Genomic DNA, 144,179 nt, shown 5'->3' on the forward strand with positions numbered 1-144,179 from the left:
AGAATCAGGACTTAGGACAGTGCTTCTCGGTGCTGTCCTGGAGGCACGTAGAGCTAGGATATCTCAGTGAATATGCACAAGAGCCTTCCATATAATGACCTTCAGTATATGCAAATCTAACTGGCTAGGGAGGGTTGTGAAACTGACTTTAGGGTGCCAACGAACTGAACAGTGTTTTGTTTTTTTTTTTGGTTTTTTTTTTTTTTCTCAGAGGACAAGCAGGGCATTAATTCGCACAAGTGGGTAACGTGGTGCCACATTGCCCGGTCCGCCCTTTATGACAAGTCAAAAGAGCTTTTGTGGAGCATGAGACATGCTCCACTGAGCATGCGTGGGTGTCTTCCCACCTGCTGCTCATGCACGGCTACCGCAGTTCTTTTTTTACCGTGGTCAAGAGAAGTCTGTCTCTGACTTTCTCTTCACGCCCGATCTGAAGAACTTTGTTTTTTGGTGTTTTTCAGTGGTTTTTCGCTTGCCTTTTAGGGGGCATTTGTTTTTCCCTTCTCTTCCCCTACCTTTTTACTTAATTTTGTCCACTTTAAAGTTTCCTTTCTTTTCCGTCCTGTCCACTAGGCTGCATTTAGGCCTGGCCTCGGGTTGGGTCTTTCCCATCCTTTTTTTTTTTTTTTTTTTTTTTCCCCTGGTGCTTTGCCCCCTTTTTCAGGCACCATCAAGTCTTTTGATTTAGTGTTGGAAGTTTTTCCGTCCATGTCCTCTAAAGCTCCCAGTGGCTTTAAAAGCTGTACCCAGTGCAATCAGTTTCTGGCACGGACACCCATTCGTGGTGTCTGCAGTATCTAGGGCCCTACCATAGTCCTGCTAATTGTGTCTTTTGTCTTCATATGAAAAAAAAGACACAACTGTCCAGAGAAGCTCAACAAGAGAAGATTTTTGGAGCCGTCTGGGTCCTGAACGTCAGCTTCGGCATCGAAGTCGACGTCGAAGACAGCATTAGGAACATCGGTCTCTTTGGCTGCCTTGAGACACTGGGAGCAGTAGTACGTTGAGTGGGTCTCCACCTGCCTCAATGCTGACTGCTAGACAGGGCTCCTAGGACCGGCCAGCATCAGACCCGATCCCGAGGCGACTTGAGGATTCGACGTCCTCATTGGCACCGAGGAGTCATGACACTGAGCTTCAGGTGAAGCATCGGTTATCCTCGTCACATGGTGCCGGGAGCTCCGGGGCATCGAGGGACTCAGCACCCAAAAAGCATTGGTGCTGGGAGGATTTCTCCCCCTCTATCCAGGAGGTGCTGGTGCGCCTGTCTCCAGGCAACCAGGACCCGACTCCCGTTTTGGCCCCATCTGTTCTGCAGCCTGTCTTGGAGGCAACACCTCAGTCTTTCCCGCGTCATCCCTCGCTGAGTGTATCCGGGCCTTTCTCCCTGAGCTGCTGGGTGGTATCTTGCAGCAGTGTCAGGGGTGCTTGTGGCTATCCAGCCTGCTGTGGCCCCACTTGGCCCTCAGCCTGCAGTGCGGCTGCTGGTGCCATGTGTGGTCCTGTTGTCAACTGCAACCCAAGCCAGCACCTACTCGACGTTGATGGAGGAAGCATTGTAAGTCGAGGCAGTAGCCGACTCCTCGACACTCCTCTCGAGGACATATCTCCTCAAAGACAAGGCAGACTCGGCCTCACCCCTTCCACGAGGAGTTTCTGACACCAATGAGGAACACTCATGGGAGTCAGAGGAGGATCCACGGTACTTCTCCCCTGATGAGTTTTATGGTATCCCCTCAATGCTTCCCTTCACTTGAAAGGAGAAAAAATCCGGAGAGCTTTTCATTCCCTTCTTTTCTAAAGGAAATGGCTGAGGCTATTCCATTTCGTTTGAAATTGGAGGATGAGCCCAGCGTTAAGATACTCGAGGTCCTGGAAAACACGTCTCCTCCTAGGGAGGATGTGATTGTCCCTCTCCACAAGGTACTCAAGGAAGTCCTCGATCGGAGCTGGAAGTCCCCTCTGTTGGTCCTTGTCATGCCCAAGAAGCTTGACACCTAATACTGGATCCACAGTTCACCTAGTTTTTGATAGGCCTCAGTTGCCTCAAAAGAGCCAGAACTTCTAGAGACTATGCCTCAGTGCCCCCAGGCAGAGAAGCTAGAACCTTGGACTCGTTTGGGAGGAAAATGTTCCAGGCCTCAGTGCTCGTGTCCCATATACAATTGTACCAGCTCTTCACGAGCGTCTATTTGCAGGACTTGGAATGCAAGTTGATAGACTTGGCAGACTCTCTCCCACTGGAGCAGCCTGAGTCAGTGCACCAGCTAGCCAAGCAGCAGAAGGCATGTCAAAAAGTTTTGGCCAGGGCGCCTGTGACACTTTTGATGTGACTTCCAGGATCTCTGCTAGCAATGCACAGACTCTCATGGCTGTGTGTTTCTGACTTAGAACAGTTGGTTCAGTAGAGGTTGGTGGATGCCCCATGTTGGAGGGATAATCTTTTTGGAGAGAAGATTGTCGAGGTCGCTGACCAAAAAGCATACAGATACCATCTCTTCTCTCTCCCGCTGAGCGTCTTCTGCCCCAGCCTCCTCAGCTAGGAGGTCTTTTGGCAAGTTGAAGAAGGGTGCCTATTACTCACAGAGACATAGGTAAGTCACTTCCTCTCACCAGCCTGCTCAGGTTTAACCCCAGATCTCTTGTTCTCATCAATAGCGTGCACCGAAGGCCCCTGCTGCTTCCCAGTCTAAGCAAGGGGCAAGCTTTTGACTGGCTCCAGCAGAGCATAGGCTGGTCGGGGGGAAGCTGAAGTTTTTCTGCAAAAGGTGGCCTTTTATCATCTTTGACTGATGGGTTCTACAAATAGTCCGTCTCGGATACCCACTAAATTGGCTTGCCCACTGAGAGCTCACTACTTTAGCTGAGAGCACGAACAGGTACTTGCAGAGAAACTCTCCGCCTTTCTACAGGCCCATGCGGTTGAACTTGTTCCACCAGGGAAAGAAGGGCAGGGATTCTATTCCAGATACTTCCTCATGCAAAAGAAGACAGGGGGGATGCATCCCATCCTAGACCTAAGGGCCCTGAACAAATTCCTGGTCAAAGAAAATTTCAGGATGGTTTCCCCGGCCACCCTTCTCACCATGATTCAGGAAAACGATTGGCTATGCTCTCTGGACTTAAAGGGTGTATATACTTTCATCCTGGAAATATCTTTGATTTTGGCTGGGATCACATCATTACCAGTACCGTGTGTTGCCTTTTGGCCTCGCTTCGGCTCCCAGGGTCTTTACCAAATGTCAAGCAGTAGTTACAGCATCGCTACACAGACTGGGTGTCCATGTGTTTCCTTACAATGATTGGCTGGTAAAGAGCACGTCGGAGGACGGTGCTTGGGAAGTCCATGCAGAGAACTATTCGGAAGCTGGAGCTACTAGGGTTTGTTATAAACTATCCCAAGTCCCAGCTTCACCCTGCATGACAATTGGAATTCATTGGAGCCTTCTTCCCAGGGCTGAGGGCAGACACTTTAATCACATTGGCCTCTGTTGTTTGAGCCTCTCAGCAGGTCATGGCTCGTCAGTTGTTGAGGTTGTTGGGCCACATGCCTTCCACAGTTTATGTAACACCCATGACACGCCTTCACATGAGATCAGCCCAATGGACCCTAACATCCCAGTGATACCAGGCTACTGGAGACCTGGAAGATGTCATCCGAGTGTCTTTGGACCTTGTTCACTCTTTGGTCTGGTGGATTCTTCGATCTAATTTGACCCTGGGACTTCCATTCCCTCAGCCACAAAAAGTGCTGATGATGGATGCATCTCTGCTCGGTTGGGGAGCTCATGTAGATGGGTTTCACACTCGGGGAGCATGGTCTTTAGATCAATCTTCTGGAGCTTCAGGTGATCTGTAATGCTCTAAAGGCTTTCAGAGATTGGCTGTCCAACCAAATTGTGCTCATTCAAACAGACAACCAAGTTGCAATGTAACCAACAAGTAGGGGGCACCGGATCACAACCTCTGCGTCAGGAGGCCTTCCAGATGTGGCACAGGGTTCGCTAACGGCATGTTTCTCTGAGCCACTTATCTGGCAAGCAAAAACAACAACCTGGCCGACAGACTGAGAGCAGGGTTATGCAACCTCACGAGTGGTCTCTCAATATAGGCCTCTCAATATAGGCCTCTCATGAATCATAAAGTCACATGAATCATAAAGTCCCTCAGTTTTGTTCCAGGCTTCGGGCCCACGACAGACTAGCATCAGATGCCTTCCTCCTACATTGGGGGTCAGGTCTTCTGTATGCGTATCTTCCCATTCCTCTTGTGGTTGTGCTCTAGTTTCAGATTCTGCTGAAACTTGAGCAAAACCATGGGGCCATTATCTTAATCGCACCTTACTGGCCTCGGCAGATCTGGTTCCCTCTTCTGGAGTTATTCTCCAAAAATCTGTGGGGATTGGAGTGTTTTTGACCCTCATTATGGAGAACGAGGGATCTCTTCTACATCTCAATCTTCAGTCTCTGGCCCTCTCAGCCTGGACCTTGAGAGCCTAAAATTTGATTCTCTCGGTCTGTCAGACAGTGTCTCCTGGGTCTTGCTGGCTTCCAGGAAAGATTCCACTAAGAGGTGTTATTCTTTCAAATGGAGGAGATTTGCCATCTGGTGTGAGGGCAAGGCCCTAGATCCTGTTTACTGTCCTATACAGTCCCTGCTTGAATACCTTAAGACCAACTCGAGGGTAACTCCATCTCTGGACAGCCTCTAATTGTTTGCTTCATGAGAGCTTTGCTTTTGTCAAAGCCTCCTGTCAAACCTCCGCCTGTGTCATGGGACCTCAGTGTCGTCTCACCCAGCTGATGAAACCTCCTTTTGAGCCATTGACTTCCTGCCATCTGAAGTACTTCACCTGGAAGATCATTTTCTTGGTGGCTGTCTTTCAGCTCGTAGAGTCGGTGAGCTTTCAGGCCTTAGTGGTAGATGCACCTTATACTAAGTTTCATCACAACAGAGTAGTCCTCTGCACGCACCTAAGTACCTACCAAAGGTTGTGCCTGAGTTCTATCTGAACCAGTCGATGGTCTTGCCAACATTCTTTCCCCAACCTCATTCCCATTCTAGTAGCACCTTGTACACCTTGGACTGCAAGCGAGCATTGGCCTACTATGTGAAGCGGACAATGCTCCAGAGACAGTCCGCCCAACTTTTTGTTTCTTTTGATCTCAACAGGGTGGGGGTCGCCATCGGGGAAACACACAATCTCTGTTTGGCTGGCAGATTGCATTTCTTCCACTTATGCCCAGGCTGGACTGACACTGGTGGGTCATGTTAAGGCTGACAATATCATAGCCATGGATGCGTTGGTGTTCCACTTGCGGTCATGTCATCCTCCATTAAAGAAATTTGCAAGGTTTCAACATGGCAGACCTGCAAAGTCTCCCACATTCAACGGGAGACTCTGAGACACCATTGGCAGCTTCCCCTTCCACCCGGCATTAATTTCCTGGCCACTGCTGCTTCTCCTGTTCAGCAGCAGCGGCTGCAACTAAAAAATAAAAAGCAAGCATGGGGCTGCAGCAGCCTTCAAGCATGGGCTGTCGGCTCTGCAGCCGCTCCTCTCTCCTCTCTCTGCTCCTGGAGGAGCAGGAAGTTGACATCGACTTCCTGCTCTGGGGATGGAGAGAGGAGCGGCTGCAGAGCCAACAGCCCATGCCTGAAGGCTGCTGCGGCCCCGTGGTTGCTTTTAAAAAAATTTTTTAGCTTTTTTTTTTTTTTGTCGCAGCCACAGCTGCTCAACAGGAGAAGCAGCAGTGGCCAGGAAACGAATATCATGTGGAAGGGGGAGTGGGAGGCAGGAGGTAGAATGGAGAGAGTTTGGATGATGGGGAGAGAAGGAGGGGACATGGAGAAGGGCTGGAGAAAGAGAGAAGCTGCTGAAAATAAGGATGGGGAGAAAGTGGGGGGGGGGGATCCTGGCTTACAGCGGAAAGAGGGGAGACGCTGGAAGGAAGGGTAGGAAGAGAAACAGGAGAGACATTGGATGGGGAGAGAGAGGGGGGACATGATGAATGGAAAAAGGTAGAGAGAGAGACACACACTGGATGGAAGGATCGGGAGAGGGGGTAGATGGATGGATGGAAGGATAAGGAGAGAAAGGGAAGACTGATGGAAGGATGGGGAGAGAAAGAGGGAAAACTGATGGAAGGATGGGGGGAGAGAGACACTGGATGGATGGGAGACGCTGGATAGAAGGATAGGGAGAGAAAGAGGGGAGATGGATGAAAGGATGCAGAGAGACTGGAAGGATGTGGAGAGAGGGGACACTGAACAGAAAAGGGTAGAGAGATAGACACTGGATAGAAGAAGGAGGAGAGAGAGACACTAGATGGAAGGATCAGGAGAGAGGGTAGATGGGTGGAAGGATGGGGAGAGAAAGAGGGGAAGACGCTGGATGGAAGGGAGGGAGAAAAAGAGGAGATGCTGGATGGAAGGATGCAGAAAGAAAAGGGAGACACTGGAAGGATGGGGAGAGAAAGAGGGGCACTGTTCGATGGAAAGGGGGAGAGGACAGAGTAGTGAAAGACTGGAGAATAAGAGGAAAGGGCATGGGGAGAACAAGGGTGAGGAAAATATGAAAAGCCATAGGTAGATGAAGTTAAAAAGAAGGAAATTAATGGATAGTAAGAATGAATTAAATCTGGACAGAGAGAGGCAGAAAAATATTGAAGAAAACAAAGAAAAAGGAGAGAAAAATGACAAATGGACAGACAACCCTGGCAAGAGAGTTAAGAGAAGACTAAGGAAAGCAGAATCAAGAGACTAGGAGCAACACAATTAGAAAAAGTAAATGGCCAGACAACAAAGGTAAAGAAAATAATTTTATTTTTAATTTAGGATAAAGTAATGTGGTAGCTGTGTTAATTTTAAAAAATGCAAATAAAACACAAAATAGAAAATAAGGTGATACCTTCACTGATTTTTAAAACATTTTTGATTAGCTTTCAGAGACTAGCGCTTCCTCAGATCAGGAGAGGATACCATAACAGCATTATACTGACCTGAGGTAGGAGGTTTTGGCCTCTGAAAGCTAATTGAAAAGGGTATTATGCTATTGGATAAAATATTTTCTGAAATTGCTGTGGGTTTGAGGTGTGCCAGGGGGCGGAGCCATTTAGAGTGGGTGGAGCCAATGCAAAGTGGTGCTTAGCTGGGGGCATGTACTAAAATCTCCCTCTCAAAAATTGGGACCCCTTGGCAGCTCTCACATGGTCTTTAGTCCACACATTCACATCTCATTACTGTCTTGAGCAGCATACCTGACACGACAGTCAGTTTGGGCAGACAGTGTTGCAGAATCTGTTTGGGGTCTAGAATCCAACTCCACCCCCCTAGGCCCATTTTATTCTGTTCCAGGCTGCACTTTCAATTGTATATAGTTTCAGGTTAAGCGTCCTCGCTGTTGCGAGGCCCAGTTGACCAGTGTTTGTTTTTTTTCTGTGAACCTGGATGCTAGATATACCCCACTTGTGGGAATTAATGCCCTGCTTGTCCTCGGAGAAAGAGAAGTTGCTTACCTGTAGCAGGTATTCTCTGAGGGGACAGCAGGACTTATATTCTCACAAACCCTCCCACCTCCCCTAGGAGTTCTCTTATTTTTTTTTTTTCTTGCTGTAGTGTTTAACTGCGGTAGCCGTTAACAAAGCGGATGGGAAGGCACTCGTGCATGAGCGGTGCAGCGTGTCTCATGCTACACAAAATCTCTTTTGGCTTGTCATAAAGGCCGCCGGACTGGGCAAAGTGGCGCCGTGTTACCCACTTGTGAGCATATAAGCTCTGTTGTCTTCAGAGAACCTGCTACAGGTTAATTTCGCTTTTCTGCCTAAGTATCTGTTGTGCTGTGGGGACATCTGCTGGCCACTGTAGAAATTACAAGTGTATTCATTTTTATTTTCTTCAAGGACAAGCAGGCCATAATTCTCACAAGTGGGTAATGCAGTCCCGCGCTGCCTGGTCCAAAGCTTATGACAAACTTTACAAGATCTTTGTGGAGCATGAGACATGCTCCACCACGCATGCACGAGTGCATTCCCACCCAACTCGAGAGCGCAGTTAGTGCAGTTATTTTTCTACTGTGGTGAAGAATGGCTCTTGTCGTGACTGGAAAGAACTTTTTAGTGCCTTTCGGCATGTTTTTCCGCTTGTTTTTTGGTTGTTCTCTTTGCCACACAAGTCCCTTAGTTCTGTTTTAGGCTTCAGGCCCACGACAGACTAGCGTTAGATGCCTTCCTCCTTCATTGGGGAATGGGCCTTCTATATGCATATCCTCCCATTCCTCTTGTGGGGAAGAATTTGCTGAATCTCGAGCAAGACCGCAGAAGCATGATTCTGATCATGCCTTACTGGCCTTGGCAGATCTGGTTCCTTCTTCTGGAGTTATTCTCTGGTGGAAATTGGAGTGTTTTCCCACTCTCATCATGCAAATGTGGGATCCCTTCTGCATCCCAACCTCCCGTCTCTGGCCCTCACAGCCTGGATGTTGAGAGTCTAGAATTTTCTTCCTTGGGTCTTTCAGAGGGTGTCTCCTGGGTCTTGCTGGGGTCCAGGAAAGATTCCACGCAGAGGTGTTACTCTCTTAAATGGAGGAGGTTTGCCGTCTGGTGTGAGGGCAAGGCCCTAGATCCCCTTTTCATGTCCTACACAGACCCTGCTTGAATACCTTCTACACATTTCTGAGTCTGGTCTTAAGACCAACTCCTTAAGGATTCACCTTAATGTGATTAGTGCTTATTATCAGTGTGTAGAGGGTAAGCTTATTTCTGGACAGCCTCTAGATGTTTGCTTCATGAGAGGTTTGCTTTTGTCGAAGCCCCCTGTCAAATCTCTGCCTGTGTCATGAAACCTCAACGTTCTCACCCAGCTGATGAAAGCTCCTTTTGAGCCACTGATTTCCTACCATCTGAAGTACCTGACCTGGAAGGTTGTTTTCTTGGTGGCTGTTACTTCAGCTCATAGAGTCTTTGAGCTTCAGGCCTTGGTAGTGGATGCATCTTATACCAAGTTTCTTTACAACAGAGTAGTTCTCTACACACAACCTAAGTTCCTGCCAAAAGTTGTGTCTGAGTTCTATCTGAACCAGTCGATTGTATTGCCAACATTCTTTCCCTGACCTCATTCCCACCCTGGGAAAATCGCCTTGCACACCTTGTACTGCAAGCGAGCATTTGCTTATTACATGGAGCGGATTAGGCTCCACAGACAGTCCGCCCAACTTTTTGTTTCTTTTGATCCCCCATCAGGAAACACAAAATCTTCCTAATTGGCTGGCAGATTGCATTTCTTTCTCTTACGCCCAGGCTGGGCTGACCCTGGAGGGTCATGTCAAGGCTCACAATGTCAGAGCCATGCATTTGTCAGTAGCCCACTTGCGATCAGCCTCCATTGAAGAAATTTGCAAGGCTGCGACATGGTCTTCAGTCCATCCATTTACATCTCATTACTGCCTTCAGCAGGATACCCAATGCGACTGTTTGTTCAGTCAGACAGTGTTGCTGAATCTTTGGGGTCTAGAATTCAACTCCACCCCCCTAGGCCCGTTTTTTCTATTCCAGGCTGCAATCTCTCTCGGTTTGTATATAGTTTCAGGTTAATCTGAGTTATGTCCTCGCTGTTGCGAGGCCAAATTGACCAATGTTTGTTGTCTGTGAGCCTGGATGCTATCCCACTTGTGAGAATTATGACCTGCTTGTCCTTGGAGAAAGTGAAGATACTTACCTGTAGCAGGTATTCTCTGAGGACAACAGGCCTTATATTCTCACAAACCCACCAACGTCACCTTGGAGTTGTCTCCTTTTCTTTATTTTTATGCTATAGTATTTAACTGAGGTGAGCGGGAAGGCACTTGAGCGTGTGAGGTGGAGTGTCTCACACTCCACAAAGCTCTTAAAGCTTGTCTGTGTTAACCCACTAGTGAAAATATAAGGCCTGCTGTCCTCAGAAGTATCTTTACTTTATTTGCATGCGTGTCTCGCACTCCACAAAGCTCTTGTAAAGCTTGTCCGTGTTAACCCATTAGTGAAAATATAAGGCCTGCTGTCCTCTCCTCAGAAAATACCTGCTATCGGGAAGTATCTTCGCTTTATTTGCATGTGTGTTTCTTGGTTAGGATTTTGCTTATTTAAAAAAAAAATTAAAATTCTTAGTTACAGAAAAGGTTCTTCCACCCGAGGCTTTGTGTTGAGTGTACCAACCATTTGTTTTCTAACTCCTAGTGTTCTGACTGTTGATTTGTTTCACACTGGCAGTGTTAGCAAACATTTTGCTTAATGAATTAATTTAGCTGGTAATGGGTTTGGGTTTCTTTTTCATTACTGAGAAGAGATCAGTTGAGTGGGGGGAGGGGGGAGAATAAACTGTTCAGGTTGCCATGGTAGCCCATATGAATGTGGGGTAATAAAGGCCAATAAATAAAACTAATATATAGTTTATATTTTTTTTCCTTTTATTGGACTAACAGTTTTTTTTACTAGCTTTGAGCCATTTAAAAAGATATCACCCTATTGTCTATTGACATTATTTTCTGTTTTGTAGTTCCCTCCCCCCCCCCCCCCCCCCCCCCCCCACAGCCTCCTTTTAGTGTGATAATTCAGAGGCCTCACAGCTGAAATCAGAATAACATGGGGGAGGGTCATAACAAATGTACAGAGATTAGAACTGAGAAGTACTGCTTTACAGATAGGATAGCCAACAACTGTGTACAGAGCCGCTCTGCTCCCTGCCATCACCGATTACATATTTGGAGCCAGCCACGAGCTGTGATACTGTTATGTGCCTTTAGTAAAGCCACAAATGCTAGTGACTATTTGTTAACACATTGGGCATGCTGAGAATTAGAGTGAATATTAAATTCCGTTACTCAGCCTTTGTTTTGTAACAAAATCTTTATAGACCCTGAAGGTTTTGCTATGAAACTAGAGTGGTAAGAAATACAGTTTAATTGGACTATAAAATGTTAGTGTCTCTAGTGTATTGAATGAGAATTAAAGTGTGCTGAGTAAGATGTGTTGTATGGAATTTATTAATATATATCTAGGAGGAATAAAAGCAAGGTGAAGAAGCTTTATCAGCAAATATTTCATTATAAAGTTCCTGTGCACCTTTACTGTGTGAATATAGTGCTTCTGATGTGGCAGTGATGCCTGCCTCAGTGCACAGTGGCAGTTGCAGGAACTCGGGAGTTCATTATGGCTGTATTGGTTTAAAATGATGATATCTATAAATCACTGGAGCAGAGTATTCTCAGGTGTGGCCAAACCATTTTCTGCCACCATTTATAAATATACTAGACTTTGAGCCCGTAAAAACGGGCTATTATAGGAAGGGGGGGGTTGAAAGGCCCGCCCCCACCGCCGAGTTCGCTGCTGCCCCTCCCCCTCCGAGTTCGCGCCCCCCCCCCCACCGAGCCGTTACCACCCACCTTCCACCCGGCCGGGCCCTCGCTCCGCTATTGAAACAGCGAGGGTCCGGGAACGCAGCACTGAGCTCTGCTGAGCTGCCGACGTCGGCCTTCGTTCTTCTTCTCTGCCTGTCCCGCCCTCTTGTGACGTAACGTCATCGAGGGCGGGACAGAGGCAGAGAAGAAGAAGGAAGGGCGATGTCGGCAGCTCAGCAGAGCTCAGTGCTGCGTTCCCGGACCCTCGCTGTTTCAATAGTGGAGCGAGGGCCCGACCGGGTAGAAGGTGGGTGGCGGCGGCGACTCGGGTGGGGGGAGCGTTAGACGGCGGTGTCCCTCCCTCAGCAATGCGCAGTACAGACCCTCTGTGTTCCGCCCCCCGTCATCACGTATTGACGTGGGGGCGGGGCAGAGAAGGTCTCTACTGCGCATTTGTGAGTGAGTACGGTCACTCGCCGTTTATATGTTTGATAGGGGCACTTCGCTAAAGTGTGCCAAAAGCCGAGATGCAATACATGAAGTGTTAATTCTATAACGGCCTCTGGGCGTTCAGATACCATGTTGGAATACTAGCCATTTATGCTATGCCCAATTACGCCATCGCAAGAGCAGCAGAAATGCACACACCTAAATGTGGCACTTCAGTGCATAAGTACTGCAGGACACGTGGGGTACGGAAGAAGCACTGTGGGTTAAACTAGAAAGAGGGAAAGGAAAATGTATCTATATTGGAGTAATTTACAGGTCACCCTCACAGTTGGAGGAATTGGACATGGACTTAATTGAAGACATCCACAAGATAGCTAGGAAAGGGGAAGTACAACTGACTGATAAGTAACTTCAATATGCCGAATGTTGATTGAGTTGTTCCTGCTTTGGGGTCGTCTAGAATCAGAGATCTTGGATTCCCTACAGGAAGAATTGTTTCAGCAGTGGGTAACGGAACCGACGTGGGATGGAGCTGTTCTGGACCTGGTGCTTGCGAATGGGAGAATGTTTCTGATGTTAAGGTGGGAGACCATTTGGCATTTAGTGATCATCGAATGGTGTGGTTCAATATTAAAACAGCGGAGGGGGCTCATTTGAGATTGAAGGTTCTGGATTTCAAAAGAACTAACTTTGCCGAGATGGGGGAATTTCTCAAGGAACAGTTAGTAGGATGGGAACAGCTGAAGGATGTAGAACAGCAATGGACAAGACTGAAAGGAGCTATATTAAAGGCAACTAACCTTTATGTTAGAAAACTACATAAAAGAAAAGAGGAAAAGAAGGCCGCTCTGGTACTTGAACGTAGTAGCTGAAAAGATAAGAGAAATGAGGTTAGCCTTCACACATTATAAGACCACTCAGAAAGATGAAGACAGGCGAGAATACCCGGATAAGCGAAGAGAAGCTGGAAAAGCTGTCAGGAAAGCTAAGCGGCAAATGGAAGAAAAGATAGCTAGTAAGGTAAAATTGGGGATAAGACCTTTTTCAGATATGTAAGTGACAGGAGGACGTACCATAATAGCACCGTGAGGCTCAAAGCTGAGGGAGAGAAATATGTGGATGGTAAGGATAAAAGCTTAACTGCTTAACAATTATTTCTGCTCTGTGTTCACAGATGAAAGGCCGGGGGTAGAGCTGCAGAAAACAAAGGCTAATGGGGATGGATGTATGGTAGACCAAGACCCGTTTACGGAGGACTGTGTTCATGAGGCACTAGCTAAACTAAAAGTAGGCAGAACGATGGGGCCTGATGGGATACACCAGAGGGTGCTCAAGGAACTCCGAGAAGTTCTGGCGGCTCCGCTGACTGAGCTCTTCAATGCTTCCTTAGAAACTGGAGTGGTCCCGGAGGACTGGTGAAGGGCGAATGTGGTCCCTTTGCACAAGAGTGGAAGTAAGGAGGAGGTTGGGAATTACAGACCTGTCAGTCTGACCTCAGTGGTGAGTAAGCTAATGGAAATGCTACTAAAGCGTAGGATTGTGAGATTTCTCAAACTGAATGGAATGCAGGACCTAAGGCAGCAAGGCTTCACTAGTGGCAGGTCACATCAGATGAATCTGACTGACTTCTTTGACTGGGTGACCAAACAGTTGGACGTAGGAGGGGTGCTTGATGTGATATACTTGTGGTATATGTGACAATGTTTATGCTCATAATTTATTATATTTTAAAATCTCAACCAGCATAAAATAGAAATCATGAACAAAATGTCTGACCAGAATCAATGTCTTGTCGCCATTTTTTTCTAAAATTCAATACATTCATTATTTCTTTAATTGCAGTTGGCAAAGCACTTCACATAGATCTGCTAGCTGTGCACATCATTCAATACTAATGGAGTGGCCTAGTGGTTAGAGCACTGGTCTTGCAATCCAGAGGTGGCCGGTTCAAATCCCACTGCTGCTCCTTGTGATCTTGGGCAAGTCACTTAACCCTCCATTGCCTCAGGTACAAACTTAGATTGTGAGCCCTCCTGGGACAGAGAAATATCCAGTGTACCTGAATGTAACTCACCTTGAGCTACCACTGAAAAAGGTGTGAGCAAAATCTAAATAAAAAAAATAATAATAATCAAATTAGAATGGTCCTGAGAGCACAATCTAGAACAAATAAAATGGGTCAGTGGCAAAAATGAAGCAAGCTGCATACCATATTCAATTTGCCAGGCAATCTTTAAGAAATGAAGTGAGGACAAAGCAGGTGAGATATGATTAGGGTTGCTGATTTCAGATTTTATCCAATACAACACAGGTGAAAATAGTACAATTTTTCCATTGTTTCAGTTAAACGCCTCCTTCCCTAGAACACTTTCTCCCCACCTCCCTCCTTGCCTGTACACTTTTTGTGTCTTGTTCGCTGCTAACAACTCAGCTGTACAAATGTATATACATGATTTCACTGGAAATGCTACCCAGTCAATGAACCTGTGCTGTGGAAGCACTTTTTGAACTGCCAATTAACTGGCAAATAAATATGTGAATTTACAATGTATAAAAACATGACCTAGAAGAACAGAAGCAACTGACATTAGTCTTGCTGCAGAATGTGTTCCATAGGATGAGGCTTTAATGGAGAGGCAGCAAGACCCTACAATAATAAGGCAAGAACCTAGTGCTAAGTAAGAGTCCTAAAGTCATTTTGATTCAAAACTGTTTCAGGCCCCGAATCACAAAACTTACTGGGACAGCAATGTGCGATTTAACCTGAGTAGCCCCAGCACCAAGTGCATGATGTGCAGTCCTGCTTTGTCCTTGATCCTGCTATCATGTCCCATGCTTTAGAAAAAAAAGTTACACTGCTTTCATACATGCATAAGTAGAGGAGTGTGGTAGCCGTGTTAGTCCACTCTTAAGGTTATCAATAGAAATCAAACAAAATAAAACATGGAAAAGAAAATAAGATGATACCTTTTTTATTGGACATAACTTAATACATTTCTTGATTAGCTTTCGAAGGTTGCCCTTCTTCCGATCTGAGGAAGAAGGGCAACCTTCGAAAGCTAATCAAGAAATGTATTAAGTTATGTCTAATAAAAAAGGTATCATCTTATTTTCTTTTCCATGTTTTATTTTGTTTGATTTCTATTGATACATGCATAATAAACCTGTGTAAGAAAGCTGTGTGTAGCAGTGGCTTTGCTGTCTTGAAAACTCGCCATGGAGCTGAGGTTGAAATAGGGAGCAGTGGTTTACAGGGACTTCTGTGCATTGGCCCTCTCAATCTTTGCAAAAATTAAATTCCTACTGAGCAGTTTGTGGTTTAAATGTCAGATCTGAGTCCACAATTCCCCCCTCCCCCCCAATAAGCCACTTTGCATATCACTTGCAAATAACAATTAATTCCTGACTTAGGAAGAATGTACAAATCTTTATGTGTAAAAAAACATTCTGTTTTTATTTTGAGGCCTTGACCTAGATGGGCACCACCAAGACGTATGTGCTCAACCATACAATCTGTAGTTGAACTGAGATTAGTATCCCTAGGCAAAAACATTTCCATTTAATCATACCTCCAGCACACCCCAAAGAGAATGAAGATAAATACAGAAAAGAATTGTGGATAACGCCGATCCCATCTAGAGAGGGGAAAGCAATGTGAAACATCGCTATCAATTTGAACTTGTATCAGTCACTCATATTTGACTGAAACCATTGCATTACATTATCTGTGATACCACAGTCTTGGAATCTCATTAGCATATTAGCATGGACCACTGACTTAAGAGCTTGCCAGAAAGACCATCACAATCACCCCAGATATTGCAGTTTGTCAGTGTCATGAAATGCCTAGCCACCCCATCTGGGGTTACCCCATGACCACTTAGAGGGTCTATCCCCAGCACAGCTCAGGCCCACCTGCACCTGCCGCTTGTGCTCTACACTAGCACCCTCCTCCCACCGACTGAGTCACAACCGCCTCTGGGCAAGTCTCCCGCTCTCAATTATCCCCAGTGATTTCTAGGTTACTGGGGTCATACTCCCAGTGATCTCACAATTCCCAGAAAGCACTCACAACAGACCCAACACACAAACCACTGGGATTCTTCAGTCCAGACAGATAGAGTCAACAAACTAAACAGGATTATTGTCACGCTGGAACAATGAACAGAAAATAAATGTGCAATCAGCAAACAATAACAGGTAACTGAAATATGGATCAATTATAACATTACACATTTGCATACTGTCGAAACAAACAGTACCTGGGAAGATCAGAATGTATAACTGTTCACAGAGTGTTAGCAAAGAGATCTGTCGCTCTTTTCTCCCGGGCTAAGAATGAAGCAACAGCCAGTACTACTGGGTAATTTTTCAAACTCCAGGCCAATCAGAGCCCAGTCATCAAGATTTAAAAGTGTACTGCTGCATGCTTCCTGCTTGAGTTAAAGGAAAAGAACATTCAGTTCCCTGTACCTGCTTTACAGTAAAGAAACACCACCTGCTGGCCAAATAAGAGAAATACACTTAGGACATAATTAAAACACTTTCATTCTCTGCCCCCATAGGACCAGTACATTGCCTGTGTGCCACCTCTCTGGTGTCCATTTAGTGCCTGCAGAGGAAAATGTCTAGCTCTGCCTGAAAATGTGTAGCCCTGGGCTTCAAAAATATTTAATTGGAATTAACTCACACGTTTTTCAGTAATAGCTCAAGCTGTTTTAATATTCAGGATACATTAGCTGTATTTCCCTGTTGGGCTCACAATCTAATTTGGTACCTGAGAGAAAGGTAAGTAACTTGCACCAAGATCACAAGGAGAAGCTGTAGGATTTCATGCATAATGTTCTAACCACTAAGCTACTCGTTTTACCCCTCAGAGCATGGTAATATGTATTGTACATCATAGTTAGAGCAGCAGCTTAATGGTTAGAGCACTGGGCTTGACATCCAGTGGTGTGCAGTGTGAAACATTTAACAGCCGGCTTAAAACAAAACTTTTTTTTACTTGGCACTCCACAGAAGTGGAACAAAATACACACACTGTTAGCAAATACAATGTAGAGGGCATCAACTCACAAAAAGCCAATTGAAATAGAAATCTTCTCTAAATAACTCTGCCTCATGTTTCAATACTGAGCAATCAACGCTGCCAGTTTTGTAAAATGGTGGGTATAGATATGCAGCCCTAAATGTTTAGAGCTGCTGGCTATTTCAGAAACTTGGAAGTACCAAGTAGCAACACTTAAAATAGTCTTCCCACCTTGATGTTTTTTTTAAAAGACATACGTAAACAACATGCTTGCCATTTTTACAATCGCTGGTAGAGGCTGAATGTGAAGGTTTGTATTGGCTCCAAAGAAGCAGTTCTTGTCCTGCATGGGAAATCGCACTTCAGACAGACCAGAGCAGAATCATGAACATGCTGAAAACCAGTTAGGATCACAAAATTGACCCATTGCATGCCAGAGGGGGAGAAGAAGAAGACAGGTGAGGGGCAAGAGCTATTCGGCATGAGATTGGAAGGTGGGTGAGATACTAGGTGTGGAGAAAGACAGACAGTGGAGCTGGGTGAACAGGAACGGCCATCGGGCTCACAGACTCAGATCTCTTGCAGTCACCACCAGGGCAAACAGTCACAGGGACGTGCTATGGTGGCACTTTTATTTGTGATTTAAAGGTGGTCTAAATCCTGATGTTCATCTGGTGTTGGATGTTCATTGGCCTGCTATCTGGAATCGGGGATAGATGTCGCTGACACAGCGCTGCCCTTGACACTCCCTGTTGGTGCCTCTATATGTTTTAGTGGCTTAAACGGTTTGTCCTGCCCTTTTTTTTAAATACTGGCTTGTATATTGTGGCCACAAAAACATGTAAGTGCCAAGAGTGAGATGTTTAAAGTGCAAATAGCGCTTGTAAAATCACCGCCTTAACCTTTTTTTCTGGGTAGGGATTGGAATTGTACCAAGTTGAGGCAGATCTAAAAAACTGCATATTATGTAAGAAATTCAGAAGCAGAGAACACAATACAAAAAGTTCCAAAATAATATTATCTCTTCATGTATATTAAAACAAAGAACAACTCTGATACTGAAGGATCGATAATGCTTTTGTGTGCCTGCAAGTTAATCCCTTATGAACCAAGTAGAGTTCTGAGAGTGGGGGTGGCAAAGCTGGGAAGCATTGGTGATTATGAGAAATGAATGAAATGCTTCTTGAAGCATCAAGAATATCCAGCAAAAGGGAAGATGAAACTCTACTGAAAGAGGACAACTGGACACTGATCACCAAAGCCTGGCTTCACCTTCTCTCAAACTAAATAATATGCAGCCCTGGAAGTGGAGGAGGCAAGAACATGCCAAGAACAAGAGGGGATTGGAGCTTAAAAACTCCAGGCTTACGAAATTAGTGACCACTAGAAAGGGAAAGGGTAGTGGTGGTTGGTGAATCCCTCCTGAAGGGTACAGAAGCATCCATCCACTAACTAGACATGATGTCCCAGGAGGTGTAATGCTTGCTTAGTGCCAAGATCCAAGATATCAAAGAGGGTTTGTCAGACTTTCCATTTGAATGTGTCAAAAGTGATTGTAGCTTTGGGTGAGAGGGTGAAAAAATAGGTGTGCAGGTGCTATTTTTGTCAATCCTCCCTGTCTAGGGTAAAGTCCAAGGCAGAGAGGCTAGCGTCCTGGAGATGAATGGATGGTGTCTTCAAGGACACTTTGGCTTCCAGGACTATTGGATGATTTTCTACGGGTTGCTGAACAAAGATAGCATCCTCCTGTTGAAGAAGGGGTAAACCCCTGGATTCTACATAGTGTGAGTTAACTTGTACTCACAAATATTGAGATCAGGAAAAAAAAAAGGCCTGAATAAACAAATGAGTGTTCCAACTATTTCTTAGACGAAGAGAAATCGGAAACATTTCTCAGGTGGTCAGGCAACATGTTCCATAACATGGGGCCCTTCACTGAGAACACAGCATTCCTTGTAATTACACAATGTATCTCTGAGCTACTGGGCAAAAACCAAAATCAAAATTTAAAATCAATCCAAGAGCGTGTAGGAAGCCAATGCAACGATTGCTAACATGCTCAAAACAACTAATTCCAGTGATTGTACGAGCATCATCATTTTGCAGTACTTGTAATGCATTGATTCTACATTACAAAACACCAGCGTATAGGACTAAATTCTATATTTCACGCCTAAAAAAAATCAGCACCGAAATGAAATAAGACAAATCATATTCTATAAAGTATGTCTTAATTTAGGTGTACATTTCCACGCAGTTTATAGAATATGCCGAGTGCCCGTCCATGTGACTAAATTTAGTTCTGGGCAGTTTTGCCAAGTAAAATTTGGTGTAAATCCTGATGCCTAAATTAGGTGCGGACCAGGTATATTCTAGAACAACGCACATAGATTTTAGAAGTGCCCATGCCTTTTTAACTATCAGGGGCATTTTCGAAAGAGAAGGGCACAAATCGGGAGATGGGCGTCCCCTTCTCTCAGGGTCGCCCAAATCGGCATAATCAAAAGTTGATTTTGGGCATCCTCAACTGCAGTCTGTTGTGGGGATGACCAAAGTTCACGGGGGTGTCGGAGGCGTAGTGAAGGCGGGACTGGGGCGTGTTTAAGAGATGGGCATCCTCGGCCGATAATGGAAAAAAGAAGGGCGTCCCTGACGAGCATTTGGTCGACTTGGTCCATTTTTTTTCACGACCAAGCCTCAAAAAGGTGCCCAAACTGACCAGTTGACCACTGGAGGGAATTGGGGGTGACCTCCCCTTACTCCCCCAGTGGTCACCAACCCCCTCCCACCCTAAAAAAAATGTTTTTTTGCCAGCCTCAAATGTCATACCCAGCTCCATGACAGCAGTATGCAGGTCTCTGGAGCAGTTTTAGTGGGCACTGCAGTGCAATTCAGGCAGGCGGTCCCAGGCCCATCACTCCCTACCTGTTACACTTGTGGTGGTAAATGTGAGCCCTACAAAACCCACTCAAAACCCACTGTACCAACATGTAGGTGCCCCCTTCACCCCTTAGGGCTATGGTAGTGGTGTACAGTTGTGGGGAGTGGGTTTTTTTTTGGGGGGGGGGGGGTTGGGGGGTTCAGCACCCAAGGTAAGGGAGCTATGCACCTGGGAGCAATTTGTGAAGTCCACTGCAGTGCCCCCTAGGGTGCCCGGTTGGTGTCCTGGCATGTGAGGGGGACCAGTGCACTACGAATGCTGGCTCCTCTCACGACCAAATGCCTTGGATTTGGTCGTTTTTGAGATGGGCATCCTTGGTTTCCATTGTCGTTGAAAACCGGGGACGACCATCTCTAAGGTCAACCATCTCAACATTTAGGTCGACCATCTCTAAGGTCGACCTAAATGTTGAGATTTGGGCGTCCCCGACCGTATTATTGAAACGAAAGATGGACGCCCATCTTGTTTTGATAATATGGGTTTCCCTGCCCCTTCACCAGGACGTCCTTAGAGATGGGTGCCATTAGAGATGGTCATCCCCATTTGATTATGCCCCTTCACGCGATGTACAATTTACACACATCATGTTATAGAATATGCTTAGTTGTGCATGTAAATTCTAATTAGTGTCAATAATTAATTTGCAATTATCTGTGCTGATTGGCTTGTTAACTTAAGTTGCATGCACAAATATATGACTGGATTTATACTCACAACTTAAGTTGCACTATATAGAATCTGGGGGGATAATGCATTATAATAATCTAATCTGTACTCCAGATTTAAAATCTCCTAAATGAAGTATAGGTTTCAATTGACTTGGCTCTTCTCTACGTGAGAGGAGTGTATTGATGATCTTAAGTTGGCCAAACAGGTAAGACAAGGAGATGGCAAAAGCCAGAAGGTTGCTTGGATGCCTAGAGAGAGGAATGCCCAACAGGAAAAAGGAGGTGGTAATGCCTTAGTATAAGGCTCTAGTGTGGCTTCATTTAGAGTACTATATACAATGCTGGAGACTGCACCTTCAAAAATAAATAAACAGGATGGAGTCGGTTTACAGGGTGACTACTACAATGGTCAGTGATCTTTAAGTCTGCCCCCCACGTACTTTATGACAAAGATCTCAATATAGATATGCATTGTAGGAAAGGTGGGAGAGGGTAGATATGATAGTTATTTAAATACTTCTGTGGCAGGCTTCTTTCCATTGAAGGGAAGCTCTGGAATGAGGGGTCATAAGACGAAGGCGAAAGGGGATAGACTTGGGTATAACCTAAAGAAATATTTTTCTATGGAAAGGGGATGGATGTGTGGTATAGCCTTCCGCTGGAGAAAAGAATGGTATTTATGTATGGGACAAGGACAGATGCCCTCTAAGGGGATGAAGGGATTGTAGAACTTAGTAATTGGTATTGGAGGAGTAGACTGGATAGGCAATATGGTCTTTTGCCACCATTGTCTCTGTTTCTACCACTAGGACATGTATGCTGATAGACCAAACAAATATCCCACTGCCAAAACAAACCAAAACCCCACCACATTTCAGTCTGCTAGATTCTGTAGGACTAGCAGAACCCCTTAACCTCATCCTCTTTCTCATGAACTGTGCTCACAAACAAATCCCACTAATACTAGCTACTTTAAAATGCCTAATCACTACCTTGCAGCCAGGTTTTCTATAACACAAAATGTATCTGGCTTTAATTCCAATATTAAATCATATACAACTTCTAGCTTTGATTTAAGAGAGCTTACATTTATCATATAGCTTGGCAATGGTTCAGCAGTACAGGCTGCATTAGAAGGACATATAGGAATCAGCTTAGTTTATGGATGCTCCCTTCTATATTGGGTAAAATGGAACATAATGGCCATTCTTAACACAAGCAGTCAATATTATGAAGGTAAAAGAAATCTCATACTAAACAAAGATGTTGCACAAAGGAACATGCCCCTTTGTTCTACCTCTTTGGCTCACCCTTGCAAACTGTTCCTTAGTGATGACATTAGACAGCTTGAGGCTGATTCTTACTATAACTAGCATTACTTGACCCCCCCATTTGCCAGTACCAGCAGAACATTCAAAGAATAAATAGCTCTTTGCCTTGAGCTAAACAGGCTTGAGGGCATGCCTCTTTCTCTCCTAGTGCTGAACTTTCTTCTCTTTTCAACTTCTCTCTGAAAGAAACACATGAGGGCTCCCCGATTTCCTTTTCTTCCTTTCAGTTTTCTGATTATACTACAGCTGTAGAATTCTGATCAACCATTGGAAAGAGAATAAAGAGCAAAGATTGAACCTGTGCTATGAGCACCTATGGAAAGGGGTGGGAGGTGGGGGCATCAAACTGAAAGGTGGTATTCATGGCCATCGTGTTGCATTGAAGAAAAGGAAGAGAAACAGAATAGTGGAACTTTACAGGAACTTGTAGGGATTGGTGATTGCAGGACAGATTGAGATGTGACTGGTGTGACAGATGTAGGAACGATTGACAGTACAGTTCAGGTGCTATTTGAAGAGAAAATATAGGGCAATCATTCTTAAGGCAGTGATAGAGAAGGGGTTTACTTAGATGGGCCAAGAGGAGGGAATCTTTTTGGTGAGGGGAAGAGGGGAGAGGAGCAATGATGAAAATATGGGAAAACGATAAAGTTAATGTGGATGTTAGAAAAGTGATAGGATAAGTGTACTTGGGGAAGAGAGAAAGGTAGAAACAATGTAAAGTAAAGGGGTTAGGAAGTACAGAGATAACTGGTAAATGAGAGACAAAACAGGGGAAAGGTACAAACAAAATTCAGAAGAATCAAAACAATTATGAGAGAAGGGAAAACAGAAAAGGAAAGAGAAAAACAATACCATGTCCTAGAGCAGAGGTAGGGGGACAAGGATAAATGCTAGTAAAGGGGGTTAAAAAATAAAAGTATTTGGGGCAAAGAGCAAATGAGGGAAACTTTTATAGCAAGAGGATGAAAGCAATTGGAGAAAAAGAAAAGTGAACAAATTAGAGCAGGAAATGAGGCTCCCAACTCAGGGTACATAAGTATTGCCATACTGGGACAAACTGAAGGTCCATCAAGCCCAGCATCCTGTTTCCATCCAGGTCACAAGTACCTGGCAAAATCCCAAAATAGTACATTTTATGCTGCTTATTCTAGAAATAAGCAGTGGATTTTCCCCAAGTCCATTTTAATAATGGTCTACGGACTTTTCCTTTAGGAAACTATCCAAACCTTTTTTTAAACCCTGCTAAGCTAACCACTTTTACTACATTCTCTGGCAACAAATTACAGAGTTTAATTAAACGCTGAGTGAAGAAATATTTTCTCTGATTCATTTTAAATTTACTACTTTCTAGTTTCATTGTGTGCCCCCTAGTCCTAGTATTTTTGGAAAGAGTAAACAAGCGATTCACGTCTACCCGCTCCACTCCACTCATTATTTTACAGACCTCTATCATATCTCCCCTCAGCCGTCCTTTCTCCAAACTGAAGAGCCCTAGCTGCTTTAGCCTTTCCTCATAGGGAAGTCGTCCCATCCCCTTTATCATTTTCGTTGCCTTCTCTGTACCTTTTCTAATTCCACTATCTTTTTTGAGATGCGGTGACTAGAACTGAACACAATATTTGAGGTGTGGTCACACCATGGCGCAAAACAATGGCATTATAATGTCCTCATTTTTGTTTTCCATTCCTTTCCTAATAATACCTAACATTTTATTTGCTTTCTTAGCGGCCACCGCACACTGAGCACAGGGTTTCAACGTATCATCAACGATGACGCCTAGATCCCTTTCCCACCCGGTGACTCCTAATGTGGAACCTTGCATTACATAACTATAATTCGGGTTCCTTTTTCCCACATGCATCACTTTGCACTTGCTCACATTACACGTCATCTGCCATTTAGATGCCCAGTCTCCCAGTCTCGTAAGGTCCTCTTGTAATTTTTCACAATCCTCTTGCAATTTAACAACTTTGAATAACTTTGTGTCATCAGCAAATTTAATGATCTAATGAATGATATAGAGATGATCTCATCTCTATATCATTCATAAATATGTTAAAAAGCAACAGTCCCAGCACAGCACTAACCCCACTAACTACCCTTCTCCATTGAGAATACTAAACATTTAACCCTATTCTCTGTTTTCCATCTTTTAACCAGTTTGTAATCCACAATAGGACACTACCTTCTGTCCCATGACTTTCCAATTTCCTCTGGAGTCTTTCATGAGGTTCTTTGTCAAATGCCTTTTGAAAATTCAAATACACAATATCAACTGGCTCACCTTTACCCACATGTTTGTTCACCTCTTCATGGAAATGTAATAGATTGGTGAGGCAAGATTTCCCTTCACTAAATCCATGTTGACTTTGTCTCATTAATCCATGCTTTTGAATATGCTCAGTAATTTTGTTCTTTATAGTCTCTACCATTTTGCCCAGCACTGATGTCAGGCTCAATAAACAATAGAAAGAATCTTGGGAATCAAATAATGAAACAAGACACTGCAAATTAGACAAAATAGTTTATTTAGGTCTGCAGTGCACCAGTAATACAGTAATAGATCTTTCTCAGTAAGTGCTATGTACATGTTTAAAGGTGATCAAATACTATCTGTTTTTCTATGAATGGTTTCTTGACTTACAGTACCAAACCTGAGCCCTGATGCTCAAAAATAAACACGGGCACTATAGTAGCACCCGAATTTACCTGTGCAGAATGTTCAAAGGGGGCTAGCAAAGGAAACGACCATGCTAGGCACTAGAGCAGATTGCATACAAATGTAGTCAAGCTCATGTTAACGAGGTCATTTTGTATTCCTCCCCAGTGCTCAGAAAAGAGCGTCTGAAAAAAAACAGCATTATTGCTGTAAAAAATAATGCCAGGTCGGGGCAGGCATTAGGGTTTTGGAAGAGAGGATTTCCCATGAGTCTCATGCTTCTTTCTGCAAAATCTGATGGGTTTGATTGCTCTTGGAAGTAGGCAGTGGCGATCTTAGGTCGAATTGCCGCTGTGCACCCCCCCTCCCGGGTGCAGCGGCGTCCGTCCCGCCATGGTGCAGCATGACACCCCCCCCGGCACAATGACACTCCCCTCCCTGGCGCATCAAGCCGCCCCCCTCTGGGGTGCATTCTTGGCTGCTGGAGGGTGCAGAGAGCAGCCGTGCGCCTGTTGGCTCCACTGGCTCCCTCTGCCCTGGAACAGGAAGTAACCCGCTCCAGGGCAGAGGGAGCAGGGAACCAGCGGAGCAGACAGGTGCGCGCAGCTGCTCTCTGCACCCTCCAGCAGCGTGCACCCGGGGTGGACCGCCTCACCCTTCCTACGCCACTGGAAGTAGGAAAAAGCCTGTGTGACCCCTTAAGTGCTGGTTGTGAGAAACAGCAGCTCCACGTGAAAGCACACATAGGCGTCTGTTTCCTTCATCTAAATATGTGTCCAAGCTAAAAAAAAAAAAAATTAAAAATGCTTATATTTAGGCTGCAGAAAACAGACGCCAATGTGTGCTTCATGTTCAGGTTTTACTCAGCGCACGTGCACAGGAGACAATCTTACCACAGTACTCTTCTGTGCATGTGCCAAGCACAATCCTCTTGCCACACTCCCTACTGCTCAGTTCTATGACAGTGCCTATATTTACATCTCATTAGTAGTGAGCATTAGGGCGTTTGTTCTGACGGTATTTTTATGATGCTATTTGGAATAGTGCTGGAGTTGTGAACATTGGGGCCCTGAACTTTAATTGACCGTCTCTTGAGTGAACATTCTTGTGGCAATGGGAATTAACCTGAGGTAATTGCCCAGGTTGATTTCATAACTATCCTGTAAGGAAGCAGAGGGCAGCTGATACAGTAATCCAAAAAGAAATATCTGAAAGTTGTATACTACCCTCCCCTCAACTTGCTGAGCTGTTTTTGCATTCTCTGTTAATGCCCTATCTTGCCTTCTTTTCTTTTAAAGACACCTGGTTCTCTCGCTGCATATGCTGACATTTTCATCCTTGAGCAATTGCTTGGAGTTTTGGAGAGATGGTGAGGATTGTGGGCATGATGGAATTTTCATGCTTCCGTTGTGTTTAATTCAGATTTTATATACAAAACAATCTGCTCTTGAATTTAAAAAAAAAGCCCAAATCCCTAACAAAAAATATTAAATAAAACTGGGGATGGAGTTGGGCCCTGTTGGCAGTTCACATTTCTACTACTACAAATCATTTCTATAGCGCTACCAGTCGTACGCAGCGCTTCACAATTGAACATGAAGAAAAGACAGTCCCTGCTCAAAAGAGCTTACAATCTAAAGCGATTTCTCCATTAAAACCACCGTTGTAGCTCTAACCATTTAATATTGCACCTCCTAGGCCTAACCTTACCAATTTATTCATCAATATAGTATGTTCGACAAGGTATCAGTCTTCAGTGCTTATCACAAACATGAAACTCACTAGTAACAAAAATATGTAAAAATCCAAGAAAAAACAGTATGTGGATGCTTAAATACAGTTGTAAGAGCAAATTCCTGTACAACAAATTAGGAATGTGTTTATTGGGAAAGGTCACTTATAGATCCAATCTTTTTTTTTTTCAAAATATTTTATTGGTTTTCCATATATAACAGTAACAAGGGACAGCAAATAAATGGATTAAGGAACAAAAGGAAAATAAGGGGGGAAGGGAAATAGGAGAGAAAAATGTCCAGGTGTCTGATACATAAGTTTCTTTCATAGGACCAATATTAAATCTGACAAGATTGAAGGTAGTTCTCCACCGGCGACCAGACGTTTTTCGTAGAGATTGTTGTTCGAAACTTCTCTGTCATGGCAAACTCAAATTTCTGATGCTGCAGAACTGTATTCCACCAAAAGTGAATATTCAATAGCTGTGCAGATTTCCAATTTTGTAAAATATGTCTTTGAGCAATGGTGAGAAGGATGTCTAATAACTTTGTTTGTGACGTTGATAAGTCAAAAGATGTATAAGCAGACTTAAAAATTTTGATAGAATAAGACAAGTCTTCACCAATAGGTAGAATCTTTTGTATGATGCTCCAAACTTCTCTCCAGAAAGTTATTAATCACTTGACATTCATACATCATATGGAGGAGAGTACCCACCTGCTGTGTGCAATGCCAACATTTTTCTGATGGACTCAAACCAGCAGCAGCAAATTTCCTAGGAGTCCAGTTTGTTTTATGATATAGAAAGAACATTGATTGTAAAACTGTTGCGGAGGAGAGAGGTCTCACCACCCTTGACCAGAAGTGAGACCACATTTCTCCGCTTAAAACACAGCCAGTGTCAAGTTGCCAATTTTTTGGAGGACAATATTAAAATTATATTCTACATTGACAAAAGTTTTATATATAGAAGAAGCCATATGCCCCTTCAATACCAATGCTTGTGCATTAGCATATAAAGATGGCTGCTGAGGTGACAGTGATGTTGACTTAATGAATGTCTTAACACTATGTGAGAGTTGCAACCATTGGAAATATCTAGATTGAGACAGAGAATATTTAAAAGTTAGTTCAGAGAAAGACCCGAGACTATTATCTGCATTTACAATGTCCGATACACAGAAAACTCCCTTATCTATCCACTCTTTCCAGAAGAATGGAGCCTTATTTATTAAAATGTGTGGGTTATACCAAAGTGACATATGCATAGACATACTGAAGGGAATGGTTTGACGTTTATCTAGCTCTGATAAACATTTGACTGTGGAGACTATGATTTGGTCTATTTTGTTCGATGGAAATGAGGTGGAGGTAAGAAGAAGCGGTAAAGTGAAAGGGACCATCGTAGCCTCTTCCAGTTGTAGCCATATAGGAGTGTAGTCAGAGTTTTTGGATAACCATCTGCACTCTTGCTGGGAAATATAGGACTTACGGTAAGTAAGAAAATCTGGAAACAAAACTCCACCTGACTCCCTAGTGCATTTAAGTTTTCTCAAAGCAATTTTTGGGTGCTTGGAGAACCATAGAAAGGAAGATAACATTTTGTCTATCTGTTGATAAAATGCGGAGGAAAAGAGAATTGGAATCATGCTCAGACTATAGTTGATTTTAGGAGAGATCATCATTTTAATAGTTTCAAGCCAGCCCCACCAGGACAAATTTAATGGGTGCCATGTATGCAGAAGAGATTTAAGTGTTTTGAGAATTAAATCAGCATTATGTTGAATAGTGTCTGTGTACGCCGTAAAAAGATTTACCCCCAGATATTTAATTTAAAGGATTCAGCTATGTTTGGTAGTGCAAATTTATTGAGAGGCAATAGCTCTGTCCTTTGCTGATTAATTTTGTAGCCTGAAAATTGTGAGAAGCGAGATATTAACTCTATCAAAGTAGGAGTAGAGTTGTATTGATCCGATATATAAAGTAAAACATCATCTGCATATGCCAATCATTTGATCTCTAAGCTCTTATAAACAACTCCTTTAATGTAGACATGAGACCGAATTGCAATTAGCAGTGGTTCAAGTGCCATATTAAATAGGTACGGGGAAAGAGGGCAGCCTTTTCTGGTGCCACGGTGTAAAATAATATTATCCGATAAGAAGTTATTGGTAATTACTGTGGCATAACACAATTATTATTATTATTATTTAATTAAGGAAGAATTTGTATATCTATCTGGAACCTATCCAGGCCTATTTAGGGAGAGTTTGTATATCTTTCGGGAACCTGTCCAGGCCATTATAGTCATTTTGTATCACTGATCCAAGTCTACTCTAAGAGGTTATCAATGCTGCAAGGGAAGGAAGGACTTCTTTAGGGCACATGCAGGGACAGCAGGTTAGGTCCCCAAGTGGTCTCCAAATTTCCATTCAGTTCCCCTGTAACTATAACCAGAGAGCTCTGAAACAAAGAGAAACATCTGCCTTTGCCAGAGGACAGTGGTGTCCGTGTATACCAGTCAGGCAGACTCTTCAAGAGATAAGCTGTGAAAGTGCTCCTCAGTGCTGCTCATGTCGGGGTCCTCCCGCCCATTCTCCAGGCTTTCTGAGCCCTCGTAGCATCCAGAGTCCCGAGGAATGTCCACATTGGGGTTCATCATTGAAGGTTGTGGCTCAGAACTGCTGTTTCTTCCCTCTTCAGTTTCACTCCCAGCTAAAAGGAGCAAGCAGAGTGAAATAGGGTGAGAAACCAGGTTCTCCATTTCCAAATGCATTATACAGAGGTTAATGGGGCTGGATAATATTTATGACAACAGCAAAATGCTGAATATGAATACTAAAAATACCAGAGATCTAGAGGATGTGATATCTTTGACTGATAAAGATGATGTGGCCAAGGATCTCAGAAATAAGTTTACCCCCAGATTCTATATAGGTCGTGCAAATTTGGGTGCTGATCAGAGATCGGCATGTAAACTAATGAGTTAATGAGCTGTTTAACAATCAATAACTGCTGTTCATTGGCGGTCATTCAGGTTTGTGCATGGATCTGCCCTGCGTACTATTCTATAACTTGCCTAAATTCAAAAGAGGCATGGATGGAACAAGGGCATCCCCCTGCTATAAATTTGGTGCCAGCATTGGCAGGTGTAAATGCTGAAATCAGGGGCGTAGCCAGACTTCGGCGGGAGGGGGGTCCAGAGTCCGAGGTGAGGGGGCACATTTTAGCCCCCCCCGTGCCACCGACCCCCCTGCCGCCAACCCCCCCATTGCCGAATTTGACCCCCCCCCTCCCGCCGCCAACCCGCCGTCGCCTACCTTTGCTGGCGGGGGACCCCAACCCCCGCCAGCTGAGGTCCTCTTCTTCTCGCAAAAGGCTCCCTTCTGTTTCTGACATCCTGCACGTTGTACCAGCAAAGGCAGGTGACGGCGGGTTGGCGGCGGGAGGGGGATTGGGCGGGTCATCGGCAGGGGGTCCAGGGCCAAATCTACGGGGGCCCAGGCCCCCCAGGCCCCACATAGCTACGCCACTGATGCTGATGCCCAGAGTTTTTTAAGATGATGATCTGTAAAGGGTGCCTAATTTCTGGCATGTTTTATAAATTTTCCCTCTTATTGGGTTGGTTTTCTATCACTATGAAATACTCAAAGCCAAATCATGCACAGGAGAAATCCATTCTATCGTGCCATACAGAACTGGTAAGCAATGGTGCATGGAGAGAGTTTTGTCTTTCTGCTTTTATTTTTTTAAAAACTTGTATCCCAATACATTGCAGCCAGTTGCATTTCTGCTTCATTCATTGTATAGCAATATTTAATGTATTAGAATGTAGTTGGGCTAAAACGGCAGGACTACTGCAGTCTTTCTAGAGAAACTAATTCGCTGGGCAGTTATGACCAAGGCTACAGAGAGGGGGGCAAGATTCCCCAGACCTTGCTTCCAAGTGGGGACCCAGCACCAGCACCAGCACCAGCACCAGCACCAGCAAGGCACAAGGTTCTTCTCCCTCAGTCTGTTTCTTTCCTGCTCCTGTGCGTTGGGACCCAGGCGATTGTGTTAACGCGATAACCCGGGTCCCGGCACACAGGAGCAGGAGACTGACAGACCGAGGGAGGAGCAGACACAGGAAAGTAAGGTGGGATGGGGGTAGCAGCAGCCCAAATTGGGTGGGGGGGGGGGGGGGGGGGCTGTGGTGGCAGCCAGGACCCGGCTCTTTCTCTCTGTGGCCCTGGTTATGACTTCAGCTAAATCTACAGCATTGCAGGTTTTGTGTGAGTCTCCTGCAAACAAAGTTCTGCATTTATTAATGCAATTTAAAACAATGGTTTACAGTTTGTTTTTATTTATAAAAATTAATTTAGTTTTTGTTGTCTATCTGCTTTTGAACGTGTTTCAGGTTTGGTCACGTAAAAAATCACTTTAATTTCCGGATATGTTCTGAGTATCTGTTTTCCATGTAAGTATCAAGGGTACAAAATTATGGTATGGAGATCATGCCACAACTATCCATTACACCTACCCATGCTCAAAATCTATCGTCCTTGGTGCCCTAATATTAACTGCTTCCAGCTTTAAGATGCAGAAGAATACTTCAGGAGTCATTGTGTTGCTTACTAACAATATAGTACATTTTGAGTAAAAATTAGATCACATGGTAATATAGAAGATGGCAGCCACTCTGGATCACTTGTTTTATCTGATCTGCCTATTTTTAGCTGCCTGCTCTACGATTTTAGATCCTGCTCTGCCTCTGCTTGCCTCTCACCCTTGCCATGCTGCTCTGGTTTCTTTGGTCCCCCAAGCATGCCTGAAGTGTAGGACTACTGTAACATATATAAGTACATAAGTATTTCCATACTGGGATAGACCAAAGGTCCATCAAACCCAGCATCTTGTTTCCAACAGTGGCCAATCCAGGTCACAAATACCTGGCAAGATCCTCAAAAAGTACAAAACATTTTTATGCTGCCTATCCCAGAAATAAGCAGTGGATTTTCCTCAAGTCCATTTTAATAATGGTCTATGGACTTTTCCTTTAGGAAGCCGTCCAAACCTTTTTAAAACTCTGCTAAGCTAACTGCCTTTACCATTCTCTGGCAACGAATTCTAGAGTTTAATTATTTATTTATTTATTTATTGCACTTGTATTCCACATTTTCCCACCTATTTGCAGGCTCAATGTGGCTTACAAAGATCTGTGATGGCATCGCCATTACAGGGTAAAAGATACAACTGGTATTACAAGGAGATCAAGGATGACAGAGAAGAACTAGGCCAACCTTTAAAGAAAGATGTCGTTTAGAGTCAGGGTGGGGTGGTGAAGTGTAATAGTTAAGTTATGGATTCTCATGGTAGGCCTGGTTGAAGAGAGAGGTTTTTAGAGATTTGCAAAAGTTAGTTATTTTGTTAATTGTTTTCAGTTTTGTTGGTAGTGCATTCCACAGTTGTGTGCTCATGTATGAAAAGCTGTTCGCTTGTGTTAGTTTGTATTTTAATCCTTTACAGCTGGGGAAATGTAGATTAAGAAATGTGTGGGCACATTGAGTGAAGAAAAGTTTTATCCGATTCGTTTTAAATTAACTGCTTTGTAGCTTCATCGCATGTCACCTAGTCCTAGTATTTTTGGAAAGAATAAACAAATGATTCATGTCTACCCATTCCACTCCACTCATTATTTTATAGACCTCTATCATAACTCCCCTCAGCCATCTTAACCAATTACCAAATTTTTTTTGTTATATTTGTACCCCACGCTTTCCCACTCATGGCAGGCTCAATGCAGCTTACATATTGTATACGGGTACTTATTTGTACCTGGGGCAATGGAGGGTTAAGTGACTTGCCCAGAGTCACAAGGAGCTGCCTGTGCCTGAAGTGGGAATCAAACTCAGTTCTCCAGGACCAAAGTCCACCACCCTAACCACTAGGCCACTCCTCCACTCAATAGTCCAGTCCAGTAACACTCAATTCATAACTATTTTCACTGCAAAACCATGTCCACAGAATGAAAAACACATTACAACAGTGTCACCAGCCTAACTCACAAAATCGTATGAGACCACTTAGCTTAACTGTCTGCTGCACTTCCTACATCTTTTAATCTCAGGTGGAATCTGTGCCAGTAATATTCCCAAATTTGAATACTGTGTTTCTTTTCTCTACAGCATTAGTGCCACTTTCTACGAGTTAGTGGAGGTTGCTCAGTGGTTATCTAGGGAGTCTAAATAGCATCTGTACATATAGGGCTGCATTAGCGGCTCAAAAGTTTGAGAGCGCCTCCAACTTTTTATCAGTATTATATAGTTTTAGATTTTTTTGTATTAGATATAACATTGTTGGTAATTAAACTCAGGCATCCAGCTTGGCATTGTAGATTGCAAACCAGTCAGTCATTAGCTGTCTCAGGTTGCGTGGCTGAGTGAACACGGATACCTTTATTATGAAATGAAGTTTGGCTTCCTGTACTAGATGGTTTTCCAGGGTCTGACTCAGGATCTCACATGACATGGAGGGGAAAGAGGAAAGAAAGGGATTGGTTTGGCTCTTACTGTCATAATCTAACAGTAGTTCAGCTGCAGTGAGGAGCTTGGCTCGTTGCTGTGGGTCTGTGATGTTCAGCTCATTCAGATGAGTTGTAGTTAACTCTTTGAAGTCTTCTAAGGTCTGGTACCCATTTACTAAGAAGGTAGATGTGTGCTCCTATGAGGGTCAGAGAAGAAAAAGACAAGGTTACAGCTGATGCCGATCAAGCCAGTACTGCTTTTACTCCATTACATCTAGATAAGGTGTGATCTTATTTTTATTAGAGAGGCAATGGGGTCAAATGTCTACTGCATCAGACTATGCTTCATCACTCCTTTCAGCTAGCCTGTCAGCAGTTTATTATTACAGTGATGAGATGAAGTCAGAACCAAAAAATCTGTACATGAAAGCCACTGGGTGATAAGCCCCTGATCTTTAGCCGGTGTGGGTAGTTAATATCTGCTGCTGGTGTTGAACACGGATATTCAAGCCTGGGCCATAGCTCTGTTTTTGTTTTATAGCTGGTTAGCGTGTGCCCAGTTAACTCAATATTCAGAGCTAACCGTCCATTTGTTAGCGCATAAAGATAGGAATTCTATTTAAGCGGTCTTATTTATGCGCTAACATTGGCCGGTTAGTTCTGAAGATTGGAGGCTAACTGGACTCTGTCCCTGAAATACCCCCAGAATGCTCCCATCGGCTTGCACTTTGGCGCTAACCGGTCATTTTCAGTGAAAATAACTGGTCAACCGCCGACAAGCTAATTAACCAGTTGGTGGTCATTCCTGGGCAGTTAACCTCATGCTGAATATTGGCTAGAAGGTGACTATAACAGAGGCATGAAATGAAGAGGGTTAACTCTATAGCATCAATTGATGAATTATAAGTTTACGGTCTTGAATCCCGAAATGAGCTTAGCAGTTGACCTGTTTGTACAGAATACCGTGCCCAGTCACTGCCATATTGGGTTTGGGGCTCACCTGCAAGCTGATACGCTCCAAAAGTTCCTGTAACGTCTTGGCCTTTGGTCGCTTGTTCCTGCCTTGCACCCGGGACTTTTTGGGGCGTTCTCTCTCCTCAGGCAGGATGTCTACATAGATGAACTTGAATGATCCCACCTTATTGTTTAACATCCCTGTCCACGTGCCCACCACAGGCTTCTCTATGATATCGATGATGTCGCCTTTCTGTTCAGTCAAAAAGCATGGTGCAATGATGAGCAATACTTTCAAGGCCTGCAGTGCATTATCGAACCTTCCAGTTATGTACCAAGTGGTACTAAAAGCCAAGGTATATCTTAATTCTGCTGTTTTTTTTAGTTCAATCTCTATAGTTCAATCTCTTTATTAACAAAAAAAACATAAACAATGGAACCCCCAACAACCCGAGGTTCCACAAACATTGTCCTATATTACAAATAAACTGAGATTTCATTCACAATCATACCTTAGCATTTTGGCAATACAAATCTAAAGGATCTCTGCCTCTTAATCACAGCAGCCTCCTCATACTTTCTAGTGAGACACAGCATTCCAACAAGCATTCAATATATTATATTTGTCTTCTATTCCGCCATGTGCTTCACAGTTCAATGCAGATTACATAAAGAAAAAGACTATTAGAACAGGCAACTGGGAATGTACAAAGTCAGGATTGCAACATAATAATAGATCATCTCGTATATTTTTTAAACAGAATAGTCTTAAGTTGTTTGCAAAACAGTAAATAATGAGTTAAAGAACGAACAGATGATGGAAGAGTATTTCATAATGAAGCAGCTTGATATGGACGTGAAGCTGTTTAAAATACTTAACCAGCTTTACTGAGGGAAATAATAAAAAGATTTGCCCTCTCATGAGTTGTCTACTTAGTAAAGGAAAAGAACCTACCCCATAAGAAGGAGTATTTCCATGTAGTGTCTGAAATACCATTGTATATATTATAAAATGAAATCTTGCTACTGTAGAACTGGAAGTCAATGTAATTTTATAGAAATTGGATCACAGCTTCATCCATTCTTAGAGAAAAAAATCACCTTCTTTGCCAAATTTGAATTGTTTGCAACCTTTTCAGTAAACATTTAAAATTTGTGGACAAAGCAGTATTATCCTTACTCTCAGACAATATTGTCCAAATGGGCTACAATGGGCTACATAATACTCTGTTTTTTTAAAGCCCCTATACCAATGCATTATTAGAATTGTAGTTTTATTTCAATTTATACAACAGGACTATACCAGAATACTTTGCAATGGAATAAAAAAAAATTAAGGATGATTTAAGGGCACAAGCCCGGAATAAGACATCATCCAGGTCTTTTGGTTATCCAGAGTTGGAGAATCTTTTCCTCATTAAAAAAGACATAGCAGTCTAGCTGGTATCCCCTAGCAAAACATGGTTTGAGCCAGACTGAATTTTGTGCCAGGACGAGCAGGAACTGGTGGTCTCCTAGTGTACATATACACAGTGCATGGGTGTTCTTTATCACTTGGTGCACAATGGAGGTAAGAATGGATAATAACACCAGCAGGGGCAGATATTTTGTAACCCAGTTGCTGGAGCTAACGTTTAGGAATGCAAGAGACCTGGTTTCTGATTACACCACTAGTGCAGCAATCATAATTAACAATTAGGGCTGCACTTTTAAAGTGCCAAATATAGTCTTTATATTTCAACATACTGCTGCATGACAGTTTTTCTGACATACAAACTTCCTCTGCAATTGTCTTCATGCTTGGACAGAAAATGTGTCATTTTCTACTTGCTCCCTCTCAAAAACTCCCTTTCCCCCAGTGCATTTCAATGGAGATTGCCATCTATTGTTCTTTAACTCTGCCACTGAACAGCCTACAAGGATTGGTAGATAAATTTCTGTGCTCTTAAATACAAAAGTTTTACTTAAACCCCAAGGAGATTTTCCATTGGACAAAACCATAGAGTCATTGGCAAAGTCAATTCTTGAATAGATTTGACACATTTGTGTCCTTAAAGTGTCATATTGGGAGGAATAGGCAACAGTCATGACTCTAGGTCAGGGGTTCTCAACCCAGTCCTTGGGACACATCAAGCCAGTCTGGTTTTCACAATATCCACAATGACTATGTATGAGATAGATTTGCACGCACTGCTTCCATTGTATGCAAATCTAACTCATGCATATTCATTGTGGATGTCATGAAAACCTGACTGACTGGGTGTGTCCCAAGGTCTGGTTGAGAACCACTGCTCTAGCTGTACAGAATCATGACAAGACAGTGCTGAAAGGGATGAAGAGGTCATCTGATCCTCATGCTCCCTTCAAACAAGATCCACTATGCCGTGTATATTAGGGGTGGATGTTTGCTTAGCCTGCCCCTAAAAACCTCTAATAATAGACATTCTACCAGCACAGGCAACAGTAACTAGTGCCAGTATCCAACTATACTTGAAATCTTGAAATTCTTCCACTTGCCCATCATAAATCTCCCCGCTGCTAATTAAGCCTGTCAGTGCACAAGTGCCTACCCCCTCTTTGTAGCTGAAAACTACCCTTAATTGTTCCCTTCACTAGATTAATTTTATTGATTTATGTTTATTAATCACCTCTAGCCAGAGTGATGGAACAATAAAACACTGGGGTATTTCTGTTTTGTTTGGGATTATCCCAGTCACTAATATGCCTCATTTCTAACTAACCTTCTGCAACTCCTTCAACTATTTATCTTCAGACATACTAACTAGCCCTTTTGTCATTTTCTCTTTCTTATCTGAACTTTCTTCATAATGTCCACAGCCACTGTGGTGTGCAAAACTAGGTGTAGTACTTCAAAGGCCCTTCCAATGTGGGGTAGAATGGGAGACTTATTCTACTTACATCACACAGACTCTGTTGTTTTGGATAATTTTTATTACATTGGAGCTGTCTTGGGCAATGTAGATTTATGACTCATAGTCCAAAGTGTTCTTGTGACCCTTTTAAGGTGACCTACCCTGCAAAGATTTGTTGTAAGCACCTAAAAAATTTAGCTTTAAAGGTAGAAAGCTATTCTTCCTCCTCCTCAGAAGCTTGTGAGCCATGGTCAGTGTATATGACACATACTCAATACTTACCCTGAGTTTGAGAGAATCCTTATCATAGGGGCTTGGTATGAAGTCTGTATGAACGCGAGCTCTACCACAGAATGGCCCTGTATATGGAGGGATGGTGTCTTCTAGCCTCATGCTGTCCCTGTTACTTATCGTATATGTTGGACTGTATATCTCACTACCTGTGGGGAAAAATTTAGAATGGTGTATATTAAATGCAGAAAATTATTTATAATGCCACGTCTTCAGAACTGGAAATGAGATCTCTGTGTACTTTTCCAAGGTATAAAGCTTTCACCAAAATATGTGGCTCAAAGTGGATACTGAAGAGTACCACAAGGAAATATTTCTTCACAGAAAAGGTAGTGGACGCATGAAAAGAACCTCCCAGTAAATGTTGCAGAGCTCAAAACAGGAACAGAGTTTTAAGAAAACTTGATAAAACATGGAAAAGAAAATAAGATGATACCTTTTTTATTGGACATAACTTAATACATTTGTTGATTAGCTTTCGAAGGTTGCCCTTCTTCGTCAGATCGGAAATAAGCAAATGTTGGTAGATGACAGTATATAAAAGTGAAACGTCAAAGCATTTCAGTGACAGTCTAACAGGATGGGGGTGGATAGGTGAGGGACAGGGAGATATGCATGGAGACAGGAGGGTGACAAAGCAGTACAATTTTATGGTTTATAATGGGCTAGAAAACCCAAATCTTTGCTAAGTCCTGTCTGGTGGGTGTCAGATGTTTCACTTATCTGTCATCTACTAACATTTGCTTATTTCCGATCTGACGAAGAAGGGCAACCTTCGAAAGCTAATCAAGAAATGTATTATGTCCAATAAAAAAGGTATCATCTTATTTTCTTTTCCATGTTTTATTTTATTTCTATTGATTACCTTTAAAAGAGGACTAACATGGCTACCACACCTCTCTACTCAAGAAAACTTGAGATAGGCAGAGAAAGGGCTAGATTCTGTAAGTGGCTCCCAGATTTGGGTGCTGAAAAAAATGAGTGCTGAATGCTATCCTATAAACTGCTGTCCAAGTTAGGTGCTGTTTATAGAATAGCACGTAGCGCTGGGATTCGCACTCAACTTTAGGCTTAAGGATTTACCCCAACTGAAACCTGGTGTAAATCCTCACGTGTAAATTAGGTGCAGGTCCCCTGACTTCTATAATAATGCATGCATGTTTAGTGAATGCCCCTGACCTGCCCGTACTCCTCTCATGGCCATTCCCCCTTTCAGTTGCATGCTAAAAGATACACGCACATCCTTTAAAGAATAGCACTTAGCAAGATGCATGCGTAGATACAAATTAGTGCCAATTAACAGCAATAATTGTAAGCACAAAATTATTGGTGCTAATTGGCTCATTACTCAAATTGCATGCACAAATTGAGGATGCGTTCAAATTTGCATGAGCAATTTTGAGCACCATATATAGAATCTAAGGGAGAATCCTTAGACCAGGGGTTCACAACCCAGTCCTTGGGACACACCCAGCAAGTCAGGTTTTCATGATATCCACAATGAATATGCATGAGCTAGATTTGCATTCACTGCCTCCATTGTATGCAAATCTATCTCATACATAATTATTGTGGATATTGTGAAAACCAGACTGGCTTGGTGTGTCCTGAGGACTGGGTTGAGAAACCCCTGCCTTAGACATAACAATGTGAGAGTAAAGCCCCAGAGCTGGGTACACTCTGCATTCTCCGAGGACAAGCAGGCCATATTCTCACATATGTGTGACGACATCCACATCACCCAGTGCAGACGATTAAAAAGCTAAATTTGCTTTAATAGCATGCACGGTGTCCCCACTGTGCATGGGCAAGTACCTTCCCATCCGCCATGAGAGGGTGGGACCAGCAATCTCTTCTCATCCATTGTGAGGAGAGGACGCATATCTGCAACTCCTCACACTGTCTAGTTTGTGAGTACCTTTTAGCAAGCAAATAGTGCCTTCCCTGGGAGATTTTTCTTTTTTTGCACCTTTTTTTCATTTCTTATATTTTTTCAGGTGCTTTGTCTCTTTTTTTTTTTTTTTTTTTTCTAGCACCATCGAGCTATTTGATTTGGACACAGCTGTTTTCCCTTCCATGTCATCGAAGGTTCCCAGTGGCTTTAAATGCTGTACCCAGTGCAAAAGGACCATCACTGGCAAAATCACTCATTCTTGGTGTCTTCAGTGTTTGGGGCCTGAACATATCCCTTCCAGCTCTGTATCTTCATATGAGGAAAAGAACCCAGCTGGCCAGAGAGGTTCAGCGAGAATAACTTTTTGGAGTCAGGTCCAAATCCTCGACGTCAGCATTGACGTTGAGAGTTGCACCAGCATTGGGTGCATTGGTCTATATGGCTGCTAGGCCTGACTCGGACACTGGGAGTGGGTGTGCATCGAGCTCCTCATGTTGAAGCTAGGGATGAGCTTTTGACTGGTTCCAGCAGAGCATAGCCGCAGTAAAAGTGACAATTCCAGATGATCTGCCAGTTGGGGGGAGGCTACATTTTTTCCAGGAAAGGTGGCCCCTTGTAACTTCTGACTGGTGGGTTCTTCAAATAATCCGTCTCAGTTATGCCCTGCATTGGTGTCAAAGACCACCAAATTGCCCATTGAGAACGTCTCACTTCAGGTCTCAGCACAAGCAGTTACTTGCAGAGGAACTCTCCGTCCTTCTAAAGGCCCATGCGGTCGAGCCCGTTCCACCAGGGGAAGAAGGGAAAGGATTCTATTCCAGGTTCTTTCTTGTGCTAAAGAAAGCAGGGGGGATGTGTCCCATCCTGGACCTAAGGGCCCTGAGCAAATTCCTAGTCAAAGAAAAGTTCAGGATGGTGTTCCTCAGCACCCTTCTCTTTATGATTCAGGAAAAGAATTGGTTATGCTCCCTGGACTTAAAGGATCTTACACTCACTTCCTGTGACCTGGAAGTATCAGAATGTATCTTCAGTTCTGGCTGGGAACACATCTTCCAGTATCATGTGTTGCTTTTTGGCCTTGCTTCGGCTCGCAAGGTTTTCACCAAGTGTCTTGCAGCAGTCACAGCGTCGTTGCACAGACAGGGAGTCCATGTGTTCCCCTATCTGGATGATTGGCTGGCAAAGAGTATATTGAAGGAAGGTGCTCAGGAGTCCAGATGGAGAACTAGTCAGGTGTTAGAGCTACTAGGATTTGTTTTAAACTGCCTCAAGTCCCATCTCCATCCCGTCCAGTAATTGGAGTTCATTGGAGCTCTGTTAGATATGCAGCAGGTGCGGGCATTTCTTCCTCTGCTGAGAGTGGAAACTGTTGTTGCTCTTGCCACTCGGGTCTGAGCCAGCCATCAGGTCACAGCTTGGAAGATGTTGAGATTGTTAGGTCACATGGCCTCCACTGTCCATGTCATGCCCATGGCACATCTTCACATGTCCAAGTGGTACCAGAGTTGGTTCAGTCTCTGCTTTGGTGGACAATTCGATCCAATTTGACTGTGGGACTTCCGTTCCAAATTCCTCAGCCCCAGAAGGTGCTGACAACAGATGCACACTTAGACGGGTTTCACACCCAAGCTTCTAGGTGAACCCAGGAGATGGATCTCTACATCAACCTTCTGGAGCCCTGGGCAATCTGGAATGCTCTAAAGGATTTCAGAGATCAGTTTTTCAACCAAATTGTACTCATTCAAACAGTCAATCAGGTTACATTGTACTACACCAACAAGCAGGGGGTTACTGGACCACGCCCACTGTCAGGAGGCCATCTGGATATGGCACTCAGCAGTCCAGCATGGGATGCTCCTTAATGCCACTTACCTGGTGGCCAAATCCAACAGCCTGGCCGATAGACTGAGCAGAGTGTTGCAACCATATGAGTGCTCACTCAGCGTGGGCATTGCCCATGAAATATTCTGAGTATGAGGCTCCAGGCCCACGACAGACTAGTGTCAGATGCCTTCCTCATTCCTTGGGGGACTGGTCTTCTATATGCATATCCTTCCATTCCCCTTATGGAGAAGGCTTTGCTGAAACTCAAACAAAACCATGATCCTGATTGCTCCATACTGGCCCAGGCAGATCTGGTTCTCTCTTCTTCTGGAGTTGTCCTCTGAAGAACCTTGGAGACGGGAGTGTTTTCTGACCCTCATCACACAGAACAAGGGATCTCTTCTACATCCCAACCTCCAGTCTCTGGCTCTCGCAGCCTGGATGTTGAGAGCTTCCTTGCCTCTTCCTGAGGGTGACTCCAAGGTTTTGCTCATTTCCAGGAAAGATTCCACTAAGAAGGCTTGCTGTATGGTGTGAAGGCAAGGCCCTAGATCCCCTTTCTTGTCCTACACAGACCTTATTTGAATACCTTCTACCCCTCTCCGAGTCGGGTCTCAAGACCAACTTTGTAAGGTGCGATTAGTGCTTATCATCATTGTGTAGAGGGTAAGCCCAGCTAAGAATAGTCTCTAGTTGTTCGCTTCATGAGAGGTTTGCTTTTGTCAAAGCCCCCTGTCAAGTCCCCGCCTGTGTCATAGGACCTCAACGTTGTCCTCACTCAGCTGATGAAAGCTCCTTTTGAGCCACTTAATTTCTGTCATCTGAAGTACTTAAGCTGGAAGGTTATGCTTTTGGTGGCTGTTACTTCAATTTGCAGAGACAGTGAGCTTGAGGCCCTAGTGGCGGATCCACCTTACACTAAGTTTCATTACAAAAGAACAGTTCTCTGCATGTACCCTAAATTCCTGCCTCAAGTGGTGTCAGAGTTCTATCTGAACCAGTCGATTGTCCTTCCAACATTTTTTCCCAGACCTCATGCCCATCCTAGCGAAAGCACACTGCTGTCCTTCCAACATTTTTTCCCAGACCTCATGCCCATCCTAGCGAAAGCACACTGCACACCTTGGACTGCAAGCAAGCACTGGCCATTGGGAAATGCACCATTTCCAATTAGCTGGCAGATTGCATTTCATTCACTTATGCCTATACTGGGCTGACTCTTGAGGGTCATGTCAAGGCTCATAATGTCAGAGCCATAGCAGTGGCAGTAGCCCACTTGAGGTCAGCCTCCATTCAAGAAATATGCAAGGCTGCTATATGGTCTTCAGTCCACACATTCATATCTCATTACTGCCTTGAGTAGGATACCAGATGTGATAGTCGGTTTGGACAGACAGTGCTGTAGAATTTGTTTGGGATCTAGAATCCAACTCCACCCCCCTAGACCCATTTTGTTCTATTCCACATTGCAGTCTCACACAACTGTATATAGTTTCAGGTTAATTAGTATTTTGACTGCACTATTGCGAGGTCCAATTGACCAATAGTTGTTTTCAGTGAGCCTGGTAGCTAGGGATTCCCACATGTGAGAATATGGCCTGCTTGTCCTTGGAGAAAGCAAAGATACTTACCTGTAGCAGGTATTCTCCAAGGACAGCAGTCCATTCATTCTCACATACCCTCCCACCTCCCCTTAGAATTGATTCTATGCTATAGTATGGTACTGCTGGTCCTGCGCTCTCACAGTGGGCAGGAAGGCACTTGTGCGTTTGCAGGGGAATCTGCTTGTGGTCTTAAAGCAATATTAGCTTTTTAATGCTCCACACTGAGTGACATGGATGACATCACCCACATGTGAGAATGAATGGCCTGCTGTCCTCAGAATATACCTGCTACAGGTAAGTATCTTCACTTCACTATATCTACATGGGCTTGGAAATTTTTACTGCCATCATGATCTATGTTTTTATTTGGTCTGTTATGTATTTTAGTTTTATGTGCCTATAGCTTCCACTATGTACATGCAAACATGAAATCTTCTTCACCAAAGTCTTTATAGGGCTAAAATCTAAAGAGAGTGTTGATACCAATGTGTACAAACTCATCTAGGAGTCTGAAGCATTCCATCACTGTTCTTCATGTGTGGGAGAGCTGGATATGGGGAAGAGCAGTAAGGATGCAGTCCCTCTACACTGCCCTTTCTGGTAGGGTGGGGGAAGGGGAAGCAGGGAGAAAGAATCCCTTGGGAACTCTTTCAGATAGTAGTATTTTGACTAGTGTGCTTTTGATCCAGAAAACAACAAGTTTTGTATTGTGCTTTGTCTAATCCCAAAGCTTGACTTAGCCTAGTGCTTCTGAACTCAGTCCTTGAGGCACACCTAATCCCATCAAGTTTTCAGGATATCCACAGTAAATATGCATGAGATAGATTAGCATGTACTGCCTCCAGGTAAATATATCTCATACATATTTATTGTGGATATCTTGAAATAGTACTATATTCCTATGCAAATTGCACATACGCCCAATTTGCATGCGCAATTTAATTGCATAATGAGCCAATTAGTGTCAACAATTGGGTGCTAATTTACAATTGGAATTTATGTGTGCATCTTTATAGTTGGTATTCCATACGGATGAGCATGTAAATTTTTACGTGTGGATCTAAAAAAGGGGGTGTGGCTATGGGAGGGGCATGGGTGGGTCAGGGCATTCCTAGAATTTGTGCATAGTTTCATAGAATAAGGTAGATTTGTGCCTAATTTAGGTGCGGGGATTTATACTATGGTTTCAGTTGGTGAAAATCCTAGCGCCCGAAATTGGGGCATGCATCCTGACACCACGCATTATTCTATAAATGGCGACCAGCTTGGAATGCCATTTATAGATCAGCGCCTAACGCTCATTTTTATAGCTCCATATATAGAATCTAGCCCTTAGTGCCTGAATATTGCTGCTATCCAAATAAATTTTAGGGTCACCCTTTTCCAACTCTAACTCAGCCCGCAATTATATGGTTAGCATTGGATTTTATCATATTATAAATGGCCCAATCATATCTGGATAGCTTTTAAAATTCTATGGATAAGCCAGTTACGTATTTTCCAGCTGCTGGCAAACAAATAATCAGATTTGAATATCAGCCTGATTGTGAATAAAAAGAACAGTAAAACTGAGCTGATGATGGTCACAGGAGGCTCTGGACTATACTGTGTTACTCTGGTTGCAATAGCATGAATCTGTTTCATCGTATAATTCTTTTAAAAAAAACCTGCTAGAGTATGCTATTTCCAATTCCCTCTTTTCTTCTCAAACCTGAGCTACTGCTGCCACATTTATATTCCTGGAAGTTGGAGGACATAGCTGACTCTCAGCATTTTTTTTCTCCACTCACCTGCGGATGTCTGTCTGCTCAAGGGACTGTGCAGGCTCTCATCTGACTCCATAAAACACAAAGACATCTTCTCGTGATCATGGCTGTCCAGGCTATCAGCCGGGGAGACTGGTGATGAGGAACCTTGCTCAGTGCATGAGTCCTGAAAAGACAGAGTAACAAAGATAGATACCATTGAGCCAAACACATACACATACATACATACATATATTTCTATACTAGCAGAATGTCTTGTTTTTGCATGGGTTTATCCTTCTGAAATGAACTGTACAAAAATGTTGGGGCCTGTTTAGGAAACCATTAACATTTCTTTTTTAATTTATATTTTAAAATTTACAATCTAAAGAATATTCTTTAATCAGAAATTCAGACAGTGAACAAACGGGCGAAATAAACATAAGTTTACACTGCAGTAACAATAATCAACCAATCAGTCCACTATGTCAGCGAACAGAAATTCCATAGGAAGCTGGAAATACAAGAAAGAAATAAGACAATAACTGTTAACACGTCTATGGGTGTTAAAATTTTGTAACATTTATTGTTAGCATTAAAACCCTTATGTTGACACAATATTTTCCCTAGTTCAGTGTTTCCCAATTCGGTCCTGGAGTACCCCTTTGCCAGTCAGGTTTTCAGGATATCCACAATTAATATACACGATTTGTATAGGATGGAGGCAGTGTATGCAAAGTAATCTCTGTTCTGCCTTCTCTCTGACTTTGGGATTGCGCCATCTCTTTTTCTTTTCATAAGATGTTTTTCCTCCCCATGCTTTTGTTTGTGGGATTTCATGTGTATGGATGAGTTTGTGTGTGTCTTTGTGTATGGTTGTGTTTGTGTTTTTATGTGTATATTTTTTTGTATGTTTGCATGGTTGATTTTCTTCAAATAAAGATCTACATAATGTAATTTTAGAAAAATGTAATAAAGCTTCCTGATATTCGATAGTAGCAACTTTTAACTACGTGCAGAAAATTTGGACTTTGAAGAACTGCACATTGCATGTGGGTTTTGTTGTGTTTGCATATTTACATGGATTTTTGTGTGTGTGAGTTTGTGCATATGTTTGTGCGTGCTGTGTTTTTCTGTATATGTGCATTTGTGTTAAGAGTTTTTGTTTTTTGTTACATTTGTGTGTCTGTGTTTAACATTTTTGTATCTGTGCATGAGAATGGGTGGCTATGTTTCTATTTATTTGAGCATAGGCTATTTGTTTTTGTCTGTGTCAGCATTATATATTTGTACCTTCTGTGAAAAGAGGGTGGAGAGAGAGGGTTGGTTTGGAGCCAGTGTCAAAAGTTATAAATTCTATTGTCTTTGATGATCCCTCTCCATGTGGCTATCCAACATGCACACTGACTGGTGAGACGTTGACAACACAAACTTTCCAGCATGTTATAAGGCTGAAACCCAGCCATTATACTCTTCATATACATATACCAGGGAAATAGCCAAGGGTGGGCCATGGCCTATCACTGTGGAGTTGGACACAGTCATCTATAATAGCATTGGCCAGTGGTAGGAGAACAGGAGGTAGTGTCAATTTAGTGCCTACCCAGATTTACCTAATAGCTCACCAAAACAAAAAATCAATCCTAGTTGTGCCACTGATATAAATAACATATGCTTTCTGTCAGAGGGAGAGAGAAAATGGCAGGCCACATCATTTGATCACACCTTACCAGTATTACAGTCATTACATTGGTTACCTGTTAAATGGCACATGCAATTTAAAATATTGACTTTAATTTTGAAAAATTAAATAGCGAAGTTCCTGTGATGTTGGCAAAATGTTTGAGAGTTTATTGTCCATCCTGCACAATGTGGTCAGTAGACAGATTGTTTTATTGGATGTTCCCTAATTCAAACATATTTGATTGGAGGAGTATAGATCCAAGATGTTTTATGTAGAAGGGGCAGCATTGTGGAATGAACTTCTGGAAAGTTTGCATATTATGATGAACAATTTACAATTCTAGAAGCAACTGAAGGTGTTTTTTCTGGAAAGGTATAGGTTCAAATAAGTCATTAAGTTCTGAACTTGCCATTGTGTTTATTTTACTTATATGTTATTTGTGAGATTACTACTACTACTATTTAACATTTCTAAAGCGCTACCAGGGTTACTCAGCGCTGTACAAGCTAACAAAGAAGGACAGTCCCTGCTCAAAGGAGCTTACAATCTAAAGGACAAAAAAGTGCAGTCAATCAAATTGGGGGCAGTCTAGATTTCCTGGATAGAGGTACAATGGTTAGGTGCCGAAAGCGACATTGAAGAGGTGGGCTTTGAGCAAGGATTTGAAGACGGGTAGGGAGGGGGCTTGGCGTATGGGCTCAGGGAGTTTATTCCAAGCATAGGATGAGGTGAGGCAGAAAAGGCGGAGCCTGGAGTTGGCGGTGGTGGAGAAGGGTACTGAGAGGAGGGATTTGTCCTGTGAGTGGAGGTTACGGGTAGGAGCTTAAGGGGAGATGAAGGTAGAGAGGTAATGAGGGGCTGCAGATTGAGTGCATTTGTAGGTTAGTAGGAGAAGCTTGAACTGTATGCGGTACCTGATCGGAAGCCAGTGAAGTGACTTGAGGAGAGGGGTGATATGAGTATATCGGTCTAGGCGGAAGATAAGATGGGCAGCAGAGTTCTGAACGGATTGAAGGGGGGATAGATGGTTAAGTGGGAGGCCAGTGAGGAGTAGGTTGCAGTAGTCAAGGCGAGAGGTGATGAGAGACTGGATGAGAGTTCGGGTGGTGTGCTCGGAGAGGAAGGGGTGAATTTTGCTGATGTTATAGAGAAAGAAGTGACAGGTCTTGGCTGTCTGCTGGATATGGGCAGAGAAGGAGAGGGAGGAGTCAAAGATGACTCCGAGGTTGTGGGCAGATGAGACGGGGAGGATGAGGATGAGGGTGTTGTCGACTGTTATAATTTTATGAATGTTTGAGTTTGTAAACTGCCTAGCACTGTGGATAGTGAGGTATAGAAACTGTGAAATAAATAAATAAAGGTAGGAATAATGACATTATTATTTCATGTTATCAGTGTTGTATTAATTCAGTTGGTTAAACTATCCTTACAGAATTGGTCACACAGTGAACAGCTGATAGGTGCTGATTTGTGTTCTAATTCCTGCTCTACATTGCCTGTGCAAAGACTGGGGGGAGGGGGGTCCACACACAAAGTTACCATGATCCTTACTGCGTGGATACCGCTGGGTGTGTGTGCATATTATTGGCGCAGAATACAGAGAGGGCTTGAACATGAGTTAACCTATTCAGAAGAATGGCCGCCTGCTCTATTAAAATGCACGGTATTGCGTGGTAATGAGCTCATTCAAACATTCCGTGCAAGACAAAGAGTATTCTGCTCAATGTTGAGACCTTTAGATGTGTGTGCAATAAAAGAATTTTTCACCAGGTCCAGGGCAGCATAGAAGGTTATGAGGAGAGGATTTCTTGTCAGTTTTTCCACATTTAACTGCTGGTTTTGTCTTCTTTTACAAGTGGACAAAAGCTCCTACAAGTTTTACAGAGAGATAGGAAGTTTATCCACTTCTACCCTAGCTGAGATAATATTTAACCATCTCTCTGACCTCATGTGCAACTATCTTTAAATTAGCCACCTTCCTTTCTAACTCTTCTTAGTCTCTTACCTATCTATATGTTCCATCTTTCTGTACACCATTCACTATCAATTAAAATGTTCTATTATGTATTGTGTTGACATTGTGAGTAGTATACTATTGGGTTCATTTTCAAAACATAAAAACGTCTAAAAAGAGGCATAAAGCAGCATTTGGACATTTTTCTCACAAAAACACCCAAATTGGTATTTTCGAAACCTACAGTGGGGGAAATAAGTATTTGATCCCTTGCTGATTTTGTAAGTTTGCCCACTGACAAAGACATGAGCAGCCCATAATTGAAGGGTAGGTTATTGGTAACAGTGAGAGATAGCACATCACAAATTAAATCCGGAAAATCACATTGTGGAAAGTATATGAATTTATTTGCATTCTGCAGAGGGAAATAAGTATTTAATCCCTCTGGCAAACAAGACCTAATACTTGGTGGCAAAACCCTTGTTGGCAAGCACAGCGGTCAGACGTCTTCTGTAGTTGATGATGAGGTTTGCACACATGTCAGGAGGAATTTTGGTCCACTCCTCTTTGCAGATCATCTCTAAATCATTAAGAGTTCTGGGCTGTCGCTTGGCAACTCGCAGCTTCAGCTCCCTCCATAAGTTTTCAATGGGATTAAGGTCTGGTGACTGGCTAGGCCACTCCATGACCCTAATGTGCTTCTTCCTGAGCCACTCCTTTGTTGCCTTGGCTGTATGTTTTGGGTCATTGTCGTGCTGGAAGACCCAGCCACGACCCATTTTTAAGGCCCTGGCGGAGGGAAGGAGGTTGTCACTCAGAATTGTACGGTACATGGCCCCATCCATTCTCCCATTGATGCGGTGAAGTAGTCCTGTGCCCTTAGCAGAGAAACACCCCCAAAACATAACATTTCCACCTCCATGCTTGACAGTGGGGACGGTGTTCTTTGGGTCATAGGCAGCATTTCTCTTCCTCCAAACACGGCGAGTTGAGTTCATGCCAAAGAGCTCAATTTTTGTCTCATCTGACCACAGCACCTTCTCCCAATCACTCTCGGCATCATCCAGGTGTTCACTGGCAAACTTCAGACGGGCCGTCACATGTGCCTTCCGGAGCAGGGGGACCTTGCGGGCACTGCAGGATTGCAATCCGTTATGTCGTAATGTGTTACCAATGGTTTTCGTGGTGACAGTGGTCCCAGCTGCCTTGAGATCATTGACAAGTTCCCCCCTTGTAGTTGTAGGCTGATTTCTAACCTTCCTCATGATCAAGGATACCCCACGAGGTGAGATTTTGCGTGGAGCCCCAGATCTTTGTCGATTGACAGTCATTTTGTACTTCTTCCATTTTCTTACTATGGCACCAACAGTTGTCTCCTTCTCGCCCAGCGTCTTACTGATGGTTTTGTAGCCCATTCCAGCCTTGTGCAGGTGTATGATCTTGTCCCTGACATCCTTAGACAGCTCCTTGCTCTTGGCCATTTTGTAGAGGTTAGAGTCTGACTGATTCACTGAGTCTGTGGACAGGTGTCTTTCATACAGGTGACCATTGCCGACAGCTGTCTGTCATGCAGGTAACGAGTTGATTTGGAGCATCTACCTGGTCTGTAGGGGCCAGATCTCTTACTGGTTGGTGGGGGATCAAATACTTATTTCCCTCTGCAGAATGCAAATAAATTCATATACTTTCCACAATGTGATTTTCCGGATTTAATTTGTGATGTGCTATCTCTCACTGTTACCAATAACCTACCCTTCAATTATGGGCTGCTCATGTCTTTGTCAGTGGGCAAACTTACAAAATCAGCAAGGGATCAAATACTTATTTCCCCCACTGTATTTTCATTATAGTGTTTGGAATATGTCCACTTTGAGAATCAGGTGCTCAACATTAAAAGTTTATATTTATTTACTTATTTATGGCATTTTATCCCACATTAAACATGAATTAGATTGGAACCTGGGGTCATTTAATTATTTTTTCTCCTGGAGAGAGTAATGCATTGCCCCCCCCCCCCCCCAGGCTCTCTCCCCGGCTATAGCCAGCTCTGCAATTTTGAGGGGAGGCGCAGAGGTGGACCGGGGAGAGATCCTGTTGTTAAACATTTACCAGCACACCACTGTCTAGTGCCCACCCATCTAACCTGTTGGCCCACCCAAAAATTGCCTTCTGGCTACGCCACTGGTGGACTTGGGTGTTTCTGAGACTTAGACATTTTTCAGCCATAATGGAAGAAAACAAAAACATCCAGGACTAAAACTAGGATGTTTTGAGCTAGACCTGTTTTTATAACGAATAAGGCAAAAAAAAAGGTGACCTAAATAACCAGATGACCACTGGAGGGAACCAGGGATGACCTCCCCTTATTCCCCCATTGGTCACTCTCCCACCCCCCAAAAATGTGATGAAAAACATTACTTGCCAGCCTCAGATGTTATACTCAGGTCCATTAGAGCAGCATGCAGGTCCCTGGAGTAGTCTAGTGGTGGATGCAGTGCACTGCAGACAGGTGAACCCAGGCTTCTACTTTCCCTTACCTGTTAAACTTGTGGAGGAAACTGTGAGCCCTCTAAAACTCACCAGAAACCCACTGAACCCACATATAGATGCCCCCTTCACCTGTAAGGGCTATGGTAGTAGCTTACAGTTGGGGGTAGTGGGTTTTGGGGGGGTTCAGCAGACAAGGTAAGGGAGCAATGGTCCGATGTGTACCTGGGAGCATTTTATGAAGTCCACTGCAGTGCCCTATTGCTTTCCTGGGATGTCAGGGGGACCAGTGTACTATAAATGCTGGCTCGTCCTACGTCCCAATGGCTTGATTTTGTGCGTTTTCCATTTTTTTTTTTTCAAAAATGGACCAAAAAATAAAATGTCCAAATCACAAAACCTATTTTTGAAAACAAAAGATAGACGTTTTTCTTTTTTGAAAATGGACCTTCTTTGCTATTTAGGTTTTGGACGTTTTTTGCAAAATGTCCAAAGTCGGACTTAGATGTCACGTCGAAAATGTTCCTCTAGGCCATACTTTGTATTGTTATTTGAATATTTTTACTGCTGTAATTACCTATCGCTAATGTTTGGACTATTCTTACTCTACATCGCCTTGAGTGAATTCCTTCAAAAATATTGAGTGGAGTGGAACGGATAGACATGAATCGCTTGTTTACTCTTTCCAAAAATACTAGGACTAGGCGGCATGCAATGAAGCTACAAAGTAGTAAATTTAAAACAAATAGGAGAAAGTATTTCTTCACTCAACGCTTAATTAAACTCTGGAATTCGTTGCCAGAGAATGTAGTAAAAGCAGTTAGCTTAGCAGTGTTTAAAAAAGGTTTGGCTGGCTTCCTAAAGGAAAAGTCCATAGACCACTATTAAAATACACTTGGGGAAAATCCGCTGCTTATTTCCAGGTAAGCAGCATAAACTGTATTGTACTGTTTTAGGATCGTGCCAGGTACTTGTGACCTGGACTGGCTACGGTTGGAAACAGGATGCTGGGCTTGATGGACCTTCGGTCTGTCCCAGTATGGCAATACTTATATACTTATGTAAATCCTAATGAATGAATGTATGTGCATATCTGAACAAAACTGACAGTTAAAGCACACATCTACGCCTGTTCTGCGCCTAAATATAAGGTTTGCAAAAATTCCATGGTTAAGCAAGTTTGTGTGGCTCATATTTAGGCACAGAAGAACATACACTGATATGTGCCAACATTTCAGTTTTTGTCTGGGCATGCACATAAGAGCCGTGCTTATCACAAAATCATTAGTCATATGTGTTAGACACATTCCTCCACCCGTTAGCTGCAAATTTTCCATGCATAAAATCTTCATCTATTTAGCATTGCACCTCGCATAGTAATACGCTTGTGGTAGAAGTCACATGCTTAGACGTCTGCACATGGTTCTATCACAAACCTTTGTGCATGGGTCCCCAAGAAAGTGAACTGGAAAGCAAACCAGGCATGGCAGGAGGATGAATGAGAGAGTTCACAAGCATGGGGACTTGGGGAGGAAAAAAATCTCATGAAGGGCAAGAGAGGTAGAACAATCCCAAAGGCAGAACAGAGAGGGAGAGAAGAGCCAGACTCAGACTGACATGAGACGGGAGGAGGATTTTGGCTCTCACCATTTCTTCAGCTAGTGTTTTAACCACCATTTTTCCCATCTTCCTGTTCATGGTACGAGAAATGACCGCTCTCCACTTTTTGCTCAGCTTCCCTCCGCCACTCTTGCTGGGCTCTTCTGTGATTGGAATTCCTGCCTCATTCTCTGATATCTGCAGGATTAATAAAAGATGAGTTACTGTGTGGAGAAAAGGTGATAACATTAAAGTCAGTTTTGTTTCTACGAGTTCAAATTCCTAAATTACAACTGAAGACCCTGAGGCTGAAAGTGTCACTTGGTTGAAAGACTTCCCCTGAAAATAGAACATAAGAACTTAAAAGTTGCCAAACTGGGACAGGGTTTTACTTTTGTTTTTTGTTTTTTTCCATTTTGGGAGCAATATTGTTATTATTCTGCACTCTTTCCTGATAGTAAGCACATGTGTGCACTTTTCTGAAAGAGTGTGCACTAATTCACTATAGCATGCACTCTTTAGGAAGCATGCGTACTATTTATGACAGAAAAAACCCTAACATTTGGGGGGGGGGGGGGGTTCCTGTCATTATAGGTAAAAAAAAACCAAACAAAAATAACATGGAAGATGCCTTTGACATTTCTGATGTCTTTTCAATTAATGTGCATCCCTACCTGCTAATCTATATCAATCACTCACAGGAGAATCAGAATTCTAAAGTTCCCAAGTATGACTCCTTATATTGTTGTGAATTTGTTGATACCTGGGTAACCCAGGTCATTATCTTTACTACCCATGAGCTGCTTCCAAATATAAACTCTCCGGCCTCACTCTTTGGAGCTGGCTCTGCTGTTTTAACTTTAAAACTCCCCCTCCATGTGTGTCATCTGTGTTTGTTGCTTTAGACAGTATGTTTCAGAAAAGTAGACAATGCCTATGTTGTGTGTCAATTACAAAAATACTTTAAAAATGTTTCTCTCCAGCCCCATTTGTCTCAACCCTTCAAACAATCACAATCCTGGCTCTTCTACAAATGTCCTATCTCAGCACCCGTATGACTAACTCTTCCTACTGATCCACACATGAGGTGAATGAAAGATTCACTTTTGATGGATTTACTTTGTATTATTTTAAAGATGACTGAATTAATTTTAAATACTTATCAGAGATGCGCAAATGAATACTTGCCTTATGTGTGGATCAATAGGAAGGGGTCCTTTCCTTCAAGGGGCTTACAACCCATATTGTGAGTAAAGACAGGAATCGGCACCTGCTGAGGGTCGCTATGACTGGCAGAGCTGGGCCTCAGAGTTTATATTTTAAGAAGACTGAGATGTTCCCTATAGCCAGTCTTCAGGACACACCCAGCCAGTCAGCTTTTGAAGACATCTACAATGAATATACATGAGATAAATTTGATTGCATTACCTCCATTGTATGCAAATCCATCTCATACATATTCATTGTGGATATCCTGAAAATCTGACTGGCTGGGTGTGTCCCGAGGACCCCTGCACTAGACCACACTTTCAAAGTACTAAAAATGGACTTATCTAGAAACTGGTTGCATCAACTTTGAACTCCAGCAACAGCTTTTTGTTGTTCTAATTTTAAACACTTATATAACCGGCTAGCGTCATTGTGAATATCGCCACTAACAAGCTAAGTACTAGCTCTGCCCGTGCTCTGCCCACAGATCACCCTGGTACTAACCAGACAGTACATGGGCAGTATGTGAGGATATTGTCCAGTTAAGTGCCACTGAATATCACTGTTAGGTGCCCAGAAGAGATTTAACTGAGTAGGACCCTCTCCTACCTGGTTAAATTATTTTGAATATCAGGTGGTTAGTTTATACGGCTATATGATTTGTGCTCACGATTGTTTAATGTATTTCAAAGTGGTTTAAAAACCCCTTTCAATTGAGTTGTGAGAAATTGATTAAATTCTACAATGAAAGCTCTCCTTAGTCATAAGACTATTTAGTGTGTGGAGTGGAAATTGGGTTAAAGTTCAAGGTCAAATAAAGCCTATGGTATTGCATCATACAGGGAAAATTATCAGAGGAGATGTGAGGTCTTTCTCTGTGTGAGGAAGCAGGCAACTACAAGGACCAGAATGCACTGCAGCAGCAAGTGAGCCAGAGTCAGGGGGAGGACTCTAAGCAGGAGAGGGTAAAGCCAGAGGTTAATTGGAAAATTGAACCAGCTGTGAGAGGGTTTGAGGCAGCTTCATTAGGAGAAGGGTGGAAAGCTGTAGGGAGGAGTTGGAGTAGATGGAAATACTGGAGCAGCTCTCTCTGGAAACGCTGACAACTGGAGAAGGAAAGTAAAGACTTCTCAGTGGCGTACCAAGGGTGCACGCCGCTGGGGGGGGGGGGGGGTGCTGCAGCGTGCCCCTGTTGCCCTGTCTCAGTCCGATTTCGCAATTTGCATGTGTTCACGGCTCCTTCTGAGTCTGCCCCGGAACAGGTTACTTCCTGTTCTGGGGCAGACTCAGAGGGAGCAGTGAACACATGCAAATTGCGAACTCGGAGACAGGGCAACAGGTGTGCGCCGCGGCACCCCCCCCAGCGGCGTGCACTCAAAGGAATGTCATTTCGCCGGGGGGGGGGGGGGGGGGGGGGAAGAGGTGTCATTTCACCAGGGGGGGGGGAGGTGGCACTGCACCCAAGGGGGGGGCGCATCGGCGATCCGCCCCGGGTGTCAGCTAGGGTCGGAACGCCACTGAGACTTCTGTTTGAGTTTAAGAAATTGTCTTAAGTTGAGAAGGGTTTGTCTAGCAGGCTCTGAGTACTACTACTTAGCATTTCTATAGCGCTGCTAAGGGCCCTTTTGTTGTGTTTGAGTTAAAGAGAAAATGTTTATGTTGAAGAAGCAACAAGCCATAAGGAGTGTGTTAAATGGCCATTAATAAAACCCTTAACTCTAAGAAGTCTGGTGTTGGTGAACGTTTATGTTGAAGAGAAAAGAGGAGGCAGCAAGCTCCCCAGGTGTGTGGCTGAGCAGGGAAGATCCCAGCAGTGACTGTCTGTGAGAAAAGCTAAGCAGGGTCAGCCCTGGCTGGGCCCTGAAAGGATGACCAGCTTCACATCTGCCATCAGCTGCTATATTTTGATGTTATCCATCATACTTCTTTTGCCTCCAATTGACACTTGCTCATATAAACAATACACCAGCCCAATGTATCTCACAATAGGGTGTAACACATCTGGATTTGTAGATCAGTTCTGCTTTTTCAGTTTCAGTGGTAGTTATAGCAATAGTGCTCAACATCAATGTTTATGAGCCAAAACAAGACCACATTTGCAAAGTTACAGAGAGAATTCAACCCTGATACTATCTCCTTCACAGGAAACTTTGTGTGCTAATACCCAGAATGCTTTTAGGCGCAGAGTTCTTTGCCTTTCTTTGACCAGAATGCGTAGGATGAAGATGAGAAACCCAAACGTGGATGAAAATTTCATTGTGATGTACAGCTAGGTAGGAGCCACTTAAGCAAGGCTCACAAAAGAGCATAGTTGCACAGTGCTAAACTGTACTGCTTTTCACACTCAGGAGAAAATAGCTTAACAGAAATATAGCACTACTGCCACATGGGTAACTGCAGAGTATGGACCCTTTAATTATTGGCTGTAGTGATAGTGCCCCATGAATGTTTGTGAACATATTTTGGAGAAAGTGTGTGGCACCCTGAAATTGGTGTAGAAATATGTGCAGACAGGAAGTGAGAAAAAGCTTTCCTGAGATAATGAAAGCAAAAGGAGTACCTTGCTTCTGATGAGGCTGCAGCCTGCCCCCCCCCCCCCATGACAGATTTCCATTCAACAAGTGGCAAGAAACTGTGCACACTGGGATCCTCCTTACACGCATCCTAATAGTCCAAAAACCCCAGAGCAGAAATAGAGAAGAGGGTACCCCAGGTCATTATCCTTCTCAAAGAAGGGAGGAAATGGGAAAGGGGACGGGATTTGATATACTGCCTTTCTGTGGTTACAATCAAAGCAGTTTATATATTATATACAGGTACTTATTTTGTACCTGGGGCAATGGAGGGTTCGGTTCGGTGACTTGCCCATAGTCACAAGGAGCTGCAGTGGAAATTGAACCCAGTTCCCCTAGTTTCAGCCCATTGCACTAACCATTAGGCTACTCCTCTACAATCCTTGGGGCCTGCGTGCTAAGGCCATTTTTAATGCAGGAGTAAAATGGCTGATTTTCAGATTCTTTTATTAATGCTCATGCACTAATTTTTCCATTAGTGCATGAGCCCCTACTGCCACCTATTTTGTAAGAGGTAGGGACTCACATGCTAAACCTGCGTTAATTGTTAGCATGGAGCAATGCTGATGTAACTGATTTGCATAGACACACCCACTCTCTGCTCCAGACATGCCCCCTGTGCCAAAAATAAATTTTATTTTTTACTGCATGATTAGCACACGCACATGGCAAAATTATTGTGGGATGCCTCGACACGCCCTGTGGTACATCATTTTTTGTTGTGGAAAGCCTTGGGTTGTATCTAAGAGAAGCTATTGATGTAGTGAATAATTTCAGGGATCTCTCATGCTTGAACTGTGAAATGCTCAATTCTTATGCTCATCATAGCTTTGTGAGAGGCACCATACATTCAAATGTGACTCTGAACCAGCCTGTAAATAATATTTTACTGTAAATAAAATTCAGACCAGTTTTAGCACCATTGATTTGGATTCTGACTACAGAAATCAGTGTTGCCACAGGTCATCCTTCACTCTGAGTATGTTCACCAGCTGATCAACCACAATTGAAAAGAACCCTTAGACTATTCAACACTTACCCTCTGATAACTGGTGAAAGAAAAACTAAGTTGTATTAGGAGTCACACACACACACACACACACACGCGTGTGCGACAGGCAAGCAACTTCACAGAAAGAGAAAGACTGACCACCATTAGATCCCTGGTTTGAGAGATGGAGGGATTACCATTAGACTCCATCTACCTGAGAGTGTGTAAATAAGAAACCACAAATATGCAAACAAAAACTCTGAACGTTGTTGGAGAAGTTATAAATCAATGGATAACCTTGAGCTTTGTAGGGAGGCTCATTACTTCTATACCATACTTATTATTTGCAAACAAATAAGAGGGAAATAATAAAACAGGATATCATCAGGCAAGTTGAGTGCATGAGGCCACAGATGGAGCAATACGCTGAACTCTTTTGCCCACTCTGCGGCGATCTCGACCAAAGAAAAAAAACAAACAGGATGCTAGGAATTATTAGGAAAGGGATGGTAAATAAGACCAAGAATACCATAATGCCTCTGTATTGCTCCATGGTGCGACCTCACCTTGAGTTCTGGTCAATGTATCTCAAAAAAGATATAGCAGAATTAGAAAAGGTCCTAAGAAGAGCAACCAAAATGATAAAGGGAATGGAAGACTCGTCATATAAAGAAATGCTAAAGAGGTAAGGGCTCTTCAGCTTGGAAAGAGACAGCTGAGGGGAGATATGATTGATGTCTACAAAATCCTGAGTGGTATAGAATGAGTAGAAGTGAATTGATTTTGTACTCTTTGAAAAAGTACAAAGGCTAGGGGACACTCAATAAAGTTACATGGAAATACTTTTTAAGACAAATACAAGGAAATATTTTTTCACTCAATGAACAGTTAAGCTCTGGAACTGTTTGTCAGAGGATGTCGTAACAGCGGTTAGCACATCTGGGTTTAAAAGAGGTTTGGATAAGTTCCTGGAGGAAAGGTCCATAATCTGCTATTGAGACAGACATGGGGAAACCACTGCTTGCCCTGGGATTGGTAGCATGGAATGCTGCTACTATTTGGGTTTCTGCTAGGTACTTCTGACCTGGATTGGCCACTGTTGGAAACAGATTGCTGGTCTAGATGGACCATTGGTCTGATCAAGTATGGCTATTTACTAATTTTAATACATTTCTGACTAGCTTTCAGAGATCAACTCTTCCTTCCTCAGGTCAGGAACAGCAGAATACTGTCCCGACCTTACCTGAGGCAGGAGGTTTTGGTCTCTGAAAGCTAATCAAAAAATGTATTAGGCTAATTCTATGCAAAGGTATCGTCTTATTTTCCAGTGCCTGAACTGAGCATGTGCATGAGTATTGGCAGCTGAAGCATGCAGCTGACTTTAGCACCAGTGTTGCCAGGTGGGCGGTTTTACCGCCCAATTGGGCGGTTTTCCGCGACCCGCCGCGGGAAATTTTTGCCCGCAGCGGGTTGCGGTTTTTTGGGCTGGTTTTTGGGCTTCAGGGCGGGTTTTTTTTCGGCCGCGGGGGGCGGGGTTAGTGACGTTTTGGGCGGGGCCGATGACGTGGGAGGCGGGGCCGATGACGTGGGAGGCGGGGCCGATGACGTGGGAGGCGGGGCCGGTGACGGAGGAGGCGGGGCCGGTGACGGGGGAGGCGGGGCCGGTGACGGCGGGGGCGGGGTTGATGACGGCGGGGGCGGGGGTGATGACGCGGGGGTGGGGGTGTCAGGGGCGGGGTTTGTGTTTGGGCGGGTTTTGGGCTGTTTCTTGTGCGGGATTGGGTGGGAAAAAAATTTTCCACCTGGCAACCCTGTTTAGCACTGCTCAAACAACACAGTAGGTAGCATGGGCAGTGGACCTCTTTGGCTGATGGGGCTTTGGAATCTCCACTAGTAATTCAACCAGTGCCACAATTTTGGAGGGGGCCAGGCTGTGTGATTGAAACATAATCTGTTTGAACCACATGGTTTTGTATTTATGGTGTCTGGTGCAGTTCAAACATTTTTAGTTTGAAATGTGAAGGCCCCTGTTGTTGAAACAGAGAATGTTTGAACCACACAGGGCACCGTAGATACAGAGCCTTGCAGTTCAAACAGATCATCACTCATATTTTGATTAGGCAGTTGGCAGCATTGGATTTGGAAGAAGGGCCAGAAGGAGCCTGGAAGCTTTAGTGCATGGCTGCTGCTTTTGCTTGGGGTAACAAAAGAGTGACAAGCCACTTTTTGTTGTTTTTGTTTTGGGGATGGGTGGCACTTGCCATCTTATGCCACTCCATAGCCAATGTCTATGCCATTCTAGGAGCCTTTCTGACAGAATTCAGAACCTCATGTAAACTGGATTACAGTGTGAGTTCATTACTGTGAGAGCACAGAAATGTGATCTTCCTTCTCTGGGGCTCAGATAAGAAATCTAAAACTGCCTATTGCCTTTCTACTCTTTAATTTGTTTTCTGCAAACAACGGGGTTCCATTAGTGACAAGATTTCTTTTGTACTTATCTTAAACTAACTACCAACTGGCTGAGCAGAACTATTATTAGAAGCCCTTGTTCCTCTATCTTTGCATTGCTTAGTCTCACAATAACTTCTGATAATGAGCCAGTTGTGACCTTTTCCTCTAGGACCAAACCCTCCCACCTTCCCTCTAGCTGCCTGTGTTAACTGGCTCTGTGCTTTGATCTCACTAACACACCAATGACCCCTCTGCTGAAATGAGAGACTCTTTTTTTTAATTATATCATTCTCGATTTATCTTTGATTCATTCTCAGGAGCATGCTGCCTCAGTTATCCTTAGGTGAGTTCTATGGTCTGTGCTGCTTTCCACTGGCAGTGTAGACCTCTCAGCTTGATGTGTCTCAGAGGGGAACTGGAGCCAGGGGGTTAAGAAAAGACTTTGCTTGTGTCAGGAAATCAACAAAGCATCCTCACAATGAGAATCCATCTGGAGATGAGGAGTGTACCAGCTGCGCTTTGTCTTGAGTGACCACAGGATATGACACAACAGCACAAGCCACTGCGGTGGCAACTTATTAAGAGGAACTCGCTAATGGTGTACTGTCACCTGCAAAAACCCCACAAAGAGTGGAAAGAACACAAAGGGCCCACGAAGTAGACAAAGAGGGGCATAATCGAAAGGGACGTCCTCGCAAAACGTCCCCATCCAGGGGCGGGGAAACACGTATTTTCGAAACAAGATGGATGTCCATCTTTTGTTTCAATAATACGGTCAGGGACGCCCAAATCTTGAAATTTGGTCGTCCTTAGAGATGATCGTCCCTAGACTTGGTTGTTTCTGATTTTCGGCGGTAATGGAAACCAAGGACGTCCATCTCAGAAACGAGCAAATTCAAGCCATTTGGTTGTGGGAGGAGCCAGCATTTGTAGTGCACTGGTCCCCCTAACATGCCAGGACACCAACCGGGCACCCTAGGGGGCACTGCAGTGGACTTCATAAATTGCTCCCAGGTACATAGCTCCCTTACCTTGTATGCTGAGCCCCCCAACCCCCCCCCAAAACCCACTACCCACAACTGTACACCATTACCATAGCCCTTATGGGTGAAGGGTGTACCTAGATGTGGGTACAGTGGGTTTCTGGTGGGTTTTGGAGGGCTCGCTCTTTCCTCCACAAACGTAACAGGTAGGGAGGGATGAGCCTGGGTCCACCTGCCTGAAGTGCACTGCACCCACTAAAACTGCTCCAGGTTCCTGCATACTGCTGTAATGGACCTGAGTATGACATCTGAGGCTGGCATGAAATATTTTTAAAGATGTTTTTTGAGGGTGGGAGGGGGTTAGTGACCACTGGGGGAGTAAGGGGAGGTCATCCCCAATTCTCTCTGGTGGTCATCTGGTCATTTCGGGCACCTTTTTGTGCCTTGGTCGTAAGAATAACATGACCAGGTAAAGTCGTCTTAAGTGTTCGTCAGGGACGTCCTTGTTTCTTTCGATTATGGGTCGAGGACGTCCTACTGTTAGGCATGCCCATGTCCCGCCTTCGCTATGCCTCTGATACGCCTCCGATACGCCCCCTTGAACTTTGTCCATCCCTGCGATGGAAAGCAGTTTGGGATGTCCAAAATCGGCTTTCGATTATACCGATTTGTACGCCTCTGTGAGAAGGACGTCCATCTTCCGATTTATGTCGAAAGATGGGTGTCCTTCTCTTTCGAAAATGAGCCCAGTAGTCAAACAACAAGGAGTGGGAACTGGATCAGGCTCTTCGAAAACAGACTCAGGATTCCAAAGTTAAATTATGATCTTTAAAAAGACCATTGTTTAAGGAAAAAGTTAAATAGCTTGTGAAAGACCAGTTCATGTTTGTTTTACCAGACATATTCACCAAAGATATATGTGGCTATCAAATATAGACATCAAGACTCCTGAGGCAGGCACGTATGTGCCGAAACATGGTGCCATGTCAAGTCAGTTTAAATAAACACCTATAATTTAACTTTGGGGTCCTGGTTCTGCCACCCAGTGGCGTTCCTAGGCTGGCTGACACCCGGGGTGGATCGCCGATGCGCCCCTCCTGGGTGCAGCATGGCCCCCCCGGCGAAATTACACCCTCCCGGGTGCAGCGTGACCCCCCCGGGTGCATTTTTACCTGCTGGGGGGGGGGGGGGGTGCCGCGCGCCTGTCGGCTCCGAGTCCACTCGTTCCCTCCTGCTCCCTCTGCCCCCACCGCCCCCACCGCCCCCCCCCTTGGTACGCCACTGCTGCCACCTGTTAGGCAGCACAGATCAGACACTACACATAACTGCACTGTTCAGCAATAAAGCAAGAATATGACTAACAGATACTTCTGTCCAAACAATGCAGTTTGTAGTTAGTGTTCAAAGTTCTAGTAGCTATATTATTTCTGGAAACAAATTGATTCTTTAAGGATTATGACATTGTGTATTGCACAGTGTAAGAATAAACCAAAAATGCTCTGTCTGAGTCTGAGCTCATGCTAAGATCTGGGATGATTTCTGTGTTAGTCCAATGGAAAGCATCACAGCCTGCCATATGTTAATTTGGCAATCTTCTTGGGTTATTGTCACAGACTCTATGGGGTCGAAATGTAAAGCTAGTGTAGCAACCTGTGGATTTTTACACAGGCATTGTGCATAAAAAAATCCTTCTGGCTCCTCCAACAGTATTACTGGAATGTGTTGACATCACTGGTAACCAGGAGAGTGTTTATTTGACTGATCCCAAAAGAACCTACCTGCCTATAACAAAGGGGAAATGGGAGTGTCCTAAATTCTGTTGGTACACTTTAGGAGGGAAGTTCTCAAGACATTGAGGGGGAGCCTAGTTTTAAAATGAAGGTCTTCTAGCTTTAGCCTGCAGAGCCCTGACCACATTGAGCTAGGCCAGGGAGAGCATTCCAGTCATAGGCCTAGATGAAATAGTTATTGCATAGACATTTAGGTAGCAGTGCTTGCTAGCCCAGCAGCATAGAGATGCTACAGAAAAAAACAGAGAGCTGTACAGCAAACAGAAGTGTCACCTAGACTTCTGCTCTGTATCCAGTGAAGTGGGGATCAGAGAAACCATTCTATCCCAAACCCCAGATCAAGGGAGAAGGAGAAGGTTGTGCTAACCAACTATGTTTTTACCATTTTTGACACTAAAAGGTCTTTTTCTATTTGAAGGCCAGGAGACAGGAAACCACTACAGCTTTTATGGCTGCAGCCTTACAACTGGGAAATGAAAGACTTCCTGTATCCTGAATGTCTACATGGCTCTGCACCTGCCTGCCTTGAACCAGGGGCGTAGCCAGACAACAGATGTTGGGTGGGCCTAGGCAAGAAGTGGGTGGGCATCAAGTGTTCTCCCCCTCCCCCCCCCCCCCCCCCCCCGCAACACCACCAAAAGAAATATCTCAGCTGGCGGGAAAATGCTTCTTTCCACCTTGGCAGTCTGCAGCAGGCATGCTCTGAAGACTGAGCATGTGCAGGTGCCAGTATCAAGGAGAGTAGCGTTTTCATTATCATCAGGGGGAGGTCTTCAGCTGGTGGAGCTGGGGATCCCCACCAGCGACCACAAAATGTGTGCTACTGTTGCGTGGGCCTGAACCAGAGGTGTGCTGGTAAAATTTTAACAACGGGCTCTCTCTCTGGACATAGCCGGCCCTTAAATTTGGGGGGAGGGTGGAATACATGCCTCTCTCTCCCCTCCTTTGTGCGGGCACACTAGGCATACCTTTGCCAAGCCCCACCAGCCAATAAATGGACTGCAACCATTCTCTGCTGCTTGTTTCTGGCTCTGAGCAGCATGATGGAACCTTCTTGCGCTTGCATGAAAAGTCCCAGCCTGATGCTCAGAGTCAGAAACAAGCAGCAGGGAGCAGCAGCAGTCTATTTACTTGGCTGGTGGGACCAGCATCACTGCCAGCAAAGTGAAAGAGAATTCAGGAGGGGGCCCAAGCCTACATTTTGGGAGTCAGTTGTTAGAATAGCCATGGGGAGGCCTACTTTAACAACTGGCTCCCAAAATTCTTAAAAACTTAACAAACGGCTCTCGCGAGCCCGTTCCAGCACACCACTGGCCTGAACCCTAAGTGGGCAGGCCCTGGCCCACCCAGGCCCACCTGTGGCTACGCCACTGGCCTTGACACTCTTTTGGGATCTGCAGAATTGTAAGTCTGTTCCAATTTAACATCCAAATTGTGCTGTCTGTCTGTATGTAAGATTGAAGAGGAGAAGTTTTAAAGAGAGATAGAGAGGATTCTTCAACAGAGCCTCGCCTAGTGGGAGTAAAGTGAAACACTAAAAAGGAGAAAGGTAAATATTTTCTAAAGCCTCTGCATTGTTACTGGCTCTGCTTAATGTCCCAAGGATTCTTCTATTATCAAGTTCTTCAGCAAAGGCATTTTATGGTTCAGAACACATCCGATGGTGTGGCCTGAGTTTTTTTGTGTGTGGAAGGAGTGTGCAGAGTGTGTGTGGAATAAGCCTTATTCGGTTTTCTGAGGGAATCTCCAGTCCCAGCCTACGCCCTAAAACAAAAATATTATGCACCTGACCAGGCCTCATGCTCCAGAACGCACACTGGGTAGCTGCCTAGGGTGACCCCAAAGGTCAGGGCTTATTTATTTAGTTATTTGACCACCAACTACCTGGATCTTCAATACCAGTATCTGGGTACAATCTGGCACTAAAGCTGGGTACAGAAAAAACAGCAGCAGCAAGCGTTTTAAAAAACACTGACTGCCATGGGCTAAATATTACCTTCTATGCTTTTCCAGAGCTATGTACAATTGATGGTTTTTCCTCTTACTGCAGTGAGGTCCTTCTTTGTATGGGATTCTCTAAGGAATCAGCAAAGAAGCAGGTACAGCTACAACTGAGAAAATCTCAAATATCCTCCTTCATTTATTTATTTAATGCCTGAGGTGAAACAAAGTCTTTGAAATGGTTGATAATTCCAGTCAAACCACATCTACATATTTATTTATCAATGCTGCCATTGCAAAACTAGAGTGCTTAAACACAGGACTTCCTGCATGCAAAATAGATATGAGAACCACTGCACTATGGAACTAAACTGGAGAGAGAGCAGGGTGTCATCTTTCTAACCAGAGCCCTGCAGAGGTAGGATATAAGACTACAGCATAAACAGCTGAGCAGTGGCTGCACTGGAAGACACACTGTGGCCTTGCACAAGGGGAGTCTGTTCCTAGAGCCTGTTCTCATTTGATAAGTACTTTTGTAGTACACTCTCAGTAGTTCTCATCCTGGCATATCTGATGGAGGCTCTGGAATTTTGGAGTGAGAAGGTGTGGCTGAAATGCAGTTGTTTCCCCCCCCCCCCCCCACTTTACTGCTGCTACTAGAGAGAAGCCTTGTGGTGGAGTGGGGTGGGGCTGCTTCTTCCTGGCTTTCTGCTTACTACCAGTGAACAGAAGGCTTCAGCAGGGATTGCTTCCTTTCCCTTGACAGCCTCAAGGGAAAGGAGTGGGACCATCTTTCTTTACCCCACCTGACCTGAGAAGAAAGGAATGAGACTGGACAACCCACTGGAGACAGAAGCCAGGCTGCTTTCCAACACACCCAAGGATAGAGGTGCAGGGGTTGATCAAGGCCTCTCTACTTTATTCTTCTCGGCCTGTCAAAAGAGAGAGGAGAGCAATTGTCCTCCTTTATGTTTGACTCTCTCTCAAACACCTATCTCCCTGCCACCAAATGAGTGGAGAGGAGTCACCCGTTCTATTGTAACCACCAAATGAGAGAGGAGAGGAGTCACCTGCTGTAAAGCCACCAGATGAGGGAGGAGAGGAGTCACCTGCTCTATTATTATCAAACTAGGATAAAAGGCCCGTTTCTGAAACCAATGAAACGGGCGCTAGCAAGGTATTGCCTTTCTGCAAGTAATGTTTTGAAAGGGATTGTTAGGCAAAATGTGTTCTCACCATCTCTCCCTCCCTCCCTCCCTCCGAGTTGCAGGGCCTTGTCCTCCCTCCCTGCCTCCCTCCGTCCGAGTTCCAGGGTCGTCCCCTCCCTCCCAGTTCCACGGTGTCCCCTCCCTCCAAGTTCCAGGGTCCCCCCTCCCTCCCTCCAAGTTCCAGGGTCCCCCTTCCCTCCCTCCAAGTTCCAGTGTCCCCCTCCCTCCCTCTCTCCAAGTTCCAGGGTCCCCCCTCTTCCTCCCTCCCTCCCAGTTCGAGGGTCCCCCCTCCCTCCGATTTCCAGGGTCCTCCCCGCCTCCCTCCGAGTTCCAGCAGTGTTGATACTCCTTACTTTTTTCATGGCCGTCGTCCGTGATGTGTCTGACGTTACGTTTCGTTGCGTAGTGACGGGTGAGCGAAGCGATTCGTTGAGTGTCATTGCTCCGCCCTCGACGTCATCGTGTTGTGACGCGAGGGCGGGGCAGACACTCATGGGGAAAAAGCGATCTACACAACTACATCTTCCGGTTTCAGGCGTCCTTCTGGTTTCATTAGAACGTTGGAGGTGCGTTTTATATAGAGAGATGAGGAATGAGAGAAGTCACCTGCTCTAAAGACACCAAATGAGGGAGGATAAGAGCCACTTGCCCTATTGCCACCAAAAGAGAGAGGAGAGGAGCCACTTGTCCTATAGCCACCAAAAGAGAGAGGAGAGTAGCCACTTGCCCTATTGCCACCAAAAGTGGAAAGAGAAGCCACTTGTCCTATTGCCACCAAAAGAGACAGAAACAGAAGAAAGATCCATGTGCCTTACCACAGAAGGAGAAAGAGAAGAAAGAAGTTTCTTGCCCACAGTTACCGAGAGGAACCTGAAAGAAGAGTTGCTGGAATTCATATTTATCAAATCTATGCAAAAAGGTTTTTCCTGCACTCGCTGCTATCATATTCAAATGTAGAGCCCAATCGAATGTTGAAAATGATCTTCAAGTGGGAAGCCATGCTTCAGCAAGTTGTGTGCCTCTAAGTGGGTTCATGATGCATAATAAAATTGTGCACTTTTAGTGTTTATTCATTCTTTACAATATGCTTACTGTGGAATAATTCTCATGCCTGCCTCTTAGTTCATCTGTGTCATATTTCAACAACTTACACACCTAAATTTCAACTTAGCAACTTTGAGAGCTAGACTTGTAACTTTGACAGTTTTGCACGACTGAAGTTTGAAACTTTGAAAATTACAGGTGGGAAATAGGAACCAGATACACACAAACACATTTAGCAAATAAGTGCGCAGTGCGAAGAAAGCTTTTGGAAATGCTGTGTACTCCAAGGAGCACACCTTTTCAAGCTTGCTTTAAAACTGTAATGAAGGTCTTTTATATGTATGCATCTTGCATTCTTTTCAACAAGTAACATAATTTAATCTTTTCAACCAGGCTGGCTCAGTGGCGTTGTAAACTTCTATGCAGAGGGTCTTGGTTTCATTCTCAGACTGAGTTTCTGCTTGCGATGCTCCAGATGTGACACTCAAAGTCCCTAGGGGGGAGGGTGAGAATAGATGGAGGGAGGAAGTTTCAGCCATCAGTGACTTATTAGACTGACAGTGCATGCATGCCTGGCTCTGAAGAAATTCTTTGTCTGTGGCTTTGGCTGAGGACTGTCATTGCAAGGTCTGAACTAGATGGCAGGGTTATAAAAAGAGAGGACAAGCCTCAGTTATGACTGAAGGATGATGGAAGACAATTCCAACTGACTTGGAAGGCTAAAGGATCAGGAGGAAATGGGCCAAAATGATTTAATAATAAAAGAAAGAGTAAGTGAAATGACTGAGGGAGGTGGAGATCGATGTGGTAAACATTGAGAACCACTAGCCTAATGGAAGTTAGGTACTAAAGTATGAAGGTGTAGAAAATACTTTTCTTTGTGAGGCTGCAGCTCAGAGATGTCCCACAGATGAACTTGAATAATAAACCTGACCTACTGTAAAATATTGCATGGGGATTACTTAAAAATAGGACTGAACTTGTTCATGTGGGTGATTTGGTAACTCAGAAAACTCTTAACCATAGACTCAACCCTTGATTCAATGGCCACATAGTGATTATGGGTAATTTTATAATTTATTGAAACTTACTTTTTTAGCTCAGTCTTCAACAATGTTAGAACTCAGTGCTGATTATTATTTAGTTCCTTATATTTCACTTCTTCCTGACGCTCCACTGAATTTGCCCCTATCACTCCCTATATAATATTTTTTTTAGGATGTATTCTTTAAATGTAATTATAATTTTGAATATTGAATATTTTGAATATTGTATTTTGTACTATTGTTTGCTTAATAGACTATTGTACACCACATTGAGCCTGCCTGTGGGCGGGAATATTATGGTATATAAATGCCATAAATAAATAAATAAATTTATTTATTTTCTTTTATGTTTATATTGTAAGCCACATTGAACCTGAGTTCCACTTGGGCTAATGTGGGATAGAAATGCCATAACTAACTAACTAACTAACTAACTAACTAACTAACTAACTAACTAACTAACTAACTAACTAACTAACTAACTAACTAACTAACCAACCAACCAACCACAAGAGAAAACCCTGGCTGATTTCCCATTAAGCTAAAAAGTAATTAGAAGAAGAGATATCCAATCAGCAAATAATACAAAGGGTTCTCTTATACACAGTAAGCAAACAAGGACAGCATTCAAGGAGGAAAAGCCTCAAGAAGCTCCTAGATGTACATTACAACATGCAGGAGCAGGACGTCATCATCGGCAAAAACCTCCATCGGCTTGTTTGAAGGGAATTAAAATTCTTCTGGCCTGTGATCCTGATGCAGTTATTCGAAACGCTGGCCACTGTTGATCACAGTCAGTTCCAATAGATTGTTTGAAGGAAGAGAAGAGACCTGGCAGCCAAAGCTAAGTTCTTTATATTGACTTTTGGTTGCACTTATTTAGCTGGCTGTTTTTTTTTTTAATGAAAGGAGGTTTTTGCTGATGATGAAGAAGTCCTGCTCCTGCAAGTTGTAATGTACATCTAGGCGCTTCTCAAGGTTTTGCCTCTTTGAATACTCTCCTAGTTTGCTTACTGTGTATAAAAGAACCCTTTGTATTTTGTACGATTTCCCATTAAAACAGGATATTCCTCTGGTACCTTGCTTCAGGAACAATTGTATAATTTAATTTCCTACAAACATAAACAGACTGAAACGCAACAGTGTGGTGAAATACAAGTAAAACACAAATGATCTAATGTTTCTCAATGACCTTGGTCTCCCCACTGAAGACCTCCACAGCTTGCAGTCCCTAGGATGGCAACTGTTTCGTCATGACAGCTCTTGTATGTACACACTATGTGTGTCATATTTCAGTTTAAGGACGTTTGCTGAGATGAAATGTTAACACACAGTTCAGATTCAGCCAATCAAAGTAGAGAATTTATAAAATATCTGTAATTGTAGAAGGATGAACCAATCACAAATAAGGGTTTTTACAGACTGTAGGCTTACTGTACTTCCAGAGCCGCACCTGCCACTACCCCTGTGAATACATTAATGCATCAGCATTTGGGATTATAGCTCTGTTAGCTGTTTAGTAGTTTGTTGTCCAATAAGCCTCTTAAGATGACTAACTCAGGGCTTCTGGTCACTGGCTTGGTGGGGGTGTGGTAATGAGACTATCAACTACGCCCATGTTTATGAAAGAGGCTCATTTTGAAAGGAGACAGACATTTCCTGAGATATCATGATGTTGAAATGGTCCTTTCTGCACATAACAGACAAGCTGACTTCCGATCTCCTTAGAAAAAAATGTTCAGGGCCCCATGGTCAAGATGTCCTACTGCTGTGTACAAGATTCATTGTAGGTTCTGATACCTTTTATTGGAGTACATTATCCAAATCGGTGGCATAGCTAGGACTGAATGGATCGTGGGCAGAAAAATTAACCCCACTATTTACAAAGCTGTGCTAGCAGCTGCCACTTTGAATGGGCTGTATCAGCATTGCCGCACGGCTTTGTTAAAAGGAGGGTAAGATAGGCCCCTATAAGACAATTAATATTCAGAATACAGTATATTTTCTACCTTTGTTTTCTAATCATTTTATTTTTCCATTTGTTTTGGTCCAAGTGTCTCTTTTCTGCTTTCCTCTATTTTTCATAACTCTCTTTCTAGGGTCTACTGTCCATTTGACATTTCTTTTCTCTCCATATCTGCCATCCATCTTCCCACTATGTCCCTTATCTGTTCTGTCCAGCATCTCTGTGTTCTTGTCCGCATCTTCCTTCCCATGTTCAGCATCTGTCTTCTAAGTGTCTTTATCCTCCCCCCTCTGTCCAGTATCAACCCCCAGTGCCCCACCCTGAGGCTAGCATCTATCTCTCTCTCTCCCCTACCCCCCTGCGCAGGGTTGGTCTTAGGCAGAGGCGACATGGGCGGTTGCACAGGGCCGTACATCTCTGGCACATCTGTCCTCCTGTCTCGGAACACCTCTCTTCTCCGTACCTTAATGTGCATCCACATTTCAGTAGACAGTGGCAGCGATTTTCATATCCCGTCAGCTGCCGAGCTCAGAGCCTCCTTGCTGCTGTGTCCCGCCCCCTTTTGATGTCACTTCCTGCTTCCGCAAGGGCGGGATGCAGTATTGAGGAGGCTCTGAGCTTGGCAGCTGATGGGATATGAAAATTGCTGCCGCTCTCTACAAAAACATGGTTCATGCACATCAAGGTATGGGGTGAGGGGGTTCCGAGAGCTCTAAACCTCCTTTTAACTCTGATAAATTATGGCATATGGTGGCGTGCGCAGGTGCGGGTGGGGGGGCACTGAACTGGTCTGCACAGGGCCCTGCAATTGCTAAAACAAGCCCTGACCCTGTGGTCCAGTTTCTCTCTCTCCCTTCTTCCCTCCATTGATCTAGTCTAGCATCTCCCCCTCTCATGTCTCCATATCTTTTCCCTCTGCTTCCTCCCAGTCCAGCATGTCTCCCTCTCTTCCTCCCACTCCTGGATTCCAGCATCTCTCTCCCATTCTGTGGGTTTATAAGGACTATGACATCACACGTCATCAGTTTTGTTGAAATACACTTAAGGTTTAATGATTGGTCCTTCAACATGTCAGTCAAACAGAAGGAGGAGCGTGGACAATGGCGTGTGATGCCATAGTCCTTATAAACCCACGCCATTTTATGTATCTTGTTGGATGTTAAAACACGGATCCAACAAAAGAAAGTAAGAGGCTCTTAAGGGGACAAATAATGCGGTTATGTATGCAAGACTGTGTGGTATAAACCCTGAAGCAGGAGTACGAAACCTTGGCCAAAGTCGGGCCGTGGCTAGCTGTCAGAATTTCAGCATACGACTGGGCGGCTGGAAAGCTAAGTCTCTTTTCAGATTTACGACATTGAGCAGTATTAGAGAGACACTATATTAAAGATAGGAGGTTTCTTAGCCTGTGATGAGTACGTGGGCCTCCCTAAAGTTAATATATATTGACAAAGGAGTGTCCCATCATCTGCTTGAGGCTTTTCCTCCGACCAGACAGTAAACCACACAGACACTGATAGATATCCTGTATTTGATTGGTTGTTTGAACGGAAGAGATTATCTACTAGCTTCACTGTGATACTGATATTCAGCATTGCCAAGATAATGGACATTTCACTGGAAATCTGTTCAAAGATAACCAGAGAAGTCAATCACCTATCATTAATCGATTTTGAACTGTTAAATATTGGACTCTACATTTCTAGCAGTGCACTACCCTGCAGCTCAGTATCTTGAAAAGTGGTACATAAACTACACATCTTTTGTTACATTTTGATGTTGATTTCTCTTTCTAGTTTTTTCTTTCCTTTTTATTTTTGTATGTTAGTGCAACCTAAAATGCCAAACAAAGCAAAAAAACAAACAAACTGTTTTTCTATTTCGGATTACAAATGGCTTCAGTATTTTCAATGTTGTTCAAAGTGACTGCAGACATCTGTTTATATTTTGTCCAGAAAATACTGGACAAAATTTCAGCGAATCTGAACTAGATTGTCAATAATGAGCTGAACTCTATTAAACAATCAATAAGTATTCACAACATATAGAATGTGATATCAATTTTTTATCTCTTTTTGTTATAATCTTTTTTTCTTTTTTTAATCAAAATGGAGAAAAAGACCTCATCAGTCCTAGCATGACGGTATTCTGTTCACTACATACAACCATCTGCATTCTTAGGACTCCATTATAATTCTTGGTCTTAAAAAACTCCACTTTTCTATAATAAAAAATGTAGTACTCAATCGTGATATTTTTTCTCGAAGAATAATTTTACTTAATGTTACTTAGCTTTTACTCTGCCCTACAGGGCTCTCCGTTTTGCTATATATTATATTGTATGCTTCATCAGGGGGCCAAGTAACGGATGGCAAATCTCGGTGTCTTACAACATGGCGTCTCCTGCTCCTATGACACCAGTTACTTGGCCCCCTGATGAAGCATACAATATAATATATAGCAAAACGGAGAGCCCCGTAGGGCAGAGTAAAAGCTAAGTAACATTAAGTAAAATTATTCTTCGAGAAAAAATATCACGATTGAGTACTACATTTTTTATTATAGAAAAGTGGAGTTTTTTAAGACCAAGGATTATAATGGAGTCCTAAGAATGCAGACGGTTGTATGTATTGAACAGAATATCGTCATGCTAGGACTGATGAGGTCTTTTTCTCCATTTTGATTAAAAAAAGAAAAAAAGATTATAACAAAAAGAGATAAAAAATTGATATCACATTCTATATGTTATGAATACTTATTAATTGTTTAATAGAGTTTAGCTCATTATTGACAATATATTTTGTCCAGACCAGTGTCTGATTATTAGTATTTACACTGCATTTTGATATATTGCCCCCATGAGAATCTGAATGGTGGTGTGTTCACTGCTTTCTGCATATTGGCCATGGGGGTGTCTGACTTAGGTGCTTATTGAATATTTTTGAATACTGCTTTCATGGTCACAGTGGCATTGATATACTACTAATATCAATATTGAAATTTGTTGTTTATTTGCTGTACGCACTGCTCATATTAGTGTGTGAGTAGTGGTATAGAAACAGAGAAAATGATGGCACATATAGACTTTTTGGCCTATCCAGTCTGCCCAACCATACCAGCTGCTAAGTTCTACAAAACCATTAAACCATTCTTCAGAATATTGGCATGGTAGTGTGATATTGTGGCATCATATAGAACTGTGTATATGTGATAGGCTTGGCAACAAATTGCCAACCGTCCTGACTGTGATAACACTGTTCAATCATGGTAGAGTGTAACCTACACAGAGGGGCAGGTGTAGATCTGGCCATCTTGTTGGACGGGATATTTTTGTGTGTGTTTCATTATGTAAGTTGATGGATTGATGTTCTTCATATGTAAGCTGCTTTGGGTCCCCTTTTGGGGAAGGAAGATAGTATATATAAACCAAAATAGAAATAAAAGAAGAGATGGACTCTACAGGTCTTTATCTGCCATCATTTACTGTGTTACGATCCTCTGTTCTTATCCCATGCTTTTCTGAATTCAGATACAGTTCTCATATCCACCATCTCCAATGGAAGGCCATTCTACGCATTCACCACCCTTTTTTGTAAAGAATTATTTCCTTAATTACTCCTGGTGCACATAACTGAAACTCTCTGCTACCCAAATATCTGTCCTTGTGTAAAATAAGCCCAGATTTAATTTAGGATGACAGATGAATAGACTCACGTTGGTCTCCAGGTTGAACTCCTTGTCACTCACCACCGGAGAGCTGGGCTTTGATTTTGCAAAGTCCTTAAAGCTGCTGGACCGCTGAAGTGAGAGCTGAAGCGAGGAAAGAAAGAAAAGAGAATGATGTCAGGATATTACAGAATAGGTCCTAGCAGATGCAGGACTGCAGAGGTCCAGTCTGGAATTCAAGAAATAAACCAAACTGTGTCTCTCATCTACTGAATTACAGTTTCAATTTGAGGTTCTTCAGTTTATATCTTTTTTGTAACTCTTCCAGAAATGAATATATCCCAACTCTTCTCTTTTTAGTGAGAGACTCCATAGCATGCACATACTTGTAAAAAAAAACTACTTATCATCATTCAACAAAGCAATCATCTCCACTGTTAATGCTCATTAAAGCAAGGCTGGCCAACCAACACTAGAGTTCCTTAAGGTTTACTTGCATGTTGTACCTCTAGGTCATGTTACATTACATAATTTGGTTATCTTCTCTGGAGAACCAGAGCATTTGAGTTCAATGTTTTCTAAGGTGAGGAATGATGAAACATTCCTACTGTTCAGTGGCATAACTATTCAAGGTGCATTTGTTAGAGTGTCAGTCGATTGCTGTTAATGGTGTACCGCATTTCCCTTCCTTCTCCCATCCCAACCCCGCTAAACTCTTGCAATTCCCTCTCTTCCTCCATCACCCGTGCCTTAAGATCACCTCCAATCTTTGCCCGGGCAGTGCCAGCAGGAGCAGCACCCTTAGCCTGCCTGTGGTCTCCACCGGGTCTTTCTCTCTGAACCGTCATGTCCCTTCTGACTCAATTTTCTGTTTTCTAAAGAGCGGTATGATTCAGAGAGAAAGCCCTGGTGCAGGCTGCAGGCAGCCTATGAGTGCCACTTCTGCTGGTGCTGCCTGGTGAAGACTGGAGGTGATTTTAAGGTACAGGGGGAGTAGGGGGAGGTGGGAGATGCACCCTCTGTTAAAAAGTCCTGGCTGCATTACTGCAGCTGTTTGACAGATCATTATAATGCTGGAAGCTTAGAGGAGAAAATAAGATAGAAGTCTTAGAGATGCTATTTCTAGACATTACTTCAACTGGTAGACAAAAGAACTCAGCCGCAGGGCTGTGTTCACATCAGGCTCCCACATTTTAGGCTAAATAACACACTATTTGTTTATTTACTGCTCAAATTCTTACATGCTTCTCAGTATATATCAGGTCACTGGCCCTGCGTTTATTTTGAGATTTATTTCCTTCACTTAGTTTAATCTCATTGTTTTGACTGGCTAAAAGTAACTTTCTGCCTCCCTGCACTGCACAAGCAAACAACCTCTATCTTTCCTGTGATGAGCTGGATCTACAACAATAAAAGAAAAAGCCTCCAGTGAATCTGCTCCTGCATCAAATGGATTATCAAACAACACCAGGATTCAGGAACTGCGAATGATGAAACCATAACTGCAGTTCCATGAGTTGAAGTTCATATCTTTAACCTATATTATCTCTGCTGAAGCTCCCTCTCAATTCAACTGCCAATAATCTCACAGATGTGAAATATAGTCTTTAAATCAATGTCTAGTGAACAGAAATACCTACTAGATATCAGATAATGGACTTTAAAACTGTTTTACTTGTTTCAAGGTATAAAAGTACAAAATATAAATAGAATAAGCAGTTCTACTAAATGACTATCTATCAGAGAATCTCAACTTTTCTTACTTCAAAGCGACCCAGACTCTTATCGAGCACTGTCTGTAAAATTAGCACTCTCCTGGTAATTGCAGCCCAAAACAAACCGGCTTTTGTTATACTGAATAGATAGAAAGCTCTGTAATCTCACCTACTTTAATCCAAACATTTGCTGTGGCCAAATAAATCAAAGATTTTCATACACCCTAGTAATCTGGGGAAGAAGATACAGCAGCCTCAAGAAAAACAATGTTTCTGACTTAAATAAAGGAGACTTAAAACAAGCATTGTGGAAGCTTTTCTCATAGCTTAAGGTAACTCGAAATTGCCTCACTCAATATCAGTTATCCTACACTACTCGACCATCTAAACATTATTCTGTTTTACAGACCTCCAGGATACTGGCAAGAATGTCAACAACATCTTATGGACTTCATCTCGAATGCTTGCTTATCCAATTCTAACCTGCTTATACTAGGAGATATAAACCTACATCTAGAAGATTTCAATGCAAAGAACACACAAGAGTGTAAAGATTTTATCCAACTCTGGGATTTCAATTGGATAAATACTCAAGCAACCCATATCAAAGGTCATGCGCTTGACCTCATCACACACAAATTCTCCTCTGATCAAATCTTTACAATAACAGATATAAAATGGACACAAGTACCTTGGTCAGACCACTTCAAACTGTATAAAAAAATTTGATCCAGAAACAAGAAAGAAAAACCTTTACAACAAGAGGCCATATTGATCCGGTTTTATTCTGGCAACAGTTTTACATGAATGAATGGTCAGTACAATTAGATTCCAATCAATACCTCATAAATTGGAATATGAGATGCAAGAGCACACTTGATACAATAGCACCATTACAAACAAGAAGATCGCGAAGAAATAACTCACTCCCTTGGTTTAATGACGACCTGAAAAAATTAAAAACCCAAACAAGGTGACTTGAACGTGCATGGAATAAAAAGAAAAATGAGCAAACATTCACTGCATGGAAACTAATGCTAAGAAAATATAAATATACCATCAGACAATATAAAAGGTCTTACTACAATTCCAAAATAGGGCAAGACTGCAAAGACTTACACAAGCTATTCCAATTTGTACATAATCTTCTAGACACCACACTAGTCACCTTAACTAATACAGATATCCCATCAGCAGATGATCTAGCTACTTACTTTAAGGAGAAAATCATGAAGCTAAGATCCACCTTACCAACTAATTCCTCCGACTATATAAAATTCATCGACTGCTTAGACCCAACTATTGATGAATACCCAGCAGACCAAATATGGACAAATTTCAATTTACTAACGGAAGATAATGTTGCCCATGGGATCAACAAATTCACCAAATCCCACTGCAAACTGGATGTATGCCCCAGCTACTTAATAAAATCTGCCCCCCAGCGTTTCATAACAGATCTCACCTCCTACCTAAACCACATGCTTCAACATGGATCCTTTCCCACAGATAAAGGCAATATCCTACTCACACCTTTCCCAAAGACCAGAAGAAAAAACTAAATGATACAACTAACTATTGTCCAGTGGCATCCATCCCTCTGATAGTTAAGTTAATGGAAAGCCTGGTAACTGAACAACTTACCAACTACTTGAGCAATTTCTCAGTATTACACGCATCCCAATCTGGATTCTGCGCTAATCACAGCACTGAAACAGTTCTTATAACACTTATGACCAAATTCAAACAAATTATTGCTACTGGTAATAATGTTCTTCTCTTACAATTCGACATGTCCAGCGTGTTCAATATGGTTAACCATGATATTCTATTAAACATCCTAGAATATTTTGGAATTGGAGGAAATGTTCTGAATTGGTTTCATAGTTTTCTAACGGCAAGAACATACTGGGTGATATCTGAATCGATCATATCACCGCCATGGAGACCTGAATGTGGTGTGCCTCAGGGATCTCCACTTTCACCGATTCTCTTTAACTTGATGATGTTACCATTGGCCAAGTCACTATCCAACCAAGACCTTAACCCATATATCTATGCTGATAATGTGACGATATATATTTCGTTCAAAAACGATCTATCAGAAATTGCAGATAAAATTAACCTCAGCTTCTAGATTATGAACACATGGACGGACGCATTCCAGCTAAAGCTCAACGCAGAAAAGACACAATGCCTTATACTATCATCGCAGTATAATAAAATCAATTATACCAATATAAATACACCAAGCCATACTCTTCCTGTTGCGGATACCTTGAAACTCCTAGGCGTAACAATTGACCGAAACCTTAATCTAGATAGTCATGTGAAAAATATTATAAAGAAAATGTTCTATGCAATGTGGAGGCTTAGAAGAGTGAAACCTTTCTTCCCAAGGGAGACATTCTGCAAACTAGTGCAATCATTGGTATTGAGTCATTTAGACTATTGTAACTCCTTATACGCAGGATGCAAGGCACAAACCATTAAGAAATTCCAGACTGCCCAGAACACCGCAGCTAGACTGATATTCGGAAAGGCACAATATGAAAGTGCCAGACCCCTCAGAGAAAAATTGCATTGGCTCCCACTAAAAGATCGAGTCGCATTCAAAATTTGCACTTTGGTTCATAAAATCATTTATGGAAATGCCCCATCTTACATGTCTGACCTAATAGATTTACCAGAGAGAAACAACAAAAGTTCATCACGTACCTTCTTAAACCTCCATTATCCCAACTGCAGAGGACTTAAATACAAATCTATACATACATCTAGCTTCTCATACATCTGCGCACAACTGTGGAATGAATTACCAACCACCTTAAAAGCTACACATGATTTGACAATCTTCCGGAGATTATTGAAGACTAACCTGTTCAAAAAGACGTACAAAAAGGAACCTCCATAACAAACTGATTCCTAAACTACACCAGATGCAACTACCTGGAACTCTTCTAATTTGTTCATTTTAATTACACCTTCATTATTGAATGTTATATATTGGCCTGATCTCATTATGTTATGCTCAATCTACTCATCTACTTCTAATCCTACATGATATTTTTATGCATCTTATTTGTAACAGTTCTGAAATTCTTATTCTGTTATTATGATTGCCATGATATTCTTATGCACCTTATTTGTAACAATATTCTGAAATTCTTATTCCATTAATGTGATTATTGTTTAACATATTGTAAGCCACATTGAGCCTGCAAATAGGTGGGAAAATGTGGGATACAAATGCAGCAAATAAATAAATAAATTGCTCTCCTGTCTCAAAATACTTGTCCTATTCAGCTCATCTCCCCCTCCCCTCTCCATTGCATGCAGTAATTCCAAACTGGCCACTTGAAAAAGAGAACAGAGCATTTCTAACCTTCTTTCAAACAGCAAACAAGGGAAATTGTCAAATCAGGCAGAGAGTGACGCTACAACCTGTCCGGAGGAACCTAGGAGCAAAATTAGAGAGAAAGCCGTCATCCCACAGACCAACTAGACCATGCGGCTTGACAGAGCAGTCCAGCGTCGGCAGACATAGATCGGCAATGCAATCAAACATCGGCACACCATAGCGCACTCCAGACCAGAAGGACAGTGTAGTCTCACCCTCACCATGCTCAGCAATGACCAGCCGAGGAGTCAGCACAGTGGTGCGCCCCGAGGTTGAGGGAACACAGGATGAACTGTGAAAGGTGAGCTGCAGTTTGGGGTTGGGGTCTGCGCCCTGCAAGAGCACAGTTTTGGATGGCTCACCACCCATTCTGCAGGCACCATACACAAAGTTGCAGGCACCCTATTTTGAGCTGCATGACCCTTCATTGAAGAATGGCAGCCCAGAACCAAGACCTTTCACCTGGGGGTGATGTGACAAGTATGTGCCATCGATGCTGCTCCTCTTGGCTGCCATGATTAATCACGGCGTCCTCCACTCTCTGAGCAAGAACTTCCACTACTCATTTATCTTTTAGATGCGACTGTTACTCAAGGACATTTTTCACTGCTGCGGGTATTGTTTTTATGTACTAGCTACCTGACTTCTATCTGATCATTCTCACTAATGCAGGCAAACCCCCAGCCAAGGTAAAGGGAAAAAAAATCAAACCAAACCAAAACAGTCCCATGCAATACACAAACACAAGCACCTCAGAGTCCAAACACACACATATTCACACGCAATCCAAGCCAGAAGTAACCCCCCAAAATGACCAACCTAAGGGCATTAATTTTCTACTATACAATAACAATGTGGATAATGGGGATACCAGCAACAATTCCAACCGAATGGAACAAACATCAGAACACTAATGAACTTTATAAACTAGTGGAACTTCACAGCAGCACAAGGAGTCTCATCACACACAAAAGGACATCAATTAGACATACTAGCCCACAGATTCTCAACGAGTAATAACTACATATCCACAAACCACACATGGGAAGAGGTACCATGGTCAGACCATAGCTAGCTTACTTTTACACTACAATGGAAAGAAAATGGCAAGAAAAGAGAGCCAAGAACCCAACACACATTCACAGAGCAAAGAGGAAGCAATACCATCTCTGCTTCTCGTTCTTTTCTTCCCTGTTTTTCTGTACTTCTCTCCTATTCAGTCAGTCACCCATACTCTCAGCACGTGCACCAGAAATCTCCTTCCTAGCTCTGTCAGTTGGCTTCATACTCCTACACCAACCTTTCTGCCCATTTCTCTCAGCTGCTTGGTCCTCTGATGCATATTATTATTTATAGAACACCATCAGTGAAGGCAGCAATGTACATGACAGAGGAGATTAGAAATGACAATCTGTACAAAAGAGGGTAATGTGTTCGTATCCCACAGGCATACAATCCAAGTGAGGTCAGGGCTGGATGTAAGATGCTGATGCTCATAGGCAGGACTGGAGAGCAGTGGAGGTTTCACCCCCAAAGATAAGTACATAAGTATTGCCACACTGGAACAGACCAAATATCAAGCCCAGCATCCTGTTTCCAACAGTGGCCAATCCAAGTCACAAATACCTGGCAAGATCCCAAAAAGCTGAATACATTTTATGCTGCTTATCCCAGAAATAAGCAGTGGATTTTCCCCAAGTCAATTTAACAATAGTCTATGGACTTTTCCGTTAGGAAGCCATCTAGACCCTTTTTAAACCCCGCTAAGCTAACCACCTTTACCACATTCTCTGTCAACGAATTCCAGAGTTTAATTACACGTTGAGTGAAGAAAATTTTCTCCGATTCGTATTAAATTTATTACTTTGTAGCTTCATCGCATGCCCTCTAGTTTTAGTATTTTTGGAAAGAGTAAACATATGATTTGCATCTACCCGTTCCACTCCACTCATTATTTTATAGACCTCTATCATATCTACCCTCAGCCGTCTCTTCTCCAAGCTGAAGAGCCCTAGATGCTTCAGCCTTTTCTCATAGGGAAGTCGTTCCATCCCCTTTATCATTTTCGTCACTCTTCTCTGTACCTTTTCTAATTCCACTAGTGGGCTCATTTTCGAAAGAGAAGAACGTCCATCTTTCAACATAAATAGGAAGATGGACGTCCCTCTCCCAGGGACGTCCAAATCGGTATAATCGAAGCTCGATTTAGGACGTCTTCAACAGCACTCCTTTGCAAGGACAGCCAAAGTTCAAGGGGATGTGTCGGAGGCGTAGCGAAGGCAGGACTTGGGCGTGCCTAACACTTGGTCGTCCTTGACCCATAATCGAAAAAAACAAGGACGTCCCTGATGAGCACATGGACGTTTTCACCCTGACCTGTTTTTCTTACGACTAAGGCACAAAAAGGTGCCCAAAATGATCAGATGACCACTGAAGGGAATCGGGGATGACATTCCGTTACTCCTCCAGTGGTCACCAACCCCCTCCCACCCTCAAAAAACATCTTTAAAAATATTTTGTGCGAGCCTCTATGCCAGCCTCAGATGTCATACTCAGGTCCATGACAGCAGTATGCAAGTCCCTGGAGCAGTTTTAGTGGGTGCAGTGCACATCAGACAGGCGGACCCATCCCCATCCCCCTCTACCTGTTATGTTTGTGGAGGAAACAGCAAGCCCTCCAAAACCCACCACAAATCCACTGTACCCACATCTAAGTACCCTCCTTTACCCATAAGGGCTATGGTAGTGGTGTACAGTTGGGGGTAGTAGGTTTTGGGTGGCTCAGCACAAAAGGTAAGGGAGCTATGTTCCTGGGAGGAATTTATGAAGTCCACTGCAGTGCCCTCTAGGGTGCCCGGTTGGTATCCTGGCAAGTCAGAGGGACCAGTGCACTACAAATGCTGGCTCCTCCCATGACCAAATGGCTTGCATTTGGTCGTTTTTGAGATGGATGTCTTTGGTTTCGAAAATCGCTGAAAATCAGAAACGTCTATGTCTAGGGGCATCCAAATCTAGGTACAGCAAAATTTAAGGATTTGGACGTCCTTGATGGTATTTTCGAAATAAAAGATGGACGTACATCTTGTTTTGAAAATGCGGGCTTCCCCACCCCTGGATTTGGACATTTTGCAAGGACGTCCAAATCGCAACTTGGACGTCCCTTTCGAAAATGCACCTCTATATCTTTTTTGAGATGTGGTGACCAGAATTGAACACAATATTCGAGGTGCGGTCACAGTCGCACCATGAAGATCATACAGCACAGTGTTAAAGCAAGTGGAATCAGGCTCCCCTGTAGTTCAGGTATTTTTATGCCATTGTCAATGTTGTCTATGCCTAAGTGAAGTGTGACAGATATAGCAAATGAATGTAAAAAGGAGGGGTTACCTGATGGTAAACAAATATACATATACCATGCAAAGGAATCAGGATAAAAATATACAGGTAATAGATATAAATTTGTAATAAAAAATAATAGTAAGAATACATATAAAAACATATTAATCATACAGTCACGTGGGTTGCCAGAAGCCTAAACAATGTTAGTTTATTGTTAATTCATCATATTTATATTCATCAAGTGTCAAATGCCTATTAGTCTATCACATTTACACCGCACTTTGCAACAAGCAGCTCGTGATTTACAAAGGTCTTTTTAAAGACTGGATTTACTTTCATAACAGTAATTCCTTGAATTCACGATTCCCACAGTGTCCATTATGCAACAATCTATGACCCCCTAAGGCAGGCATTTAGTGCCGAAACACGTTGCTGTGTCGGGCCTTGCTTGTGTTTGCAATAAAGTGTTCTGATTATTGATGAATGTCTTGCGTCCCTGGTCTTTCTCCAGCCTTCTCCAACTTCCCACTTTTGCCTACTGAAAAACGTCCAAGTCTTAGGAACATCCAAATCTCGCCCTAAACATGGCCCAACACGCCTCCTTGAGATTTGGACACACTGCAGACGAACAGTATAGAAAAACATCTGAAAAATAGGTTTTGAAAATACCGATTTGGGCGGTTTTGGCCACTTAGACTTTGTCTCTTTCGAAAATTAGCCCCTTAGTGAACTCTCTGGGTAACTGTATGGTTGGCTTCTGATCGTTAGCTCTGATGGCTTTAATGCTCCTGGTGTGGTGTATTATAGTGTGCTGGTTCCTGTTTATGATTCTGAAGTAGAAAAAAGCCTTAGGAACTGAGTTGCCAACAGCTTTTATCTTTGTGTTGTATGAGGGACAGGGAACACAACAAGAACTGAAAAGAATAAAGCATTTTATATTAACGACTTTCACACAGTCTATATTGACACAGTAACATCTTCAAAATCAGAGGCAAAGTGTTTTTTTTTTTAAATTTAAAGATTTTTATTGTACAGTCTAAATAACAATCACAGACCTGTTGAAAATAACATACATATTCTATATCAGTGTGAACAGAAAAAAATTAGTCCCTGCAGCATATTTTGTGAAGTGCTCCACCAGATAGCTCTAAGCTTACAAGCGGGTATATCAGAGGCCATTTATACTAGGGTGTAGCAACTGAACCCTCTTTAATAGATGCTTTAAAAGCTAACAGTTTCTTTTTCACGATCTACCTGTCACCTTTGGGTTTTTTTCTCTCTTTTATGGCATACATGGCAGAAACAAAAGTGCAATATTAGCTCAGCAGATCACATTTTCTAAAGATTAGAGGCAGGAAGTGGGTAGCAGTAGGTGATCTGCCACATCTGTGAACTGCGTTTAGATCCCAACACCTTGAAAATTGAGCTTAGACTTGTAAACTTCAGATCTTGATGAGGCTTAGGCAAATTTCTTCACATTCTTGCCCGCATGCGCTTTCTCAGTAGTAACAGAAGAAAAATGTGCAGAAAAACATTACTAGAGGGGGGCAGGGGCTCCAGTTCCCATTCTCTAAGAGGCAGATGATCAAAACTCCGGCGCTATTCTGATTAGCACCATAAAAATAGCGCCGGAACAGCACAGAACAACACCCTAATACTGAAAGCTAATGAGATGCAAATATAGGCGCATTTATAGCTTTGAGCATTAGGGAGTTTGGTGGGAGGATTGCACTTGGTGCATGTGTAGAACAGTACAGCATGGGGAGGAATACAAAATTAATATGAGCTTGACTACATTTGCATACTATCTGTGCTAAGCATAGCTGCTGAGAGGGGGGGGGGCAGGGTGCACAAAATTCCCCGGGCCTGGGCCTCCAAGAGGGACCCGGCGCCGCAGTCTCACCCGCCCTCTGTCGTCAACCGTCTGCCCCCTGCATTGAAATCGCAGTCTCACCTCCGTGAAAGCAGCGCTGCAGGCAGCAGAATGCCTCCCTTCGGCCCTCCTTCCCTCCCTGTGTCCCACCCTCGTCTGATGTAACTTCCGCGAGGGCGGGACACAAGGAGGGAAGGCGGGCCGAAGGGAGGCGTTCTGCTGCCTGTAGTGCTGCTTTCACGGAGGTGAGACTGTGATTTCAATGCAGGGGCCCAGCCCGGTGGCTGACGGAGGGGGAGAGCAGCGGCGGTGACATCGGAGGGGGGGAGCGGCAGCGGCAACCTCGCTGCAGCGATCTCGGGGGGGAGCGGTGGCAATCTCAGGGGGTGGAGGGGGGAGCGGCGGCGGCGACCTCGGGGCGGGGCTCCAGGGGCAGCCCTGCCCTGGGCCCGGCCCAGTCTCTTGGCGGCCCTGGTGCTAAGGCCTGGCACGCTCTTTGTTTGCTGTGCTAGACCCCTCTGATCATTCTGGGCTGGTAAATGCGGGCGCTAGTATGGCGTTAATGGCCTCTAGTGCCTGCGTTTACTTTTGATCATGGGCACCTAAGTGAACTATAGAAGAAGTCTTCATATTGTCAGCTTCCAGGAATACAACCCACATCCTCCCATCTTTTTCCAGCAGCTCAGAGTTAGCGTCTGCAGCATGACAGAAGCAACAAATTCTGCAGCAATGTTTCTGACATTCTGCCTAAGTTCAGCTAAAAATGTGTCTGTACCCTGATGGCCAAAATTGGGACACATAATTTGGGTGCTTGCTTAGTTATGCCTGAAAATGGAAACCTATAAGGCTCATTTTCAAACCACCTAGGTTACCACGTAACTTTGTAAGTCTATGTCCTTTGAAAATGAGCACGTATAATAGGGGCTCATTTTGAAAGCACATAGACTTATGAAGTTACATGTGGGGCATTGTTTGATATGATGTCCGAGTTCAACTTTAAAGTCCAGAATCCAAGTGGCAAATATAGCGATTTTTGAAAACAGCAAAACGTCTTATCTTTTTTTTTTTTAAATGGCCACTTGCTAGATGTATTTGTGCTCTGGGCATTTATCTTTTTGGTCCATTAAAAAAAAAATTCCAAGTGAAAAATGCACAAATTCAAGGCCATTGGGATGTAGCAGGAGCCAGTAATCTTCGTAGATTGGCCACACAGACATCCCAACAGAGCAGTGGGACACCCTAGGAGGCATTGCAGTGGACTTCACATAAAAGCTCCTAGATACACATCTCATCTTTACCCCCTTATATTCTATGGTGAGCCTTCCAAAACCAACCAGAACTGTATACCACAACAATAGCCCTTATGGCTGCAGGTGTCACCTATATGTGGGTACAGTAGGTTTTCGGTGAGTTTTTTTTTTTTGGGGGGGGGGGGGCTGACAGTTTCCACCATAAGTGTATCAGTTAGCGTGGGATATGGGCCTGGGTATCCTTCTGTACAGTGCACTGCACTGACCACTAGGCTATTCCAGGGACCTGCTTGCTGCTCCAATAGGACTGGCTATAATGTCTGAGACTGTCAGAGGCTGGTATGTACTTTCTTTCACATCTTTAGGGGATGGGAAGGGATCAGTGACCTCTTGGGGGGGGGGGGGGGTCCATGCCTTAATCTCTCCAGTGTCTGCAAAATAGGTTTCAAACATAGCAATTTGAACATTTTGGCAAGCAAAACGTCCAAATGCTGCTTTATGCCACTTTATAAAAGTTTTTCCTCTTTTGAAAATGCGCCTCATAGTAACCTATATAACTTTGTAAGTCTATGTGTTTTGAAAATGAGCATCCATATAACTTTGAAAATACGTCTCCAAATGTACGAAAGTTAGTAATACAACCAGTATTAATTCCCAACTCCCTTGTGAAATTTACTTAGAACATAAGAACAGACATACTGGGGCAGACCGATGGTCCATCAAGTCCAGTATCCTGCTTCCAGCAGTGACCAATGCAGGTCATAGGAATCTGGCAGAATCCCAAATAGTAGCAAGATTGCATGCTACCAATCCAAAGGACAGCAGTGCCTTTCCCCATTTCTAACTCAATAGCAGACTATGGACTTTTCCTCCAGGAATTTGTCCAAACCTTTTTTAAACCCATATACATTAACTACTGTTAATACATCCTCTGGTAACGAGTTCTAGAGCTTACTGAAATATGACTTTGGGGCATTTCCTGAACACCAGACTATTTTAATAGTTCACTGGTCTTAAATCAGTTGGATTACTGTAATTCCTTTTATAATGGTTTGAAGGACGTATCACTGAAAAGACTTAAATTAATACAGAATATGGTTGACCACTTTTATCCCCTTCCTTTTGAGTACAGGTTGCCCATAAATTTTAAGCTTATATTCAAGGTCTGATATTTGGCCATTGAATGATATACACCAGGCTCCCTAAGTACTTTGCTCATATTTCTCTGTGCTCCCTCTTGGCCCTTGTGGTCATCACAGAACAACTATTTGACATTGCCCTCACCATTGGTCTTGGCCCCTTCTCCAGCACAATTTTCCTGTCACCATGGAAACCCATTTAATGGGTGGTGCACCATAGGGCCTGTCAGCACACATATCCAGGAGTGCTTGTGCTGAAATAACTTATAGAAGAAGTGTGACTATTGTTGTGGGGTGATCTTTGTCACAGCCAAGCCTGGCCTGGATCAAAGCATAGCAATGACTGTAATACTCTGGTATCTATCAAAATTTAATGTCAGAAGAAGACAAGATGTTACCTGTGTTGCTTATGCCCAAATCTGGGCCTGGGTTTTACCCTCTATTTGTATTTTTTATTTTATTATGCACACTGCTTTGATTTTTAATAATAAAAGGTGGCCTATCAAATTTTTTTTAATTCAATTTCAACAGCATACATGGAACATGAAGTACAGTGAAAACAATAACTTCCCATTTACAAAAGTAAAAAGGAAATAGGGGGAATAATTTTCAAAGAAAATAACACAACATGAGAAGTCCTATTGACAAATTTGATTTGGAATTCGACAGGAAGCCAATGATGTTTCTTGAGTATGGGAGTCACAATTATAATGGAGTGGAGGAGTGGCTTAATGGTCAGTGCAGTGGCCTGAGAACCCGGTGAACTGCAGCTCCATTTCCCCAGGTAAAAAATAAGTGCCTGTATATAATATGTAAACTGCTTCGATTATAGCTACAGAAAGGTGGTATATCAAGTCCCATCTCTTTTCCCTATACTGCAGCATTATTTAGTGGAGCTCCTTCTGAAACCATGCTTTCTCACAGGGAAGGTGCCCTTAGCTAACCCTCCAAAGATGGACGTGAAATGATGTTTCGTCAGACTAGATAAGGCAAAGTAATGTGGGTAAAGAGCAGAAAAGGCTCAGACAAGGACTGGGAGATACTAGTCAGGGCTTATCTTAACTAGGATGATCATATGTAAAAGTGAATGAAAGAAGCGTTGCTTTCAAAAACTCCCCCAAAGTTTGGTGTAATAAATGTACCACCTACAACTTGTTTCTTCATATCTAATTGGAATAACATGGCAATCTAATTTCTTCCCCTATATAAGCAAACCTAGGTTTGATGTTATTAGTCTGTTCTTAAGGTCGAGCTTAAAAACACTAAAGTGCAATATTAGGTTTATAGGATAATTCCTAATTCTTCTTGCTTAGAAGTGAGGTTTAAAATAGGATGCACTAAACACTTGCTGTGCATCGATTCACCGCACGCTGATGGTTCAACTAAGAGGGGCTTGTAAAACTTGGTACCAGGGAGTAGTATTTCTGTTGGAGATCTGGTCAACCTGCACAACAGTAAAGCAACACAAATCTGGGGAAATAAAGGAGGAAAAAGCAAAGTTTGAAATGGTTTAGGAATAGTCTGAACATATTCCATAATGCAGGACATGTTGATTATTAAATGTTCTTTGGAGGTTAATTTGAGAGAAAAGAGAGGGATGTTATCTTCCAGTGCAATGCATGGATAAAATCAATAAATTTGTTTTAGGGGTGGGATGGTCAATGGGAAAGTGATAAAATTTCTGGCCAGCAATGAGGAGCTGTCCTTCTTAAAAAGAAAGAACCAGCAAGGTCTTCTGTATAGGTATTTGGTATTGTGATACTTAGATGTGTTAGACTAAAGGGAGAACACCACTTGTCATGCATCCAACCCTGAAGCCTAAGGACGTTTCACAAAAATTTTCACACAAGAGCAGGTGGAGAATAGAATACAATGGAAATATTTCTTGCGTCTTACCTTCTTTTTCTGGGTGGTTTCTCTGTCCGAAGCATTGGATGGTTTTCTCCGTAACATCTCTCTTTTTTTTAAGGGGAAAAATTGCAAATCAAAGGGGTGAAAATTCTTACTCTTTCTATTTTTCAGGGCAGACAGAAAAGTGTCACAAATTTTGCAGAAGTTTCTGCACAAAATTACAGGAAGCCGACTCACGTGACTTGTACTTACTGCAAGCGCTTAAAGTATCTTGATGCAACCCTAGACAAAGATGCTGGGACCTGTGAATCAGGAAGGAAGTAACAGCTTCATGCATTCATACACAAAGACCCAGAGAATAGGAAGGAGAGAGAGACTGAGAGAGAGAGAGAGAGACACACACACACACACACACACACACACACACACACATACACACACACACACACACACACACACACACACACACACACACACTGATCAGCATGAGCATTACTACTATCATTTGGATAACATGACTAATTCTATGCAGTGCTTCACTGGCACATGCAATGTACAGTCCCTACTCCTTGCAATATCCTTTCTCTAGTCAGGGGCATGTAGGATATTCCCAGAGGGCCCCACCAGCAGGACCATCTTCAGGTTGGAGCAAACAGTACAGTTGCATTGGGCTCTGCAGTTGGAGAAGCGGCGTGGCTAGTGCTAGATGAAAAAGTCAAATCATAAAACTCAAGGAATAGGTGACAAACAGGGATTGCAAGCTCATATACTATGGGGTCCTTTTACAAAGGCGCACTGAAAAATGGTTTGCGGTAGTGTAGGTGCGGGTTTTGGGCGTGCGCCAATCCATTTTTTGGCATGCCTGTAAAAAGGCCTTTAAAAACTTTTTTTGGTGAAAATGCACGTGTGGCAAAATGAAAATTGCCATGCGTCCATTTTGGGTCTGAGATCTTAATGCCAGCCATTGACCTAGTGGTAAAGACTCACGCGGTAACTGGGCGGTAATGACCTATGCACTTCAAATGCCATTTGGTGCGTGTCCATTACGCGCGCTCGAAAATAAAAAATATTTTTCAGACACGCGCCAAAAATGAAATTACTGCAACAGCCACACGGTAGTCGGGCAGTAACTCCATTTTGGCGCGCATTGGGCACGTGTAGATGCTTACGTGGTGTAGTAAAAGGACCCCTATGTTAGGAAAACGGTAACATCAGTCATATAAAGTTTTTTAGGTCAACGGCCCTCCCACAGCGCAGAGCTGTCCCAAGTCCACAACCTTAAAAGTGTGTTTCAATCATCTGTTACTCCTACCTCTATCCTACCATGAAACTTTTCTTCCTTTATTTAACCAAAGCTCATTTTAAAAAGTGAGATAAAATCTCTATATTGTAAAATATCTATCACAAAATGTTTTACAAAATGTTTTTATTGATATCATAAAAAACAAAATGGGCTGTTTTTTTCCAAACATACTAGAACTAGGGGGCATGCAATGAAGCTACAATGTAGTAAATTTAAAACAACTCGGAGAAAATATTTCTTCACTCAATGTGTAGTTAAACTCTGGAATTCATTGCCAGAGAATGTGGTAAAAGCAGTTAGCTTAGCAGGATTTAAAAAAAGATTTGGATAACTTCCTAAAAGAAAAGTCCATAAGCCAGATGGACTTGATGAAAATCCACTGCTTATTTCTAGGATAAGCAGCATAAAATGTATTGTACTGTTTTGGGATCTTGCCAGGTACTTGTGGCCTGGATTGGCCACTGTTGGAAACAGGATGCTGGGCTTGATGGACCTTTGCTCTTTCCCAGTATGGCAATACTTATGTACTTATAACTCGGTGCTCCACATTCCTTATGCTACCTGGGGTTCAGAAGTACTTGAACTATGCACCAGAATCATCTGTGGAGAGATCTCTACGGGAGGAGTTGCATCTTCCGGAGGGAGAGAAGTGGCTAATATGAGGCCAGGTCCCCTTAGGCTTTCCTTATTGCTGAGTGACACTTAGTAAGAGGTGATCTGCTAAAGTGGAACTTCTAATGATTTGGAGATCCAACTATGGGAGGTAAGAAAAATGAGCAAGGAAATTAGGAGAGTTTAAGAAGGTGGAGTAAAGAAGAAATCAGAGGAGAGCAGGAGGATCTATCCACACGGCTGGGTGGGTAGAACAGACTGGAGAGGAAATAGATGAGCACTGTGATTGGTGGGCCTTTCTGAGCGCTAGGATAGCAAATTCATCCACGGTGCTGTTGGATGATATCACCAGTATGTGACTGACTCATCCACCTTGTCCATGGAGAACCTCTTTAACCTTTCTTCATAGGGGAGTCATTTTATCCCCTTTGATTTTATCTACTTTTAACTCAATAATTCACAAGTATAGTCTACTTGTACAGAAATTAGGTGATTGTACAGACAAAAATACAGCCTCTACAAGAAATATACCACATTATAGAAACAAACCAGTTCATATCACCTCTTATTAATCCCACAAAAAAGGAGAATAGAAAAAGGAGGGAACAGAAAAAGGAGAGCAATTCAAGGTAAAAATAAAAAAAGGGATTCAGAAGGTGAAAGACCAGTCAATACCCCTGTACAGTACTGCTTTTGTAAGGGTACTCTAGTCCTACTCAACCATCTGTACAACAGATCCAGAAATACAGACTCGAGCATCAGTTCTGAGTGATCTGTGAATCTAAAGGTACTAGATGGCAAAACCAAAGACATATCATAATGAGTTAGCTGTTGACAACACACCAGGTTGCTGGAAAACAGCTTTCACAACAAATCTAACGATGCTATTCTATATGTCTTTTAACATTAGAGTAAGTTCCTCCATCTTTCTTGTCTGTGGTTTTTCAAGAGCACAGGGTGTGTCTCCGTAACTTTTCTCTTTTTGGGCTGTTCTGTGTGACTACCTTAAAGACATTTTAAATATATATTTTTCTAGCTTCCTTTTCTGTTTTTTGTAACTTTAAAACCTGCGGTTAGGATCAAAAACTTCTCAGTGCAGAAAGCAAACAGGAAATTGAACTGAGAAAGATGTAGCTGGTTTGCAGTGTTTCAGGGAAGCCAGGAGATGCTGTGAAACTCTGTAGAAAATAAGTTGAGTTGAGCCATGTTGCCATGATACATTCAGCAGTCATATTTCTGATGTCTCAAATTTCCTTCCAAGGTGATCCTTAATAGAAAATTTTATTAGAAAATGATAGAGGTGTTATCTCGATGCTTCCAGTCTTGTGTTCACAGATGTCAAAAGAACATAAGAATAGCCATATTGGGCCAGACCAATGGTCCATCTAGCGCAGTATCCTGTTTCCAGCAGTGGCTATTCCAAGTCACAAGTACCTGGCAGAAGCCCAAATAGTAGCAACATTCCATGCTACCAATCCCAGGACAAGCAGTGGCTTCCCCCCATGTCCATCTCAATAACAGATTATGGACTTTTCCTCCAGGAACTTGTCCAAACATTTTTTAAACCCACATACGCTAACTGTTGTTACCACATCTTCCGGTGAGTTCTGGGGTTTAACTATTCTTTGAGTAAAAAAATATTTCCTCCTATTTGTTTTAAAAGTATTTCCATGTAATTTCATTCAGTGTCCTCTGGTCTGTGCACTTTTTGAAAGAGTGAAAAATCGATTTACGTTTACCTGTTCTACTCCACTCAGGATTTTGTAGACCTTAATCATAACCACCCTCGGCTGTTTCTTTTCCAAACTGAAGAGCCCTAACCTCTTCAGCCTTTCATCATATGAGAGGCGTTCATCCCTTTTATCATTTTGGTTGCTCTTCTTTGAACCTTTTCTAATTCTGCTATATCTTTTTTGAGATATCGTGACCAGAACTGAACGCAATACTCAAGGTGAGGTCGTACCATGGAGCAAAACAGAGGCATTATAATATTCTTGGTCTTATTTACCATCTCTTTCCTCATAATTCCTAGCATCCTGTTTGCTTTTATGACAACCACTGCACACTGGGCAGAAGATTTCAGCGTATCATCTACAGTGATACCTAGACCTTTTTCTTGGGTGCTTAATCCTAAGGTGGACCCTTGCATCTGTAACTATGATTTGGATCACCTTTGCAGAACACCAGGTCTAGCATATGATCCTTTTCATGGGTTGGAGATTTGATCACCTGAGTGAATCCTAGAACTATCATCGTATCAAGGAAGGCAGCACTGCTGGTGTATGGCGTTTCAATGTGTAGGTTAAAGTCTCCCATGATCAGTAAACTAGGGTAACTCAGGGTTGCTTCAGTCACCAGATTCAGCAGTTCTTGCACAGATAATGTGTTGCTGTGAGGTCCTTTTTATTATTTATTTATTTATTGCATTTGTACCCCACATTTTTCCACCTATTTGCAGGCTCAATGTGGCTTACATAGTACTGTCAAAGGCGTTTGCCCAGTCGGTGGATAACAAATACAAAGTTGTATAGTGATCGTATGAGGTATAAGTGGATGGTTGAGCAGCAACGGGAAGGTTCCTCCATAATTTTGGGGCTAAAAAGAAAAAAAGCTGCATGTCTTGTGGACTCATATTGGGACTAATTTTGGCAAAGGGAGGACAAGCTGGTGATGTTCCAGTTTTCTGTTCGGTGATGTAAGTTGGTACCTTTGTTAGTCTGCCTTTTTACCTGGTCATGATTTGCTCCAGTGTAGGAAAAACAAAGAGAAAAGATGGATTCCACAGATCAGACACCGACAAATCAAGCACAGAGCAGAGATGGCCAGAGCAGTATAAATCACAACCAGATTTATTTATGATGACCCAGCGCGGCTGAGTTTCAGCAGTTATGCCTACGTCAGGGGCCAAATAGGGAATACTTGGAAATAGTCGACCTGAAATGATATTTAGAAAGCAAAAGACACACTTTCTTGCTCTCTTGTTTGGTACAACAGAGTGATTAGCCAAAATAAAAATCAAAAATAAAAGCCTGATCTACAGAGTCCATCCTTTCTCTTTGCTCCAGTTTAGACCTTGAGCTCTGTCTCTATCTATGCTCCAGGATCCTATATTTAACTTTTGGTGCACTGATTGCTACTTGGTTCTATGTAGTCCCCATGTAAAGCAACAGGGGCCTCACATAACATCTTTACTGCAGCATCTCTGCGGCATCCCTCATCCCCTAGGGAGAGGTGGCTACATAGGAATAAAGGGAAATATTTCCACCTGGGCTATACTTTATCTAGCAGCTGTGGACACTGAAAATTAGGCCCTAAATCTTAAGCCTATTTTTCATTTGTCTTTATGGGCCAATGCAGAAGCACGTAGTTATCATGAGATGTACATTGACGTTACTGGGTGCACAATGCACAAAGGGGTTCTAGAACCTAATTTGCTTGGTACACTTGGGCACACAGTGGTAACAAGCCTGCTGCACAGAAATGAACAGAGGATTTTAAAGCACGCACATTGCGAGAAATAGATTTTTCTTTGTTCTGTCACCATAACAAATGCCTGCATCTTTAAAAGACAGAACGGGAGGTAACAGCTCTCTGCACATGTCTGAATACAATAGTTTTTAATTTGGATTTTGCTCACATCTTTTTCAGTTGTAGTTTGAGATGAGTTACATTCAAGTACATTGGGTATTTCCCTGTCCCTGGAGGACTCACAATCTAAGGGCCCTGTTTACTAAGATGTGCTAGTGTTTTCAGTGTGTGCTAAACACACCCACACAATGGAAGGTTACGTGACTTATGCAAGACCACAAGGAGCAGCAGTGGGATTTGAACCAGGCACCTGTGGACTCAAGACCAGTGCTCTAACCACTAGGCCACTCCTCCACTTTTGCACTTTTATGGTGTTTTCCTGTATTGTTGTTGATAAGAAGGCTTTTCCAGCTTGATGTTTTACTTCTGACTGGTATTTATATGTTCATTATTTATTTATTTTTTTAAAACCAAGTTTTAATGTTTTTCAATCTTATATGTATGATTTTATGTTTGTGTGCCAGACCCTTGATGCAGGCAGTAGCCGAAACATAGCTGTGTTGGGTTATGAATAAAACATTGCTTTCTTTGACTCTTGAGTCCACCTGGTTGTTCCATCTGTGGCCACATACACTCTTCTTACCTGATGACATTTTGTGTTATTATTCCCTCTGATTAGCCTGCAATGCTTGTGCAGAACAACATTCCATTTCATGCACAGATGTGTGCTGTCACTTTCGTTTTCTTTGGCCATGCTTACAGTGAAGCAGTCCCCACCGCAGAACCTTTGCATGCAATCATCCATCAGGCTCTGCCTGATTAGTGCACAAGTTCTCTGCGCTTTGAATTTATGTCTTATTAGCTTGCTGCACCACCCATTAGCGTGTGGCTTTCTACATCGACTCCAAAAATAGGTGCCTACTGCTAAAAATGAGTGGTAACTTCCTAACCCCCCCCTCCCCCCAAATCAGGTCCAGAAACCATTTAGGGTTCGATAGCCGGCATGATTTAACCAGGTGGGATGGTTGAATCAACCTGACCACGTCTAGTGTTGATATTCAGTGGGATTTAACTGGAGAATGCCACTGAATATCAATGCAGATCACTGCAGCACTCCCTCTGGTTAGGGAGTTATCCGAGCATCGCTGATATTCAGTATCTGTGCCTGGATAATGGCATATATGAGACTCCTAACTTGCCTGGACTACTATCCAGGTTCTGGCACTGAATATACCCGGATGAGTTCCAAGAGCTGCCAAAGACCCGTAAATGGGCCGGCACTGAATATCCGGGTCTAATTTAGCCCATGGCGGCCAGTGTTTAAAAAATACTGACTGCTGGGGCTCCTATATTCAGGTATCTAGGAACCTAAAGTTAGGAGCTCAGCCTAACTTTAGGTTCCTAATTAGTTTTTAAAAGGGCCAATTTAGGCTTTTAAATCCTTTGGAAAAGGCCAGCTCAAGGGGTTTAGGCACCCTGAGCCAAGGTTTGTTTTGCACCCCTATCTTGAGGCCAGTTTTGCAATATGAACCGTGTAGATGTCAGGGCTCATACCTTGGTTGTGAGATCATTTCAGTTTTCATTGTGGTCTCTCTTTACCACTTCCCCTTGCTAATTTTCTCCTAAATCCCTTTCCAGGATCTCACTTCCATTTTCTGTTTCCGACCTTTCTCTGTCTTCACTTCTTCCCCCAGATCTCTCTGATGTTCGTTCTGTTTCATCGTTTTTTCCCTTTTATTTTCCTTTTTGTCTACCTATAGTTAGATTTAATTCCTCCTTCTCCTCCGTCTTCTACTTTTTACTTATTTCCTACCCTTTCTTCCCTAGTCCTCCCATTCTCCACCTCTCATTCCTTCCCTAGTCTTCAACATCCCCATATCTTTTACTCATTTCTTGTCCCCCATATTTTTCACTCATTTCTTGTCCCCCATTTCCATCCTCTGGACTTTGCTCTCCCCAGCCTCATCTCTGCCTCTTATCCTTTCACCAGCCTCATTTCCTTCCTGATCACTCATCTCCCCACCTTCAGTCTCTTTCTTATGGCTTACTTTTTATCCAGACTCTTAATTTCCTCCAGTTCCACTCTCTTCCACTCATAGGATCCAGCTCTGTGGGTGCTTGAGCATCCCCAATATAGTATCCAGGGAGGGGTAATTTCCATTGGGTTTAGCACTCCCAATTATTCTGAAAAGTTGGCTCCTATGCTTCCACTTCCTTTAAAAACCTGTCCCCTTCCTTTATCTGTTACCTTGCCCTTAGCTCTCTGTCCCTTTCAACCGCCTCCCAACCTTGCTAGGTCATTCAAATTATCTCTTCTCCCCACTTTTCAGTACTCATTTGAAAGCCCTCATCCAATTACCTCCCTGTCCTAGCTCAATTTCGTAGTCCTCACTATTCCTCCAGCTAATCCCCAAATCCCTGACTCTTCCATTCTACCCAATCCCCAAGTTCTCAGTCATAATCCCACCCAAACCCTGAATCATCACTTACACTCTAAAAACTGTAACCACCTTGAGTGAATTCTTCAAAAAAGGTGATAAATAATTCCTAATAAATAAATAAACAAACAAACATTCAGCCATTCTGTCTTCTGGTCTCTCACACAATCCTAGAGTTTCCTTCAGAGTTCTGCATCCTTAGTTATCAGATCTGCCCTCCTGCCCCATTTTCTAGGCATCCATTACCCCTGGCTTTGCTCCATACTTATTTCTCTTCTTTCCTAGCATTTCCCTTTGTATATGCTCTTTCTTACCCTCTTCACAGTATCTGTCCGTTCTCCCAGCTTCAGCCTCAGTCCTCTTCTCCCAAACTCTCATAATCAGCCCCAGCCCCCTTTTCAACCCACAACCCTTGGTATCAGCACCAGCCCCCTACCATCTGCCTTGGTCCTCTTCTCCCAGCCCCTTTTTCTACCTTTCCCAGCATCAATGCTGAAACGGGAGCACCTTCCTCCACTCTCACAACTGTGCTGTTACTGCCACTGGCCACATGGCAAGTTTGAAATGTAAGAAGAGGCACTTCCTATTTCTCCTCTAAAATTTCATGCCTGCTGCATGGCCAGTGGCAGAGAGAGCACAGTGACAGTACAGCCATAGGAGTGGAGGAAGATTCTCCTGCTGCTGTGAAGGGCAAACCAGTGAGGTAGGCTTTTGATACCCTTAAGCTTCAGCACCCTGAGCAAGTGCCTCACCCCTTAAGCTAGTCCTGCCTTTGAAAATCATCTTATAAGCTTTTTCTCCTTAAGACAGTGAATGGGAAAAAACCCTTATTAAATCAAGTTCTAAGTCTTTTAAAATTTACTCCATGAGTGTGATTAAGGGCCATAACCTACAGTACAAGTTCATAAGAATGTAAGATGTGCCATGCTGAGTAAGACCAAAGATCCATGAAGCCCAGCATCCTAGTCTGACAATGACCAGTCTAAATCACAAGTATTTGGTAGTGTCCCAAAGAGTAGATCTATTTCTAAATGTTCACCCTCCTGGATAAGCAATGGCTTTCCCAAATCTATGTGATGAATAATGTTTATAAACCTTTTCTTCTGGAACTTGTCTAAACCCCTTTTTTACTGTGTAAGTGCTTTGGTTATTTTCTGGTGAAGAGCTGTCCTGCATCTATCATTATGGAAGGGAAGAACATTATATCAACAGATAAGTCCTTTATCCTATATTTGGAATTTACTCCATGAAAGTTTGAATACTTTTGAAAGACTATCAGCGGCATAATCAAAAGAGAAGGACGCCCATCTTCTGATACAAATCAGGAGATGGGCGTCCTTCTCTCACGGTCGCCCAAATCGGCATAATCAAAAGCCGATTTTGGGCGTCCTCAACTGCTTTCCGTCGCGGGGATGACCAAAGTTCACGAGGGCGTGTTGGCAGTGTACCGAAAGGCAGGACGGGGGCGTGGTTAAGAGATGGGTGTCCTTGGCCGATAATGGGAAAAGAAGGGCGTCCCTGATGAGCATTTGGCCGACTTTACTTGGTCCAATTTTTTTCACGACCAAGCCTCGAAAAGGTGCCCGAACTGACCAGATGATCACCTTCCACTCAAAAAAAAAAATTAAAAAACATTTTTTTCCAGCCTCTATGCCAGCCTCAAATGTCATACCCAGCTCCATCACAGCAGCATGCAGGTCCCTGGAGCAGTTTTTAGTGGGTGCAGTGCATTTCAGGCAGGCGGACCCAGGCCCATCCCTCCCTACCTGTTACACTTGTGGTGGTAAATGTGAGCCCTCCAAAACCCACCCGAAACCCACTGTACCAACATCTAAGTGCCCCCCCTTAGGGCTATGGTATTGGTGTACAGTTGTTGAGAGTGGGTTTTGGGAGGCTCAGCACCAAAGGTAATGGAGCTATGCACCTGGAAGCAATTTGTGAAGTCCACTGCAGTGTCCCCTAGGGTGCCCGGTTGGTGTCCTGGTATGTGAGGGGGACCAGTGCACTACAAAAGCTGGCTCCTCCCACGACCAAAGGGCTTGCATTTGGTCATTTTTGAGATGGGCGTCCTCGGTTTCTATTATCGGCGAAAACCGAGGTCGTCCATCTCTAAGGTTGACCATCTCATCATTTAGGTCGACCTAAATGTTGAGATTTGGGTGTCCCCGACCGGATTATCGAAACAAAAGATGGACAGCCATCTTGTTTTGATAATACGGGATGCCCCGCCCCTTCGAGGGGACGTCCTCAGAGATGGGCGTCCTTAGAGATGGGCGTCCTCGTTCGAAAATGCCCCTCTATATGGACAAGGACTTATGATGTGCAATGACAAATGACAGTGACTAGCAGATGTGTGTTTTTTCACATTTATACAAGTTATGTATTAATTCGCAGCACATCACATTTTTATTACATTTTTTTATTATTTTTTATTCATTTTGGTTATTTGTTAGCTTGGCATATACTCTGGAAATAGTTTTTGCATGATCAAGCTTTCAACAACTAGAAAAAGAGGTTTTTTTGTATGTGAGACCTTCACTTTGGAACTCCTTACCTGATGCTCCTTCTCATTTTTGTTTCACTACACTTATATAAACTAAGTTGTTCCAACATTATTTTATTTAATGTGATTTTTGACTCTTATCTTTTAAGGAGCTGTATGTTTAATGTATCTGGAACTAGTTATTGTTATTTTGTAAACCACTTTAACACTGAGGTACAAATGTGGTATATAAAATCAATAAATTCAATTCAGTTCTTTTGTCTTTTTTGCCTGCTAGCCACTGTCAGACCAAGACCCTTTGCAGGAACACATTTGCCAGCAAGGTGAAAGTCATTGTGCCCAAGGAAACTGCAGCAAGAGTCCCCTGTGAGAAAGACTCCGTGTTCCGCATTAGCCATGTGTACTCCTCCTCCAGCTTCTGGTTCTTGAGCTCTGGTCCAATGATCTTGCGGATGGTTTGATAGTAATTGTTCAAGTAATTAATCTGTTAATAGAGAGATGGAAAGCAGTGGGAAGAAGTGTGTAATGGACATAACATCATACCCCTGCATTCTATGTAGGTCACTCAGAGTGGGGTGCCCAAATCTAGGTGTGGATCTCAGATGCATGTGTAAACTAATTAGTCAGTTAGGCGCCAATTATTGGTGTTAATTGGCACCTAACTAGCAGTAATTAGGAGTTATGCACACATCTGCCCTATGTCCTATCTATAATGTACACCTAAATGTCATACTGCACAACTCAAAAGGGGGTGTGGCCATTGGAGGGGCATAGACGGGTTGGGGGTGTTCCCAGAAATTAGATGCGATGCTATAGAATACTTAGATTTACATGCCTAACTACCAACCACTGGTTGGGCATTAGGATTTATACCAGGTTTCAGCAGCTGCAAGTTCTCGCATCCAAAGTTGAGTGTGGGAATCCATGCTAAGCGCTCTTCTATGAAGGTTTCTTAGTGTTAAACGACCATTACAGAATTGGTACTTAGCACAGATCTTAAGGGCACCGAATTTTGGGCAGCTAATATTTTTGGCCCATAGTGTCTATTCTTCATTGGGCTCCTTCTGTAAGGTAGAATCCTACATGAACTCACCTGTGTGGCAGACATGATAGTTGTGTCAATGAGCTTCTGGTCATAGGGCACCAGGGTGATTGCCTCAAAGGTGAGGTAAGGCTGCCCTCCAAACATGTACTGTGAACCAAGGAGAGGAAAAGGAAGCAAAATCAAGGGAGACAAAGAAAGAAGAGAGGAAAAGGGGAGGGGAAAAGAGAAATAAATAGAGAAAGGTTAAACAGAAAGACAAGTGTACAAAATCAGAATCACACTGCTTATTAGCTTCTTTCTGGGATATAAACAAGGCTTAAGATATGCAGTTAGTCAAAGTTTTCACTTTCTACTCTGAATATCAGACCCAAGGTGTGAGTGACAGAAATGCATAAAAAGTTGCTTATTCTTAAATTTACATTTTTCCGTTCCAAGGTGAATAACACATACAACTATAAATACACACCCAATATTCAGCCTGATACTATCCATATAAGTTTTGAAAATACAGGACTAATGAAGTTACAAGTTCACTGGCCACTAATGAACATATATCTTCTTTTGAATATCAACCTGTATGTTTTCAAATGTTGGCCAAAGTTCATATAAATAAATTATAATATTTCTAATCTCTTCAGGGAAGGAATTCCACACTGTAGGGGCCAGACCAGTAAAAGTCCATTCTCTGGTTCTTACTCTGAAAGCTTCACAGGAGGAATGACAAGACTGTTTCTGACCTGATTGCACAATTCCCTTCAGCATATAAGATTCCATTTTGTCTGACAAGTTGCTGGGGCTGAAACCAGCTGGTCTTTATCATTGCATTTTGGATTGATGCATTCTCTCTCACCATAAGAAGGACATCAAATCACCTTTGTCTGGGCTTCTACCACAAGGGCCACATCTTCAATGCGGATCCCAAACCCTCCATCATGATAATATCCAGGTTCTAGAGGAAATGGAAGGGCAACAAAGTAAACCCACTGCTCTGGAGGTCTAGATCCCCATCACAGAATAAACAGAGACTACCCAGGCTGCTGCTAGACTGCATTGGCTCTCCACGTGTACTCTGTTCTCCATATCCTTTACACCCAACACAACCATGATCCTCTCAGCACTCCAGATGTGTTATGGACATTCCAGTGCACAACCTCCCCTTACTTCTGTACACGTTCAAATGTTTAGCCAGTGGCAGTCACTGGCACGGGCACCAGAACTGGATATCCAGGTTTATGTGTCTGGCTCTTGTCTGCTTAAGTGTGATATTCAGTTTCAAAAAACTATTTGCAATATTATAGAATACACCTGATCGGTGCAGGTATTTAGACTTGGTTTTAGGTGGCCTAAATTTTAGGCGCAAGAACAGCACGTGCGCGTATTCTATAGATTACACCTAACTTTAGGCGTAGTTTATAGAATCACGCTAACCGTGTGGTTTTATGGCCCATAGAATTTCCCCCTAAGCCCATTTCTTAGTGCGTTTTAGTAAAAGGGCTCCTTAGATTATAAGACCTGGGAGAAACAATCTACTTATTGTACTCAAATTGCAACACAGTAACACAGCAAATGACAGTTCTGCACAGTCCATCCAGACTGCCCAATAAGGTGACCACAACTGCACCTGACACTCTGTGCCGGTTATAGTCATTCATGATTAAACACTTGTTGGCAATTTGCTATCATGCCAACCACATATAGGCACCTAGAGCACAAGATTGGAAAGACAAATAACTAAACTGATACTATTGAGAAGGACTTGGCCTAATGAGTAGTATAATGGTTTGGAAAGCATGGTCTCACTTCTTCTAACCTTCAGCAAGTCACTTTCTCTCCTTTTCCTTGGTACCCATGTGAGATTGTAATCTCTTTAGGGAAAGGACTTATAGTAGCTAAATTCCATTTATTCTGTAAACTGCTATGAGTTAAAAATCCAAAATTTAGTACAAACATTGCGGAATTCCTTTTGTTGAAAACACAGTTGCATTTGTTTCGATTGCCCTAAAATACACAGGAACTCTCTGCTGTATCTGTATACTAGTTGTTGCTCCCACCAAGTTAAGTAAAGTTCTTGATGGCAGTCAGCATTTTTAAAAAATGCTGACTGTTGCTGGCTAAATTAGCCCTGGATATTCAGTGTTGGGCCATGTGCAGGCACTGGCACTACATATCCAGGGCTAATTGTCCCACTGATAGCCACTGGAGCTTATGTGGTTGCTGGATAATATTCATCCAGGGTCCGCATAAGACAGTTATGTAGGCCCTGGCTGAATATTGGCTAGCACCCTCATAACTTTTCAACTGCTCCTTTAGCCCTCTGAGCCCCCTCCTCCTCCCTTCCTGTCCCTCCCCCCAGCCTGCAACATCAAGAACCCTCTTCTACCCCCCCAGAGTATCCTCAAACCTTTCCTGGTCTCAATAAGCCCCCCTGGGCCTACCTCAGATCGCTGGTGGTCTAGTAGGGGTGATGGGGGTAGGAGTGAACCCCACTCACTCCTATCCTTAGCAACCGCATCCTCAAAATGGCTGTCTAATTTGCCTGGTTAGCTAGGCAGGTGCTGGCACTGAATATTGGCAGCACCCGCATAACTGTCAGCTCCTCCTCAAATCCACTTCCTGTACTGCTCCTGACCTGCCCACTTTCTACATGGGCGGTCAGAGCTGATCTTCAGTGGCACTGCCTGGTTAAGTGCTGCTGAATATTGGCAGTTGGGTGGCTCCAAGTGATTAAAACGGATAAGAGCCTCTCCTGCCCATTTAAATCACTTTGAATATCAAGAGGAAAGTGTTTGACTACATAAAAAAGAGAAGCAAAGGCTTATTCCTGCAGGAGGCCCTAAACCTCACATCAGTGAAACTTTGAGTGCACTGATTTTAAAATTTATGTAAACCTGGAAGAATTTCAAACTCCATCTAAACCAGAGCTACAAAGACACTTACCTATAGAAGTAAACATTCCTTTGGTCATTGGTATATTGTTGGATTGAAATCCTACAGGCCCTGAAATGAAAGCAAATTATAAATGAATCTTGGTGAACTAATGAGGCTGATAAAGAGAGGGAAAATGCAGGGCTACCTATTAGCAGAGTTACCAGTTGGCTTCAGGTCATCAGAGAGAAGTCAGGCCTCATTTTTTCTCATGACATGTGGAATATAATGGAGACAAACTCAAGCTTTGCTCAGCATATCTGCTGATGAAATCTAGTATTTCTAGATATTAGCCAAAGAATCCAGGCACTCCAATGAAAACATACAAGCAGAAATGAAATGATTCCTATATAATTCTTTACATAAATCTAACCTTTCAGTCCTAAAAAAGGATCTTCTTCATCAGGGTCTGAAATTTGGCATTTACTGTATATATATAACATTGGGAGGCCAATAAAAGCACTTATCCAGAAAGGAACATCACATCACAAGATGGTCAACTGAGTCCTGAGATTTGCTTGGCCCAAGACAAAAAATGGCAGCATTAAATGTTCCAAACCTGGTGAGCTAACCCACCCGAAATTAGAAACACCTGGTATAATGCTGTGTTTTTGGTGCTATTCCCAGAAAATCTTTCAGCTCTGGTGAAACTGCAGAGTTGCAGCGATGGCCACTACAGAGACATAAGTTCATCAACAGGACTTGACCTACACAAGCAGCACTCAAGCACAGCACAAGCAGGCAAAGACGGCACCAGAAATGATCACAAGGTCAATCTAAAAAGACAGCAGTGATCGAAGAATCCCTTAAAGTGGCAGAGGAGGAAGAGAATCTGGTAACACAGATCTGCACCACTCAGCAGATTCATCCACTCAGCTCCCCCTGTTTCTCAGTTAACCCACCCCAACCTCTTCCTGTGAGACTGTCTTTGAAATGCTTTTGTGTTTCACTTATATATACTGATATTTGCAACATTTGCTTATTTCTGATCTGAAGAAGAAGAGTTACCTTTGAAAGCTAAACTTGGATGGGGCAAATGGCAGAAATTAACTTCCTGTCATATAAATATAACTCTCAAAGTAATTGGCAAAAGTAAAACTCTCAAAAGAACACAACAATTCTAACTCTGTGAGGTGCATTCGTATTGTTTGAAAGGGTAAGGGAAAAAGCCTCTGATTCAAGCCCAACCTCCAACCCAATAGTTATCTACTATAATAAAACTCAGCCTCAATGTTCTGAAGTCACTCAGTCACTCACTGAAGGGTTCATGGATTCATGGTGGTGAAGTCACAACACTGACCATGTCTCTCTGCCCCGCCCTCGCATGACGGACCAATCAGAAAAAACACCCTCAACATTCTGAAACACAAAAGACCATCACAACACCGTTCCCAGGCAACACTAGGCAACGTAAGACGGACCAATCAGAGGAAACTACGTGACAATAAGGGAGGAGCATTCCCCAGCAGAATGGCTCATTATCTGTGCAGCACGGAGAGCACAGAACCACCGCTGGAACGAGAGAAAAATATTCCTGCTGTGGGTATGTGCAAAAATAGACCGGGGGAGGGGGGGGGGGGAGAAATTTTTAAATGCCTAATGCCAGTACTGAAGAGTGCCAGAGGACCTAAAGCACAGACTATATTTGGGATCGCTTGACATGGAGTCAGAGGAGCCGGAAAACAACGTGCCCGTCACCATCTGGGAGGTGGGCGAACACGACAAGCTGCGGCCCAGCTGGAAGGATTACCCGTGACCCAGCCAGCAGTAAACAGCGACCAAGGAAGGGGGAGGAGTACTCCTTCCCTGCCTAGGAATCGCTGGAGACTGGCTGTCAAACTAACGAAACAACCGCACAACAACGCACCACCTCCATCATTCGAAAGGCATCCACTCTTTCTTCAACAGAAATGCAAACTAATAATACAAAACAAACAAAGAATACATGATTTCTCAGGCGGCTGCAGGTAACTCCCCACCCCCTTCCCCTTTTGCCGAAGCGGCCAAGGACGTGCCCAACCATCCCCAGCCTCAGGCAAGCTGTCTCCCACCTCGGGGATTCCCTGAGCACCCGGAAAAAGACGGCGCTGATTCCTGCAGCGCATAAATGTTTCAGCATTCCCCTGCAGCCGGCCTGAAATGGAACAAACATACCGGATCACCCCCCGACGGCCCGAGACCGTGCTCTTCTCCCTTCCGCCAACTAAAAACAACCATCCCCGTCCTCAGGCAAGCCGTCACCCACCTCCAGGATGCCCAGAATCCCAGCCCAATGGAAAAAGAGGGCGCTGCTTCCAACAGCACATTTCTCTTCCAGCATTCCCCTACAGCACCCCTGAAACGGCCCAAAAAAAACTGACAGACAAAGAACGTGCTCCTCTACCTTCCGCCCATCTAAAACAACACTGCTGCCTCAGCACAACACAAAAAAAAAAACATGGAAAAAAAAAACAACACTCAACAAAGGCTGACCCCCCCTACAAACACATTTACATTTCACCAATAGAAAGACCCCCCTCCACAAACCTCCTTGACAGACAAAACCACACACACACAGTACAACAGAAACACACCCTCAAAGCCACACACCAATCCAACCCACTTTGCCAGCACAGCACAGCACATCCCCCAACCCCCAAGCAAAAAAACAAAACAAAACAAAAAAGACACACATCAACAACCTGCACACACACACACACGCACACACACACATACACACAAAATAACTCTGTGACACATACACACACAAAAAAACACATGCTAGCGCCCGTTTCATTGGTTTCGGAAACGGGCCTTTTTTACTAGTAAGTTAATAACAAGGGTGGAGTATATATAAATGTTGGGTATATTTTTCGTCATAGGCAAAAAACCCCTTGGATATACATAAATGCTATCTCCACAGAGTATATGAAGGATCCAAATAAAAACATGAAAGAATGAAATCCAAACTTAGCTTTCAAGTGTGAGTGCAGGGAAATGTGTGAGTCATTGGTTCAGCACCTCACAGAGTTAGAATTGTTGTGTTCTTTTGAGAGTTTTCATTGGTTATATATAGAAATTAACTTCCTTACACTTCTGTAACCACTACTGTAATCACTGACAGAATTAAGATGCTTAGGAGGCCCCCTTGGGTAGCTAGGAGAGTATTGTACCTGCTCAAGGAGAGAGGCAAGATAAATGTTCCAAATTTCAGGAAATACTAGTTTGAGACAAAACTGAAGGCAATTGTAGAGTAGGTGTGTTAGCCTGCAAAGCTTTCAGTTAGGGTTGAGCATAATTCTAAGGTGGGGGTAGATTTGGAGCAGTTAGTTTGGAGGGAATTGCTAGTAAAAATGGGAAGTTGACTGTCTTTGATGGTCCTTTCAGTGAAATCTGTAGGAAGTGGAAGCAAACATTATTAGAGGAGAAGAAATATGCATGTTTGACAGATGGGAAAAAGCAGGTTTCAAAGTTCAAGATTAGGTTTATTTTTTTATCCTGGTTAGGGTCAGACCATCAAAGTAGTGTACAATATCAAAAAACATAATGGTACAATAAAACATAAGTCATAAGATAGTACAAATAAAAAAATGTAAGTGCAAGGCAAAGGCAGAGAAACAGAGAATTCTACTGTAGGCTTCGACTAGATTAGGTGATCGCACTCAATTGAGCAAAAATCACCAGTTGAAAGCTGCATGGAGCAGGTGGCTTTAAGCTTGTGGCAAAGCATTCCACAAAGTGGGGCCCATTACACTAAACATTGAAGTGTGATAGGTATGTAAAGGCACAGTTCGGTGTCTGGGAATAGCCAACAGCTGATGTTGACTGGAACACAGTGTCCTAAAGGGCATATAGGAAATCAGGTGAGAGAACAAAAAAGCTGGGGACCCGGAATACAAAACTTTATAAACTAGCAACAGGATTTTGTAGTTGATCCTGTATTCCACGGGGAGTCAGCTTTCAAATTTCGATAGAGGTTGTTACATGGTCAAACGTGTGCTTTATGGAGCAATTTAATGGCAATGTTCTGAATCAGAAACACAGAAACATAGAAATATAATGGCAGATAAGGGCCATAAGGCCCATCCAGTTTGCCCTTCCTCAGCAACCATTAACTCCTCCTTTTCCCAAGGGACCCCACGTGCCTGTCCCATGTTTTCTTAAATTATGACACAGTCCTCGTCTCCATGACCTCCATTGGGAGGCCATTCCATGCTTCCACCACCCTTTCCATGAAAGAGTATTTCCTTCGATTCCTCCTAAGCCTACTTCCTCTTAACTTCATCCTATACCCTCTCATTCCAGAGTTTTCCTTTATTTGAGAAAGGCTCACCTCCTGTACATTAATGCCACTGAGGTATTTAAACATCTCTATCATATCTCCTCTCTCCTGCCTCTCTTCCAGTGCATACATGTTGAGATTTATAAGCCTGTCCCTACACATTTTATGGCAGAGACCTCTTACCAATTTTGTAGCCACCCTCTGGACCAGCCCCATCCTGTTTATATCTTTCTGTAGGTGTGGTCTCTAGAATTGCAGGCAGTACTCCAAATGGGGTCTCACCAGAGACTTGACTTATACAAGGGCACTATCACCTCCTTTCTCCTGCTGGTCATCCCTCTCATTATGCACCCAAGCATCCTGCTGGCTTTGACCGTCACCTTTTCTACCTGTTTGGTCACCTTAAGGTCATCAGACGCAATCACTCCCAAGTCCCGCTCTTCTTTTGTATGCAGAAGCACTTCACCCCCTATATTGTACTGTTCCCTTGGATTCCTGTAACCCAAGTGCATGACCTTGCATTTCTTAGCATTAAATCTTAGTTTCCAATTTTTGGACCATTCTCTTCTTCATGCCATCCACACCCTCAGGGGTGTCCACCCTATTACAGAGCTTGGTATCATACGCAGAGAGACAAATCTTACCAGACAGCCCTTCCGCAATATCACTCACAAAGATGTTAAAAAGAGATGGCCCAAGGACCAACCCCAACGGTATACAACTGATAACATCCTTTTTCTCAGAGCAAGCTTCATTTACTACTACCCTCTGGCTCCTCCCATTTAACCATTTTTTTACCCAGTCAGTCACTTTAGGTCCCATACCGAGGGCACTCAAAGACATCATGACCTGCCTCTAGTGAAGCCATGCTGCCTCGGGTCCTGGAGTCCATTCTATTCGAGAAACCTCACCATCTTCCACTTTAGAAGCGTTTCCATTAGTTTACTCACCACCGAGGTCTGACTGACCGGTCTGTAATTACCAACCTCCTCCTTGCTTCCGCTCTTGTGCAGAGGGACCAAATCTGCCTTTCTCCAGTCCTCTGGGACCACTCCAGACTCTAAGGAAGCTATAAGGAAAGGCTAAAGCGGCTAAGGCTTTTCAGCTTGAAAAAGAGAATAGGGGGCACACAATGAAGCTACTAAATAGTACATTTAAAATAAACTGGAGAAAATATTTCTTCACTCAACATGTAATTAAACTCTGGAATTCGTTGTCAGACAATATGGTAAAAGCAGTTACCTTAGCAGGGTTTAAAAAAGGTTTGGTTAATTTCCTAAAAGAAAAGTTCATAGTCCATTATTAAGATGGACTTGGGAAAATCCACTGTTTATTTCTCGGAAAAGCAGTATAAAATTTGTTTCACTCTTTTGGGATCATGCCAGGTACTTGTGTCCTGGATTGACCACTGTTCAAACAACAAAAGTGGAAAGAACACCAGAATACCACAGGGAAGTGTGCAGCAATGAGCAGGAGTGGGAAATGGATCTGGGCACTTCAAACACAGACCAAGGAACACCAAAAACTGTCAGTACCACATCTTTTTGAGACTCTTTATCTTTCCAATGAACGGTCTTTTTCAGGGCCTCTGTCAGCAACTGAGTCTTTGAAGGTAGCCTCATCTATTTACAACATGATACTTTTACAAGACTCCCGAGGCAGGCACGTTAGTGCCAAAACATAATACTGTGTCGAGTCATCATTTAGAGTCACCAATAAAAGTTTCAATTATGTATTTTGTGCTCCTTGGTCTGTGTTTGAAGTGCCTGGATCTGTTTCCCACTCCTGCTCTTGTTCAAAACAGGATACTGAGCTTGATGGATCTTCCGTCTGTCCCAGCATGGCAATGCTTATGTGCTTATGTAATATTCCTCCAATGCAATGAGCTTCCTCAGTCATACCCTAACCCCGCTGCTTTATGATGCTCAGACTGAAATGGCAACAGAGACCTTGAGTGACTGGCACAATTATTAAACTGCAGGACTAATGACAAAATAGCACATCTTAGTAAAATTACATACATTCATGGATAGAGAGGAAGTTGCCAATTCCATGACCAGTTCCATGACCATAATTCAGTCCAGCCTCCCAGAGGGGCTTTCGTGCAAGCGTCTCCAGAGGTCTCCCTGCAACCAGAAACAGCAAAACCTTTCAGATAGTGAGTATGAAACTATGGGTGGAAGACATACAGTTAGTTTCATAGTAAAATTCAAGTCCTCAGCTGACAAGGGGAGTAATGGTGAATCACTTCCTGAAAGAAACACAGTGTTGTTTGACTCACACACCTACCTGAAGATTCTGAAGGAAAGATGAGCATGGTCAGGTCAAGATTTCCCATCAACACTCGCGTATAAGCTTCCTGGTAGGAACAGAGGGAAAGCAAGCCTGAGATTCAGTCTAAAAGCAGAGATTTAATCTGTGTATGTGTTTGTGGTTTTTGGGTCTGATTTCTTTGTGTAGTTTGTGTGGGTGTATTTTAGTCTGTGTATTTGTGTGTATATTTCTTTGTGGCTATATTTGTGCTTTTATATGCGTGAATATATTTTTGTGTAGATATTTTTCTGTGTGTATGTATATATTCTCTGTTGGTATATTTCTATATATCTAAGCAGTAAATACTGGGGCCCTTTTACAAAGGCATGCTGAAAAATGGCCTACGGTAGTGTAGACGCGTGCTTTGGGCATGCGCAGAATCATTTTAGAGCGCACCTGTAAAAATTGCCGCACATCCATTTTGGGTCTGAGACCTTACCGCCAGCCATTGACCTAGCGGTAAAGTCTCATGCGGTAACTGGGCAGTAATGACCTGCACGCGTCAAATGCCACTTAGCGCGTGCCCAATACGCAAATAAAAATTATTTTTCAGATGCACGTATTGGACGCACGCCAAAAATGAGATTACCACAAGAGCCACGCGGTAGCTGGGCGGTAACTCCGTGTGCCTAGATGTTTACATGGCTTAGTAAAAGGGCCCCACTGGTTGCAGATGGAGGAAGAAGATTTTGGGATTATGTAGGAAGCAAGCGAAACCTAGTTCAGAAACTAAGCTGACCCCTGCCTGAAACAGATTAAAGGAGGATGCTGAGTGGAAAGAGACAATAATCCTGTGCCCTCTCCCCATCTTATTAACAAAGAAGGATAGAGCAGTTCTGTCTATGAGAGTGTGCCTCTATGCTTGTAATACATGGACAATGCACACCTATATGTGACCACACCAACCTTTAGGGATCTGCAGGCAGACATATGCATGCACATTAGTTTAAATATGTGTGAAAACATGTTTATATGTGGGGGTGTATGTCTATGTGTATGCTTAGGATGGGGTAAATTTTCAAAGTCTAAGGGGTCCTTTGAATGCATGCTAAAAATAAGTGTGTGCTAAATGCTAGAAATGCCCATATATTCCTATGGGCGACTCTGGTGTCTATCATTAGCGTGCGCTAAAAATGCTAGCGTGCCTTTGTAAAAGACCCCTTTAGAGATCTATGTCATAAAACGCAAGCAGAATTAATTTTAGCATGGGCTAACAAAAAATTTAACTGGCATATTAAAAAGACACTTAAAGAGGGGTATAAAATGATTTAACCTGCTTGTGATAAAAAATTGTCAAATACAGTGTGCTCATGCAGTTTAGTGAAGAATGCTGTGGGCGATATTAAGCTCCTCCCTCCCACTGACATCATATATAGGTGTTTCCACCACCCTTATGAGTTGTCGCTGCTGAGGCAAGAATACCTTCTCTATTCAGTCTTACTACCACTACTACTACTACTTATCATTTCTATAACACTACTAGACATACGAAGTTGTACACGTGAACATAAAGAGACAGTCCCTGCTTGACAGAGCTTACAATCTAATTAGGACAGATAAACAGGATAAATAAGGGATAAAGGAATTACTAAGGTGAGACTGACAAAACATGGGTACTGAACAAGTAAATAGAGGTTATGAATTAAAAGCAGCATCAAAAAGGTGGGCTTTTAGCCTAGATTTGAAGACAGCCAGAGACGGAGCTTGATATACTGGCTCAGGAAGTCTATTCCAAGCATATTGTGCAGCAAGATAAAAGGAATGGAGTCTGGAGTTAGCAGTGGAGGAGAAGAGTACACATCAGAGAGATTTACCCAATGAACGGAGTTCCCGGGGAGAGTGTAGGGAACGATAAGAGTGGAGAGGTACTGAGGAGCTGCAGAGTGAATGCACTTATAGGTCAATAAGAGGAGTTTGAACTGTATGCGGAAATGGATAGGAAGCCAGTGAAGTGACTTGAGGAGAGGGCTAATATGAGCATAACAACACTGGCAGAATATAAGTCGTGCAGCAGAAATTTGAACAGATTGAAAGGGAGATAGATTGCTTACTGGGAGACCTGTGAAAAGCAAGTTGCAATAGTCTAAGCAAGAAGTGATAAGAGTGTGGATAAAGGTTTTGGTAGTGTGCTCAGAAAGGAAAGGACACATTTTGGTGATATTATAGAGAAAGAAAGAACAGGTTTTAGTAGGCTGTTGAATATGTGCAGAGAAAGAGAGAGAGGAGTCAAAGATGATCCCAAGGTTATGAGCTGACGAGACAGGGATGATGAGAGTGTTATCCACAGAGATAGAGAATGGGGGAAGAAGAGAGGTTGGTTTAGGGGAAAATATAAGAAGCTCAGTCTTGGTAATGTTTAGTTTCAGATGGTGGTGAGACATCTAGGCAGCAATGTCAGGCAGGCAGGCTCATACAAGTCGCTGCAATGTTTGGACATTTTAACCTCTCTTGTATTGTGCACTTTAGTGGAGGACACCAGGGTGGATGACATCATATTTTGGCACTTCTACCACCCGTAAGAGTCACAGTTGTTATGGCAGGCTGCTGCAGGTGTGCCAACTAAGGGGTATGACAAAGGGGCATATCCTTTTGTATAACTCTTCATGTGTGACCTTTGTACCGACATTGTGTGGTGTGTGCGGCACAGATGTGGAGTTTTGTTATTAGAAATGGCAGTTTTGTTACCACTGTAAATGCTATTTGGGAATCCTAAGGGCTTTTTCCCCCTTTTTGTTTAGGGACTAGATTGTCCGTATGATTGGATGATTTTTCCAGAATATTTATGGGGGGTGAGAGATTTAAAAGAAGTGGATATTTGGGAAGAATGAGAGGGTCTCAGAAGAGGACGGGTATGAGAATGGTAGATGAAGGGGTTGAAGTAGGAGAGTGGGAGGGGGTTATATATTTTAGTGATGTTGGGTAGAGGCAGGTATGGAAAGAGGGGGTGGAAGGGGGAGGTTACTAGGGAACCAAAGAGGGCTTTTTTTGAGGGGGTACATGGTGGTACTGAGTATAGGCACCTTTTCCGTTGTCTGCTAAAGTTGACCTATTGATCCCAAGTTTTAATAAAAGAGTTCAGGCTTTACACACCAATTCTGCCTTGTTGTAGATTCTGTGACTGGTTGAAGGGGGCCTGGCCACTGTGGGGTGGATCCGTCAGTGATCACCCTACCCCTGAAGGGTGCCCTAGCATTTGAGTACTGGCACCTTTTTTGCTAGAAAAAATACATTGCAAACACAGATTTGGCCTTCTAATATAATTCCAGTTTTGTTGGGTTTAACAATTTCTGTAGTAACAGGGATGGGTTGTTATGGGTAATATGTGAGTATATGGGGTATAAGACTGGGGCAGAGAAAGGAAGTTACTTTTGGCAAAATTAAAGAAGGGGATGGGTAATTTACTATCAGATGTTTGACACTTGTGAGAATCAGAGAAGTCACAGAGCCCAGAATGCAGGGGGGAAGAGAGAAAAGCCAGAGTGGAAAATCTACAGATCCCAGAATGCATTGCGGAATGGGAGGAGTTGGAGCAGGTAGGAGGAGAAGGTGTGGAAGAGGAAATGGAGGTGGGAGAGGAAGTGGCTGGAGAAGAAGAGTGACTTCTAGAGGAGCCCAAAAGTATCATGAAAAGAATAATAGTCAGGAGAGATCCGGTGGGTGGATGTCAAGAGGTAAAGTGTTGACAAATGAGGGTGGTGGATCTTTAAAGCCTGTCTAAGCCGGGCTGTGTAAAAAGCCTAGTTAAGCTGAACTGTTTGAGGCCTTGCTGAAGAGGGCGGTGTTTGAAAGCGGGGCTAGCTGAACTTTGGAGAGAAAGCCTGGCTAAGCTGGGCTGTGTTTAAAGCCTAGCTAAGTTGAACTGTGTTGAGGCCTTGCTGAAGAAGGCGGTGGGGGAAGGCCTGGCTAGCCAAACTGTGTTGGAAGCCTGGCTAGCAGAACTGTGTTTAAAGCCTGACCAGCTGAACTTTGTTGAAAAGCCTGGCTAGTTGAACTGTGTTTGAATCCCGGCTAGCAGAACTGTGTTGGAAGCCTGGCTAGCAGAACTGTGTTTAAAGCCTGACTAGCTGAACTTTGTTGAAAAGCCTGGCTAGTCGAACTGTGTTTGAATCCCGGCTAGCAGAACTGTGTTTAAAGCCTGACTAGCTGAACTTTGTTGGAAAGCCTGGCTAGTCGAACTGTGTTTGAAGCCCGGCTAGCAGAACTGTGTTTAAAGCCTGACTAGCTGAACTTGGTTGGAAAGCCTGGCTAGTCGAACTGTGTTTGAAGCCCGGCTAGCAGAACTGTGTTTAAAGTCTGACTAGCTGAACTTTGTTTGAAAGACTGGCAAGCTGAACTGTGTTGCACCGCCTTGCTAGCGGAACTGTGTGGCAGTGAGAGCGAACTGCACGGACGAGTGTGGAGTCGGAAGCAGACAGCATGGATAAGTGAGAGATACAATTACACGGCCGAGAGGAGCGGCTGCCATATGGTGGCAGTGGTGGGATTACAGTGAACCTTCACGTGGAGGAGGAGAGGCCTCTGGAAGGCCGAGGGAGTTCCAGACCTGACCCGTCAAGTAACCAGAGCGAGGTGGTGGTGTCCGGGAGATTCCTGAAGCCCGTCGAGGGGGCCAACGCTGACAAAGGCGCATTACTCGCCTACCCAGGTAAAGGGTACCTAGGGAGGAGGCGAGGGAGGATATAATAAACGGGGAGGCACAGTGCCTGTGAACTATAAAAAGATTTTTGTGAAAGTCCGCACTTGGGTGGCTGATTTTTGGTTCCCCGCAGATACCGTGGAGCCGGTGGACAAGATGGATCCCAAAGAACTGTTTGCGTTTATGACACACCAATTTCAGAAGCAGCAGGAAATGGCTCATCAACTTTTGGAGGAGTCGTTAGCTGCTTCCCGAGCCCAGCAACAGCCACTTTTGGATTTATTTCAAGAATTGCTGCGTAGTGGAGGCGGACTGCAGGGAGCAGGATTGAACTTGAGGCCCATCCGTGTGGAGGAAGGAGCGGGGACTGCTGTTCTTCCTGGGGTAAACTGGCTGCCTTGGGGTAAGCTAACTGACTCAGACAATATTGAGGATTACTTGGGAGCGTTCGAAAGGGTGGCTACGGCAGCCGGCTGGCCCCAAGAGCAATGGACCATTCGGTTGGCACCAGCCCTATCTGGGAGGGCTCTGGCTGCTTTTCGGGCTCTCCCTACCCTGGAAATAGCTGATTATGCGAAACTGAAAGAAGCTATTCTGGATAGGTATGGGCTAAATCGTCAGACTTATAGGAGACGATTTCGGGAGTGGAGGTGGACAGAGGGGGAGACACCTAGAGCACTGCTGCAAAAACTTTTAGATTTAGTGGGCAAGTGGCTGGAACCAGAGAAGAGATCAGTTAATCAAGTGTTCCAGGATGTAGTATTGGAGCAATTTTTAGAAGCTTTGCCTAATGCTCTTAGGGTGGACCTAGTGAGGAAGGGATGTGGGACCCTGGATGAAGCAGTCAGGAGTTTGGAGAATTTCTTAGAGTCCCAGCATTGTGGTGGAAAGGGAGGTCAGTTAGGTGAAAGGAGGCAGTTAAGCTTGGGGTTTAAGCCTTCATCTACTGAGGAGAGGGTGTGTTATAGGTGTGGATGCAAAGGGCACTTGAGAAGGGACTGTGCTTTGAAGTTAGGGCTCACCTCTTATTCTCAGGGTTCAGTGGCTGAGCAGCTTAAACAGACGGTAGAGATCTTGGGGGTCAAGGTCACTGGTTTGTTAGATTCAGGAGCTGATCAAACGATGCTGTCTCAGGGTTTGTGGGCGAGAATAAAAGGAAAGGGGAAAGGGTGTTTGAACAAGAAGAGGCAAGAGGTAGGCATTCAGTGTGTGCATGGAGAAGTAACTAAGTACCCTTTGCAGCGAGTTAGTATAACAGGGCCTTTGGGTAGACACTGGGTCTGGGTGGCTATCTTACCCCGTCTTCCTCAGGAGCTTATATTAGGAAGAGATTGGCCTTCTTTTTCTCACTGTTTAAGGGAGAAGGAGGGGTTGGTGGTTACGAGGGCTCAGGAGAGGGAGCAGAAGGATAGAGGGAAGGCATTAGCACAGATATTTCCCTTTCATGATGATGTGTTAGAGAGGCCAGGGAAGACTCGTGGGGAAGGAAGGGTAAAAAAACTAGCGCGTCGAGGGAGAGCGCAGATGTTGGAAGGAATGAGGCACACGGAGGACTTCCCAAAAAGGCCAGGGGAGTTGTTGGAGCAGTTTCCTTCTTTTCTTAAGGAACAGGAATTGGACCCTACGCTGCAGTATGTATGGGAGAGGGCCAGGGAAGAAGGGAGCAGGACACAGGGACCAGCTTTTATTATTGAGAAGGGCTTATTGTTTAGGGTAACAAAAGCCAGAGAAGGGGAGCCGCTGGTGAAACAATTATTAGTCCCTCGTGGGTTTCGGGAGGTGATACTAAGAGTAGCCCATGATCACCCATTGGGAGGACATAAAGGGACCCAGAACACCTTAAAACAACTGCTAGGTCGGTTTTATTGGCCTGGGGTGTATAAGGAGGTGAAGGCTTACTTTGATTCCTGTGGGTTATGTCAGAAGGTGGCGGAGAGAGGGCCAGGGCCAGGGCCAGTACCCTTACATCCGCTTCCTCGGATTGGGGTTCCATTAGGGCGAATTGCTATGGATATTATAGGCCCACTTATTAGGTCCACAAGGGGTTTATGTATATTCTGGTGATCATGGATATGGCTACGCGGTTCCCATGGGCAGTTCCTCTGCGTACCCTATCAGCCAAGGTTATTGCAGCAGAGCTTATTAGGCTGTTTTGTGAGGTGGGGTTTCCTAGGGAAGAATTGACTGACAGAGGAACAAATTTCCGGTCGGGCACACTTACCCAAGTATGGGAAGCTTTTGGTATTGTTCATATTAACACCTCGGCATACCATCCCCAAACTAATGGGCTAGTGGAAAGGTTTAATAAAACCTTGAAGACCTTGTTGAGGAAAGGATTAGGCTCTCCCTATGAAAATTGGGACCAACTACTGCCGTTTGCTCTATATGTGAGCCAAGATTGTGTTCAGTCCTCCCTTGGGGTTTCGCCCTTTGAGTTGATGTATGGGCGAGCTCCGAGGGGGGTGCTTGACATGGTAAAAGAACAGTGGGTTCCACCGGGGCAGGAAGATAAGACAGTGGTCTCATATCTGTATGACTTAAAGGGGCGGTTACGGAGATTAGGGAGTTGATGTATGGGCGAGCTCCGAGGGGGGTGCTTGACATGGTAAAAGAACAGTGGGTTCCACCGGGGCAGGAAGATAAGACAGTGGTCTCATATCTGTATGACTTAAAGGGGCGGTTACGGAGATTAGGGGCGTTATCCAGGGAAAATCTCAGGAGAGCCCAGGAGTATCAGAAAGAGAGGTTTGAATAAAGGGACTCAGGAAAGGTCATTTGAAGAAGGGGATAAAGTTCTGGTCAGGATCCCGGATGGTCCTCATAAATTTACTAGTAGATGGAGGGGACCTTGTACAGTGAAGAGGCAGTTGGGGCCCGTGACATATGAAGTGAGGAATGAATGGGGGAGAAATCAAACCTATCATGTTAATTTGTTGAAACCTTGGATGGAGAGGAAGGTCTTTGTGGGGAAGGTATGGGAGGAAGAGGAGGAAGACTTAGGGCCTCAAATCTCGGAAATCTTTAGCCCCAAAGAGCCAGTGGTGGGGGAAGGGTTAGAGAAGCAGCAGAAGGAACAGATTCAGACCCTTTTGAGAGAATTTCAAGATGTGCTTACGTCTTGCCCTGGTGAGACACATCTGATAACTCATAATGTTATTACAGAAAAAGGGAGGGTGGTGCGACAGAAACCGTATAGGTTATCACCAGTTAAACAGCAGGAAATAATCAAGCAGGTGGGGGAAATGCTGGATTTTGGGGTGATAGAGGAGTCAGGGAGTCCGTGGTCTAGTCCGGTGGTGCTGGTGCCGAAATCGGATGGGACGTGGCGCTTTTGTATTGACTTTCGTCAAGTTAATGCCCTGTCCCATCCTGATGCTTATCCTATGCTCCATATTGAGGAGCTGATAGACAGGCTGGGGCCTGCGCAGTTCTTGTCTACCTTAGATCTAACAAAGGGATATTGGCAGATTCCCCTTTCATTGGAGTCTCGACAAAAGACAGCATTTTGTACACCGGTTGGGCTGTTTCAGTTCAAGAGGATGCCTTTTGGATTGAATTCGGCAGCAGCATCCTGCCAGCGTCTGCTGGATAGGGTTTTGAGGCCGCATCAGGAGTATGGGGCTGCATACTTAGATTATGTTATCATTCATAGTACTGATTGGGAAACTCATCTAGTACAGCTGAGGAAGGTATTACAGTCTTTTAGAGAAGCCGGACTAACTCTAAATCCATAAAAATGTCATTTTGCAAAAAGGGAGGTTAAGTATCTTGGATATAAAGTGGGGAATGGACAGGTGAGACCATTGTGTGACAAGGTGAAGAGTATCCGTCAATTTCTCTTGCCCACCACCAAGAAAGGTTTGAGAGGGTTTCTGGGGTTAATAGGATACTACAGAAGGTTCATTCCTCACTTTGCCTCCCTGGCGGCTCCATTGACAGACATGTTGAAAGGGAATAGACCTAATCAGCTTAGATGGGGAGAGAGAGAGAAGCAAGCCTTTTCGGCTTTACGGTTAGCATTGTGTGAGGAACCCCTGCTTAGAACGGTGGACTTTGAGAAACCTTTTGTGTTGCATACAGATGCTTCAGGTGTGGGGTTAGGTGCTGTATTATCCCAGGTACATGAGGGGGAGGAACACCCAATTTTATATTTAAGCCGGAAGCTGCTGCCTCATGAAACTCGGTATGCCACCATTGAGAGGGAGTGTCTGGCCATTAAGTGGGCTATTCAAGAGTGTCAGTATTATTTGGAGGGACGCCCTTTTAAACTGATTACTGACCACACTCCTTTAAAATGGTTAGGGCAAATGAAGAACAATAATGCAAGACTCATGAGGTGGTATTTGGCATTACAGCCCTTCCAGTATTATATTGAGCATCGGGCAGGGAAGTTATTGCAACATGTGGATGTGTTGTCCAGGATTGCTAGTCTGGATGGGGAAAATGGTAAAAGGGAAAGGACTAGCAATATTTTGAGCAGGGGGGTATGTGAGAATCAGAGAAGCCACAGAGCCCAGAATGCAGGGGGGAAGAGAGAAAAGCCAGAGTGGAAAAACTACAGATCCCAGAATGCATTGCGGAATGGGAGGAGTTGGAGCAGGTAGGAGGAGAAGGTGTGGAAGAGGAAATGGAGGTGGGAGAGGAAGTGGCTAGAGAAGAAGAGTGACTTCTAGAGGAGCCCAAAAGTATCAAGAAAAGAATAATAGTCAGGAGAGATCCGGTGGGTGGATGTCAAGAGGTAAAGTGTTGACAAATGAGGGTGGTGGATCTTTAAAGCCTGTCTAAGCCGGGCTGTGTAAAAAGCCTAGTTAAGCTGAACTGTTTGAGGCCTTACTGAAGAGGGCGGTGTTTGAAAGCGGGGCTAGCTGAACTTTGGAGAGAAAGCCTGGCTAAGCTGGGCTGTGTTTAAAGCCTAGCTAAGTTGAACTGTGTTGAGGCCTTGCTGAAGAAGGCGGTGGGGGAAGGCCTGGCTAGCCGAACTGTGTTGGAAGCCTGACTAGCCGAACTGTGTTGGAAGCCTGGCTAGCAGAACTGTGTTTAAAGCCTGACTAGCTGAACTTTGTTGAAAAGCCTGGCTAGTCGAACTGTGTTTGAAGCCCGGCTAGCAGAACTGTGTTTAAAGCCTGACTAGCTGAACTTGGTTGGAAAGCCTGGCTAGTCGAACTGTGTTTGAAGCCCGGCTAGCAGAACTGTGTTTAAAGCCTGACTAGCTGAACTTTGTTTGAAAGACTGGCAAGCTGAACTGTGTTGCACCGCCTTGCTAGCGGAACTGTGTGGCAGTGAGAGCGAACTGCACGGACGAGTGTGGAGTCGGAAGCGGACAGCACGGATAAGTGAGAGATACAATTACACGGCCGAGAGGAGCGGCTGACACACTGTAGGCAGCTATGGAAGAACATAGTAGCATAGTAACATAGTAGATGATGGCAGAAAAAGACCTGCACGGTCCATCCAGTCTGCTCAACAAGATAAATTCATATGTACTACTTTTTATTTGTACCTGTCCTCTTCAGGGCACACAGACCGCATAAGTCTGCCCAGCACTATCCCCGCCTCCCAACTACCAGTCCCGCCTCCCACCACCAGCTCTGGCACAGACCGTATAAGGCTGCCCAGCACTATCTCCGCCTCCCAACCACCAGCCCCGCCTCCCACCACCGGCTCTGGCACAGACCGTATAAGTCTGCCCAGCACTATCCCCGCCTCCCAACCACTATCCCTGCCTCCCACCACCGGCTCTGCCACCTAAACTGGGCTAAGCTCCCAAGGATAACATTTACTTATGATTATGGAATCATGGTTGAGCGCTCATGGTCAGAATAGTTGCAATCGATTGTATATGGGAGAATTGCAGTTTTGGTAATTGTAGACTCCATAGAAAAAGGAGGAGGGTGGAGAATTTTAATGTTGGCAAAAGAGGCTTTGGAGCATTCCTATTCAATCAGTCTTAGGTGCTGAATATTTGGTTATGATGTGCAAGGCTCAAGGAGTTTAGATTTTATCTACCTAAAGAGCCCTGGATGAAGGGGTCCATGGATGATTTATTTGCTTTTAATTGCAGAAAGTTCCATGATGTTTAAGGATTTAGAGGCCCTTTTACAAAGCGGCGGTAGAGTTATCGCTGCTTTGTAGAGCGTCATCCCACTACGGGAGCTGGCAGTAGTGCTGACCCCACTGAGCACCATTTCCAGCGTGCCAGAAATGTTTTTACTTTTTTTCACCAGGGGCTTACCCGGTGGAAATCAGACAGCGCCACACACTGCTCGGTTAGCACTGGGTTAGCGCAGGAGCCCCTACTACCTCCTAAATAGGAGGCAGTAAGGGCACCCCCGGGAAATGGCCGTGGGACAAGTATAAACTTACTGCACAGCCATTTCCCTTTTTTCACAAAAACTCCGCTGTGGTAAACGGGGCCTCAGCGCGTGGCAAATCCGCCGAGGACACAACAGGGCCCCTTTTACTGCAGTGTAGTAAAAGGGCTCCTTAATGATTTAACTTGGGACTGTATGGATCAACAAAATGTGTTGCTGTTTGGGGAATTGTGTGAGACATTGGGCTTGAAACTAGTGATTCATGAATCCACACATTGTGCAGGCCATTAATTGGATTATAATTTTTATTGGTTCAGGGTGATAAGGGGAGGGGAGGTAGGTTAGCGTTTACACTGAATGAGTTACCATGGTAAGATCACAATTTGATCTGCTTGTCATTGGGAGGTTAAGTAGAAGAAAGAGAGAAGAGAGAAAAAATTGTGTAGGTCTCTGCACTAGTTAACCATGGAAGTATTCAGACTTAGGTGAGAATGACTTACTCGTTGTATGGGATATAGAGATGCAGGAAAATATTTCACTTTTTATAATGAAGGCCACAGTGCATGCATTAGCCCCATGTTTATGGAGGGGTTAAAATTGTTGAGGGCTGCGAGATGAACGGAGAGAGAAAAGTGCAAAGATCAGACTAGTAACTGGATCAGGAAGCCTATGTGGGAAAGAGCGGGGTACAAATGTAATAAATAAATAAGATGGAAGCAATGCATTATGATGAATTAGTGAAAGAGAAAAAAAGACGTTTTTAGGTTAGGGACTATAGTACATAGCAACAACGAACCAAGATAATTGTTTTCTTTGGTAAAATGTCTTTTGGTACCCCCAGCCTCTGATAGTAGTTTTGGGTTATGTCAAGTGATGTGAAGGAATGGTAACAATTTTTCTGGATAAGTTTCTGGCTATTGGGGGAGACAGGTGTAAGTTAGAGGCTGGTAGCGCTGGAGATGAGGGAGACGAGGTTATGGGGGAAAATTTTATGGGAGTTTTTTTCAGTTGATGGATAAATCTCAGAAAAATGAAGGTATTACATATATGCTATCAACTACTTGTGCGGATGGGAGGAAGATAGAAAGGACTGGTTGTTTAGGATACCAAATGGATCTATGGCTATATGACTGTTGTTGAAAAATCAAAAATTGGAGGGATTTTTCTCAAGTTATTGTCCAGTTGAGAATCTTCCATATCTAGATAAACATATTGAGAAGGTGGTAGTTTACTGGTTCATTGATTTGATGGATATATATGATTTGTTGGACCTGTCTGTATTAGTCTGAGTTTTGATGTTACTTTCAGTACTGGATGATTTCTTGCAGTGGACCGATAGAGGTGGGAGTTCTGTTCCACTCATTATTAGTGACACTAGAAATCATAAATTCTTGTTGTAGAGGTTGAGGGAAGGGGGCACTTGAGGAACAGTTTTGAATCGATTTCAACCTTCGCTTGTCATACTCCCGTCTTAGATGTCTTCTGAAAGCACTTTGATTTGCGATAGTGTTTGCTGTGGGTACTTTGGCTGGGGCCTGGTCTGGCTGTTAGCTGCTCAGCTACCTTGTTTGCTACCTAGTTTCTTTCCTGTTTGCTTTTCTCTTCTTTCCAACCTTTTTTGTCTTGCTCTTATTTTCTTTCCTATTGGTGCATTGTAGTTCCTTTCTGCTTCTTTTTATTGTATGTACACCGCTTTGATTCCTGCACTGCACGGCCATGTATTACCATTACTTCAAGAACTCTACTGGCTCCCTGTTCTGTTCTATATCCAGTTTAAGTGGCCGATTTTTATATTTAAGGTCCTTTATGGGTTAGAACCATCATATCTGACAGCTAAGTTGGAAAGGCATGTGCCATACGGCAACACTGTCCTGAGGGAAGGAAACTGCTAGTGATAATGGGTTTGACAGAGGCACAATTAGAAAGGACTTTGGGGGCGGGGGGGGGGGGGGGGGGGGGGGACTTTTCAATTTTGAGACCCAAATGAAATGCATTTCAGAACTGGATTGTACGTGATTACATGTGGGTTCATGAGGGGATATGCTGCTATAAACTGTTGTATTATTATTATTTGACTATTTTTACTGCTGTAATTGTTTATTGCTTATGTTTGATTTAATCTTGCTGTACACTGCTTTGAGTGAATTCCTTTAAAAAGGTGGTAAATAAATTCTAACAAGTAAGTAAATAAATAAATAAATAAATTGCTCTGCGTTTTTGGAAAGAAGCAATTCAAAAATTTGAATAAATGTACAGAAACCAGAAAATGCATTGGCTAAATAGCAGGAACAAGGCCACGTGGGTTATGTGGTCCTTACCTGCTGCCAAACACAAAACTCACTTCAATATTGGGTCACGTGGAGGGGCATAATCGAAAGGGGTGCCAAAATTTTCCTGAGGACGTCCTCGCAGGACGTCCCAGTGAAGGGGCAGGGACACCCGTATTATCGAAACAAGATGGGCGTCCATCTTTCGTTTCGATAATATGGTCGGGGACGCCCAAATCGCGAAATTTAGGTTGTCCTTAGAGATGGTCGTCCCCGATTTTCGGCGATAATGGAAACCGAGGACGCCCATCTCAGAATCGACCAAATCCAAACCCTTTGGTTGTGGGAGGAGCCAGCATTCGTAGTGTACTGGTCCCCCTGACATGCCAGGACACCAACCGGGCACCCTAGGGGGCACTTCAGTGGACTTCACAAATTGCTCCCAGGTGCATAGCTCTCTTACCTTGTGTGCTGAGCCCCCCAACCCCCCCCCAAACCCACTCCCCACAACTGTACACCACTACCATAGCCCTAAGGGGTGAAGGGGGCACCTACATGTGGGTATAGTGGGGTTCTGGTGGGTTTTGGAGGGCTCACATTTACCACCACAAGTGTAACAGGTAGGGGGGGATGGACCTGGGTCCGCCTGCCTGTAGTGCACTGCACCCACTAAAACTATTCCAGGGACCTGCATACTGCTGTCATGGAGCTGGGTATGACATTTGAGGCTGGCGCAGAGGCTGGCAAAATAGAGTTTTTTTTAAGGATGGGAGGGGGTTGGTGACCACTGGAGGAGTAAGGGGAGGTCATCTCTGATTCCCTCCAGTGGTCATCTGGTCAGTTTGGGCACCTTTTTGAGGCTTGGTCGTAACAAAAAATGGACCAAGTGAAGTCGCCCAAGTGCTCGTCAGGGACGCCTTTCTTTTTTCCATTATTGGTGGAGGATGCACATGTGTTAGGCACACCACAGTCCTGCCTTCGCTACGCTTCTGACACGCCCCCGTGAACTTTGGTCATCCCTGCGACGGAAAGCAGTTGAGGACACCCAAAATTGGCATTCGATTTGTGTCGAAAGATGGGTGCTCTTCTCTTTCGAAAATAAGCCTGATAGTTTTCAGATAGCTGCCTAACTGAAAATATACTTAGTTAACTTCTAGATCATTTAACCCTTAATTCCCCATGTAAGCCGCATTGAGCCTGCCATGAGTGGGAAAGCACAGGGTACAAATGTAACAAAAAAAATTTATAGATAAAGAAAAAGGAAACTACAGGATTTGTAATGTCTACATAGAGTAAAACAACCTGCTGCTTGAGGGAAGCTTAGTAGGTCTCATCCATTCTCTAATGCTGTATACTGAATATTAGGCACACAGGTACTGCTATATGTGTCTGTCTCCATCGGTCACCACAGACATAATGTAGGCACTCATGGCATCAGGGCTGAGAAATGACAACCATGAGGTGCACAGAGAACCCCCTGCGTACCTTTTCAAATGCTGTGGGTTTTCCCCAATGCAGAGTACGTGTGATATCTGTTGTTCCGTCCCTGCAACAAACACATGAATCACTAGACACTCTTCATTTTGACTCCCCCCTCCCCCAGTGACCTCCTAAACTGAGAGCAGTGCCAGAGATACTACACTACCTCCCATCTATAAAATTAGAATCCATATAATACAAGCAAGGTAAAATAATCTCTATGCTGCTTCATTCCACGTAGCAGCAGTGCAATTCTAATGACATGACTTCCCTTTCTCTCAGGGCTGGTCCAACCATTGGGTGAGATTAGGTAGTCACCTAGGTTGGCAACGTTTGGGGGTGGAAAAGATCAGCTGCAGTCAAAGCAAAACAATGCTACTAATCATTTCTATAGTGCTACTAGATGCATGTAGTGCTGTACACATTATATACAAGTACTTTCTCTGTCCCTAGGGGGCTCATAATCTAAGTTTTTTTTATACCTGTGGCAATGGAGGGTTGAGTGACTTACCTAAGGTCACAAGGAGCTGCAGTGGGAATTGAGCCCAGGTTGCTAGGATCAAAGCCTGCTGCACTAACCATTAGACTACTTCTCCTCCCTATTGGGCTGCTCATACTCACAATAGACAATCCAAAACAAGAGTGGAAGTCACCAAAGGAGGAAATGTTCAAGATGATAAAAACATCAATATAACAATGATGGAGTCTATCACATTTCATTTATTCATAATTGGTTTAACCTCCACTCTTGTTTTAGATTGTCTGTTGACTTCCTGTGTAAGATTTTTTGTTTTCCTCTTTTTTTTGTGGCAGTTTTCAAATAGCCGATTTACCCAGATTGTTCTGAAAGGGGTTGTGATGGGGAGATCATGATTGTTGAGAGGAATAGGGGACCTAAAAATTGATTGGAGGGAGAAGGGCACAAGGATGAATATTTGTCTAGGATACTAATATCCTTGCAATAGCCCTGCTCGCTATCTCTATATATAGATATGTCAGCATATGCCCAAATGTCTCTTAGGATGGCTATAAGGAATCTTCCCTTGCTTGAATTTTAGTATCAGAGCAGTGTACAGTAGACTCATCTCCAGAATTAATATTGCTGATGTACTCTAAAAAATATTGTCTTTCAACTGCACTCAAAAGTAAAATCTGAGGGTCATCAAACATGATTCACTATTTCTCCCAATACAATTGACTACATGAAAATGAGCCCATACTCACAGGTATTGTCCTCCAGAATCAATAAGGTACATTTCATCTACAGTAAGTTTCCGCTTGGTCTTATTTGAAGGACTGAAAGAGGAAAAGAAGCAAACAAATAGGAAAGCTCAAAAAACAGCTATCTTTGTCATCACCCTCTTCATACCTCATCAGCAAAGATGCAAGTGCTGAACTTCCATCTATACCCTTCATTCATGATCCCCCCAGTACACAGATCCCCTGATTGTTAACTTTTGATATTATCCCAGCAGTAGAGACACTGCTTGATGCTAATCCCTGATATCCAAGCAGCAGAGATCCTTCAGTGCTCCAAGTGCAGTGGTACCCAACAGCTGAGATGCCTTTTGGTGTTGAACTCACCAATTTCCCAACAATAAAAAACATTCCTAAATTGGCAAACCTCCGATACCCAGAAGGAGAATCACTTCTCATGCTAAGGATATTCCAGAATAGTACAATACCTGTAATGGGCAAGAGCTGCATTCAGGCCACTTGCAGAAATGGTTGCAAAACTTGGTCCTGCAGAATGTTCCTGCTTCCTGTGGAAGTTCAGAGAAAGATAGTAATATAAGGGAAAAGGGAAACTGAGCAAAACAAGGTTTGAAGAAGGTATTCTGGTGATCCAGGGGATTATGGGTAAGTACTGTGTCTAGCTCCCAACTCCCAAGGAGGTTTGATAACAGGAGATGACATGATGTCAATCATGTCATAAAGCTGAAGACAGTCTCCACCCACTTCACCCAAGGAGGTTTTAGTTCTCCCCAATGCAGCTGCTGCCATCTTGGTATACCCAAAACAATGAAATTGATAGGGTGACAAGCTGTGCCTACTGGCTTCAGCCCATATAATGGGCCAGATTGGCTCATGCCACCTCCTGTTATCAAACCACCTTGCTAGCTCCACACAAGAAACAAGTACAAAGCAAAGACAGATATTCCAATATAGGACTAGCAGCTGCATTCCTTTTTACTACACTGCTTCTCTCTATAGGGGATACAGGGGAGATTAGGCTAACCAGCAACTATGCCAGTGCTATTTTTAAATATACAGTGACCGCCTTGTCAGAGTTGCCTCCTTTGTCCTATTTATCTTAAGGTACTCGGAGTTGCAACCTCATGCACACGATGAGGGCAAAACAGAGTGAATCAGCTTGTTTTGGTTGATCTGGATGAGATGGCTACACTACTGGAAAAGAAGAAGGAGGTAATATTCAGTGACCGTGAATCCCTTTAAAGACATCTGGATTATCTCTGGATATCTTAATGTGGATATTCAAAGATATATCCATATATCTCTGCTTTGTCAAATATTGTGCCCCAGACATATACAGATATCTGAACATTTTTAGACCTGCTATACCTGCAGTCAAGATATCCAGATGAAGTTAAAAAAATAAGGTCAAATACTATTACCACTATCTGGCTAATTTGAAACCCCATCTCTGGACCACTCATAGCCCTTCCTTCCTTTTTATTGCATATGTTTTGGCCAACATCAACGCGCCCGGTTAAAACTATGCATTGGCTCCCTGTAGATTTTAAAAACAAAGGACTTATGCAATAAACTCCCAAGTACATATAAGAGCCTTTGAATAGCACCTTTCAAGTTATTAATCTACTGCAATTTCATCATCAGGTTTTATTTATTTATTTATTTTAGCAAGAAAACAAGGCACTGAATTCCTTAGAAAAGCAGAATTGGGTCATATCAACACAATGGCATAGAGTTAAATTATCAGGCTTTCAAGCCTCCATATGCATCTACTCAAAATGGACGTTGTTATCAACCCCAGGTCATCACCAGATGCTATTCTGAACTGGAGAGTGGGAGAGAGCCTTAATTCCCAATGCATGGGGCCTGCTCTCCTGCAGAATACATTGAGATGGGAGTTAGAAGAATTAAGTAAAGTGATACTTGGTATTTAAAATTTTAAACAATTTTCTTTCTGTGACAATTTCACTTAGATTTCGACTTTATTAGCTCTCGAGAACTTTACGATCAACCAGGATGGTATTACTGGAGATACCATTTTTTCACTCAATCAGGATGGAGGATTATCGTTCCTCCATTATTTATGTTGCTGGCCCAAAGTTGTGGAATGCTCTCCTGTTAGAATTAAGAATGTTGCAGAACCTGGGGCAGTTTAAAAAGGAGTTAAAGACATTTTTATTTAAACAAGCTTGTGGATCTGCACAAGAATTAAGAGTTCAACAGAATGGAGAAAGTATATTTTTAATGAGTCCATGGGGTTTTACAATATTTTAAGAGATTTGTATTGTATTGCTGGAGTCTGTTATCTTGTAAAATATTTCGTAAAGTGTATTGTTTTTTTGTAAAGTTTTATATTTTAATCATGTATGTTTTATGTTTCAATTTGTTTTATTAATTTCTATACAACAGCAAAACAGGAACAATAGTATAATCAAATAAACAACTACAGAAAACCCCATATCCACTGAGAATGAAATGATCGTGCATGTGCAAATCCTAACGTGAGTAGCTGAAAAGGGGGCATGGCCATGGGAGGAGGGGGGCATGTCAGGGATGCTGTTATAGAATTCAGGGACATAAATGGTGGTGCCTAAATGTAGGCACATTCCTCCTGGCCTATGCACTATTCTATAAAGCACGTCTTAATGTGGATGCGCTTTATAGAATAGCACTACGTCCATTATTCTGACATGCCTATATTTTAGATGCGATTTACAGAATCTAGACATATATGGGATCTACAGTGTAGTATATAATTTTTTAAAAATAGGGTCCAAACCTTGATCATGTTAAAAGTGATCCTGTGTTACCTTGAGCTGCGTTATAAGGGATCTGCAGTGCAGTGTAGCTATCGAACTGTATCTTTCTGCCATGAATGAGAAGGCTGAACATTTGTAAATCAGCTTCTGAAAAACATACTGGATATTGGTTGGTATATATACAATAGTTTGACTAAGAATAAGGAATTTTTCCCTCCAGAATCCATAAGCAGCTGCACTCTTCTCATGCTTATGTCACTCTTCTCTATATAGATGTTGTCAAGGTTAAGTTTCAAAAATGTAACGTGCTGATCGAAAAGGTACCAAAAGTGGGATTACAAATAACAGAGATAAAGGCTATAAAAGTGTGGAGGGGTATCTTTTCATTTTTGAAATTTTTGTGTACTATAGAGTCGGTAGAATGGGACTATGCAATTTTTTTTCACAACTTTGATGATTTTCAAGTTCTTCAGGCTGAAGAACATGCAGGTATCTGCAGGTACCTAAAATGGAGTATGTGATTTCTGGGGTTAATTACTCTTTTTTATTGATAAACATTTCTCATTTTTTAAAAGATATAATTAGTCCATACCTGAGGCTGAAATTTGGCAGGATTGTGCAGTTGATATCCCTCTATCTTCTGGTTTAAATAAGCCACATACTCTACTTTTGATACCTTTTCTGTCAGCAGGTCACATATAGTTCTTCAGGCCTTGGGTCCAAGACCCAGAGGGAAAATGCTATTGCTAGGAAGTGACTAAGAGTTTAGTGCACCATAACTGACCCTCGCAGGCTGTCCACATAATTTGCTGCTGACATTTCATCCACTGTCCCTTTTGGGACAGTCTTCTCTAGCCAGACCAGGAACTGGGTCATAGCCACTGCATCCCGAATCTGAGAAGGATCAAATAAGACACAACAGTCACTCAGTGAAAATGTAGGAAACCTTCATCTTCTTGATAAAGAATGTTTTTCATTTCCAAAAGTCAGTGGCCCCAAAGACAGCGGGAGATGGCTAGGCTGTCTCCCATGCTCAGCACTGAATATCCGGTTTAAATTTGGCCGGTTCCAACTTAACCGGCCAAGCCGATTTTCAGTGCTAGCCAGTCAATTTGGAGCCAGCCAAAGTTAATCCACCTATTGTGGCAGCCAAATATGGCTGCCAAACTTAGCCAGCTCTGCGGTGAAAATTGTTGGATAGCTGGTTATATCGTGCGATATAACTGGCTATCTTTAAGCCGCTATCTGGCGATATTCAGCTCCGGATAGTTGGCTATCCGGCACTGAATAACTCCAGATAGCTGGTTAAGTGCCATTTCTGTGGTCAAACTGTTGTAAATATCTGGCGGAGTAAATTTAGAAATACATGTAGCCCAAGGAGCCTAGAGAATTAGCATTTTTCCAAAGGGCTTAAAATGAGAAATATGATATCCTTAATGCAGTGGTTCCCAAACCTGGTCCTGGAGGCACCTCAGCCAGTCAGGTTTTCAGGATACCCATAATGAATATTTATGAGAGAGATTTGCACGCACCATAGGAGCCAACTTTTCAAAACGATTGGGGGTGCTTAATTTTTTTTTTTTTTTACAGGTGGTGCATTTCTCCCCCTCCCCTCACTCCCTCTCCCCATCCCCTCGCCCCCCCTCTCCTCAGAGTTCCAGGACCCCCTCCCTCTTCTCAGAGTTCCAGGCCCCCCTCTCCTCAGAGTTCCAGCCCCTCCCTCACTCCCTCCTTCCGAGTTCCAGCCCCTCCCTCCCTCCCTCCCTCCCTCCGACTTGAATTCCAGCCCGACCTCTTCTCCCACTCCCACAACAGTCCTTCGCCTGCCCCTCGCCTTCCTGCATGCTGCCCATAACTTAAAAGTCATCTTACCGGGGTCCCGGCGGCAACAGTAGTGAAAGGCGAGCACGAGCAGGCTCGGCGAGTCGGCGCTTCAGCCTGCCTTCCCTTCTCGTTGCTCTCAGCTCTGCCTCTGGTCCCGCCCTTGTGGAAACAGGAAATGAGGGCGGGACCAGAGGCAAAGCTGAGAGCAACAAGAAGGGAAGGCAGGCTGAAGCACTGACTCGCCGAGCCTGCTCGTGCTCGCCTTTCACTACTGCTGCCGCCGGGACCCCGGTAAGATGACTTTTAAGTTATGGGCAGCATGCAGGAAGGCGAGGGGCAGGTGAAGGACTGTTGTGGGAGTGGGAGAAGAGGTTGGGCAGTGGGCTGGCTCCTGCCCTGGGGAGCTTCCGGTTCCGGCGGGGAAATATTGGGGGTGCTCGAGCACCCACAGCACCCACGGAGTTGTCGCCAATGGCACGCACTGCCTCCACCTCATGCAAATCTATCTCATGAATATTCATTGTGGATATCCTGAAAACCTGATTGGCGGGTGTGCCTTCAGGACAAGGTTTTGGAACCACTGCTGTACGCTGTCTATTACAATGTTTAATTACGTATTGTGTTGACATTGTAAGTAGTATACTATTCCATATTTTGTACTGTTATCTGAATATCTTTACTGCTGTAATTGTCTATTGCTTATGTTTGATTTATTCTTACTGTACACCACCATGAGTATATTCCTTCAAAAAGGTGGTAAATAAATCCTAATAAATAAATACATGTCATTAACAAACGAAATGAGCGGAAAAAACATACACTTCTGGCTGTATTCAGTAAATGGCGCCCAAGGTTAGACGCTGTGTAGATCTTCACTAAATTACTATTCAATAAAGGGCGTTCTATTATAGAATGGTGCTTAGGGCGCATTCCCGTGCCCAAGTTTGGGTGCAAGGACTTAAGCCTACTGAAACCTTGATGGCAGTTGGGCACATAAATCCAAGTATTCTATAACGTGACTGATTTCTGGGAACGTCCCTGACCCACCCATGGCCACACCCCCTTTTGAGTTGCATGCTATGGGATTTAGGCGCAGCTGTTATAGAATAGCGACTAGGCTAGATTTATTTATTTAATTTATGATGTTTGTATCCTACATTATCCTGAACAAGCTCAGGTTCAATGTGGCTTACATTCAAGAAAAACATCAAAGATATGATAAAGTCAGATAATTAACTATAACATTTTAACATATTAGGAATAATTTGTGTTTTGTCATAAAGTTAGGCTATTTATTTATTTATGACATTTGTACCCCACATTTTCCCACCTATTTGCAGGCTCAATGTGGCTTACATAGTACCATGAGGCGTTAGTCACCTTCGATGATGAAACAAATACAAAGTGATATTATTATCAAAGAGGTTCATGTGTTACAGACACATTAGTAGAATTGTAGAGAAGAAGAGTTATGTTGAAACATATAACAGATATGGCAACATTAGTTTATTGTCTTTTGATAAGATATGCACTTAATAGAAAAGCCTTTAGTAATTTACGGAATCTCATATAATCTAAGTACCTTAATTGTTTGAGTAGAGAATTCCAAGGTTTGTTATTCTGAAATGTGAAGCCTGCGACAAGGATTGATTTGTAAGAAAGACCTTTGCAGTTTGGATAATGGAGTGTGAGGTATTCTTAAGATATTTTTACTGTATTAACTGAAGGTAACTCAATTAGTTGTTGCATGTAGGACGGTGATAAACCATATATGATTTGGTAAACAGTCATGCATACTTGATATGCACACAAATCCAAATTGATGGCAATTAACTCCACTGATCGATTGTTGATACCTTGTTAATGCAGTAATTTGCATGAGCATATTGGCCTGGATTGGCCGCTGTCGTGGACAGGATGCTGGGCTCGATGGACCCTTGGTCTTTTCCCAGTGTGGCATTACTTATGTACTTATATATGCCCTGTATGCCTAGATTTGGGCGTTTTTAGAATCCAGGGTTTTCTGTTTTTCATTCTCTGATAATAGTGTGCACTTTTTGCACAGACTAAGTTACGCATGTATCTCTCACACTTACATGCACACACTTATGCCAGCTCATGGTTGGTATAAGTGCTTATGACTAACTTAGAGGCACATATGTTTGCTGTTACAACAGTTTTCTTACAGGAAAGAGGGCACCTACATTCCTTTATAGAGAAGGCTTCTACCAGGTACACATTTATAAAATGGCTCCCTTGGTAACTTACTTTAGGTTGTATTTAATTTTGTGTTTCATATATTTTGTATCTTATTTATTGTCCTGTTTTTGTGTTTTGCCCATCTCTTAATGTTTTATTTTAAGCCACTTAGAAAATATATCTTTTTGAATAAATACAGTGGGGGAAATAAGTATTTGATCCCTTGCTGATTTTGTAAGTTTGCCCACTGACAAAGACATGAGCAGCCCATAATTGAAGGGTAGGTTATTGGTAACAGTGAGAGATAGCACATCACAAATTAAATCCGGAAAATCACATTGTGGAAAGTATATGAATTTATTTGCATTCTGCAGAGGGAAATAAGTATTTAATCCCTCTGGCAAACAAGACCTAATACTTGATGGCAAAACCCTTGTTGGCAAGCACAGCGGTCAGACGTCTTCTGTAGTTGATGATGAGGTTTGCACACATGTCAGGAGGAATTTTGGTCCACTCCTCTTTGCAGATCATCTCTAAATCATTAAGAGTTCTGGGCTGTCGCTTGGCAACTCGCATCTTCAGCTCCCTCCATAAGTTTTCAATGGGATTAAGGTCTGGTGACTGGCTAGGCCACTCCATGACCCTAATGTGCTTCTTCCTGAGCCACTCCTTTGTTGCCTTGGCTGTATGTTTTGGGTCATTGTCGTGCTGGAAGACCCAGCCACGACCCATTTTTAAGGCCCTGGCGGAGGGAAGGAGGTTGTCACTCAGAATTGTACGTACATGGCCCCATCCATTCTCCCATTGATGCGGTGAAGTAGTCCTGTGCCCTTAGCAGAGAAACACCCCCAAAACATAACATTTCCACCTCCATGCTTGACAGTGGGGACGGTGTTCTTTGGGTCATAGGCAGCATTTCTCTTCCTCCAAACACGGCGAGTTGAGTTCATGCCAAAGAGCTCAATTTTTGTCTCATCTGACCACAGCACCTTCTCCCAATCACTCTCGGCATCATCCAGGTGTTCACTGGCAAACTTCAGACGGGCCGTCACATGTGCCTTCCGGAGCAGGGGGACCTTGCGGGCACTGCAGGATTGCAATCCGTTATGTCGTAATGTGTTACCAATGGTTTTCGTGGTGACAGTGGTCCCAGCTGCCTTGAGATCATTGACAAGTTCCCCCCTTGTAGTTGTAGGCTGATTTCTAACCTTCCTCATGATCAAGGATACCCCACGAGGTGAGATTTTGCGTGGAGCCCCAGATCTTGTCGATTGACAGTCATTTTGTACTTCTTCCATTTCTTACTATGGCACCAACAGTTGTCTCCTTCTCGCCCAGCGTCTTACTGATGGTTTTGTAGCCCATTCCAGCCTTGTGCAGGTGTATGATCTTGTCCCTGACATCCTTAGACAGCTCCTTGCTCTTGGCCATTTTGTAGAGGTTAGAGTCTGACTGATTCACTGAGTCTGTGGACAGGTGTCTTTCATACAGGTGACCATTGCCGACAGCTGTCTGTCATGCAGGTAACGAGTTGATTTGGAGCATCTACCTGGTCTGTAGGGGCCAGATCTCTTACTGGTTGGTGGGGGATCAAATACTTATTTCCCTCTGCAGAATGCAAATAAATTCATATACTTTCCACAATGTGATTTTCCGGATTTAATTTGTGATGTGCTATCTCTCACTGTTACCAATAACCTACCCTTCAATTATGGGCTGCTCATGTCTTTGTCAGTGGGCAAACTTACAAAATCAGCAAGGGATCAAATACTTATTTCCCCCACTGTATATAAAACTCAGCAGAGGCAAATCAATGTAAGCATAAGAAAAGCTTCACTATAGGAGGAGGGGGCAGGGTGGTGAAACGCTGAAGAGCTAGAATGGTGGAGAGGTACAGTGTGAGGTGAGGAGGGGAGATGGGGAGCAGAGAGAAGCGGAGAGCTAGAACGGTGGGTCAATGGAACAGTAAAGATGAAGAACAGTACAGAGGCAGAATGCTAGAGAGGTGCACTGAAAGGGTAGAGGAGGGTTGAAACAGTAAAGATGTGTAATATAGCAGAAGTCAGATGGTGGAACGATGGCCAGGTGAAATAGCACAGCAGTGGAAAAGGGAATAGGTGGAGAACTGGAGAAATAGAACAGTGACTAGCGGATCCCTCTCTGTAGACTTACATGAGATTTCCTCATTAGCTGTTGCTCCTTTTGGTTTTTCACAGCTTTGGTCTTCATCACTGGAGAGTAATTATCAGTCAAAAGCTTCTCCTGTAGGTGCAGAAAGAATAATACAATAGAGTAAATAACTGTATGCATATACTCCCATTTTTATTTATTATTTGTGCAACTAAAGTTATTTATTATTTGTGCCGCTGAAGTTATAAATTTTCTAGACCTACTTGGGGGGGGGGGGGGGGGGGGTAATAGAAGGTACTAAAATTCAGATAGAATTAGTAGATGAGTAGGCTAAAGTCAATAAATGAAATTAAATGAAATAAATTACTAGTCCTGTCATTAAGAGCGAGAGATTTCACATGTTCACAAAAAACTGATAATCTCAGATGTAAGACACAAGAGACAAGTGTTTATAATCCAGTGATAAACACATAGAATGAAGGAGAGGGTGTATACAGAACCTCTTACACGCCAACTCAGGGACATTTTGACAATTAGACAAACTAGGAGAGGCGGTGACTTTATGGGATGCCAAACAGCAGCTGCAGTCAAAGCAAACCAATAGATCCTGATCTCTAGACTAACTCAAAGAACCTTCGGTGTGTACATTTGCCTGCAGAGAGGTGGGCCAGTGGCTTACCAAGGGGGGGGGGGGCGGTGGGGGCAGTCCGCCCCGGGTGCACGTCGCTGGGGGGGTGCCACGCGCCGGTCAGTGTCGTTGGTTTCCATGCTCCCTCTGCCCCGGAACAGGAAGTAACCTGTTCTGGGGCAGAGGGAGCATGGAAACCAACGACGCTGACTGGCACGCGGCACCCCCTCAGCGGCGTGCACCTGAGGGGGGGTTTCTTTTGCCGGGGTGGGGAGGTGTCCCTTCACCGGGGGGGGGGGGGCGCACTGCATGGTGGAGGGCGCTGCACCCGGGGGGGGGGGGGGGGGCAGGGCGCATCGGCGATCTGCCCCCCCCGGGTGTCAGTGCCCCTGGGAACTACACTGGGGTGGGCAATTTTCAAATACCTAGATCACTGGTTTTTAGAAATTGCCCTCACTGGGCCGGATTCAGTAAAAAGTGCCGAAAGTTAGGTGCCAGAAATATCTGTGCTAAACTTGTATTCCATAAAGGGCACTCCATGCCAAGCGCCCTTGATAGAATAGTGCTTTGAGTGAATTCCTGCACCCAACTTTGGGCATGAGATCTTATGCCTGGTGTAAATCCTGGCACCCAACTGAGGGCACTCAAGTCCAAGTACTGAATCCTATAACATTGTGCTTAATTTCTGGGAACACCCCATGCCCCTCCCATAGCCACACCCCTTTTAAGTCACAACCTATGGAATTTAGGCATAGATGTTATAGAATAATGACTAGGCCAGATTTCATTAACTTATACGTATGCAGGTCAATATTCATAAGTAATTGTGTAATCAGCATCAAGTGTTGAGCCCATATGCACTTTGCTTTTAAAATTTGCTATTAATGGATACTATTACAATATTATTTTATACTGATGCCACCTAGTGGCTCATTGTTTTATCTCACTATTTTACTCCCCCAGAGGTATAACATGGTTCCTGCCCACCTGCTGCATTTAGTGTGTCTTTATTTCTGAACTTTTTGAATCTTCACTGTTTTTCTGCTTATGACAGAGAGAGTTTCCAGAGGGCAGTGAGTTGCAGAACTGTGAGTGCACAGCGAGGCTCACAGTGATATTAACTGGCCTGTTTGCACGCACTTTCCCTCGATGTAGAAGCACACGAACATTAGGGATGGGCTGTTGTAAGGAAATGTCAATGACATATCCCATGTCACGTTTTCTGGTGGTTTTCATTATTATCAACATGCTGTTGATAGCACATACTATTTGCAAAGAGGATGCACTCTTAACACATTGCTCTAAAAATGAAAATAAAAACTATTAAACATTCCCTGGTCCTCTACTTTATCCATGCCCATCTGGAATAACCCTAAATTTAGAATTGGTAAAAAACAAGTGTCCTGGTCTCATTGGCAACGAATAGGTATATGGACTTACCAGTGGTTACAACTTAGCTCCATGTTGAAAAAAAGCAAATTGCAAATTACCAAGCTGCCTCATTCTCCAGAGATTATTAATGTAGCTAAAAGCCTTCAGTCTACCAGACATGTTGCATCACATGTTTATACTATCCTTTTAAGTAAATCTCCCATCACATGTCTGGGCCTGCGTAGGTGTTGGGAAGAGGATATTCAGCAGTCCCTTTCTGATAGCAGCTGGAGACAGGTATGGAACTCAATGTTTAAGTGCTCCAGGTCTGCGGCCATAACACAGTCCCTCTATTTTTTCATGCACAGATCACTATGAACTTCCCTCAGGTCACATTCAATTAACCCTTCCATTCCCAGCTCATGTTGGTCTTGTCATGGTCAACTGGGCACTATCAAACATCTTATTTTTGAATGTGTATGCAGCTCCTTGTGACTCTGGGCAAGTCACTTAACCCTCCATTGCCCCATGTAAGCCGCATTGAGCCTGCCATGAGTGGGAAAGCGTGGGGTACAAATGTAACAAAAAAAAACATTTTTAATGAAGTATGGCTCACTTTAACAGATATATTTAATTTCACTGGTCCTATGTTATGCAAATATGTGTTGCTTCAAGACCAGTGCTTTCAATCTATGTTAAGTCAAAATGAATGCTTGCTTGTTAATACTTTACTTGCTTTAGCCTTGAAAATTGTATTCTGCCACTGGAAGACTCTGGATCATGCCACACATCAAGGCTGGTGGAATTTAGTATTTCAGACTTATAAGTATGAATCATTCCTTGCTAAAAAGTCACGTCGCTATATCTCTTATAAGGAGAAGTGGTCTTTGTTACTAACATACTTTAGAGATGCATGTTGAGAAGTCCTTTCCCTCCTGGGTTTTTTTTTTAATTTCTTCTTTTTCTCTTTTTCTCTCCCTCACAATTTTTGGCATTTGTATGATGTTAAAATGCTTTATAATATGTTATTCTGTTCTTAAATCAATAAAAATACTAGATGACAAAAAAAATAATATTTGCAAAGAGGATGCACTCTTAACACATTGCTCTAAAAATGAAAACAAAAACTAACCAAAACAAAACAAAATGAACAATGCTACAAATGACATAGGAAATGAAACTAAACAAAAAATGTTGGGCTGCCCATCCCTAAAAAAATCCCCCCTCATTCTATAATCTCACACACAAATTTACACACTTTGGGCACATATTTCAGTACATAGATTAAAGAATAGTAGCAATTACTTGCATAAATTAATTGCTTAATTGGGCATGAATTGGCACTAACAACCAATAGTCAGCAATAATTTGGCAATAATTGACACAAATTTGCAGTTACACAAGTAACTGAACTTAGGAGCTATTCTATGTAGCTTCTATATATCACACCTAAAAAATCAGTGCCAAAACGAAATACACCTAAGCATATTCTATAAAGTCTGCCTCAATTTAGGTGCACTTTATAGAATAAGCCTAAATTTCCACGTGGTTTATAAAATACGTTGAGCGCCCATTAGTGTGACTAAATTTAGTCACAGGCAGTTATGCCAAGTAAAATATGGTGTGAATGCTGACGCCTAAATTATGCGCAGACCAGATGTATTCTATATCAATGCACATAGATTTTAGAACACCCATAACCCATCCATTCCACACCTACGGCCACGCCCTTTTCAACTTAGAATTTACATGTATCACATTATAGAATACGCTTAGACAGCTCTGTGCATAAATTCTAATTAATGTCAATTAGATTCAATAATTGCTTAAATGGCAAATTATTGGTTCTGATTGGCTTGTTAACTAATTAAGTTGCACACAAAAAATCCAGAATATGACTGGATTTGCACGCACAACCTAAGTCGTGCTATATAAAATCCGGGAGTTAGCACCTATATGCTATAGAAAATAATTGCAAGAGGGGCGTTCATGTGGGAGGAGCATGGGCAGGGCAGGGCAGGGCAGGGCATGCCAAGTACTTACATGCTAAGTTTTTAGAATACTGTCAGTTATACATGTAACTGCTGCATTTAGGTGTGAGCATTTACACCTACCATAGAGCTAGCATGTGTGCTCACATCTAATGCTATGTGCATACATGCCAACTTAACGCTTGTATTTTATAACTGCAATTAATTCTATAATTGCCATTTTAGAATTTGCGCTTAGTGCACACATGTTAGGCACCTAACTTTAGGCAACCTGTAGAGAATTATCCCCATTATAGCATCATGATAACTGCTAACAATATTCCACTCCTGGGGAGAATGAAGGTTACTGGTGACTTAAGTGGCAATTGGGAAATTTTAGAGCAGAGTTTGAAGACTACTCTCTAGCAACAGCCTTGCAGAAGAGCAGAGGAAGGATACTAAAGTTATCCTGGAAGCATGTTTCAAACCCACCAAAAATGTAATATATGAAAGAGCCATGTTTGGTAGCTGCAACCAAGGGAAGGATGAATCCACTGGCAATTGTCACACATTTGAGAGAAGTAGCAGCAACAGGACCGAAACTGTGCCTTGAATGCAAGTGTAGACAAGTGTACTTGCTCGAGAACAGATGTAAATGTTTGCATGCAAAGTTTTCAAGGATTTACATTGGTTAAAGTATTTTATAGTCAACGTGTCACATACAAATCTATCTACACTGGTGGATTCAGCTACCTGGTTTCTAATTTGTGGAAGTCAATTCCCAAGGTCATAAGACACATCAACAATTATCTCCATTTTAGACAAGAACTAAAAACATACCTTTTCAAAAATGTTTATGGGTTAATCTCATATGCACAAATGTTCTACAATATATGTAATTGAATACTAATACTGTAATCCCATAATAATCGTAAGCCTTATTGAACCAAAACTTGTTTTTGGATAATTGTGGGATATAAGAATAAATAAATAAGAACTTCACCTGCGCCTCTGGCTATGCCTTATTGGCAAAGTATGTACCTTCTTGATAAGACACTTAGATTTATGCCAGTTGGTATTTTACAAAAGGCCTTTTACATGTGTATTTGGCCACATACATGTGAAAAAGGACTTTATAAAATTACCCCCAAAAGGTCAACATCAAGCACAACACAAGTAGAATAGGGTTGATATTCAAAAGGGTTTAACCGGACAGGAGAGGCTCCTGCTGGTTAAATCCGGCTGAGCAAGCCAGCCACTGATATTCAGCGGCACTTAACTGGTTAGTGCCATTGAATATCACTGCTAGTAGGCCAACCCCTAATTGGCTAAGTTAGGGGTGGGCTGGGTGCAGAGTTAGGGAGGAGTGACAACTTAGCCAGGTAGCGGCAATAAACAGCTAAGTAACAGCATAAAGTTAGGACACCAAGCAGCTGACCTGATTTTATGCTCCGAGTTAACCAGGCACTAGTCTGAATATTAGCCGGTGCCCATTTAACTTCCGGGTCAGTGGACATACCCGAATATGCAATGCCAGGAGCCACACATGCCCTGGAATTGAATATCTGGGGTTAGCCCAGCCTGCGGTTGGAAGCGGCTTGTAAGTCGCTTACCACCTCGGGCTAAATATTGACCCCAGTGTGTTCCATCAACTCTGCAGCTAGTTTACATGCAGTGTGATGATTTGACCAGGCTTGTTTTTTTACCTTTGGGATCACTTCATAGAGCCCATATGTGGTGTATTCCATGCCAATCCAAATTTTGACGTTGCCTTCAGTGTACTTTCTCACATTCTCTTGGACTTGGTTGTAGTCTATAAGCTGAACACATAGAGGTCCCGTGCAGTTTGTGTTCAGATATTTTTGAACTTCTGGTGTGATTCTGGTCACATTTACAAACAACCTTAGAAGAAATGAGACACTTTAGCTGCTCTCCAATGCTTTTAGTAATTAGTGAGTGCAGTGCACACTTCTCTGAATGCTACTCTGCCTAAACATTGATATCTGTAACAACCAATGAGCTTCTAATTGTTCCATTTATTACATTATGTTGGCAATGCTTTAGGCCAGATTCAGCCATCACACCAGGAAAGGCACAACAGTTACCCTGTATGGGAATGTGTGTTCCTACATCTAGCAACATACATGCTGTATGCTTTTAAAGCACAGTTAGTGATGGCTTCACCCATGCCCTTCTGTAGTGGATCAAATGAACCAAGAGACAATACGGGGGTAATTTTATAAAGTAGGCTTAGGCAGATCATAAATAAAATAAGTAAATAATCAGATCAGGATCAAGGCTGGAGTGAGATTGGATGGCAACTCCAGTAGTTGGAAAGTAGGACCAGTGCCAGGCAGACTGCTATGGTCTGTGCCCCTTTGGCAGGGAGAGATAGAGATTTAGTATACCAGTGTTTACTCATAATGAAGTGGAACCTGTGCAGAGTGTCAGATTCAACTCTGGCCGCCTTGTTGGCAATAGCAGATCTCAATTTTTGGGTGAGCCTGGGGGTGAACTGGGTGGACATGACTTGTGCATTTCCTCTCTGCCCTCTACTCCCTGCCACCACAGCAGTAAAAATGAATACCTTGGCTGGTGAGGATCCCCAGGCCTCACCAGCTGAAGAATCCTTTCTGGAGTCCTCCCCAAGCAGTCTCATTCTCGTGGTAGTCAGTGCATTAACAGTTACCGACAGCGGCACTGCCACCCCCCCCCCCCCCGTGCATGCTCAGTTCATCCAGCATACCCCATGAATTCATGCGCAGGGGTGCAAGTTGAACTCAGCATGTGTAGGTGGAGGAGTGCCGGCATCAGCAGCTGGAAATGTGATGCTGACTGCTCCAGGGATGAGACTGCCTGGGGGCCAACTCCAGAGAGGCCTGTTCAGCTGGTGGAGCCCAGGGATCCCAGCCAGCTACACTAATGATGTGTGCTGCCACTGGCTGGGCCCCTGCCTACCCTGGCCTCTCGTGATTACATTACTGCTTGTTGGGCAGACTGGATGGACTGTATGGGTCTTTATCTCCTGGCATTTATGACTGACTTTTTTTTACTAAATAAAAATAACATTTGTTTATCAGTTACACGTATAAATGTTAAGAACAGTGCTATTATATGTCTGATGTTATGTGTTTGTGTCTGTACACACTCCAGTTACACTACTATTCTACAAAAGGAAAATAGGCATCTACTTTCTTTATAGAATAGGCATCATATAGACACTCTGTTATAGAATTATCCCAGACTAGCTTCAACAATGGTGATGATCTGATAGTTTAGGGGGAAATTTTCATGACTCAGCAGGCAGGTGCAAATTGTGCAGGTATTTACTCCCACAGAAGTTGCACCAAGTCTCAGAAGGAAAGACTTTCTTTTAGAAAACTGCCAAGGAAAAAGTGCCGGCAGAGATTTGCACCTGCTTCTTCCAGAGGGCTTTCTCCAGAGAAAATAATGCACTTGGGCACCAGAGCACCTTTTTGGTTTAGGAGGAGGCAAAGAAACCAACTTCTGTCCATGCCCTCCTAAGTTCTCCAGTTGCTGATTCCATGTGGGACAAAATGTTGGTTGGGCCATGGCCCCAGTGGCTCATCCCATTTCACTGCTTATGAACTAACCTTTAGAGTTATTATCTCCCTAACCTAACTATGCCCCATGCCCATCTTCTTTTTCCCACAGGTACATATGTTGTTGATCGCCAGGGAAAGGGTGGGCAATTTTCAAACCACAGCTTTGCTCTGTTAATATTTTCAATGCATTATAGCAATGGTTCCCAAACCTGTCCCAAGGAACACCTAACCGGATGGGTATTCAAGATATCTACAACGAATGTACAAAAGAAATGATATATCTTTGTATATTTGCACAAACCTAGGTTGATGTCGGCAAATACATCTCATGCATTTTTGTTGCTAATATCCTGAAAGCTCAAAACAGTAGGGAGTCCCTGAGAATAGGTTTCGGAACCATTCTTACAGCTTATTTCACTGTATAGGACTGTCAGTATGCTGTTATTTTAAAAAGACTAGTCCCACCAGGATGCATTCATCAAATCACTTTTTTACAGTGTATCTCCAGAAGACTGAGTGAAGTCCATGCGATACTGTATCAGTCAACATTCCGTGCACAGGAGTCACTGCCCATATTCATACTGAGGAATGGTCCAGCAATATCTCAGTTTCAATGTGTGGGGCAAATATGTCCCTTGGGAGTCCGGAAGAACTTGCCTGCCTCATGTGATTGAAACCAGAATATTGCTGTACCATCTTTGATGATAGGAATGCTGGCAGTGGACTCACTAACTTCTCCTTGGCCACACTGTGAATGAATTTCTACCTTCTGTCTGCATTTCTGAGAATTCATAATACTGCCCTTGTTCTGACTGGATTTGTATGCGCAACTCAAGTCGCACTATATAGAATCTGGAGGTTAGTGGACAACGTTTTGTAAACTGAGATATACTATACCTGATGAAGTCATGGCTCAGCAATGTATAGGAATAAAACAAGGGGTTATATGGGATGTCCTTTCCTCGCAGATTAAAGAGCCCTGTGGGAAGCATTGGCAGACAGTTACCAAGAGAACTACTCCATCTACAACTCTCTGTTATTCCATCTTACTGGCTCTTCTTATAATAATTTTGTGTTAACCATCTCTTTATAGAATGTTCCAGTAGTTTTCATTCCATTCCTTGGGGCACACCCAACCAGTTGAGTTTTCAGGATATCCATGAATATACAGTACATTACCACTAACAGGCTAAAAACTCCTGAATTGTCAGCAAATTTTCATAACCTATGTTTTACAAAATATTGATGACTCTAAATATTTATCACACTTTAACCAATACCAAATACTTAGTACAAATCTTTATTATATCAAAATAACTACTCAGTAACATACTTATACACACAAACCCACCTAAATACAAACATCTTAAAATCATACTTATCTCTGGATATACTTTGTTGAGCTCCTACTATCCCTATCGAAATTCAATGCTGATAAATATTGTTGTGAAAATATCCTCCTTTATTAGATATTGTCCTCGTTTATTAAATGACTAGCTGTTAATCCCGTTAAAACGGGCGAGATTTCCAGCTACCTTCCTTGCCGCCGCTCCCTCCCCCCTCCGTGCCGGAGGTGAGAGGCGCTGTCAGGTCAGTGCAGGGGGTCCGATACGGAGGTGGACGGCAGCGGCGGGGATGGGGGGGAGGGTGGAGGTTGGAGGTTGGTGCGCGCGATGTTCATTTCCAGGCTCCAGCGGCAATGTCTGACAGTCCGACTCCATTTCCTTCTCTGTTCCGCCCTCTGATGTCATCATGTCTTGACGCGAGGGCGGGACAGAGAGGGAAGTCTGTACTGCGCATTTGCAGGTAAGTCTGTCACTTGCCATTTATATGTTTGATGGAAGGATCCAATGTAAATCATTAATTCCAAACCATTCTTTGCTGATTCAAAGATCTTGTATTAGATGATATTCCACAATATCAAGTTACGGTGCAAAATCCCTTTCCAAAAACCTTGAAGTTATAAGTCATTCAGTTCTTAGAGTCCTTCCCAATTGTTATTGATAGTTTGGGGTCCACAGTGTTGAGATCGAGAATACACAAGACTGAGAGTACGTGATGGATAGACATTGAGTTGTGAACGGAGTGGCTCAGGACGTGACTCTGGATTCTTTGTGTGGACCTCAAACTATCAATAACAATTGGGAAGGACTTTGAGAACCGAATGACTTAAAACTTCAAGGTTTTTGGAAAGGGATTTTGTACCGCAACTTGATGTTGTACAATATCATCTAATATAAGATCTTTGAATCGACAAAGAACGGTTTGGAACTAATGATTTATTTATTGTATTTATTCACACTTGTATCCCACAATTATCCAAAAATGAGTTTGGTTCAATGTGGTTTATATTTAACAGTTGTTAGAGATTACATTGATTCAATTAAATTTATAAGGTTATATGATGCTTTGTTTTACAGTGGTTGGCAAGATAACTATGGATCCTTCCATCATGTAATAAAGGAGGACAATATCTAATAAAGGAGAATATTTTCAAGACAATATTTGTCAGCATTGGATTTTGATAGAGATAGTAGGAGTTCAACACTGTATATCCAGAGATAAGCATGATTTTAATATGTTTGTATTTGGGTGGGTTTGTTTGTATAAGTATGTTATTGAGTGATTATTTTGATATAATAAAGATTTGTATTAAGTATTTGGCATTGGTTAAAGTGTGATAAATATTTAGAGTCATCAATATTTTGTGAAACATAGGTAGGATAAGTATGATTTTAATATGTTTGTACTTGGGTGGGTTTCTGTGTATAAGTATATTATTGAGTGGTTATTTTGATATAATAAAGATTTGTATTAAGTATTTGGCATCGGTAAAAAGTGTGATAAATATTTTGAGTCATCAATATTTTATAAAACATAGATAACGAATATATATGAGGTAAATTTGCATGCATTGCCTTCATTGTATGCAAATCTATCTCAACCATATTTATTCAGCAAAATCTGATAACCTGACTGGCTGGGTGTGCCCCAAGGACTGGATTCAGAATCATTAGTCTATTCTAATAACATTAAAATAGGAATGAGTTTAGATTGTAGGACTATATCCAATTATAAATCAACAGTATTACTATACAGTGCATTCTCGCTATTCGTGCAGATATAGTTAAAATAAATTGCACAAACTGTGAAACCGCGAATGGTGATGCATTGTTCCTATGGAAAATACAGGGTTAGGTTCCTGCCAATCTCTGAGTTTGTGAAAACGCAAAAACTGAAGTGTTGCTCCTGTGAGAAATACAGGGTTAGGTTCCAGCTTGCATTTTTGTCAGGCAATTAAAAACCAAAAAACTACATATTGAACCAAATATGTATACTGAATACAAATAATTAATTTGCAGTAGTATTAAAACAGTTACAGTACTAAAAGAAACATGGAAAGAAAATAATGCAGGACAATAAAACAGAATTATATATCAACAACTGCAGGAGAAGGCGAGGTTTGCATTTCCTGTACAGTAACATTAAAGCAGTAACAGTACTAATGAAACACGCACAAAAAACAGTGCAGGAAAGTAAAACAGCATTATACATCAACAACAGCACGAAAGGGAGAGGTTTGGACCTCCTGCACGGTAGGAGACAATGAAGACATCAACACTGGCAGATCAACCTCAGGAGATATTTGTGCCACCTGCAAAGTAGGAGATGATGAAGCCAGGGAAGCTGGCAGATCAACCTCTGGAGCTTGGCTTTCGTGATTCGCGGACTGGAAGAACTGTGTTAGCCTTGTCTGCTTAAACCATAACATAAGAGAGGACACAAATATAGTCTCAATATTCCAGGAAAATGATATCCAATTCATATTTAAAAAATCCATGGAACCAAATTTTCAAA

At 43.2% G+C, this 144,179-nt stretch overlaps 2 protein-coding genes across 3 annotated transcripts in view; both read right to left on the reverse strand.

The window, feature by feature from the left end:
• Window positions 1-12,944: 12,944 nt before the first annotated feature.
• Window positions 12,945-87,332, reverse strand: SASH3 (SAM and SH3 domain containing 3). 2 transcript variants are annotated; one of them, XR_003942886.1, is made up of 10 exons: window positions 87,084-87,203; window positions 72,520-72,615; window positions 51,649-51,798; window positions 43,922-44,063; window positions 36,801-36,958; window positions 33,692-33,898; window positions 32,738-32,888; window positions 28,366-28,901; window positions 14,171-14,180; window positions 12,945-12,956 (listed from the first exon to the last, which is right to left on the reverse strand). XR_003942886.1 is itself a non-coding variant. In XM_030210249.1 (9 exons), exons 2-9 carry the CDS (start codon window positions 87,138-87,140, stop codon window positions 28,708-28,710), a joined length of 1,155 nt encoding a protein of 384 aa, XP_030066109.1. In that variant the 5' UTR covers window positions 87,141-87,144; window positions 87,291-87,332; the 3' UTR covers window positions 25,133-28,707. The 2 variants fall into 2 exon arrangements, 1 of the variants encoding a protein (XP_030066109.1); XM_030210249.1 differs by lacking the exons at window positions 12,945-12,956; window positions 14,171-14,180 and adding an exon at window positions 87,291-87,332 and having other exon boundaries at window positions 25,133-28,901; window positions 87,084-87,144.
• Window positions 87,333-97,271: 9,939 nt separating this feature from the next.
• XPNPEP2 (X-prolyl aminopeptidase 2) overlaps window positions 97,272-144,179 on the reverse strand; it is a gene marked incomplete in the record, with an annotated part of 77,185 nt that continues 30,277 nt past the window's right edge. Inside the window, 13 exon segments of the mRNA XM_030209810.1 lie at window positions 97,272-97,906; window positions 98,516-98,614; window positions 99,340-99,416; window positions 101,405-101,464; window positions 107,675-107,779; window positions 107,943-108,012; window positions 122,666-122,726; window positions 123,884-123,955; window positions 124,345-124,422; window positions 127,418-127,527; window positions 132,829-132,918; window positions 138,462-138,657; window positions 141,219-141,300. Of these exon segments, the coding sequence (XP_030065670.1) occupies window positions 97,706-97,906; window positions 98,516-98,614; window positions 99,340-99,416; window positions 101,405-101,464; window positions 107,675-107,779; window positions 107,943-108,012; window positions 122,666-122,726; window positions 123,884-123,955; window positions 124,345-124,422; window positions 127,418-127,527; window positions 132,829-132,918; window positions 138,462-138,657; window positions 141,219-141,300 (1,301 nt within the window).

The sequence above is a fragment of the Microcaecilia unicolor genome, chromosome 7 (genome assembly GCF_901765095.1).
Source record: "Microcaecilia unicolor chromosome 7, aMicUni1.1, whole genome shotgun sequence".
Lineage (NCBI taxonomy): Eukaryota > Metazoa > Chordata > Amphibia > Gymnophiona > Siphonopidae > Microcaecilia > Microcaecilia unicolor.

Bases quoted from the DNA above. Each gene is read 5' to 3' on its own strand.
- SASH3 (XM_030210249.1), bottom strand. From the start codon at position 87,140: ATGTTACGGAGAAAACCATCCAATGCTTCGGACAGAGAAACCACCCAG. The intron at 51,799-72,519 runs GTGAGTCTATTC...TTAATCCTGCAG, and splicing joins AGTTCAACCTGGAGACCAAC to ATATCAGAGAATGAGGCAGG. The intron at 32,889-33,691 runs GTGAGCCCCAAA...TGACCCTCATAG, and splicing joins TGGAGCGTATCAGCTTGCAG to GAGCACACATCTACCTTCTT.